This window comes from Marmota monax, unplaced genomic scaffold, assembly GCF_021218885.2.
Source record: "Marmota monax isolate L192 unplaced genomic scaffold, Marmota_monax_Labrador192_F-V1.1 WCK01_AAM20220418_F8-fsc00220, whole genome shotgun sequence".
In the NCBI taxonomy this organism is placed as follows: Eukaryota; Metazoa; Chordata; class Mammalia; order Rodentia; family Sciuridae; genus Marmota; species Marmota monax.
This window is the reverse complement of record NW_026693909.1, coordinates 1,352,071-1,482,665: the sequence shown is the minus strand read 5'-3', so window position 1 is coordinate 1,482,665 and position 130,595 is coordinate 1,352,071. Positions and strand designations below refer to the sequence as shown.

General features: G+C 60.3%; 2 protein-coding genes across 7 annotated transcripts; one reads left to right on the top strand and one right to left on the bottom strand.

Annotated features, from left to right (window-relative positions):
- Positions 1-19,418: 19,418 nt before the first annotated feature.
- Positions 19,419-67,770, bottom strand: LOC124105824 (uncharacterized). Its single transcript, XM_058585224.1, has 5 exons — positions 67,699-67,770; positions 67,295-67,526; positions 65,626-65,751; positions 64,252-64,504; positions 19,419-21,937 (listed from the first exon to the last, which is right to left on the bottom strand). Exons 1-5 carry the CDS (start codon positions 67,768-67,770, stop codon positions 21,247-21,249), a joined length of 1,374 nt encoding a protein of 457 aa, XP_058441207.1. The 3' UTR covers positions 19,419-21,246.
- A 2,326-nt stretch (positions 67,771-70,096) lies between these two features.
- On the top strand, positions 70,097-126,648 carry Bahcc1 (BAH domain and coiled-coil containing 1). 6 transcript variants are annotated; one of them, XM_058585262.1, is made up of 27 exons: positions 70,097-70,338; positions 93,572-93,751; positions 102,723-102,845; positions 105,447-107,174; positions 107,425-107,533; positions 107,857-108,047; positions 108,158-108,316; positions 108,550-108,776; positions 108,936-109,266; positions 110,077-110,883; positions 114,413-114,615; positions 114,729-114,865; positions 115,270-115,398; positions 117,664-117,781; positions 118,181-118,455; positions 119,138-119,316; positions 119,395-119,696; positions 119,819-119,926; positions 119,996-120,134; positions 120,199-120,313; positions 120,395-120,470; positions 120,628-120,736; positions 121,327-121,446; positions 121,574-121,750; positions 121,915-123,092; positions 123,725-123,961; positions 124,335-124,445. In XM_058585262.1, the coding sequence occupies exons 1-27, from the start codon at positions 70,161-70,163 to the stop codon at positions 124,362-124,364; spliced, it is 7,665 nt and encodes a 2,554-aa protein (XP_058441245.1). In that variant the 5' UTR covers positions 70,097-70,160; the 3' UTR covers positions 124,365-124,445. The 6 variants fall into 6 exon arrangements, with proteins under 6 accessions (XP_058441245.1, XP_058441243.1, XP_058441242.1 ...); XM_058585260.1 differs by having other exon boundaries at positions 70,100-70,338; positions 118,244-118,455; positions 124,399-126,648; XM_058585259.1 differs by having other exon boundaries at positions 70,101-70,338; positions 119,819-119,899; positions 124,399-126,648.
- The last annotated feature ends 3,947 nt before the right edge of the window (positions 126,649-130,595 follow it).

Below are 130,595 nucleotides of genomic sequence, written 5' to 3'. Positions count from 1 at the left end.
TGGCGGTGACCTTGGTGCCCAGACCTTGGTGTGGGGTGGCTGGAGCCTTCAAGGACACCCTCCCCACCTTGAGGAGCTCGCTGAGCCAGCCCGTGGGGCGGGAGCAGGCGGGAAGCAGAGTCCACTGGGCAGGCTGTGGCACCCTGGCCAAGAGCCACCTCCTCCAAGGTGACCCTGCCTCTCCCCAGTACTAGGAGGCCCTGGAAACCCCCGAGGGGCCCCTGAGGCCGCCCACTGTGGACAAGAGACAGGAGGCCTCCTGCAGTCCACTCCTCAGGACAGTGGAGGGGAAGTGGGGCCTGTGTCTTCCTGTCTCCCACCCCGAGCCCAACTGTTCTCTTGTCAGTCCATTTTACGGCCAAGGAAAGGAAGACTGGAGTTCCAGAGATGGCCCAGTGTCGTGATGGTGGACGGCCAAGCTGGTGGGAGCTCTCCTCTGTCTGCTCACCCCACCCAGGCCATGCCCAGAGGCCTAGGCTAGATCTTCCCCTAGGCCATGTTCTCTGGGGCCTTGGAAAGGCCCAGGGCTCCTGGTCTCCTGGCCTCTCCTGCCTCCCCCTGGCAACTCCCTCTCCTGGGATGGCCCAGCCTTTCCTGCGGGCCCAGCCACTTGGCTCCTGCTCTGCCCCCAGCACTCTCCCCCGAGGCTGTCCATACCCGTGCTGGCGGTCCTCCTCGTCCACCCCACCCGTCCCCTGCCCCAGGCTCCCAAACCTGCAGCTGTCTGGGCTCAGCAAGCTCAGGTGCTCGCGGGGCCAAGGGGCTGGGAGGCGAAGCTCACACGCAGCCCGAGAGGCCATTATCTGGGTGCCGGACAGAAGGGATTCCTCTTGGCCTTTCTTTTTTAATATTTATTTTTTAGTTGTGGTTGGACACAATACCTTTATTTTATTTTTTTAATGTGGAGCGGAGGATGGAACCCAGGGCCTCGCAGGTACTGGGCAAGCGTTCTACCGCTGAGCCACAGTCTCAGCTCTTTTTCTTGGCATTTCTTCTCTCCCACAGCCTCTGGCCAGTGGAGGGACCCTCTGAACGCTGAGGGGACCTCCCAGAACCCATCGGCAACCCCACCAGGTCAGCCTGTCTGAGTGGGTCCTTTTGCTGCCTCTGTGATGCCCATCCACATTTCCCGTCCTCTGTCTTGTGGTTTGATCCTGCAGTCTGCCAGTCCTGGTTCTCCACGCCTGAGCCCTTGGGGGGACCCTGGCTGGTGCCCGGGGTCACCTCCAACCCACTGCCTGCCCAAGTCTCCACCCTTCCATTTGTCCACCACTAGCAGACCTGCGTCCCCTGGCTGACCACCCAGTGCTCTTTGTCTGCCCATCCCCCTCTCCCCACTTCCTGCTCTGTGCCCACCTCTCCTCCTCTTCCTCCACTCCGCCTGGGCTCTGTGACATTAAGCACTGGCTCCCCTGTGACCCGGGCGCAGGCTTATGTAGGGCAGGCCTCTGGCTCCCAGGGAACAGCTGACCTGGAAAGCAGGTCTCAGCCGCCACCCGCAGGCCAGACACGCCACACAAGACAGTCGGGACAGTTCAGGACCTGCCCTGCACGTGGAGAGGGCTGAAGGGACGTCATGTCCAATGTGTACAGGATCCTCGGTTTCCAGGGTGGCCGGGCTGCAGGAAGAAAGGCATGGAGCATGTCCCCATTTGGTCCCCAATTTTGGTGTCTCTTATTTTAAATATGTTTACTTTCTCGTTTCTCAGAAAACTGAACTTTCTAACTCCAGTGAGACAAAGAAAGACCTCAGGACGCCAGCAAGATTAGGGACTCCAGTGTGGGCCGGCCAACCCCTGGGGGGACAGAAGAGCTGTCCATCTGGGGGTATAAATGTAAGCCGTGGGCATGGGGGGTTGGGGAGAGAAGGACTGGCCCACAGCAGCTTGCAGTCCCTAGCTTCCTGGGACCCTCAGGACTGGACGAGAGAGCCTGTTCCCGGGACCCCACCACGGGCCCTCCTGCCTGCACCTGCCTTGTTCCCTGGGGGGCTGGACAAGGATGCCTGGAGCGTTCTCTTCCCAAACATACCTCTCTCTCCCACAAAATAATTTAATGCAACTTAATGGCTTGAAGTTGATGTAAAAATTACAGGCGTGTGCGGGTGGGGTGGGGTGGGGGCCTCGTAAGAAATCCTTTTGAAAATATAATTGAGTTAATGGAGCCATAACTGCGTCTCGTTTTGGGGGTAATTGGTCCGCTTTTTGTCACCCTGTCCATTTACATACTCCTGTTTTCTTTTTGCGATTGATTTTTTCTTTATAAAGTGGGCCACTTTACTGCAATTTTTAAAGCCCCAGTGATGAATAAAACCTCGTCTCCCCGCTCATTAAGACACTGGAATTAGCTGGGCTGGGGCCCCACCAGTCAATTTGCTTAACAATCCCAGGCTGCCAGTGTTTGGGTAGAGACGCTGCCTGCAGCAAGAGGGGCCAGCGTCCTCCTGAAAGTGGGTCCTGGACCAGGTCCGCCTCCAGGGGAGGAAAGCCGGAGTGGAGGCCGCCAGAAATCCCCTACCTCCACCTGCCCCAGCATCGGGGTCCCCATGTCCTTGAGCGTGGGACCCCTTCCCCTCCCAGCCTTCCCTTGCTGGAGGCTGGGCTGTGGACTCCCCGCCCCCAGGCTGCCTGACTGGGGCTGCGGTCCAGAGGCCCCACCCACCTGCCTTTGACTGAAGATCAAGGTCACACCTCCTTCAGGAAATATTTTTGTAATTATAAAATCCACGGTCACCGGAGTCAACCAGTCCAAGAGCACAGAGGGACGGGGAGCAGAGGGCAGCTCTGCAGGCGCTGGCCACCCCCAGGCACTCCAAAGCCCCGGAAACCCGCTAACCCGGCTCTGCCTGCTCCTCCCAGCTTGGCTCTCTTCTGCTTCCTTGTACCTGGCATCACCTGCCCCTCTTCCACAGTGACACAGTGACACATGGAGCCCAGGACCTCCCTGGTTTGTGCTAGGCAGGTGCTCTGTCACTGAGAGCTTTTTTTTTTTCTTTTTTTGGTACCAGGGATTGAACTCAGGGGCTCTTGACCACTGAGCCACTCCCCAGCTCTATTTTGTATTTTATTAGAGACAGGGTCTCCCTGAGCTGCTTAGCGCCTCGCCATTGCTGAGGCTGGCTTTGAGCTCAGGATCCTCCTGTCTCAGCCTCCTGAGCTGCTGGGATTATAGATGTGTGCCACCGCGCCTGGCCCCAGTCCTTTTTATTTCTTATTTCGAGACAGGGTCTTGCTAAGTAGTCCAGGCTATCCTTAAACTTTCCATCCTCCTGCCTCAGCCTCCCGAGCCGCTGGGATCACAGGTGTGTGCCGCTGTGCCTGGCTGAGTGCTGGGAGCCATTAGCCAAGTAGGTATGACAATTTCCTTGCCAGCGTACCCCATGTTGCAGTGACATTGAATGTAGGTGACCTTGCTCAAGGACCAAGGCGGATTAGGGCGTTCCTGGTTTAGGTTCCAGGTTTAAGGTTTAAGATTATTCCTGCTGGGAATAGGGCGTATCCTGCTGCCTGAGTTCCCCTTGAGTTCTCACGGGATTCAGACAGTATATTTTGGAGATAGAAGCCCAGTGGAGGTGGATTTCCCCAGAACGTGATTGTAGACGGCTGGTGTGAGTTCGGGAATAGAGTTGCTGTTTGAATCTACAAGCTGTGTGGTGGCTCGTGATTGTGTGCCCAGCCAGACTGCGGCAGCTGAGCTTTTTGTTTTTATTTTGAGGCAGGATTTTTGCCTGTGTAGGCTGGCCTTGAACTTCCATCTTCCTGCCTCTGCCTCCAAAGGTGCTGGGCTCTGGGCATGTGCCACCCACACTGCGCCTGGCCCATGGTGGGCACGGAGGTTCCTGGGGCACCTTTCTTGACTTACGGGTGCTCCCTGGCACATCTATGCCATGCTGCGTTCCGTAGCCAGCAGCCTAGCATTGAGGACACGGGGCGTCCCAGAACCAGGGCTGCAGTCCCCAGCAACCTGGGACAAGGCCTGGGCTCTCGGTTGGGTCCAAACGTCCACCGTCCCTTGAAGACCATGCTGTGGAGCTACTGGGAGGTGGTGGATCTGTGGGAGGTGGGGTCTAGTGGGAGGGATTTAGGTCAGGGTCATGCCCCTCAAAGAGGGGTTAGGACCCCGGTTTTTTCCTGTCTCTCCCTTTCACTCCCCAGCAGCCATAAGGTGAGTAGCCTCCTCCACCATGCCCTCCTGCTATGATGGACTGCACTGCCACAGGCCCAGAGCAAAGCAGAGGCCATAAACTGAGCCAAAATAAGCCTTTCCTCTTTGTAAGTCCATTATCTCAGGGATTTTGTCACAGAGACAGGGGGCTGACCAACACGGATGGCTTATGCATACTTAGCCAGTGTCTTACTGTTGGACATCGAGTTGCTTCTGATTTTTTAAAAAATATTTCTTTATTTGTTGATAGACCTTATTTTTATTTTATTTATATGCAGTGCTGAGAATCGAACCCAGTGCCTCACACACGCCAGGCAAGTGTGCTACCACTGAGCCCCAACCCAGCCTTGTGCTTCTGATTTTTCAACGAAGCAAATACTGTTGCAAAGAATGTTTCCATATCATTTCTTCAATTGAGGTGCAGGGGGTGGAACCCAGGGTCTTGCACACACTAGTTCATCTCTGTGCTTTTACACACGTCTGGAAGATAAAATCCCTAGGAGAGGAAGCACCGGTTAAAAGGTATTCATGGTGCAGATGCTGATTGGTTCTGCCAGGCTGCGCAGCAGTATGCCAAAGCACACCTCCCTCCTGCCCAAGGATGAGGGTCTGCTCCCCGCCTCCTTGGCAAAGCTGGATATGACAGTCATTTTGACTTTGGTCATCTGATGGGTGACAAATAGGACCTTGTTGGTTTTTAATTCTGATCTGCTTAATTGAGATAGACTTCAGAAACGAGAAAGTGCACCCATTTTAACGACTCAGCGCAATGAGTTCCGACAAGTGTGTGCAGACCAGATGCGGGCGTGGCTCAGTGAGACATGGATCGCCCGGCACCCCCACAGGGCTCCTGTGGCTCCTCTCTGCTCAGTCGCTGCCCAGGCAGCCAGGGGTCTGCCTCCATCACCGTCTCCGTAGGTCACTGTCCCTCCTCTAGTGTTTCGCACAATCTGAACCACGTGGGACAGTCTGCCTTCTGTGGCTCTGGGTGACCATCCTAGGGCTCAGCCCTGTTGTCTGTGTGTCCACAGCTCTGTCTTCATTGATGCCACCAGATCCTGTGGCTCAGCTGTCCTGCCGTTATAGCACTCGCTGTGGTGGGACACTTGGGCTGTTCAGTTTGTGGCTACTGATGCGAAAGCTGTTGGGATGCTGAGTGTGGGCTTCCCGAGCGTGTGGAATGGCAGCGTCAAGCACTGGGTGGGCTTAGTTTCCTTTTCTCATCTCCTTCTGGTACTGAGGATGGAACCCAGGGCCTTATATATATATATTTTTTTTCTTGAGAACTGGGGGTTGAACTCAGGGGCACTCGACACTGAGCCACCTCCCCAGACCTATTTTGTATTTTATTTAGAGACAGGGTCTCACTGAGTTGCTAAGGGCCTCACTGTTGTTGAGGCTGGCTTTGAACTTGAGCTCCTCCTGCCTCAGCCTCTGAGCCACTAGGATTGCAGGCACGTGCCACTGCACCCAAAACCTTGCATTTTACCCCCCCATCAGGATGTTTGAGCCCCATTTACTCTTAGGAGTTTCCAAAGGGGTGCAGCCTTCCCAGCCTGCCAACTCCCTTCTCTGGCTGTCTCCAGGGCTTGTGGAGGTTGTGGAGAGATGGACATCACTGTCCACAGGGGGCAAATGCCATGCCCAGGGCCAGTCTTGCCGCTGCTGAGGCCTCCAACCCTCAGGGGCTCAGCCGCCCCTTGTGTGCACCTGCAGCAGGGTCTCCGTCCCTGCAGGGCTCCCCAGGTCCAGAGGCCTGGAAGGTCCAAACAAGCCAGAGGGCAACTGGGACCGGAAGTGGAGGCCAGATGAAGGGAGACCTAGCAAGGTCCCATCTGGCCAGGGGGCCTTGGCTGCCTGCCCCAGGGCTGGGGTCCCCAAGTCTGGCCCTTTCTCCCCCACACAACTATGCACCACCCCAGGGCCATAGTGCCATGCCCAGGAGTGTAAGCTCATGTGGCAGGAAGGGGACAGTGGAGCCAGCTGGGGGCTGCCCCTCCCCTGACTGTTCCCTGGGGGAGACAGCGGCAGAGTCCCTCCAGGCCTGGGCTGCTATTCAAGAGGCCAGCTCCCATGGTGCCCTCAGGCCAAGGGCCAGCCTGGCCTCTGCCTCTTCTGGAATCCAGCTTTGGGCCTCAGGTCCCCGGACAGTGCCTTACTGTGACCCTGGAGTGCCCCGGGCTTGCAAAGGTGTGGGCAGTGTGCTTCCACTCTGCAGCCAGGACCCCTGGGATACCTGTGTAGACAGGGTGGCACCAGAGCCACCCTTGTCCGTGCCCAGGAGCCCTGCTGAGACCTCCCCTGTTTTGCAGGTGCACCCAGCCAAGAGGTCCCATTCTGGCCTCCTCTGCCCTGTCCCTACTCACCTTCCCCTCCTCCACCCCAAATCCCTGTCTGTCCTCCCCCAACATGATGGGGAGGGCTGGCCTGGGGAGATGGCAGTTACTACAACTGAAAGGACATTCAGAGAGCACCTTCCTGTCAAGAAGAGGCCTTGGAGACAAGGGCAGCAGGAAGGACACAGGTTAGACTGTAAGAGTGAGCCAGGTCTTAGCAAAGGAGTTAGGGCACCTTCTTTCTCAGCCCCAGGCAGATCCATTTCCTCAAAGTCTCTGGGCATATCTGGGAGGAAGCTGTCAGGTCTGGTCTTTCCCCAAACCCCTGAGGCCCATCCTCAGGGGCCTGGGTCTCCCCTGACAGCACCACCCTTAGCGCCAGGCCAGCCAGGAGTGCTCGGTGCATGTCCTTCCCCAGGGCCTCTGGCCTGCACAGTTAGTGCCCACATCAGGTCTGTTTACAGATAGGGGACGAAGCAGGGCCGTTGGGGGCCACACTCCACCCACCAGTGCCAGCGCCTGTGTGCCCCAGCCCACCCCCAGGACCAGCTGCCCGGGGGCTCTCATGTCCACTGCTCTCTTCCCCAGCCCTGTCCTGTTTTACAGCAGTGGGGGGTGGCCCTGGTTCCTGACCCTATTCCCCTGCCTGCTCCTGGGAAGAGCCACTGTCCCCCACTTCAAGGACCCCCCCTTGTCACCCCACAGTGTTTCCTTCTTGAGAAGTGGCGGGCACAGCCCCATCCAGGCGTCCCCTCGGCAGCCACAGTGGCCTGGCCCACATCCTCTCTTCACCCATGCTGGGGGTCTTTCTGGGTACAACTCCCAGGACCCCAGGGACCCCCTTATGCAGAAATGGAAGCCATGCTTGGAAGAAGGGGGTTCTACTCTAGGTTGTCCCCCAGGGCCTCTGGGTCTTGTCCTGGCTGCCCCTGGACCCACAGAGGTAGCCAGTGCCCCTCTGCTGGCAGCTCGGCCGCAGGCGCAGACCCAGTCATGTGACTGAAGCCCAGCCTGCTCTGACTGGCCACCCTGCGCGGTGCTCCTCCCGCTGGAGGGAGGCCCTGTGATGGGCAGCCTGACCAGACAGGGGCTGAGGAAGGTCCTCCACTGGGCACGTGTGGGCTCCCAGGGATCCTTGTGCCTTCCGCCCCTTCACAGCGGTGTCCCAGCCTTCCACCCTCTCCCAGCCTCCCATTCCCCTCTGTGCCGAGGGGCTACAGCCTGCACCATTCAGTCACCTGCCCCTGGAAGCCCCTGGGGCATTGGTGGCCCTGGCCAGGTGTGGTGGAAAGACCTTTGTCCCAAGCAAGCCCTGGACAAAGGGGACCTGTTTCCCAGGAGGACCCTTGCAGCTGAGCCAGAAGGCCGCCTCTCCTGTTCCCCCGTTCTCCCAGGAGAGGGTGGGCCACCTGGGGCACCCAGGGTGTCTGCTCCTCTGGGGACAGTGTGACTAACACCCAGCTACTACGCACGTCCTAGAACGAGCTGCGCTGTGCCTGGGCCAGGTGCCTCAGGTGGGAGCAGGCACGGGGGCAGGCAGCTGTGTCAAGGCCTGGGGACACCTGGGCTGAGGCACTGCTCCTGGAGCCCGGGGCATGTCTGCGCTTCCCACTCTCCTCTGAGGATCTGCCCTGACCTCTTGGCTGGAGGCCGTCCACGTGCCTGGGCCGTGGGAAGCCACCACGTCCTGAGCCACCTGGACTCCCGCTGAGGGGTCACCGCAGCTCTTTTGTCCTGTTGCCAGGCAGGAGAGGCACAGGCTGCGTCTGCCTCGCCAGGTTTCACCCAGGAGCCCGAGGTGGGCAGTCCTAAGGGCCTCCCTGCTGGCCCTGTCTGCTGTGAGGCTGGTGGGGGCCGTGGGGAAGCTCTGGAGCTTCAGGGCCTCAGAGACCCCCTCCCTAAGGCCAGAGCAGGGAGGTCCTGGCTCAACCCGCCTCCTCGCCTCCTCACAGGACCTAGGCAGGGCCAGCGGAGCCCGGCTACCTCGTCGTGCCTTTCATCAGTATGTCTCCTGGGCGCCCGCGGAGTCCAGGTGGGGCTCGGGAAGGCAGCACTGCCTGCCCCCATGGGTCCCCCAAGGACAAGACAGCACCAGAACCAGCCAGGGCCCAGCAGCTGGGCACCGCTGCCCCACCCCAGTCCCCAGTGTTGTCATCGGGGTTTTGGCCCAGGTCCACCTGCCTGGGCATCATGTCCTTACCTGGATGAGGGCTTGGATCCTGGGCCACTGGGCAGGGCCTACAGTTGGCTGGACACAGGCCACGTCCACCAGCCAGGTGACTGTACCTTCCAGGAGGGGAGCGTGGTTCCTCAGGAAGGGAGGCTTGAGGTCCCCTCCCAGCCAGCCCATGGTCAGAGGGGTCTCCCTGCCACCTCTCTCTCCTGGATCAGGACAGAGCTCTCCAGCCTCCCTTGTCACTGAGAGGAGAGGCCCAGAGGGCAGAGTGGCCTCCATGGCCCAAGCCTGTCCCCAAAGCCAAGATGGAGCTGGAGGCTCCCAGGCAGGAGGCAGTGATGGGGGATGAGGGAGGGGGCTGGCTGGCCGTGCCCCAGCCCTGCCCAACGTCCCCCACCCCTGAGACTTCAGCCCCTGGACCCACCAGGCCACGAGGCAAGAGTCTGAACAAGAAGAGGCTGCCCAGCTGGCTTGGAAGGCAGGGCAGAGAGAGCTGCGGACCCAGGGTAGGGACAGCAGCTGAACCAGGGGACCCTGAAGCAGGGGACAGCAAGCAGGACTCCAGGAAGAGTCCAAGCACTGGAGGCATCCAGTGCCTAGGAAGCACCAGGGATGGGCAGCTCTAAGGAGCACCCAGAGTCAGGCTGGAGACCCAGGCGCTAGGGCCTTGCCACGGGGGTCCTCCAGGGGGTCCTCCAGGCACCACGTTCCCCAGGCCCGGCCCGGCCTCCCCTGTAGGCCTGAGGGGTCTGAGTGCCTGGGGAAGGGGTCTGGCTGATGAGGGGAGCCAGCCCTCAGGGACGCCCTTGAGGGGGACTAAGAAGTAGAGCCCAGAGCAGCCGGGACCCCAGTGGGCCTCCCGGCAGGAGCCTGGCCCTCACCCCACCAGGGCCTGTCCCAGAAAGGCCAGGCTGGGGCTGGTGGCCTTCAGTGACCTGAGCCTCTGGGAGGGAAGGGCAGGGTGTGAGTCCCCAGGGCCCAGGCCCCGGGGTCCCCTGCCCCTCATCCTGTGCCCTGCCCCATACTAGGCCATAGGCTCAGAGTGGGCTCATGGGACTCCTGTCCAGGCTGCTGCAGGGCCCTGAGGACAGGTCCCGGGTTCCACTCTGCCCTGTGCTCAGGTGCCCTGAGCTACCCGCTCCCAGCACATCCCTCCCTGAGCCAGGCCTGGCTCCAGGGCCTCCCCGCTCACGGGACAGAAGGACTCTGTGCCCACAACCTCTCCCACAGGGGTGGGGGAAGCAGGTCACTCTCCAGGCCTCTCTGCCCATGGCAGGTGCTGGGCTCGGGGAGTGGACAGGTACCTGGCCTTCCCTGCCCTCTCAGGTCCCGGGGTGCAGACTCCTAGCGAAGGCAGTGGCGTGGTGGGGCTGTTGCTGGGGAGGGGGTCAGGGACTCTTCTGGGAGTGGAGAGGAGACAAGCTAGAGAACGCTGGGGGCTGACCTCCGAGCCCGCGGGAGCCCCAGGCCCTCCCCACCGGCCCTGGGAACTCTCCCTGCAGCTGCCTTCTACAGCAACTGGAGGCTCGGGTCAGCAGGAGGCCAGGAAGGGGCTGGGGGTGTGAGGATGGGGCCCTGGGGTGGGGTGGCCGGGCCAGCCAGGAGCCACCGAGGGCAGGGGGAGTGCAGGGAGCGGCCAGCCGCCAGCAGGCCGCCAGCAATGTGGTTTCAATCTAATTGTCCCAAAATATTGTTACAACATAAACCACGTGGCATCCACTCACCTGCAACTAATCAGCACAAAGCTACCGAATAAATCGGTTCCACACCCCGGGCCAGGCAGCCCTGCGCGAACCGGGCGCCCCGGCCGGCCGAGGCCAGGCTGCCGCCGCTAGGGCCTGTTTCCTGTTGGGGCAAGAACTGCAGGATTAAGAGGAGGGACAGAGGAAGGGCCACTCTCTCTGGACCCCCTACCCCACTCTGGGGACAGAGCAGGAAGGGTCAGCCCTCATGTCACAGCAGGCCCAGGCCTGGGAGAGTTAGCCAGGGAGTGGGGCTGCACAGGCTGAGGTGCCCTCTGTCCTCTCCCCGCAGTACCACCCCATCCCAACATGGTGTGTTGGTCTGCAGCTCTCCCTGGGATATTGTCATGTCCGCCATGGCAACAGCAAGACGGGCCTCTTGGTAGAGCGATTCCTCTAATGCTCCAGTGAGCTAAGGACGTTCCCCACTCAGCCAAAGAGGAAACCAAGGCTCACAGAGGACCCCAGACGCTGCAGGCCCACTGCAAGTCTCAGCCTGGTACCTGCACATGGAAGGCCTGTTGTGCTGGACACGGGCCCGCACAGTGCTGGCCACAGGCACAGGGACAGCAGGACACAGCTGTGGATTGCTGGAGCAGCTGGTGGCCCTGACCCCCCCTCCCCTTGGAGTGAGGGAGGCCCTGCAGCGACCCGGGAACTGGGCCTGGAAGTCCAGTGGTGCGTCCAGGGGCAGGCAGGGGGCCAACAATCAGTACCACCTCTGTAGGCCTCGTGTGCGGTCGGCAGACCCTCACTGGGTTTTAGGGATGGCCTAGCATCGCGCAGTGACTGGGGCAGCTGAGGTGGCCAGGCTGTCCAAGAGCCCGGCACCTAGCCACCCAGGGCGGGCAGCACTCCCACCAGCTACGGAAGGAAGCCAGAGTCCCAGACCTCGGGGGTGCATGGCCTCCACCACAGCCCCCCCCAGTGGCACTGAGTCCCTGATCTGAGCTGTGGCTGGGGCTGGTGCCGACAGTGATGGCCGTGCAAGGGACCCGGGCCCATAGCAACTGACCACAGAGTTGGTGACTTCAAATGCAGACATTCATTCTCTCACAGTTGTGGGGACGGGAGACTAGCACCACGGTGTGGCAAGGCTGGTTCTCCTGGGCTCCTAGGAAGGTCAAGTCCTGCCTATCCCACTCCTGGGGGTTGCTGGCCATTCTTGGTGCTCACTGTTTCTGGCATTGTGACTCCAGTCCTTGCCCCGTCTCCCCGCAGGTGCCTCCTCCCTTTGTCTTCTATAGGGCCCCTTGTGGTTGGATTAGGGCCCTCGCTAATCCAGGACGATCTCAAGTCGAGACCCTTAAGTGAGTCTCAGAGATGTTAGCTGTCTGTCCCAGGGCAGCACGGGGGGGGGGGGGGGGGGGGTGGCTGGTCCCTCGAGGTCTGTGCTCTGCTGTAGAATAAAGCTGGTGGGGTAACGACCGACCCCGGGATTGCCAGTGCTGAATCCACAGGCACGTGGCGCCTGGCAGGGAGAAGAACAAGGTCTCCGGGCGGCCCCGCGAGTCCGTGGGCCTCACCTCCGCATCTGGAGATGGGTTCCTCCCACAGACTCTGGGGCAACTCACGCAGACTCACAGCCCAGGAAGGTTGCAGCACGACCCAGTGCCACACAGCAGGCAGTGACTGAGGAGAGGACGCCCCGCCAGGGCAGGGGGAGCCTTCAGGCTTGGTCACCCTGAGGGTCACTCCCACCAGCACCCTCCGGGGGCCAAGGGCTTCCTGGCAGCCGGGGTGGCCCTTGGAAGCAGGCAGAGGTGAGGCGGTCACCCCTGCCCTGGATGGGGCGTGGGGAGAACCGTGAACAGCTGTTTGCACTGAGGCTGTCCTTCGCCCGTCCAGTGTGAGCGAGAGGTCGAGTGGGCAGTTGGTCTGCCGAAGCAGCACCGTCCTTTGAGGCCGAGCAGGGGCCTGGGAGCTGGTTGTCCTCCACGCTGCTCCTCCTTTTTTATGGTAGTAAAATATATGCAACATCAAGCTAGCCGTTCGAAACTTTTATTTTTGGTGCCAGGCATTGAGCCCAGGGCGCCTCACCGTGGAGCCACATCCCCGGCCCTTTTAAAATTCTTATTAAATTTTGAGACAGGGTCTTGCAAAGTTGCTGAGGCTGGCCTTGAACCTGTGATCCACCTGCTTCAGTCTCCCGCTGCCGGGATCACAGGGGTGCACCACCGTGCCTGGCCCCTCGGAGCATTCTGGAATGCACAGGTCGAGCCCGGAGCGCCCATGCTGCACGTGCCATGCTGCTCGGCCAACACCTGTCCACCCAGGGCTTCCGTCTTCCCAGCCGAGGCCCTGTCCCCATTGAGCAGTGGCTCCCCTGGCCCAGTCCTGGTACCCACTGACCCACTTGCTGATGGGGGAATTTGCCTGCTCTGGACACTCGTGTAAGCAGAGTCTCACGACACCTGTCCTGCTCAGTCCAGATCCTCAGAGAGCACCCATGTTGTGACCTGTGTCAAATGTCTTCCTTTTTGAGGCTACACTCTGTCATCTGGACCTAGCCGCTTTGTCACGCAGTCACCTCGGGGGGTACTAGGTGCTGCCACCGTCGGGCTCTTATGGACAGTGCAGCACTGGACGCTGGTGTGCAGCCATCAAGGCCCCAGTTGGCAACCTTCTGAGCGCGCTCAGGAGTGGCATGCCTGGGCCACCATTTCGCAAAGAAAGAGACTGATCTGTCCCCTGCTCCACCAGAAGCTGTGGCAGGGCTGCTTGGAGAGTCTGGGCCAGGCTGCCCCCGCCCCCCGAGGCTCAGCTCCGCCCTCCCCGGCTGCAGGGCCTGGGCAGACAGGCCCCTCACTCTGAGCCCCCGTCCCTCATCTGTCCACTGGGGACAGAACAGCATCCACCTCTCAGGAGGGTGAGCAAGGGGGCAGGCGAGGTCCAGCACTGAGGAGCCTGCTCAAGGCAAGGGGCAGACCCAAGCCCACTCACCTGACCCGGCCGAGCCTCAGCACACTGCTCCAGGGGTCCTCTCCTTGTTAAGGACCCTGGTGTCTCGGGGCAGAGGCAGAGCCCAGGGAGAGAGCATGGCCCTGGGGGCGAAGGAAGCAGCCACCTGAAGGAGGGCTTGGGTGAGAGAGGACAGGAGGGCAGGGGGACAGCCTACTCCCTGTGCCCAGGCATGGCAGATGGACAGGCTGGCAGCTGGTCAGCAGTCTTGGCTGGGTCTGCATTTCCCTGCTGGGCTGCAGTAACCTTTCCTGATGGACACCGGGCTCATAGCCAAGACAAGGGACAGGGCTCTCCACCTGGGGTCCTGAAGAGGCCTGGGAGCCAGGAGAGGTCAGGAGGAGCTCCTCAGCTGGAAGGCACCCAAAGGGGCAGACCAAGGCACAGGCCAAAGGCTGTTCAAGGTCACCCCAGGCCACTGCCTGGGCTGGGAGGGGTCTCAGAGGAGGAGGGGTCTCAATGCAGGAGGGGCTTGGAGATGGGGAGATGTGTCTGATGACGGTTGGGGGCTGTGCCTGCCCTGCTCACTGCCACGGGGCAGTGGGACCCACGCTGCCTGGCAGGGCTCCTTCAGGACCCTGCCTGTCCAAGGGTGGGGGGCTCTGGACGCTACGCCAGGTCCTGGCCTCCTGCTCTGGGGCTGCCCCTTGGGGCAGTCGCATCCCCAGTTATCCTGCGGGACTCGAGGCCCTCTCTGAGGTCCGCAGTTCCTGAAAGAGGTTCTCCAGGCTGGGTGTGCCTGATGTGATCCTCACACGGCCCCAAGAAACCCCAGAACCCGTGATTCACGCTGCCAGGTACAGCAGGAGACCCAAACCCGGCACCAGCCCCCGGCTCCGGCAACCAGTCTGAACAAGAGCAGGTTAAAAAGCCCGTGAGGTCACAGGGGGCTGTCGGGTGGGTACTAGGTGGGTTTGCAGAAATCAGGCCTGGACAGGGAGGGCTTGGGGTGTCCCCACATTTCCCACCGTGCAGGTACCTGGCTGGAGCAGGGAGAGGGATGGGGGCGAGGGGTCTGGCCCGGCTCAGGGGACGGAGCCCTCTAGGCCCCGCGGAGATCCTCCTCTGTCCTTCCCACTGGTAATTCCTGTCTGCCAGGTGGCAGGCTGGGTGACTCACCTGGTTGGGCCCCAGGAGAAGTGAGACTCAGGATGGGAAGCCCCGCCCAGGCCTGGGGCGGGCAGGTGTCTGGGGGCAGCCCTCCTCCCACGCCCACACAGGCCTCCAGGCCCAGTGTCTGGGCCCTTTGGTGTGCTCCCTGGCTCTGAAGCAGCAGCCGCCTCTCCCGGGGGGAACCTGGAATTCAGGTGCTCCTTTTGGGCACCACCTCCCACTGGCGCACCTGAGCGGCTGAGCCTCAAGATTGCCACCTGCCTCTGCTGCCTGTTGGCTGCGTGGCTTCCGGCCCTTGCACCACCTCTCTGAGTCTCAGGTTCTTGCCTCTAGACGGTTCATTCACACCCCCCCAAGCCACTGTGGGCTCCCAAGACCTGGCTCCCTCCTCCTGCCTACCTGGATCACATGAGCAGGTGTCCTGGGCCCAGGAACCAGTTCTCTCTTGGCCCCCCTGGTGGAGGGGCCAGTGGGAGGTGGAGGTTCCCCCCGTCCTTGGGGACCCTCCTCTGGAGTCCAGTGTGGGGCAGTGCCTGGTGGCCACTGCCACCCCAACCGTCTGCCTTTTCAGGATGACCTTGGGGAGGTGTGGGCAGGGTCCTGGCAGCAGTGGGGAGGACCTGCCCAGGAGCACCCTGCACGAGGACAGCCAGCATCCTGGGGACCAGCAGGCCTGCAGGGAGAGGAGGACAGGAACATGTTCCTGCAGAGAAAAGAGCAAAGTCTCCCAGCCCAGGGAACCAGGCCACCGCAGCCAGCAGGTCAGGGGTGTCAGCCGGCTAGCGTCCAGGGCCAAGGGTGCCGGCCTGCTCCCTCCAGGAGCCCAGCTCCTGTTCTCTGGGCACCTGGTGACCAGGGGTCATTGTCCCTGATGGGAGGAAGGCGAGGTCCAGATGACAGGGAGCAGAGTCAGACATTTCCACACCCACGGGGCCCAGAAAGCCTGCCCAGGTCCCGCCAGCAGGTGCAGGTCAGAGCCCGCCTGGCCAGGGTTCAGAACGGCCAGCCTACGGCTCTTCTGGTCTGGCAGGGGCAGTGCTCCCGGCTCCAGCCCAGCCATCGTTTCAGAGGAACACAAGCCCTTGCCCTGGGCCCACTGACCACTGCTCAGGGACACACAGATGAAGGGGTGCTTGTGGTCTTGGGGACTGCCCAGGGCCCCATGCTGTGGGTGGATGTGCCCAGGAGTGGACCAGGAGAGACCCCGGAGGGGAGGCCAGCAGGGCCTCGGGAGGCAGAATCGGGCCTGGGGCAGCCCCAGCCTGGAGCCCTGAGGAGCAGATGCCCCCACCTGCTTTGGCTCTGGCAGAGAGGGACTCAGGTTGATCGGCTGGAACTCCGGGGAGGCCAAGGCCACACAGAAGACTGGAGGTCCAGGTCTGGAGCTGGACGTGGACCCTGCCCCCCATGAGGCCACGTCACTTTCTGGTGAAGGTCTCTGTCATGTAATCGAAAAGCAAACTGAACAGGCAAACCCCCGGGGGTGAGCAGGGCCTCCTGGGCCCCCTGGAGCTCTGGGGGAGCTGGGGTCTTCTCCAGGCTGATGAGGACCTCCAGGGGCAGGGGGCCCCGTCCAGGACTGGGCTGGGCAGCAACTCTAAGACCAGCAGCTAAGGCACATCTGTGTCCAGCCTACACTCTGAAAATCAGAGAGCCCTGGGGGCCTCTCCACAGAGGGCTGACTGGTCCTCCTCACAGGAAGTAGATGTCTGTCCCCAGCAGCACAGGGACAGTGCTGTCCCTGAGGCATGCTCCAGAGCCAGGGAGGGCCTGGGAGCCCGGGAGTGAGGCTGTGTGGTCCAGGGACACCTGCGTCAGCCTGGAGCCCATCTCTGCCGACCCCTGCTGCTGGCCTGGCTGCCCCCTCGTCGGAGGTTTGCATTTTGCCAACATGAAATGCCGGGATGCCAGCAGCTCGCTCAGGCCAGCCCGAGCCCAGGGCCAGCCCCAGGTCAGCAGAGCGTCCCCACGCCATCCTGAGAGTGCTGCGATGTGTGGGTGGGCACCAGGCTTGTGGGCTTTGACCCCTGGGGATGTCCTGGCATCTGGTCAGCAGGAGCCCTGGGTGGGGGTCAGGCCCACATCTCTCCTTTGGCTGGGGACACAGACCAGGACTGGCCCCCACTCCCTGGGTGGACCTGGGCACACGGCTTCTATCCATGAGGCCCCCACTCTCTCCTATGAAATAAGAAAGATGGTAACTGCACAGACCGATCCCAAGGAAAGATGGTTCCACTCAGTGATTCTCAACTCCACGGGCTGCAGGGGAAACTGTCCTTTGAATTTTGACCTCTTGGGTTACTGACATGTCCATGGTCCTCGAGATGCTGGGTGGCAGCCGCTAGCCACCACTCACTGCCAGTCAGCCACGCGGTCACAAAGGGACACGGCTGGCGTTCTGCAGCGTGCTGCAGGTGGAGCTGGAAGGTTCTGTAGGTGTGACTGCGCTGACAGCATCCTGCGTGTGACAGGCTCGTGTGGAGAAGCACCCGTAAGGCCCGGGTTCCATGGCCCAGGGACAGGGGTGTTTTGGGGGACCGGCCACGGGCCAAAACAGCCTTAGACAGAGCGAGGTCATCGGGGATGCTTTCCTGGAATTTGAATGTCTGGCCTGGGAGATCATCCAGGGTCCACTCTGGGGCTGTTACCATGGAGACAGGGCCAGCCCCCTCCCCACTGAAAGCCCAAATACCTGCTCATGGCGTGAGTGAGCCGGAGTCCATTTCTGGACAGTGGTCAAGGAGTATGTTAAAATTCTACACAAATAAAATGTCCTTCTGCCTGTTGAGTCTTACCCTGTCTGCCCTTTTCCTCTCCTCTCTCTCTTCCCTTATTCACAATTCCCGGGGCTGGGGTTGTGGCTCTGTGACACAGCACTGGTCTAGCAAGGGCGAGGCCCTGGTTGCCCTCGGTGGCACCACAAAACACACAGGTCCGCTGGCTGTGGGGCCTGGGGCTTGAATCCAGGGGTGCTCTGCCACGGAGCCACACCCCAAGCCCTTTTCTTTCTTTACAGACGAGATATTGCTAGGTTGCTTAGGGCTTCACTAAGCTGCTGAAGCCGACCTTGAACTTGCAATTCTCCTGCCTCAGCCTCCCAAGCCACTGGGATGACAGGCGTGGCCTTTGCACCTGGCCATTGTCAACGCTTGTGAGTGGCTGGCACCATGGGACTTCACACCCAGGTGCAGTGGCATCTCCTCTAAGCACAGGGCCTTCACGTCGGGCCCGGGAAACGTCTGGACAGTCCTGCGGAGGGCCACACCACCTGTGTACAAAACTCCGTTTTACTGGCCCTGTCCCACTGTGCAGCCGGGCTCCCACGCCAGAGGCGCATCCGACCCTCTTGTGAACTCGGCCCCTGCAGGGGGCACCTGAGCTAGCTGGGGGCAGGCAGGGAGAAGAGGGGACCCGTGCTGGCCTGGAGGTGGGGTGGGGGCAGGCAAGGACACGCCTGTGTCCTGCAGCTCTCCAGGGATCTGATCCCCAGCGTGACCCTCAGATCCAGGCCTGGGGGCTCGGGCCGGGGCTCCTGAGAGGACTGTCAGGAACCAGCCCCCAGGAAAATGGGATGGGTCCCTGCTGAGGCCCCTGGGCATGGGGTGGCCCTGAGGTCCGGGTGGGTACTGGAAGAAGGTGGGACCAGCCCTCTCCCTCCCTCTGAGCTGGAAGTGCTCAGAGGACAAAGGGACACGTCCCAGATTCCCCAGGTTGGAGTCCCAGGGTGGGCTGTGCGGTAGAGAGGCCCCTGGCCGTGCAGTCTGGGGCTTTGGGGGCCACTGTCACAGCTGTCCACGGACGTGCTGGCTCCACACGCCCAGTGGGGTGCTGCTGCAGGTGGGCACGGGGTTGGGACCGTGAGGGCCTGGCAAACCTGCCCACAGAGCAGACCCGGGACAGGCCTGGGGAGGCCTCGCCGAAGGACAGAGTGAAGTGCCCACAGGCTGGGAGCGCAGCGTGGGGAGGCCCCTGCTGGGCCATGGCGGGCAGAGAGAGGCAGAGCGCTCTGTGGAGAGGGGCCAGGCTGCACCCCCTGGCCTCCGCCTGCCCCAGAGCCACCTGGGACCTGCTGCCTTCAGGGCCAGAGCAGGTGGGAGCGCGTCCCAGCCCAGCCCGCCGTCAGCGAGCGAGCGCAGGCCCAAATTCCTCTTCAGGGAAAACGTCCCGATGGAGTCCACGGCCGACTCTGGAGAAGCCCGTCGCTGGGGCCGGCTCGGGCACCTGTTGGCATCGTGCCTTCCTGGCCCTGCTCACCCAGCTCTTGGGTCTCCCTGCAGGCCAGTGATGTGGCCTGGGAAAGCCGTCCCCAGGCCTGGGCGGGGCAGGACCGAACTCAGGCCCCGTTCAGGACGGCTGGGGCCTGTCTGGGCTCTCTGCAGTGTGGACCTGAAATGGATGAAAACAGGTGCAGAGCAGTGAGCCCGGAGGCGAGGACCAGGTGGCCTTGAGACATGTGGGCAGGACCGGAGCTGGGCTGGGATGAGGCCGGGGTCCTCAACCCAGGAGACAGGGTGTCCTCAGACCCCGGGTCTCACTGGGGTGACTGCCACCTGCAAAATGTCCATGTGGTCCAGAAGCATCCTCCAGAGCTCTCCTGAGGTTGGCACGGCACCCAGACCTTCGCAGAGGCCTGTCACCGCCCATGGCCCGGGGGAGAAGGGGACAGCCTGAAGTCCCCCAGGTCCCCAGCTTGTGCTACAGGGGAACCATCAGTAGGTAGGTCTAACCAGGCAGGAGGGGAAGGGGTCAGGACAAGCTTCTTCCTAGGGACATCTGAGCAGAGCCACCCCAGTACCCTTGCTCTGTCCAGACCCCACAGCTGTGGGGTGAGGTAGGAGCTCCTGGCCCCCAGAAGCTGCCTCTCCAGCCTGTCTAACCTAGCAAGCCAGGTCAGCTGCCCAGTCAAGAGCCACAGGCACTGTCCTGGGCAGGAGGAGGGCCCTGTCAGATGGGATGATGACTTATAATTAATCCACCAAACATTAACTTAGACAAGGGTGTGTCTCAGATAGACAGATCTGGTTCAAATCCTGCTGTGTAGCCTTGGGCAAATTACTGACCCTCTCTGGGCTTCATATTTTCATTTGTAACATTATTTCTCTTTTTCACATAAGGAAACATTTATTTGAGGTTTAGCATGAAATCATACAAATAAAATTTGTATAAACACAAATCCACACTGTGTCATGTCATTTCCATGGCATCATAGCCGCGGGGCCCCAGAGTGCTATTGCTATAAACATACCGAGTTCAGGTACTAGCCAGTGACAGTTTTCCCTTCCACCCTACCCTATGTCCCTGTGGCTGAGGGACAAAGCAGTTCCACAGCCGCCAGGCCCTGGGAGGGGTCAGCACCGCTCAGGTGGACAGGGCCTGGCCAAGAATCTGAGGTGGCACCTGCTGGCTGTGGTGCTGGCCTGGAGCCCACAGAGGCCATGCCCCCCCACCCCTGTGCCATCTTGGCCCTGCCTGAGCGTGCCCTAGCTCCTCCAGGGCCATCATCACATTGCCAGTGTGGAACTGGGTGGCTGCCTGAGCCGTCACCCAGGGCAGCAGGAATCCCTCTTGCCTCCTTGGCCCGTCGGTCCCCCTGCCAGTCCCCCTTTGGGTTTGCTCTCATCTCTGGCTCCCTGGGAAGCTTCCCGGGGAGTTAGCTTTGCTGAAGTGGGCAGTGAGCCTCATGAACAGGGAAAGATGACCGACTCAGCCACCTCCACCGGCTCACCCCGCCTGCAGAGCCCCCCCCAGGGCAGCCGGAAGCCCAGCCCCGGGGGTGGGATGGATGGGGCCCACCTGATGGGAACCACCTGGGGTTCTTGGCAGTCACACCCATCTCCCATGCTGGACTCCGGGAGGCCGCGGCTTCTGGGCTTTCCTCAGGGCCTCCGAGGACCCATCTCAAAGGCTCCGAAGGCCAGGAGCTGATAAGGCAGCCGAGCGTGGCACGGGCCTGTCAGGGACCCAGCTGTCACTCCCAGGGCCACAGAGGCCATACCCTTGGCCTCCACCCCCACCCATTTCCTGCCATGCACAGAGAAAGGCCTGTGACAAGGCCAGAGCTTCAGAAGGCGGGGACCTGGGGCGGCACCTCCTTGTAAGACAGAGTTGGAGTGAGGCCACCAACACCATGCACCTCTGAGCCAGAGCCGGGAGGACCAGCAGGACGAGGCCACTTGTCTCTGAAAGGAGGGGCTCCGAGAGGGAGCAGGCAGTGGCCCTCCTCCAGCCTCTCCTCCCAGGCTCCTCCCCCTCCCAGTGAGTGACAGGTTCTGGCTGGAAGCACCTCAGAGGACCTGGGGGGCCCACGCCATGTGGCCACCAGAACTGGTTGCCTGGCCTGGGGACGAGGGGTGTGAGGATGGCTCAAACCCTTCCCTGGTGAACCACCCTGATGTCCCTGTCTCCGGCACTGGGGCTGCAGAGCTGCTAAGTGGCGTGGGCGGGGGGGGGGGGCTGGCCCCTGGCAGATCTCGTTGGTGCTGATGGCTTTTCTGGGGTCCTTTGTGCACCCAGCCTCCTCCTCCCAGCTGGCCTGATTAGAAGGAGTGCAACACCAGGAAAATTATTAATTTCCATCCTCAAGTTTACTTCTGGGAAAGTTTGCCAATTAACTCAGCAGGAGGAGGCTCCCAGAATAAGAGGGGAGGGGCAAGGCCCAGGGTGGACGGGGGAGGGCGGCAGCAGAGAATCCCCCTCAGGAGCTCCAGGGTCAGACAGGCCAAGGCCACTGGCTGGCAGTGACCTGAAGAGGGGTTCAGAGGTGGCCCTGCAGAGTGGCATGAAGGGCAAGGCGCCTTGGTACCAGTTCTCCAGGGCTCCACTGCGTCTGCGGGCAGGGGGAGGTGGGGAGCTCTGGCTCTGATGGTGTGCGTGCAGGTGTGCGTGTGTACGTGTGTGTGCACACACACTGAAGACAAGCTCCAGCTGGGTCTGAAGCCAGGGTGACTGCAGATGCTGTGGTGGCCATGGCCGGGCCGTTTCCAGGGTCTTCAGGAAGTTCCACGCGGCAGTGCCTCACACGCTTTGCTCTCTGCTCTCCGGTGCCTGCTCGGGATGCAGCCCGGCACCGGATGGAGCCCAGGCTAGGCCAGCACCCTACCCTGAGCTCCACCCCATCCTCAAGGGCCCTGTTCTGAGGTGCAAAGCCAATCCCTCCTGTGTGCGGCTGGACTCTCCCCGGAGGCTTCTCCCCTCTGTATCCTGCAGTGTGCTTCTTTCTGCTCCGGCAGGCGGGGGTTGCTTCTTGCTGTACCCCGAGTCTGTGTGTAGCTGGGGAAGGGGCAGAGGGTGTGGCTCCCTCCCTGCCAAGGCATCCGGGAAGTGGCCTGGGCACGGTGCTCAGTGGGCAGACACCAGGTGCAGGAGGAGACCCAGGGGGCACACACAGCGGCTGTCTGGGCCCTTGGGCCTTGGTATCCCATATGGCATCCAGTACTCTCTGGAGGCTGAAAAGACCCAGAATCAATCCATGGAAGAGGGGAGTCACAAGGCCAGGCACGAGGGGCTGCCTCCTCTGGGGCCAGATCTAATGGAGAGCTCCTGAGGGTGGGGGGCATCCAGCTGCTTCCTGACCTAGGGAACCTGCCCAGAAGCCCACAGTGGGAGGCAACCCACTGTGCCCAAGGTCCCGGGTCCCTAGGGGACAGTCCTGCCCAGCTGGCTTCCGGATGTGTGGCTCAGGAATGCTTCCGTCAGCTCCCTCAGTAGCAGTCAGGCCTAGAGGACAAGGCCACTGAGTGGTCTTTCTCTGCTGCTTTTAAAGGCAGCCCATGACAGTCATCTCCTGCCAGCCGACGGCCAGGGCTGCTGGTTCCTGCTACTCAGGTTCATCTCATCTCTGGTCCCTCCAAAGGAAGGGGCTTTGGGCTCACCCCCCAGCCATGCCCTAACAACCCCCATCAAGCTCCAGAAGTACTTAAAAACGTAAATTTAACAAACTGCATTTCTAAAATCACAAGTGGGGGTCATTTTATATATTTTATGGTGTAACAGCCATTAATGAAGTTTGGTCCCTGCCGCCACAATGGCCCAGAGACTGAAGTTTGACTCCTGCCCTCCGTGCGGGCCTGGCATGACACAAGTGTCAATAAGTCCAGAGGCAGGGTGAGGCCCAGCCAGCGGAGCACTACAGGGCAGGGCAGGTCCTGAAGGCTCCCATGTGGAGCTGCTTCTGGTGCTAACGGGTCAGAGGATCCTGGGGACTCCTGGACACTAAGAGGCCCCTCCAGGCCTCTGGCTTGGGGGAGGAAAGGGAGTGGCCGAGACCTGCTGGCCTCCCCTTCCTGATCAAGCACCCATGCAGGTAGGATAGAAATGTGGGCCTGAGCTCCCCGAAACCCCCAACACCCACTCACACACACACGTGCCCTGTCTGATACCCAGGAGGCCCAGGCCAGCTACACTGCCAGAGTGGCTGGCCAGCCTGGCTTCCCAGAGCACTTTCAGGGCACGATCACTTTTTTTGGGCTCCTTGTCCCACTGGGCAAGTTCCCGTGAGGCTGCTGGGCTGTGCTGCAGAGCAGTCCCGTGGCTGGGGCTCACAGGCCCTGGAGGAGGAGGCTGCCCACCCTACCCGGCCGGAGAAGGCCAAGAGAGCAGTCCCTCCTTCCAAAAGATGGATGTGCTGGCGTCCTCAGGGGGGTGCATCAACCAGAAATGGGGGTTCCTTGAGTCTGTGGTTAGCACTAGGGCTGCTGACTTTCCTCCACTGAAGAGGGGCCAGTGGCTGTCCCCCGCTTGAACCCACTGCCCAGCCCTCCAGTGGGGTAGGCAGCAGCACTGGTGAACTGGGGAGCTGTGTGCAGAGGCCAGCAGTGGCCCAGGGAGGGGTCCAGCAGAGAGGGAACAAAAGCCGGCCAGAGTCCTCTCAGGCCCCCTCCTCCACTTGCCCCATGCCAAGATGCTTAATCTCCAACTGCCTCTGGGCTAGTGCTGACCCCCAAGCAAACAGGGGCAGGCTTCCCGGGGAGGGGACCTCCCTTCCAAACACTGAGCAGGGGTGGAGTGCTGGGGAAGTGCCTTAAAGAGGGCCCTGGTGAAGGGTCACCTGAAGTGGGCTTGGGGCAGGGCACTCTGACCCCAGCGCCTGGTGATGCTGGAAGACACCACCAACTTCCCTCCATCTCCAGGGTTGGTTCAGAGCTGTGACCCAGAGTGACCAGGGCCAGGCTCCACAGGCAAAGTGGGCCTCCGAATCCCAAGGTGGGTTCTGAGGGCCAAGGAGGAGGCTGGGTCCAGCAGGGGAGGAGGGCCCACTGCAGCCTGAGGGCAGAGTCCCTGGAGAAAGGAGGGGAGAGGGCTTCCTCCTGAAATTCGCTGGGCTATTGTTACACTTCTCTGAGGCCAGGGAATGTTTCCAGGAGACTGTGACAACCAAAAATAATAATAATAGCGCCCCTCCCCCAGCAGCAGGAATTCTGGAAAAAACAGCTGCTGCCGTTATCCGCCCGAGGAAAGAACAAGGTCAGGCGCTGCGAAGATTTAATTTAAGGCGCTCCCCCGCAGCCCGCGGGCCACGCACGGCATGCTCGTGTCCTCCCTGCGCGGGACTCCGGGCTGTCCCTGCGGCTGTGGAGGGCCAGGGACACCAGGCCTGGCTCCCAGCGTCCTAGCAGGGGTCTCAGGCCTGGTCTGAGTGGCCAGGGGCAGGGGCCAACTACGCTCATGCTGCTTTCCACCTTCCGCTTCTAGGGGGACAAAATCAGTCCTCAATAAAGCACGCCAAAATGGGAGGGGACGCGGCGGTCTGTGGAATAGGGCCGACCTTAATCAGAAGTGATGGCTGAGTGGGCCATGGGCGCTGCGGGCCAGACCCGGGCGGGGCCACTCAGACCCTTGTCCTTGTTAGGCCGAGGCTTGAGAGGGCGGGCTCCGGGCGCTCAGAAACGGGGTGGCTGGGCCTGGAAAGTTCCTTGCGCCAACGCCCACTCCCCACGGGCCGCGCAGGGCAGTCCTGACCGGCTCGGGCGCGGCACACGGTGGGTGCTGGGAGTCCGGTAGTCGCTGCAGGCGGAGTTCGCGGGCGGGGATGCAGCTATTTTGCACCATGCAGAGCCAGAGACGCCCGGTGAGAGCGCGCCTCCTTGTCCCTGTGCGCTGACGAGGGGAACCCCTGCGGTCGCCGGAGTGGACAGAGACCCGGGGCTAGCGCCAACGTTCCGGGCGATGCACAGCTGCGGGCTCGGAAGCCGTTCCGTGTGCTCAAGGCCAGCCAGGCCTCCCAGCCCCCGCCCGCCTGGGCTCCAGTGTCCCTGGGAGACGCGGACTAACACCAGTAGTTCTTGGCATTTCCCAAACTGGGGGATTGGGGGCTAGCAGGAAGGACGGAGACGGGGAGGAGACGGGGTCGAACCCGTTGCTTTTTACTTTAAAATTACATATTTTATGTCACAATCGCTTTTCGTTAAGACCACAAACATCCAATTTGGCTCGGAGTAATAAAATCAGCCGGGGCTCCCTTAAACCGAGCCATTGCGGAGAATTAAGTTGTGAAATCTAATCTATTATATCCATAAAGGAGAATGCTTTCATTGTAAATTCAGGTTATAAAGAAACTATACCTGGGCCGCCAGCCTCCCTTTCGGATTTGCTACTTGAAGGCTTATCAAATTACTTCAAAATGTTGGGCTACCCTCTCCATATCTCTTGGCAACAAAAATTAAATGTGGCAACATTTCTTTAAATAGTAAGAAAGGTCAGAAACAACTGCCACAACAAGATATAATTTTAAAAAAAAAGGCACCCCACCTCTAATCTACAGTGGGAAGAGCCCTACTGTTTTCCCAATTCATTCCAGTTTTAAAAATCTGAACGTCGCAAGACTTCAAGCTCTCCCGGCTGCGCGCCGGGAGGTATCTGGGTGCAGTCCCGCTTGGATCGCACGTGGGCTGAGCAGTCTCGGACACCTAGGCGGGGACCGCACCGAGCTGCCGCAGAGCCCGGGCGCGCCGCACACCTGCGGGGCCAGGCGCCTGGAAGTCCGCTCCCCGCTCCGGCGCGACGACGGCCTCCAGCCAGTGTCCAGGCCAGACAAAGGAGTCGCCAGCCAGGGGTTAATCCGCCCCTCACCCTTCTCCTAACTCCCCACCTCCTCATGTACTTTGAAACGGGAGAAACTGGCACCCTAATATTTATTTGGTTTTACAAACAGCGTGGAGACGTCTGCTGTCCTGCTTTGGATGGGGGTGGGCCCCTGGGCCACTTGCTGTCCAGGTCTCCCGCTCTCCTTCCCATACCTTCGTCCGTTTCTGAGAATTAACTAACTCGGGGCTTGGGCCTGGGGGCGTCCTGGGCTGGCCAAAAGTCGGGGTCACCACGGGCTCTCCGCCTTCGCTCCGGAAGAGGGGTGTCTGGGGGCCGGCAGGAGGAGATCGATAAGTTTCTGAGTTCCCAGGGAACTGGAAGACTCGGCTTTGTCAGGCCTGCGAAAAAGATTTACGAGGCGGCAGCCGAGTGTCGGCCGGCTTCGCCCAGACCGCCAGCGCACCCCGTCTAATCTTTGATTTCCATCTAACTATTTTTTTCCTGCCACCTCCAACTCAGTGTCCGGAGAGGCGAACAAAGGGAGGGTGGGGGATGGGGCCGCCAGGCAGCGTCGAGGGGTCGGTCTGCGGACCCCGCAACGCCCAGGCGCGCGCCCTGTGCCGCCCGGGGAGGGCGAGGGATGAGGGGTGACCGGACTGGGGCGGGAATCCTGGGGAAGCCCGCTCCGCCGCTGGGTGAGCGCCACGACCCTTAAGTGGGGCTCGGAGCCCAAGCGGCCCGCACCGCACGGGCAGGGCTTCCAGGGAGGGGTCCCGGAGGCGCCCTTGCGCGAGAGAAAGAAAAAAATCATTCCCCCCAACACTGCAATTGCGCAGGCTGCGAGGGGTGAGGGCGGCCAGGCCCCTGGCAGAGGGAGACCGGGTTTCTTTTCTTGCAGCACGGAAAAAGATCCGCCCAAGCGGGTAACAGAAGAAAACTTGCATTTTTCACGTTGGGGGAAAAAAATCCAAAATGTAAAATTATTTTATTGGTCACCATCAGTAAGTCAACTAAAAACAGGGATAATCAGAGTGTGGGGAAATCGGGAGCCATAAATCTGAGAGGACCTTTCCACTGGAGTAGGGACCCTTTAGAGCTCGTTGGGTTTTATTTTGAGAGAAATGAGGTCTAGGGCTTTGGTGGACGCGGGTCTGCGCCCGAGTGCCACGCAGGGCCGGGAAGAGACACAGCGGTTTTCGCCTGGAGCCCTTGTCCTCGGAGGGTGGCCATAGAAACCATGTGCTATGCCCCGAAGAGGGGACTTTGCGAAGCCCGGGCCCTTCTCTCCTCAGCCCAGAAACCACTACTTGGAACGAACGGGAGAAGGGTCCCTGCCGCTAGGGCCAAGCACAGGGCCCAACCCGGCTCTGGGAGGAGGCGTCACTTTCTTTTCCACCCACCTTGGAAAAGATATCAGGGTGTGCGCGGGGACTCCGGAGAAGAGGGACTTTAATACCGCGCTCCATTCGCTGGGGGGCTTTGCAACCCACAGCCCATCCGGCCCGCTCCGCCCGGCCTTTTGTTCTAATCTATTGGGGGAGGGGAGGACACAAACCACCCCCCTACACACAACCATCAAATCCCTTAATTTTCAATCTTCTGCAAAACAGCCAAAGACACATTTCACTGCATGGGGGTTTTTAATCCCACCAGTTGGAAGCCAATTTTCCAATTTCCCACATAGCTTCTGAAATAGCCTTCTAACAAAATCACTCCAAGAAAACATCGTCTAAAGTCCAATTAATCAGGTAAGGAAATTGGGGAAGGTTCTCGCTCAGTTGAGTCTAATTTTTTTTTGGGGGGGGGAGAAAGAGTAAGTGAATTCTTTTATTTTTAGTAGTGGGGATTGAACCCAGGGCCTCGTGCTCGACTGCTCCACCAGTGAGGTACATTCCCCGCCTTTCTCTTTTTATTTTAAGACAGGGTTTCGCTGCGTTGTCGAGGCCGACACCGAACTTTCCATCCTCCGTCCTCAGCCTCCCGAGTAGCTGGAATTTCAGACGTGCGCCACCAAGCCGGGCTGAATTCTCTTTCTTAAGGAACCCGAAATAAAAGCGGCCCCTTTCCTTCAACGCTCCCCAGTCTTCCCCTTTGTTGTAAAAACCCCGTTCCTAAGAACGTGGGCGGGGAGAAGTGCAGGTCCACATTCAGAAGAGTTCTACCCCTGAAACTACTCTCCAAGGGTTTCTTTTGTTTGAAGTGGGCATGGGGGAGGGGAAGGAGCCTGCTGCAGGCCGGCCACCCGCCGCCTGACCAAAAAAAAAAGAACCCAAAGCCCAAGGACCTCGCCTAACTCTGAGAGTCGTGCAGGCCAGGAGAGGCTCGTTCCAAGACAAGGGGAGCTGCCCGCCCTATAGAAGCCAAGGTGGAGTCTCACCCATCCCAAGCTTCCTCCGTTCCCCACCCCCCAAATTCGCTGAGCGTCCCAGCTCTAGAATCCGGATTTCCAGGGGGTGGGGTATGGGACGACTGCGGAAACAAAGCCTGGTACTCCCCGCTCAGAGGCCGAGGCAGGACACATGGTGTCCTTGGCCAATTAAAAGGGATCGGGAAAAAGAGGACACGCATTCCCAAAGGGGCCCAGCTCCGAACCTCAGGTGAGGGTGGAGGAGCGCGATGGAAGCTCCAGGAACTCGGAGCTGGAGTCTACCCCGCGTCCCGCCGCCTTCTCTGCACCCAGCAAAAAGACGCGTTTGCAGCGAAGGCTCTTACACATCAGCCGGGGTTTTATTCGTTCCCTCCCGGAGCGCGCTCTGGGCGCGCGGGAAACAAGGAAAGCGCACGTACCTGGAGGCACTCCGAGGGCGGCCTCGCGGGCCCTCCGCTAGTGAGGGGGCCCCCAGAAGCCACTCCCCGCCAGGCTGGCCGCCCCATGGCCTGTCCCTCCCTCCCCGGCGACGCACTCCCGCCGAGCCAACTCTCCAGGAACGCGGGGAGCCAGAGATCCGGCCAGCCGTGGCCGGCGCGGCACCCATTCCTAGCGCCCGGGAAGCCACCTCTTGTTCCGCTGTCGGTGTAGGGGGATCCCCGTGGCCCGGCGTGTCCGGATGGAGCTCCGAGGCTCGGGAGCGGTGCTTCCAGGCGCGGGGCTGCGGTTCCGGCTGCAGGTCCGAGCTCGGGCGCGGCCTTCTGCGTCCGGGCTCCAGCGTTCCGGACGGTTAGGCTGCGAAGACCGACGCGAAGCCCTCGGGGAAGATGAGGCGGCGGCAGCGGCCGTGGCCCGGGCAGAAGCCCCGGGGCGGGAGGGGTGCAGGGCGGAGGGGCGGGCGCGCGGGCAGGATTCCCGCGCCCCGCGGCCGCCGCCCTCCGGGGGCGTCGGGCCCCACCCACGTGGGGGCCCCGCCCCTGCCGCCCCGCCTCCGCGAGAGCAGCCCGCCCCCGCCCGAATCGCTCCGGCGCAGTTGCGCCGCGGTCTGCGCGGGCCCGCGCTCGGACCCCGCCCAATCGCCTCCCGCCTCTGTCGCTCCCTTTGTCTGGGCCGCGGGCGCGGGCCAATAGGATCGTGCGGGAGCGCAGTCGGTGAGCAGTTTGGCCAATGGGAGGGATCGAAGGCGTGGCGATAGGCGGTTCTGCGGCTGCCACCCTCGGTCCCGCGAGCGCTGCTGGACCCTGGTGCAGAGGCCCAGGTGGCTGTGCACCGCTGAGCGAGTGCGGGAATGTGGCCGCAGCGGGCTTCTGCGTTTCTGAATACCCCTTCAGTATCGGAAGGCGCTCCAGAATCAGGAGGGACGTGGGAGGGGATGACGTCGCAGCTGCGGGAGCGGGACGGCGTCTTGAACAGGGTCAGTCCAGAGGCTTAAGAGGGCTTGGTTTAGAACAGCCTAATGTGCCCGCGGCGCACCCTGCGGCGCCCATTGCTATGAGGATGTGCAAAGGGAAATGCAGGAGATGCCACCTCCGCCTCGGAGGGAAGGAGGGTCCCCGGCGTTCTGATTACAGAGCACCCGGGAGTCTGGGGGCCGAGGGTTTTAGAGGTTCTCAGGTCCTGAGCCTTACAAGGGGCCCTGGAATTGGTGACTGCTACCTCAGGTTCTCTTGAGCAGCGACCCCAACCCTCTGAGCTTGAAAGGAAATGTCAGGAATCAGAGCCATTACCCAGGGACTCAGACCCAAGTGGACCACAGCCAGGCTGCGCGGCCTGCTGCTCTGTCCTCCCTGCAGCAGCACAGACCCTGGACAAGGGGATGAAGGTAGGGCCTCACCAGTACCCTCGCCCATCCCTGGGAGGCAGCGTGGGTGGAGATAAACCCCCAAGATTGGGTTGTGACTTCTCTAACAGAAACCTGCATAAGCAGTCTCTCCTGTTTCCAGACAGAGGGCTTTGGTCATTGCCTGTCCTGTGCATCTTCTGGAAAGTAGCAGACAAAGTTTTAGTTCCATGAGAAGGAGAATCCACAACCTGTGGGTGTCCAGTGGTCCCAGGCCTCAGGAAAGGTGTTTTTTCAATCTTTTTCCTTGGTTCCTAGCACTGATTATTCCAGCATCCTGCAAACTTTGGCCCCAACAAAGTCATAAACCAAGATAGAAATGGAAGCAGGGCCATCTGGTTGGTTCAGTTTGACACTACTGGGTGCAGACATTGTGAGGGGCCTCCCCTGTGGGGCCTGATGCCTGTGTCCTGGGTGAGCTGAATCCTGGACATAAGTAAGCTGCATCATGGTACAAGAGACAGCACTAAGGGAGACAGGCTGGTGACAAACATCCCAAGACCTGCAGCGCTGGACCTGACAATTCTCAAGTCCCCTGCACTGTTAACATTAAAGTCACCAGTTCCCTGTCAAAGTCACTAGACAGTCCCTGGTGCCCCTCTAAGTCTCCACCTTAATGTTCCTCCATAAGGAGTTCCCAAGGTGAGCACCCAATCAGGCTCCAAAAGGCTGACAGCAGTCCAGAATGTATTGAGTACCTGGCAGCAGCCACACCTGTCCCAGCCTGGTTGCAATCCACAGACCCCCATCAATATGGTCTTGAAGATGCAGCTCCGAGGGATTAAGCATACAAGGCCTGAGCCTCGAATGCGTTTAGAGACTGCAGAGGAATTGAATCAAGACAGTGTCTAGACAATTCTTAACAGTCTCCCCTCCCACCTTCAATCCCTGTAAATGACAGAAAAAATTTAAAATCCATTATAACCAGACAACAGAAGGGTGCCTGGGGAAATGGGTGGGGGCCTTGCTGTGGCTGGAGAGAGGAAACCACAGCCTTAGGACACAGAGGGAAGATTTCCAACAGGGATGGTAGCTGTGAGGGCACCTGCTCAGAGACGGCAGCCACAGCAGAGGGGCCCTGGGATGGCTGCTGGGTGATGGGCAGGGGTGTCTGTTGGGGAGTCGGCCTCACCCCTGGCTGTGCTCAGGAAGAGGCAGTGGACGGAGAAGAAACCTCACTGGCAAATAACTCCTGAAGAGCAGGGGTTCCCCTGTCCTCAAATACCGCACTGGTCACTCCAGCAGCCTACAGGGGCCGACCACACACCTCAAGGCAACTGACCACTTGCTGATAGACACAGAGAACCTCATACAAAGAGGAGCACAAGCTAGAGTCGCCGCCGGGGAGAAGCACCCAAACCTGCAGGCCAGACTGAGCTCACAGCCGCCCACTGGCACCAGGTCCCTCCCTCCCCGGTGGGGCTAGACCACACTTGCCAGGTTACCTTGCAAGGACTGTGACCATGTGGCCAGTGCCCAACTGAGGAAACAGATCCGCCTCTGTACTTGGCCCACACCCCTCCCCAGCTGCTCCCTCCCAGGAGAGCCCAGGTGGCAACACCCAGGGCCACCCTGGAAGCCTCAGGAGGACAGCAAGACCACCATCAGCCAGGCCCCAGGTGACCACTACCCAGCTACAGTTCTCAAAAGAAGCCCATTTCCCTTCTGCTTAGGGTGTTATGCCAAGTTCTATTACGTCTGGGCAATTGAACTTAGGTCCGCAGGGCGCAGCGACGTCCTCTTCTCATCCCAATGACTCAGGAGGCTGAGTCAAGAGAATTACAAGTTCTAGACCAGCCTCAGCAACTTAGCAAGACCCGTCTCAAAAGGGCTGGGATGTTGCTGAGTGTTAGGGTGCTCCTGGGTTCAGTTCCCAGTACCAATAAGTGAATAAATAAAATATCTGTCTTAGGTTAGATCATTAGTCCCAGCTCTTTCTTTCTCTCTTTCACAGTCCTGGGCATTGAACCTAGGGGCACTGTAACACTGAGCTACACCCCAGAATTGTTCTCTTTTATTTTGAGACAGGGTCTCGCTAAGTTGCCCGGGCTGTCCTTGAACTTCAGATCCTCCTGCCTCAGCCTACCAAGTGGCTGGGATTACAGTTGTGCAACACTGTGCCTGACTCTTGTTCACAGTTCCTGAATTTTACATCCACCTCCTTCCTGTGGCCTTTGGGAAGGCAACGTTGGGCTTGGCAGCGTGGCTGGCTCTGGCCAGTGTGCTCTTACCCATTGTGAAGTGGGGGCAAAGGTTTGGAATTTGCTGTCCAATTTGGCCTTGTTCTCTTGAATGCCTGGAGTCCACCATGAGAAGGCTGCACCCATGGTGGAATGGAGAACAGACCAGATGCTAATTAATAGGAAGCTATTTGTTATCAGTAAAAGAGTAGAGTCCAGAGCAGATCTTAGCCTACCCTGTGTCCAGTAACCAGGGTCCACACTGGCTTGGCGAAGCTCGGCCAGCCCGTAGGCCTGTGTGTGTGAGAATCAGCTTTGTTGTTTTAAGCCACTTTGTGTAGTGCACTAAACAGCATTGTGGTGACAGCTGACTAAGATGCCAGCCCTGATACAGAAGTTGGCATGCAGGGCCCGGGGCCACCCTAGGCTATGTGCATTGACGTAGCAGTTGAGTTGAGGATGATGGGGACAGTTCCCTTCTTACATTGGGGCAAAAACTGGGGCAAGCCAGACGAGGGGTGGGAAAGAGCCAGAATGTGGGTGTGGTGGGCTGACCCTTGCAGCCTTGCCAGAGTGTCATGAGAAAGACAAGTTTGCAGTCACAGGTACCCCAGAGGTGTGCACCCAGGTGGGAAGAGCCACTGTTTATACCTCAAACAGAAAGAGACAATGACAGCCCAGCCAAATAACAGGGCTCAGCCTGTGGCAGAGCTCAGAGTAAGGATCCGCTTGCAGAGGAGGGGAGCAGATCATTGAACACATCGTGGGCTGTCCTTTGGACCAGGGGACAGGCATCTGGACCCCATGAGAGGCTTCACATATCCTAGCAGTGCCAGGCTTTGGGCTGGGTTTTCTCCCTCTGAGACCCTTTTCACATGGTGTAAGAAGCGTGGGTGCTTCTGAGTATCTGAAGGCCAGAGGGCAGACGGATAGACACCTAGCTTTCCGCCAAGAGCTGCTGCCCCTTCTCATGGGGCCCTGGCTGCATTACATTCCCAGGGTCCTTTACGGTAAGTGTGGCGTAAGTGCTGGTTTCAGACACACCTGAGCTCCTGGGAGCCTTTGTGGCTCCCCCACCCCACGATGCCAGCAGGGACAATCACTCACAGAAGCCACACTGAGGGTGGCGACGCAGTTGACAGCTCTGGGACCCTGGGTGGCTGTGGGGAGCATCCCTCCTCCCACCCGTGGGACCCCTGCCTTGGGCAGGTCAGAGATACCTACGCTGCTGCTGCCCCTGAACTCCCACATTTCCAAACACACCACTGATATCTTAGGAACAAAGAAGATTGTTCTGAAAAAATTAAGGACCTGGGACCAGAGGTGTAGCTCAGCGGTACAGTATGTGTTCAGCATGCATAAGGCCCTGGGTTCAGCCCCAAGGCCAAAAGAGAAAAAGTTGAAAATAAGAAGAAGACATAATAAAAGAATAAGGGGAAGTGAATGCCCACATGATTTTTTGCTTTCTTCCTTATGATTTTATGAGTCGTTCAAAAATTTTCGAGAACATAATAGACATTTAAAAACACAACAGAATCATGTTTGTGTGAGAAAATTAAAACAATAAGAAACTCTCCAGGGGCTGAGGTTGTGGCTCAGTGGCAGAGCACTTGCCTGTCACGTGTGAGGCCCTGGGTTCGATCCTCAGCACCACATGAAAATAAATAAACAAAATAAAGATATTGTGTCCATGTATAATTAAAAAAAAATAGAAAGAGACTTTCCAAAAGTCAGCTGGATCTCGCTTGCTCTTCTTTCTGTGTGTGTGTGTGTGTGTGTGTGTGTGGCTACAGATCATACGCAGAGCCTCATGCACACTAGGCCAGTGCTCTACCACTGAGCTGCAGCCCAGCCCCAAGTCAGCTAGATATGCTGGGAAATAAAAACTGGGTGTTAACTGGGCGCAGTGGTGCACAACAGTAATCCCAGTGCCTTGGAGGCTGAGGCAGAAGGATCTCAAATTCAAGGCCAGCCTCAGCAACTTAGCAAGGCCCCCCCCTTTTTTTTTTCTTTTTTTAAATATATTTTTTTAGTTGTAGTTAGACACAATACCTGTATTTTATTTATTTATTTTTATGTGGTGCTGAGGAGCAAACCCAGTGCCTCACACGTTGGGGGCAAGTGCTCTACTGCTGAGCCACAACCCCAGCCCCAGCAAGGGGCCAGGCACAGTGGCACATGCCTGTAATCCCAGTGGCTCAGGAGGCCAAGGCAGGAGGATCTCAAATTCAAAGCCAGCCTCAGCAATTTAGAGAGGCGCTAAGAAACTCAGTGAGACCCTGTTTCTAATAAAATACAATATAGGGCTAGGGATGCGGCTTAGTGGTGAGCACCCTGGGTTCAATCCCCAGTACCGGAAAGCAAAAATTATGGTTTTAAAGCAAAAACTGCCCAATTAGACCAAGGAGTGGACTGGCTCCACTGGAGCCATGGCCTCTATGATCCGACGTCTTCTACGTATGTAAAGACAGTAATCCTCTGGGGGGGCTAGGCTCAGCGGTAGGGTGCTGGCCTAGCACGGGTGGGCCCTGGGTCTGATCCCCAGCACCACAGAAACATGAATAAATAAAGACATTGTGTCCAACTACAACTGACTGATTAAATAAATAACAACCACCACCACCCAGCATCCCAGCGGGCTGGAAGTCAGGTGAGGGATTCTCCAGAGCACAGAGTGAAAGGTGAAGCCAGAGAGAAGGGCCCGAGGTCTAGAGCCGCCGATGGAACGCGGCGAGAGAGAAGAGGCAGGCTGTTAAGGGAGCAGAGGGACTCCACGGTGGCACCAGGGCCTGACACCGGCAGCACCCTCCCCAGGGAGCCACACCCCAGCCCTGCTCACCTTTTATTTATTCATTTACTTATTTTTTATTTTTTCCTGCTCACACTTTAAAAGGCCGGGGAGAAAGACAAAAGTTCCCCGTGGGGGAAACAGGTACCTTCAGAGAAAGAAAGAAAGGCGCCCAGCCTGAGGTGCTGCCACCTGGAATTCAAAAGCAGTGGAGGGGCCCCTTCACCGCTCTGAGGGACACTTCTCGAAGCCTGTAATTCTGTGCCAGGCTCATAGCCATTCAGAGATGAAGAAAAACAAACACTGTTTTTGGTTGTGCCAAGTATGCAGGGAGTTTATCTCCAACAAATACCACCTCAAGTAATTGCTTGATCATGTACTCTAGCAAAAAATAGATAAATAAGTAAACCCAAGAGGAAGACAAGGGCCACGTGGGCTGGTGAGACGTTTTCATCAGAAGATACACGCCTGAAAACACGCTCAGCAGTCTGAGAGGTGGACCCAGATGGCCCCAGCATGGGCAGCCGTGGGGAGCAGGGAAATAAAGCTTCGAGGGTCCGTGTCTCATCCACGGGATTGCACAGGTCTGAATTACCTCTAGACAGGGGTAAGAAGAGGTGAATTCAAGATGATGCTAAACAAATGTTTCTGAACTCAGAATTGAACTCAGAGACAACCAACCGCTGAGCTACATGCCCAGCCCTATTTTGTATTTTATTTAGAGACAGGGTCTTGCTGGGTTGCTTAGGACCTCACTAAGTTGCTGAGGTTGGCTTTGAACTCACTCACAATCCTCCTGCCTGAGCCTCCCTGCACCACCAGGCCTGGCAACACTAAAAATCTCAACTGTAAGGCTTGGGTGGGGCTCAGCAGTAGAGGACTTGCTTAGCATATGCATGAAGCCCCGGTTCCAGCCCCAGCCCCAGCCCCACAAAATTAATTAATTAATTAATTAACTCACCACTAGATAAATAGAGTATGATGTAACCTTCCAACCACAGGTAACAGGCAACCTGATGTATCTAATGAAAGCAGGGAATGGGGGCTCTTGCCGGGAACGGGGACAGCAAGAAAACATGGCACTAGACCCCAGAGCTGGACTGCAGGGGATGTCTAAGGCACTGGTGATCACAATACGTGCTAATGGGTTAGTCCTGCCTTCAGAGACACACACTGGGCCCAGGTGAGAAGTCAGCACTTTCTTTTTTTAAAAGAGAGAGAGAGAATCCTTTTTGTAAATGGACACAACACAATACCTTTATTTTTATGTGGTGCTGAGAATTGAACCCAGGTCCCGCACGGGCTAGGCGAGCGCTCTACCGCTGAGCCACAATCCCAGCCCCGAAAAGTCAACATCTTGCTGGGTACAGTTGCACACACCTGTAATCCCAGTGGCTCGAGAGGCTGAGGCAAGAGGATCACAAGTTCAAAGCCGGCCTCAGCAACTTATCGAGGCCCTGAGCAACACGGAAAGACCCTGTCTCTAAATAAAGTGTAAAAAGGGGTTGGGTGTGGCTCATGGTTAAGTGTCTCTGGGTTCAATCTCCGGTACTTAAAAAAAAAAAAAAAACAAAATCAAAATCTGGAGATCTGCTGTTGATGACCGACTCCATCAGTTAGTTAACCTAATTCCAACTCCAGTTAGGTTAGTCCTAAACCCAAGTGACTGCTCTACGACCGGCGCCCTTGACGTGGTCCCTGGAGAGACCCCAAAGGTGCAGTTCATGGGCAGAGCTGGGCCAGGGGTTTCTGTGGACACGGGAGGGCAGCATTGTTTTCACGGATCTCTCACTAAAAAACCGTCGTCTCCCTGTGGGATGAGCCTGGGATGGCTGACCAGGTGCTCATTTCCAAATCACCCTGCAATTGATGCAGGAACCTTGAGATACTCTGTCTGTCCATCAGCACTTCACATTTTTGGTAGTTATTTAGTGTGTGTCAATAAAGCACGTCACCTATCACTCGGCACTTTTGTGATAGACTTAAACAGGTACACAAAATACATACAAAAATCATACGAATTCTTTGGTTAGTGTGTTTCAGTATGATGAGTTCCCCTTGTAATCCTGTGTTTTATTCTATGTATTTTTTAGAAGCTTTATTTTGTTTATTTAGATTTTATATGTGGTGCTGGGGATGGAACCCAGGGCCTTACACATTCTAGGCAAGTGCTCTGCCACTGAGCCACAACCCAGCCCTTATTCTGTGTAATTAAAGACATTATTCTGAGAAGCCGTCCACAGACTCCACTAGGTGCCACCAGGGGTCCAGGCCATCAGGGGTTGCTCTACTCTGGCTGGCTGGCTGGCTGGACATGGATGCCAGGGACTGTGCTACCAGGCCCGGGGCAGGCTCCTCCTATCTGTGCCAGGATGGGGCACACTCATCTTGCCATGGATCCTTGGGTCTGAGAGGGAAGCCTGCAGGGACCACCGGGTCCTCACCTGGCCCAAGGGCAGAGCTGATGCCCTTCTGTTCCCCGAAGCAAGCCAAGAGGTGGAGGATCTGGGGCCTGGTGCCAACTCTGTCACAACCCAGCACGGCCCACCCACCACTGCCATATTGCTGATGCCAGGTTGAGCAGTCTCTGCCACCCACGTGCCCACCAGAAAGAAAGCACGCAGGAGCCCCAGCACTGACAAGAGGTGGAGAGTGACCCCACACAGGCCCTGTTCCGGGAACCAGGTGCCGGTTACTATGAGGAAGCAGGGGATGCTTTGACAATGGGCTCCCTGGGCTGGCTACGGCCCAGGGGAAGAGACCCTGCCCAGCCGGTGTGAGCCCTGGGTTCCCGTCCCAGCCCAGGGGGCAGGACAGGAGAGAAAGAAAGACTAAAAGGTAGAGTAGATACACTCTGATGTCCACAAACCACGCTTCAGTCAAGAGCTGAACCAGCTGGGCGAGAGGCACCACCGTGATCCCAGCTAAGGCAGGAGGATGGCAAGAGAGAGGCCGGCCTTGATGTTGGCAAGACCCTCTCCCCAAAATACAGTAAGGTGCGGAGCCCCTGGATTCTGGTTGAACCAGAAGGAAGGAAGGAAGGAAGGGGTGGAGGGAGGGAAGAGGGGTATAGTCCTAAGTTTCAAAATCTATGTCCTAGCCCAAAGGAAAAATTTGAAAATGTGGAATCTTAAGTAGGTTTATTGGAAAGCAATAAATCAAAAAGAATACATTAAGCTCTTTTTGTGGGGGGCGGTACTGGAGATTGAACGCAGGGGTTTCTACCACTGAGCTGCATCCCCGGTCATTTTCACTTTATGAGACAGGGTCTCTGAGTTGCTAAGGAGCTCGAGATCCTCCTGCCCAGACTCCTGACCCTGATCACAGGCGTGGCCCCTGACCTGGCTGTACGCGGAGCTGCCACCGGACAGAAACTGACGGGTTGCTAGGGCTTCCGAGTCTGTCTTCATAAAGGGCCTGGGACATAGATTTCTTGTCCACTTTTGGTTTGTGGAAGAGCCCCACCTCCTCTGTTCTTTCAAGCAGTTTGTGCAACATGGCACTACCCCTGAGAGTCTGCTAGACCTGCCTGACGAGGAGCTGGGCCCGGGGACATTTCCAGGGGTAGATCTTGACCACATTTCCCGCTTCTTCTAGCGTCCATCTTAGTATCTATTCTCTGGGAAATCATCTGTATTTCCTTTTATTTCGTTCATGATGTTTGGTCCGAGCTTCTTGTTATTTCTTTACTGTTTCCCCCCATAGAGGGGATTGAACGCGGGGCTCTACCTCCGAGCCACATCTCCAGACCTTTCTTCATCTTTTACCCTGAGACAGGGTCTCCCCAAGTTGCCCGGCGGGCCTGGAGCTTTCGATCCTCCCGCCCAGCCTCCTGGAACGTGGGGCTACAGGCCCGCGCCTCGGTGCCAGCTTCTCCTGACTTACAGATGACCATCCTGCCTGTGCGTGCGGCGGCTCCTCGGCCAGCCTGGCCTGCTGGTCACTGCCCCACCCCTCCTCCCCAGCTCAGGAGGGCACTTGGCCCATCGGTGAGCTCTCTCAACTTCCCCTTCCCATCTTGTAAACACGTGCAGGTCCTCTGCTCCCGGGTAACGTCCACCTCCACCCCCAACAAGCCGACCAAGGTGCTCCCTTCGCCGGGAAGCCCCTCCGGCTCCTCCACGGTGACACATCTGGAAAGGTTCGGTTTTGTTTTGCCCCTCGTCCATTGCAGGCTAAGGCTCTTGTAAAATATAATAGAACGAATCACTAGAAAAATGGAAGAAAACCCCCGAAGATATCCAAATGCAGGCCCTTGATTTTCATCATTAGATCAACAGGCGTTGCTATAGACTCCTCCAGTCAGACACTATAAAAATGGGAAGCGCCCACGCTCCATTCCTGCAGTCTTCTCGACACAGAGGAGGTACCAGAACTTCAGGGGGCTCTTGTGGGAGGCCACAGGACACAGCTGGAGCTGCTCTGAATCTGTGGCCACCTGACTCTGCCACCCTCTCTTCTTGCTCTGCACTTGGGGCCTCCATCCCCTGGGTGACTCCTTGACTATTTCTGCTTTTTTTCTCTTTTCTTTTCCTTTTAGGTACCAGAGATGGAACTCAGGGGCACTCAACCACTGAGCCACATCCCCAGCCCTATTTTGTATTTTATTTAGAGACAGGGTCTCACTGAGTTGCTTAGCGCCTTGCTTTTGCTGAGGCTGGCTGTGAACACGTGATCCTCCTGCCTCAGCCTCCGGAGCCGCTGGGATGACAGGTGTGCGCCAGTGCACCCAACTGCTTCTTTTCTTCACTGACTTGGCTCTCTCCTGTTCCCCTACCTTAGTCCCTCTTCTGTTGCTATAATAAAATACCCAAGGCTGAGTAATTTATAAAGAAAATGGTTTATTTTGCTCGAAGTTCTGGAGGCTGAGAAGTTCAAGAGCAGGCCGTATTTTACCACATATTCATCACAGATTTTATGTCAAATATTTTTGCAAAGAAGTGGGGTGTGGACCTTATGTGAAGCTTTTTGTTTGTTTTGCTTAACTGCGCTAGTAGTTATTTATTACTAAACTGTCTGTGGTCCAAGATTAGGATGCCGGGGATACTCATAGATCTATCTATGTCAAGATCAAATAGTCCAAAGCCACGCACATCATTTCTTTGTGACAGTTCAGCAAACATTTTTCCAGTCTGAAAAACAATAAGGTGAACACACTGGTTGCTGTCGATTGTGCATATAGTCAAAATACCACGCTTGACAAAATTTACTACGGCTGCGTTACAAAGCACAGATTTTCAAATGCTAATCCTCCGCCATGGGCTGCAGCCAAAGACTGCCCGGCTGTTTGGTTTCCTCATCTGAGGCGAGGACCTCAGCGCCCTGCTGAGGTGTGCCCAAGGGCACCTGGGCCTCTGAGCAGCCCCGCAGCCCTGGGACTTGCAGGCTGGCGGCTGGGCTCAGGCGCCTGCAGGAGTCCCTGGCAGGCCCCGCGGCCTCTTTGCCTTTCCGGGCCTGAGGACCAACGCTGCCCCTGGAGGATGATGTGAGGAGAGATTTTAAACCAAATTTTGGATTCAAAAAACTGGGTGCACGGGCTGGGGCTGGGGCTCAGCGGTAGCGCACTTGCCTGGCATGTGTGAGGCGCTGGGTCGAGTCTCAGCACCGCCTGTGAATAAATTTGAAAAATAAAGGTCTATCAACAACTGCAAAAATATTTAAAAAAAAATCCTGGGTGCAACGATCACGGGGAGAAGCACAGCCACACGGCCTCTGGAGGGCTTCCTGGCCGGTCGGAGGCTGCCTGTGGGGTAACTTCTCGTGGAGCCACTGAGGCCTGGCCTGACCTCCCTCTGGAGTGGCTTCCTGGAGGCCCACCTCCACGGCTGGGGACAGGGTCCCAGCACATGCACCTTCAGGGACACGTGCAGGCCCCCCTCCCTCTCTCTTTGATCTTGGTAGTGGGTCCCTCCCAGGGGCCTCCACAGGCCCTGCACCCCCTGCCCTCTCCACGTGTCTCTCTGGGTGACTGCCGTGGGGTCAGCCATATCACTGGGCTGAGAACTCGCAGACACAGCCCCGTTGGCCCCTTCCTGGTCCTTTGGTCACCCCCACTTGGACATGTAGTGGTCGACGGGACTGCCAGGACTCCTGGAGTTAGCATGGAAGCATCCGGGTTGGTTTGGGGGAGGGTCCAGCAGGAAGGAAGCAGGGTCACTCCTGGGATCGGGTGTCTGCAGGTGGCACCATGGGAGGCAGTCCTTGCCCCACCACTAGTGCTGAGTAACCAAGCTGGTGGCTCAGCCGTCACTTTATTGTGCTTACACGTTCTGTGGTCAGGAGCCTGGACCCGGCCCAGCAGGGACGGCTTGTCTTCGCCCCATCTGCAGGAAGCCTCGGCCACTGGCAAGGACTCGCGTGGCCTGGGGCTGGCGTCCTCTGGAAGCTCCTCCACCCACGTGTCTGACCCTTGTTATCAGCTTTTAGCTGGGACCCCAGCCACCAAAGCCAGCCCCGATGCGAGGGGAGGGGACACAGACCCACCCCGTGGGAAGAGGGCCAAAGAATCTGTGAACACGTTTTATTTTCAAACTGCTGCTAGAGGGAAATGTTTTCCAAATTCCTTTCCCTTGGCCAGAATCCCAGGGGCGAGGGATTTCTGTCCCTGTGCAGGATTACCTCCAGGAAAACCCGTTTTAAACTCTGATTCCTGGCCAGGCAAGTGGCCACTTCACTGGGGGCCCAGGAGGCTCAGAGGGTATTTCCTTGAGTGAGTCACATGGGGTTCCTGGGGGACTGACTTTGAGCAACATCAGTAGAACCTTCCTTTTTCCCACCCCTTAGAGGGCCCTGGGGTGAGGTGGCTGTGGGCCTCTGCTCACCCGCTTTGTTTCGAATACACAGAGCCTCATCCCGGGCCGGGTGGACCCTGGGCTGGCTGGGTGGGGCACAGGGCTCCCACTGGAGGAAAGACAGCCCTGGGGTCTGAGGGAGATGAGGAGGGTGGCCATGGGTCCTCATCCCCTGAGCCTGGGGCCCTGGCCCCGCTTCCTGGACCCATGAGCTTCATCTAGTCCCCTGCTGGCCTGTGGCAGCACAAGAGCCATGCCCAGCTTTGGCTTCTAGATTCCCCCATGGCAGGGTGCAGGGTCAGGGTCATTCCCCGGGACCAGGGAGAAACGGCACAGAGGCAGTGCCCAGCAGAGGCCAGGGCTGGAGGAGAGGCCTGCAGTTCTCCTGGGCCTCCATCTGCCCACCGACCTGGGGATTTGCTGAACGCAGTCCTGGCCCTGGACTTTCCAATTTAGAGACTCTTATCCTTTTACATTCACTTATAATTTTAAAGTGTGGGCCGATGCATGCCATAAAGACAATGTGAGTTAGCAATCACATAGAATCACACACACGGTGTATATGGGTAAAAGCTTGCCATGATTCCTTTTCTGTTCAGCTTTTTTATTTTAATTAATTAAGTATTATTATTATTTTGGTACCAGAGATTGAACTCAGGGACACTCAACCACTGAGCCACATTCCCCAGCCCTATTTTGTATTATTATTATTATTTTTTTTAGAGACAGGATCTCACTGAGTTGCTTAGTGCTTTGCCATTGCTGAGGCTGACTTTGAACTCAGGATCCTCCTGTCTCAGCCTCCCTAGCCACTGGGATCACAGGTGTGCACCACCGCACCGGGCTCTGTTAAGCTTTTTATTTTGAAATGATCATACATTCACATGCAGTCGTCAGAAGTGAGGTGGAGACTCCACATCCCCTTCACCCGGCTTCCCCCAAAGGCAATCCTGAAATCTCTCAAGGTCATCATCCCAGCAGTCGCCGATGTGGGCACAGCTGGGACAGGAGGTCCCCGCCACCACAAGGACCCCTCTGTTCCCCCTCTATTGTCACGTTCACTCCCCCACCCCTCCCCAGCCCCCGGTGACCCTTACTCTTTTCTCCGTATCTATGACTGTCATTTCAAGGATGTTATACAAACGACCTCGTACAGTATGTGACCTTTGGGGTCTGGCTTTTCGTCTTGGTGTCTTGAGATTCATCTAGAGTCTGTCAGTTTCCCCTTCCTCCTCCCCTTCCTTTTTTTTAACTAAAGATTGATCCCAGGGATCCCAGGGGTGCTTTATTGCTTCATTGTTACATCCCCAGTCATTTTTATTTATTTACTTCTATTGAGACAAGATCTCTCTAAGTTGCTGAGGCCCTCGCCTAGTGGCCGAGGCTGGCCTCTAACTTGTGATCCTCCTGCCTCAGCCTCCCGAGTTGCTGGGATGACAGGCCTGTGCCACCACACCCAGCTTCCTTCCCCTGGGCCACACTGGCTCCTTCCCCTGGCTGAGCAGCCTTGAGCCGGGGAGGTTCCTCCACCGTCCACCCACAGAAAGCCGTCTGGGTTGTTCCCCAGGTCCAGCTGTTGTGAAGCCACCATGGACATTCTTGTTTGGGATTTTGTGTGAACTTCACTTCTCTGGGATAAATTCCCAAGAATGTGATTGTGAGGTTGTTTGGTGGTTGTGCTGATTTTTTTTAGGAAGCTGCTAAACCCTTTTCTGGAGAGATGGGATCAGGTTACCTACCTACCAGAAGTGCATGAATGGTTCCGTTTCTCCACATCCTCCAAAGCAATGGGTTTTGCGACTATTTTTATTTTAGCCGTTCTGATGGGTGTGTGCTGACATGGTGCAGTGGTTTCCATTTCCACTTTTCTGACAACTGATGATGCTGAACATCCTTTCAAGTGCTTATTTGCCATCTGTATCACCTCTCTAATGAAATGTTTGCTCGTGTCTTTGCTCATTTTCTAACCGAATTGCTTGCTTTTTTACCATGGAGGGGGTTTTTTTGATAGTCGTAGATGGACACAATACCTGTATTTTATTCATCTATCTTTCTGTGGTGCTGAGGGTGGAACCCAGGGCTTCACACGTGTTAGGCAAGTGCTTCGCCGCTGAGCCATGGCCCAGCCTGTCCTGGAGCTTTAAGAGTTTCCCCTGGTCTGGAGTGTGGTTTCCGGGTACCTTCTCCTGGTCTGTGGCTCACCTTTTCATGTTCCGATGCAGGTTTTGTTTTTAGCTTTTGTATGGAAAGTTTGCTGCAGCGGTGAAAGGAGCCTCTGCACCCCACGTGCCACGCCGCAGCGCACCTTATCACCCTGTTTTCTGACCCACTTAAGAGCACGCTGCTGACAAGACGCCCATTGTGCCCCGAGACGGTGGGTCTCCTGCAGCACGGACCAGATCCCCCAGACTCGGCAGCAGGACCATCAGAGTCAGGCCTTGCTGTTGTAGGACACCACCCTGCGCCACAGACCCGAGTTCTCCTGTGGTGTTCGTCTGTTTCCATGCTTCTCTCCCGTCCTATGACCTAGAAGTCACATCTTCGTTTGTGACTTTGTCCCACACTGATTCGACAGTTGGGCTCAGTGGTTTGGAATTCAGGAGGAAGCCTGTTGAGCAGATGGGGAAACTGAGGTCAGCAGCGCCCAGCAAGCCCGGTTGGTAATGCTTTTGCCACTTGGCTCAAGGTGACACCTGCCAGGTTCCTCCACGGTGCAGTTACATTAATTAGTATTTTGAACTTACTAATTACTAAGTAATAATTAGTGAGTGCTCTGAGAGCAGACTCTTGGAGGCCAAGTAAATAGCCTGTTTCCTCCGACCTTTCACCAGCAGTCGGAGCATCCGCTGTTGATTCCTCCCTGAATCAATTATTAATATGCCGGTTGCCAAATGGAAGTTTTCTGATCCCATTATTCCTTCCACATTTACGAGTCAGCTTTCCCCCCATTCACGTATTCAATCATTTATCTTCATCATGAATCATTTATGTCGTAAATAAAGATGGCCGTCCATTACGGCACGGTGCTGCTCAGCCCGTCCGTCCCAGGTCTGGCCAGAGGGAAGCCCTCTGTCTTCCCCCTTCCCAAGGACCCTGTCGTCTCTGTTGTTCTCGGGCACTTCCTGACCTCCTTCTGGCACAACCAACCGGGCCAGGCTCGGAATGCATGCGCTGCCCCAGCCCCGGGCTCGGTCTTTCCGGAAGGGCCCAGGCTCCTGTGAGAGGAGCCGGGACTGGGCTCTGGGCCGGCTGTGAGTCTCTGGACAGGAGCTGGACTCAACGCCGCATCCACTCTGAGGCTGTCTGTACTGGAAACCGAGTTCACACCAACGCTGCAGCCTTAGCCCACGTAGTGGAGTTGTTCCAAACTTCTTTCCACCCTGGAGGCTCCCTTTCTAAAGGAGAAGCCTGCCCCCTTATCCTGAGGTCACTTCCTGAGCGCTCAGCTCCCACACTTCCTGCCAACTGCCACTACCCAAGAGCCCATGAGGCGGGTCCCTGGAGCAGGAAGGAGGTGGTATGACCTTCCTGGGGCCACTGTAACCAATGACCAGCTCTGGAGACCAGGGCATGTGCAGGGTGGGCTGCTGGGGTCCAGGCTCTCTCCAGCTTCTGGGTGCTGGTGGTCCTTGTGGCCCTCAGCTGCAGACACAGGGCTCCACCTCTGCCTCATCGTCCACAGCCCGTCTCTCCTCTGTGTGCAAACTGCTCTCCCCTGTCACTGTGTCACTGACAGGGCAGGGGTTCTAACACGACCTGCGTGGCCCAGGTCAGTGGCCAGCATCACCACGGGCAGCCAGGCTGTCCTGGCCCACTCACACTGCAAACATTCTGTTTCCAAGTAAGGCCAAGTCGCAGGTGTGGGGCTGGCACTTCAATACGTCTTGCAGGGGACATGTCTCACCCGTGCGGGGTGGAGTCTTTGTGTAACAGGCCCCAGGCTTGCAGCTGTGGCTTCCTGGACACCAGGCTGGAGACTGAGTGCATAGGGAGGGAGGGGTTGGGACCCGGAGGACAGAGCGGGCAGCCACAGGCAGAGGTGCTGGAAGGAGTGCTGGCCACAGTGGCCCCAGAGGGCTCGGGAGATGAGCTCACCCCAGATGAGGCACTCAGCAGCACTGCAGGAGCCCTGCTCAGGGACATGTCCGCTCACTCCACAGTAGCCAGGGCCCCTCCAGAGTGTGCTGGCTGAGGGGTCAGCTGGGTGTGCCAGTCCAGGGCCGTCCTCAGTGTGAGAGCTCCGTGGCCTGAGCAGCAGCCGGGACCTCTCAGGCTCCTACCCGTATGATGAAGAGCTGAACTTCAGCCCCAACCTCCACTGGTGCCCCACAGGCATCCCCACTTGGGGACTGCTACTCAGGCTTCGCCAGGCATCAGGCCATTAAAAAAACCTGTCCTGGAACTGGCACAGTGGCACACACCCTAGCTACTCAGTGGGCTGAGGAAGGAGGGCCCAAGTTCAAGCCAGCCTGGGCAACTGAGCGAGACCCTGTTTCAAAATAAAAATTGTAAAAGGCGCAGGGGGGTGTGAGACGTGGTTCGGTGGTGGAATTCTTGCCTAGCACACTCAAGGGTCGGGTCCAACCCCCAGTGCTGCAAAAACAAGCCAGCAAAACCCGCCTGTCCAGGGGGGGATCGTGGAGGGTGCTCCTGGTCCCACACGCCCAGGCCCTGTTTCAGACTCCCCAGGCTGCAGGTGGGCTTGCGAGGCACCGCCATTCCCGAAGAGCACGGGTCCCACGACTCGCTCCTGCCAGGGGAGGGCCGGCATCCTCATCCGGGTTTTGCAGCATCAGACTGAGCCCAGCATCTGGAATTCAAGAAGGTGATCAGATGGTGCTGAGCTGCTCATGCAGACCGCTTCCCCTGAGCGACGTGGGGAAACAGAAACCCACAGGGACGTGGAGCCACGCACCAGGGTCAACACTGGACGGGCCTCAGCTTCTGCCCAGGTGTGGCTGTTGGGCCCTGGGGCTCAGGGACAGGGCCAGTCCTCCCTGGCTCCCTCGTGGAGGCAGGAGCACAGGTCCCCGCCCGCAGGTGCAGAGGCTCCGTGAATCTGTCAACACTTGAAAGGCCCTGGTTCCCGTGCTAACTTCCTGTTCCAGTTCAGCTGCCAACATAACCACAGGCGGGTTAATTGCATGTCCATCAACATGCCCAGGGAGAGCACCGAGCCCACGCCCAACCCGGCCGAGCTCTCCGGCAGCTCCTCTAGGGCCAAGCTTGCCCCAGACTGCAGGAAGCCAGAAAGCAGAGGCCAAGCTGCGCTAGCCACACCCCTGGGGCCCGCCCTGTGCTCGGGGACCCCCATTCTCCTTCCTGTGAGCCGGCTTGCCTGCTGGGGAGCGTGGGAGCGGGATGACCTTCTGGGAGGCACCCGGCAATATTCCTCCCCAGTGAAGCGCTCCTAACCAGCACCCCAGCAGGTGCAGGGGTTTCTCACCAGGACACCCAGATGCAGAGGAAGGGCACTCACAGGGACCACCTGTCCACCACACCTGCACTGGAATCTGTCCCCGCACCTGGAGCAGAGGAGCTGGACCAGGGAGAGATCGCTGAGCTGACGCAGCACCGCGTACTCAGGAGGACTGAGGTGACGGTGCCCGAGTGGCATAAAGATCCTCAGGTCCTGAGTCAAAGGACAGGAGCCACGGGCAGGCAGGCTGCGTGTGCTGCGATGACCACGCCCAGAGCCCTCTCTGGCCTTCTGTGCTGATGTGTGTGTGCTTGGGGGGCAGCAGGGCGTGGGAGCCAGTGCCCATGGTTTTTCACTTTAGAATCTTTTATACCTCGAATTTATCGTTTATTTGTTTGTTTTTGAGGTACTGGGGTGGAACCCAGGGAGGCTTTATCACAGAATTACACCCCCAATCCTTTGTATTTTGTTTTGAGACAGGCTCTATCTGCTTAGTTACTTGGCTGGCCTTGAATTTGTGGTCCTCCTGCCTCAGCCTCCTGAGCCACTGGGATTACAGGCGTGGGCGATGATGCTGGCACCTTTTAACTTTTTTTTGTAGTTGTAGTTGGACACAATACTTTTATTTCTTTATATGTGGTGCTGAGGATTGAACCCAGGGCCCCGCACATGCTAGGTGAGCCACAACCCCAGCCCCCCTTTTTTAATATTTATTTTTTAGTTATAGGTGGACACAATACCTTTATTTTGTTTCTATGTGGTGCTGAGGATCGAACCCAGCACCTCACACGTGCTAGGCAATGCTGTTTACTGAGCCCCAGCCCAGCCCACACCTTTGACTTAAAAGAGTATTGTATTACTTTCCCAGACCCCCCATGACACATGTGCACAAATTGGGTGACTTAAAACTATAAAAGTTTATTCTCTTATCGTTCTGAAGCCCAGAAGTCCAGAATCGAGGTGCCACAGAGCCACCTTCCTCTGAGGCTCCTAGGGGCTCCTTCCTTGTCCTCGCAGCCTCCAGTGGCCCAAGCATTCCCCGGGGGTGGTACATCTCTGGTCTCTGCCTACATCTTTCTTTTTTTTAGTTGTCAATGGACTTTATTCATTTATATGCCGTGCTGAGAATCGAACCCAGTGCCTCACACATGCCAGGCCAGTGCTCTGCCACGGAGCCCCAGCCCAGCCCTCTGCCTCCTCTTCACGTAGTTTTCCTTTTGTGTGGGTGAGTCTCAAATAGCTTTTGTCTTTCTCTAAAGAGGATGTTTGTCATTGGAGTTAGTGTCCAACCTAAATCCAGGATGACCTCACCTAGAAATGAGCCATAAATCAGACCCTGAGAGAGTCTGGGGATCTGCTCTGCCACGGATCCCTGGACACCTGGGTGTCTGGACACATGGACACCTGCCCTGACTCTCCAGGGCCCCTTTCCTCAGGTCCAGGCCACTCTGGGGGACACACAGTGGGAGGGGGATGGAAATGACAAGAAGGAAGATTCCAGAAACCAGAATTGAAGCACGGAGGTGTATATGACGCCTGAGGACAGGTGCAGAGGGGGTGCAGCCTCTGCCAGGCTGAACCAGACTGGCACCCTGGGGGCTCCCACCCACTTGAGCCACACTTTGCCAGATACATAGCTGCAGAGCCAGGGGGCACAGTGCTGGAGGCAGGATGCCCAGGGCTCTGCCCACAGCCATGGAGACTTGGAAGAGTGACCGCCGCTCCTTAGTGGCACAGTGCAGAGCTGGCCCAGGGCTGGTGAGAGGGTACAGCAGGATGGGCAGGGGGCTGCTTTTCAACAGATGCAGTTGGACCAATTTCATTCTGCACCTCAGCCTGGGAAGAAGCAGTGGGCCACCCTCCCAGCCCTCCGTGTTCCCAGCCCTGAGCTTGGATGGCCAGGAGGACCAGCCATGAACACCTAGGCAACAGTCCGTGGCAGCGTGGAGACAGGTGGCTGGGGAGGGGGGCCACACTAGAGAAGGGGTCAGGCCCGCCGTCCATCAGGAGGCTGAGTGTGCTGGGCTGAGGCTGGGATGGGTGTGGGTGCAGGATGCTCAGGAGCCCAACAAGCTGCTGGTCCTTTCTGGGGCCATCTAGTGACACATTATGAATACATTCACTTATTTAGCAGCACTGGGGGTTGGAGCCAGGGCCTCCCATGCGCTGGGTGAGCACCCTCCCACTGAGTTGCAACCCTGGCCTGAGAAAATGCATTTCTGAAAGTTGCATGACAAGCCAGGGGTTCTCGTTGGTCTGCGGCAGTAAGAGAGCCCCCAACACACGCACACAGGGGGAAAGTCCTGACTCAGAGGCCGAGGCAGACAGTCTCTCATGGTTAGGTGAAGTGAAATGGACGGGAATTCAAACATGGCCTGTTATAATTTCTTGGTTCGATTTCCCCATCTGACCATATAAAATTTTCAGGAAGAATATGGAAAAAATAAAAGGGAAACACGGGAGAAGTGACACAGAGACCAAGGAACAGGAACAGGAGTGCTGGCAGGGGCAGGCCCGGGAGGCCTGGCTGGACCTACTGGGCACCTCCAGGGGGCCCACCCTTCCCACACCTCGCTGCCAGCTTCTGGTCTCTAGAACCATGAGAAAATAAATTCTGGTCATCTAAGCTGGCCAGTCTGTGGTCATTTGCTGTGACAGCCGGGACACTGGCTGCACTGGCTTGGCCGTGATTGCCAATGGAGTCTCACCATTGGGGAGAACGTGGGATGGTGGAAGATTTGTGCTCCTGGGACTGTATGGCCTGGCTGGGTCACAGGAATAAGACCTAGGACAAGGCCATCTCCTTCCAGTGCTAGAGGAGATCTCAGGGAGCTTGGATGGCCAGGAGGACCAGCTAGAAACACATAGGCAACGGCCCGTGGCTACGGGGCAGAGTCCGGCCAGCCTAGGTTAGGGCCTCCTGAGGGTCAGGAGGTTGGGCTAGCTGGCCTGGCAGGGAGTGGACCTTGGGGCTATAACCTGGTGCTCAGTGGCCACAGGCTGTGGTTGGAGAGGGGTCAGCCCTGTGCATTCAGAGTCACTCTGAAAGGGGGAGGGGTGGAGCAGACACAAGGGCCTGGGCAGGTCACCAGCATCCACCACAGCACCAGATCCTCTGACTGGCCCTGGATGACTCTTCCTGGCAGAACCCTTCTTCTCCAGGCTTCCTGACACTACCCTGGCCCCCGTCACAATTTCTTGGTTCGATTTCCCCATCTGGTATCCCCTCCTTGGCCCCTCCTGTCCTGTCCCCTGTAGACCCTGCAGTCTGACCCCTCCCACACCACTGATTGCCATTCCCTGCTATGCCTCATCTCCCAAGGCCATGTCCAGGCAGGGAGGGCCTGCCTCACTCACTCCAGAACCAGCCAGCTGCCTGACAATCACCTCCTGCCGGCCAAGTCCAAGTCCCCCAGAAGCCTGCCTGGCGCTCAACTTGGCGAAGAGCCCCGGCCCTTGTAGGGGTGCAGGTCCCAGAGTGCAGGCAGTGTGGCTATGCTCCCTGTACCCACACCCCCCAAACGCGCCCCTGCAGTCAGAACCCTGTACCCACACCCCCCAAACGCACCCCTGCAGTCAGAACCCTGTACCCACACCCCCACACGCACCCCTGCAGTCAGAACCCTGTACCCACACCCCCACACGTACCCCTGCAGTCAGAACCCTGTACCCCCGCCCTGCCCCACGCGCCCCTGCAGTCAGAACCCTGTACCCACACCCCCACACGCACCCCTGCAGTCAGAACCCTGTACCCCCGCCCTGCCCCACGCGCCCCTGCAGCCCTTGGAACCCCTACAATCCAGCTCCAGCCCCTGCCCCCACTCTGCCCCCTCCCTGGCTGCAGCTCCTCCTTTCCATCTGCCTGCTGCTGGGCAGGACCCTCTGAGCTCTTCCAGTGCTGAGGCTCCTTCCTCTGGAGGCCTCAGATGGACCTCCGCGCAGAGCCAGAGGTGCGGGGTCCCACCTCCTGAGCCGCGGGACCTGCCCTGTAGCTTAGGGCCTGAAGGACCTGAAGGACCTCTGGCCCCACTGCTGGCCCTGCACTCTGAGACCTTCCCCCTCCCACCCCTGCAGGAGGCCCTGGAAGCCTGGGGCCCTGGCCCTGCAGGTCCTCCTGAAAGGAGCTACCTGCACGCCTGCTCCTCGTTCCCCTCTGCTCTGCTCAGACGTCAGTGTCACCCCCGTTTCCAACAGCCCCACCCAGGTGGCCCTGGGCCATGCTGCCTAACTGACACCATCTGTCCCCGGCCCCACTAATGTGCAAGCTCAGTGTGGGGCTCCATGTGGTGTCCTTGCTCCATGCGAGCTCTCTGGGCCTGCAACGGCCCTGGGAGCCCATGTGGCAGCTGAGCCAGAGGGTCCTCTGTAAAGGGCTGCTGTGAGCTGGGGGCTGGCCAGATGTGTCCTTCCCGGAGAGCTGCCCCCGCCCTTATCCACAGCCCCTCAGGGTCTTTGAGGTGGGCCCCTGCAGCGCTGCAGTCAGGACAGGAAGCTGTACCCTGGGAGAGCAAGCAGTGGATACTACCCAGGAGGGCCCCCGAAGCCTCACCTCAAGGGCCCCTCTGCCTAAAGCCCTGGGTGGGCTTTGAGTGGCCAGCAAAGGCCCCAGTGAGTGGTACAGGAGCCGTCCAGTAGGCCAAGGATGGGAGGGTGGGTTCAGAAAGCCAGCTGCCCCTCCCCCAACCCACTGATGTCTAACAAAGGCCACAGCAGTGCAGCAGGAAGGGGGCAGGCCAGCTGGACCTGACAGGAAGGCTGACCCTTGGTGCTCTGTCACAGTGTGTACAAAAATCTATCAAAGTGCATCATACACCAAATGGTGAAAAATAAACCCCAAAGCTTCTAGAATAAAACAGGAGGACCTTCAAAGGCACTGTGGTCAGCAAAGATTTCTGATGTAGGGTGCCAAGGTCACTGACCAGAAAAGGGAAGACTGGACTTCATGAGAATCAAGAACTTGAAGCTGAGTGCACGGGTGCACACCTGTGATCCCACGACTCAGGAGGCTGAGGCAGGAGCTCACAAGTCCCAGGGCAGCCTGGGCATCTCACCAGGCCCTGTCTCAAAACCGAGCGACAGCGCTGGGGACAAGGCTCAGGGTGCAGCTCCTGCCTAGCATGTTTGAGGCCCTGGGTTCAGTCACCTGACTGCAAAACAATCCAACAGTGAAGATCAAGAACTTGGAGCCAGGCCTAATGCTGCACACCTGGTGATCCCAGTGACCGGAGGCCAAGGCAGGGCTGCAATTTCCAGTCCAGGGGGGGCGACTTAGGATGGGAGGCCTTGACTTAAGAATAAAAAGGGGGCGGGGCTGTGGCTCAGCGGCAGAGCGCTCGCCTAGCACTTGTGAGGCCCTGGGTTTGAACCTCAGCACCACATAAAAATAAATAAATAAAATAAAGGTATTGTGTCCAACTACAACTAAAGAAAAAAAAATTAAAAAAAAAAAGAAGAATAAAAAAGTCCACAGATGTAGCTCAGAGGCAGAACAATTCTGGGCTCAATTTCTAGGGAAAAAAGAAAGAAAGAAACGCCAGCCTCTGAGTGAAATCTAAGCCCAAACAACGCGCCTCTCGACAGCGGTGTAGAGAGGTGACTAGCCAAGATCTGTGTCCGGAACGTGTCAAGAGCCCCAAAATCAACAAGAAAGACACATCAACACTATTTTTAAAAGGGGCAACACATTGGAACAGGGACCTCCTGGATCCAAAGGGTGAAGAAATGACCCACAGTCAGATGAACACTGGTGGCCCCTAGCCATCGGGAACAAGCCTTAAGCCACAGGAGGCTTCCCACCCTCAGAAAGGCAGAGCTGAGGAAGACTGACAGTTCCAAGTGCCAGTGAGGAGCAGGGACCACGGGGCTCCGACACCGTCCCCGTGACCCAGCAATTCCCCTTCCAGTGGAATGCACCTACAAGGGTTAATTTTATGTGTCAACTTGACTGGGCCAGGGGATGCTGCGGTGTCTGCTCAAACCTAATTCTGGTGTTTTTGAGGGTGTTCTGGATGGGGTTAGGATCTGGCTGGTGAATGTGGACTGAGTGAAGCAGACACTCCTTCCCAAGTGGGTGGGCCTCATCCAATCCATTGGAGAAAAGACCCAAATGGGAGGCAAATGCCGATCTTCCTAAGAGTAGGAGGATTTCCTCCTCCTGACTGTTTGAACTGGAACACACACTGCCCTCAGACTCAAACTGCACCATCAGCTTCCCGCCCAGGGCACATCTTGGGACTTGACTGTGATCATGTGAACCAATTCCTTCTAAAGAATCTCTTGACATAGATGCAGACACAGGTGTGGGCCTATCCCTATTGGTTCTCTCTCTCTCTGCATAACCCTAAGACAATATCCAAGACAAAGAAGGGCTTAAACTACCAAAAGGCATGAAAAAGAATGAGAGTAACAGCTGTGTTTGTTATAGTCCCGCTTTGAGCTGAGGGACCACAGTGGGCACCATGCAGATGGATAGGCCTCACATCCTTGGGCCAGAGGACTTCCGGGTGGGAATGCAGGAAAAGCAGGAGTCGGGGGGGGGTCAAGCCCCAAGAGCCTGCAGGAACCCCATCTATACCTGATGGGTGGCTGCCCATGCTAGTGCCTAGCTCCTGGTGAGGACATCTTGGGTCCCTCACATGCCCAGCGGTTGGTGTGCTTGTCCCACGCAGCAGGGCACTGCCTCCTCTGCCCCACTGACCAGATGTTGGCACTGCCCAGGGCAATGTGAGTTAGTGGGACCCACAGGTGGGAGCAGTGAGCGAGATGGTGGCACTGGGGGACACAAGGGCTGAGCTCAGCCCAGGGCAGGCCCACAGCACTTGGCAGGCGTCAGACTCGGTGCTGGTCATCCTGAACCACCAACCACCGGGGGCCCTCTGAGGCATGCCCAAGCCCCATACTTCTTGGAGCTTATAGGCCTGGGGTTGGGTGTCCTGGTTCCTGTCCGTCAGCCCCTCTGCTTCATGCTGGGGAGTCCTTGCTGGGGATGGGGACTGCCATGGCTGATCCTGGCTCCCTCCTGTGTATGCTGGCCCCAGAGCTGTGCCTTCCCAAGTCATTTGCCAGGACAGCTGTGCCTGCCATGCCTGGCTGTTCCTCTTGTCCATGGAGGGGTGCCGGGTTCCTGGGAGGGTGCCAGTGACGTTGGCTCCTTCTTCAATCATGTTGGGGAAACTTTCCTGCCCTCCCTGGGCCCTGAGGCTCCTAAGCCTGTACTGTCCACACTCTTTACTCCAGGCCCCCCACACCCAGTTATAATGAGCTGGAGACCCCTGGAGCCCACCTCCTACCCACCTCTGCTAGAAGTCCTCCATGGCCCCAATCCTGGGGTAGTGACAGGGCAGATTTGGGGGCGGGTTTTCATCCCACTGCCCCTGGTGTGGGGGCGGGCAGGAGTGCAACCTTGCCCTGAAGCTAGCAGAGACTGGTAGGCCTTAACTTACCCCCCACCGCAGACCAGCCACACCTCAGGGGCAGGGCTCTGAGTCTCTGGGGCATCCCTGCGAGCCTCTCCCAGCCTCTAGAGCGATAGGGGAGCCCAGCCGCAGCCTGGGGGAACAGGCCCCATATGCCCTGCTCTTGCTGGTGCCCCACGCCTTTGGCTTATCATGACACATTCATGAGTTGCTGGGCTGCCCTCCCCAGGGCCCATGGGCCTCTCCTGGGCAGCAATGCCAGCCACCGGGGCACCTCCCTCTGAGTGTTCAGAAAACAGGAGGACTTCCAGGTGCCGCCTGTACTCCTGCATGCCCTGAGCTGGCAGCACCCATCTGGAGTCCAGCTGGTGATTCCCAGAGTGTGTGGGGAAAATTGAGGCACCCTTCTCTGCGATTGCTCGAGGGGCCTTCAGGGCAGGAGTGGCCCTGGGCTTGGGTGACTGAACCTACTGTGCAGCAAGCCGCTAAACTCTGGCCCTGCAGACCTGTTCAGGGTGCTGCTTACGGTTGTTTTGTTTTTTATTACAAAATGAATACCATTCAAAAGGGAAATTTGAGAAATATATTTTATATATAGAATCACAAAGAAGAAGAGAAAACCCACCACTGTGCCACTGCCCAGGTGTACTTCTTGGACCGTGGGCTGAGGGGAGTGGGCAGGCCCAGAGGCTGCAGTCTGAGGAGTGCCTTGGGCTCCCAGTGTCCTGGCCATCCCGCTGCCACCCCCAGCATCCACTTGGTACTGGGAAGACCCCACTGCCTCTGCAGACCCCACTGCTGCCAGCCAAGTCCTGGGGCCCACAAATGGTCCTTTCCTGTCCGTCCTTCCTGCTCCCAGGGTCTGTGACCCACCCACACCCAACTGCTCTGGAGTTCCTGCAAGATCCTCCACTTAGTCTCACCTCCACCCCGCCCAGAGTCCCGGGTGGGTTGACAGATGGGGCCTCCTCCTCTGGAAGACCCCTGGGGAGTTGTCTCTGGACTTCTGTTGCCAGCTAGGACTGGGGTGGGAGCAGAACCTGTGTGGGAGGCTACGTGCTGTCAGAATCACGCCTACCAGATCCTCTTACCCAGGCACCCTCTATTTCCTCCAATGACTGCAGCCATTTTAATAGGAAAAAAAAAAAAGAGTTGAATGTATTTCAAACCTTGGGCCTGAAGCCCCTCTGCATGCCCTCCGGCCCCAGGCTTCCAGGTGCCAGGCACATGGCTGGGGAGAGTGAATCCAACACCCATTTAAGGGTTAACTTTGGCCAAAAAGCCAAAAAACGCTTGCAGCTCTTGTTCTGAGGCCCGCTGATCCCCCAGTCCTGTCCCGTGGTCACCACGGGGTGTGGGTGCAGACAAAGCTGTGTTCATGGAAGCCCTGGGCCTGACAACAGTGGCACAAGGACCCCATTCTCTGCTGTCCCCAGCTGCGTCCCCTCCCCCAGTGGGCCTGACATCAGAGGCTCTGGGTCAGACATCCCGAGGGGGCCCACCCCCACCCCCACCCCAGCCAGGCTCAGCTGCTGGGTGCCTAGACATTCACAAGGAGCCTGCCACCGAGAGGGCAGGGCTGGGGGTGGGGGGACAGGTCCTGCCTGAATGGGGCAGCTGCCTCTGGTTCATCCTGCTTCATGGGAAGCTGCTGCAGTTTACAGCTGATTTTTGAACCTAGAAGTGGAGGTTTGCATCCAGCCTGACGGAGGTGATTTCTTGGTCCCAGGGCAACCTGACCTTCCTGGCTCTCCCCACGCATCAGCAGTTCCTCCTAGCTGCAGAGTCAGACTGGCCTCACCGCATCTCATGGCAGGACTGAGAAACAGGCCAGCTGGCTGGGGCCTGCGGACCTGCTGCCCAGGAAGGACAGGGCCCAAGCACCCCCTTCTGCAGGTGCTATAGGTGACGCACATTTCAAGGTGGAGGTCCCAACTCCAAAGGTTTGGGGGGCTGCTTGGACCCAAAGGCCAGTCAATCCTCATCTTGGTTTTTATAGAATAACTCAGGGCCCAAGTGTCTAGGCCCCAGGTGAGCAGACAAGCAAGCCATTCACCCCTCAGTGTGCTCATCTGTGAAATGGGCAACACCACTAACCCAGGTTGCCTAGAGTCTGAGTGTCCGGGCAGAATCTGGCACACAGGCACCCTCAATGTCATATAGGCCAGAAAGGTAGAGGCAGGAGGGGCAGAAGCCTCACTCCAGGAGCCTCATCAGGCCCCAAGCTGGACTTTGTTCATGCCTCTAGATGCTCCTGGGGCTCTGGGGATGATCTTTTCCCCAAGAGGTCCCCAGGGGCTCTCTCCATCCTCCCCTGAGAAACACACCCCCCTGACCCCCACTTATCCAAGGCCCAGCGTTTAAGCGGGCTGTGTGCTCCAGCACAGTGTGTGTGACAAGACGTAACCCTGGGGCATGGGGCAGGGGGCGCAGAGACGGTTGGGTCAGGTTTTCCTGGAGCCCCGCGCCTGTGGTCCGGGATGCGCTATGCATGGGAGATGCGCTTTGCGCCAGGCACTGCCGCTGCCCCTCACTCTCCGCCTCATGACCTTCCCAGAGGCGCGGACAAAGGCGGGCAGAGCAGGCGGCGCCTTTAAGGACGCAGCGCGGCGGGTTCGGTGCCTGGAGGCGCCGGGCGCGTCGCGGGGGAGCCGTGCAGCCGGCGGAGGGGACCGGGAGCTCGCAGCCACCCCAGGCGCGCCGAGTCACTTGCCGTCTTTTCCCACATGGGGGCTGGGCGGCCGGGGTCCTCCCCCCCCTCCCCGCGCGGTGGGGGCGCTCCCGGAACTGGGGAGGGGAACAGGGGCTGCCGCGTGCCTGGGCCTGGGGTCCTGAGTCTGTGCGTCGCGGCTACCAGGTCCCGAGAGTCCTCTCGAAATGCGTTCGCGGAGGGGTGGGGGCCCGCGACGAGGGTGGCGGCCACCACCCCACTGCGGCCGGCCGGGAGCGCGGATCTGGGGGAAGGCGCGGGTGCGGAACTCACGCGGACCACTCTTCCTCCCGGCCCTCGCCGCCTCCCCGAAAAGCGAGAAGAGGCGGCGCGGAGGGAGAGAGATTAGATTCCGCTCCCCTCTCATCAATTTTCTGTTTAATGTCACGGGGCCCCATTGTGGGAGAGGAAAGCACGTCACCCAGGCCATAAATTTGCCATTATGGCGCCTCCGGCCGCCTCCTGGTTCTCGGGGACAGGGCGGAACGGAGCAGGTGGGGATGCTGAGCCCGCGGCCGCCGAGACACGGCATCGGCGGGTGCGTGCGCTTCTCCGGACGCGGGTCCGGGTACTTCCAGGGCGCTTTTGTGTCTGGCTTGGATGTAGGGGCTTTGATTTTATACCACCTGCTCCAGGAGACTTTCTGCACTGAAAAATCAGCAAAAAAAAAAAAAAAAAAAAAAAAGCAAACAATTTCTTGGGGAAGCAAATCCGCCTCCCGCATTCTGTTGCCCTGCACTGCTCAGCGAAGCAGGCAGCGGCCGGTCTGGCTAGCGGTGGCATACTGAGATGGACCCTGGGGACGCGCGGGGGAAGACGCAGAGCTCGGCCCCGTAGCCCTTCGCACGCTCAGTGGGGGTGTGCTTGAAAAGGCCTGCGGAAGTGGGAAGTGTCCCGCGAGAGCTGGCCCCTGGGGGGGGGCCTCCACCCCCTGCTCGGACTGTTAGAAGAGGGAGTTTTCTGGGGAGTCTTCCTTTGGAACACTTCTGAAAACCCTCCTGGATGGGGAAGTGCCGCCTGCAAAGGTGTCCACACACCATGGATGGGGGTTGAATATGTATTTGTGCATATCAGAAAAAAAGGTCCTACTGAGTTATTTTTAACTTAAGATATCAACGGTCCTGTTAACAAAAGAGGCAGTGGCCATGCTCCAGGGCAGGTGGGAGGCATGGGTGACCATATCCCTACTGCCCCTCTGGTAACTGGAAGAGAGGTTCTCCAGGCTCTGCTACAGGCCCTGGCTGCTCTGTAGGAACTTTGATAGGAATCACTTATTTGTGGTCTATAAATGCAGAAGGTAACCAGGCCAAAGACTCAAATCCCCCCAGACATAAGGGGGAGGAAAAGGAGGCATCTGTCTTCCATCTTACCAGCCTGTTTTTTTTCCATGGAGGGGACCTATGGCCCATCAGACTCTGGGGATACAAGTGGTGGGGGGTGCCCCAGGGCAGAAAGATTGTGGGCTGTCTCAAGGGCAGGAAGCTGGGCTGGATGGGAATGAGGAGTTCTGGAAACAGCAGGACAGTAGTGTCCTGAGGTTTGGCCTGTGACCCTGTGGGACCAGTTCCCATGTGTAGCACCCTACACAATAGGGCCCTCTACTGGGACAGCCGTACTGGGCGGGGGAGTCTGGCCTGGCTGGGGTTTTCCCAGTATGGAGCACTGAAGGAATCCAGGGGAGGCAGGCCTCCTGCCACTGTGGGTGGGGTGAGGAGGGAAGAGTGCTGTTCCACTGGCTGCCTGGGCTGTCAAGGAAGCCAGAGGAACTGGGGTGAAGTAAGGGAAGCGGGGGGCTCTGTCTCCCTAGATCATGGGCTGTCTGGCCCTAGAGGTTCTGCTCCTGGCCCTGGTGAACAGCTGGGACCCTGCCTAAGCCAGCTGGGCTCCATCAGAGGAGGTCCTGCAAGACACAACCTGATAGTGACCCCAATAAGCGCACCCAAGACCCGGCACCCTGCAATCAGTTCCCTGCACTCCTTCCCCAGCCAGGCCTGGTGTGGCCAGCTGTGGGGCAGGGACTCTGGAAGGGAGGGCCTGAGGACCAGTTCTGCCTGGGGGCGTGCCTGGAAAGACCACAGACCACCTGTATCAGGCCCTGCCCAGGCACTTGTCGCAGCAGGGTCGCTGCAGCCACTCAGCTGTCCTCATCTGTTCCTGTATATTGGGTCATGGGGCTTTCCCTCCTGGGTCTGGCTCCTGTCCTCACGGGACTTTCCTCACCACCAAGACTGAAGGGTGTTTAGGTCAGACTCCTGCCAGGAGAATCCATCATTCCTTATTCAGGAAGTCTCCCAAGGCCATTCCCCCATTTTCGGAGAACCTGCCCTCTCCCCTCCAGGCCACCTTCAGATTCAACAGAACGAACTGCCTGTGGGCACACAAGTCTCCTTGCTCGGATGCAGGGGCCACTTAGCTCTTCAGCCCTGGGGTCCGGGGGCATCTCCCCATCTTCCTTGATCCCCTCTAGTAGTAATAACAACCATACTACTGCTAATAAAAAGGCAGAGAGAAGCCTGGCAATGGTGCTTCTGCCCTTTATGAAAATCACTTTAATTTAACCCAGATGGGTCTCCTCACTGATAACCTCGAATGACTAGCACCCTGAATTATACTTTCCGTGTGAACACACTGGGTTATATTTAGCCACAAATTACAACTCTGTTTAACAAGCACCTTCCCTGCAAGGGGAGGGGGCTAGGCAGCCTGCTGACCTGGTTGGTCAAAATCAGCAACAGAAGTGAAGCCTCCCTCAGAGGAGGAGGCAGAGGCAGTGGGCAGCAGAGGTGGCCCTGGCTGGGGAAGCTGTTCATCTGACTTCAGGTCTCAACCTCACTGCTCTCCTTGCTGTTTAAAACTTACAACGGGGTCCTGAGGTCTGTCTTAGAGGTACAACCTGTGCTTCCCTGATGGTCCCTGGGTCTCAATGGGCACTGACTGAGGCCAGGCCCCTTGCTTAATCTGGAGCTGGGACTGATCCTCAGGAGAGATGGGCTGTGTGACAGAGGACTTGCCCAGCCAGGCCTGGCCCTGGGACAATTCCCTCTTTGTGGCCTTGATTCAGCATCCTGCCGACAGCCCCTTCCCCTGACACCTTGCCTCTGGGCTCAGCTAAATAGCGGTGCTGGGACTGAAAGCTTTGTTCTTTTGGGAGGCAGCCCCCTGCTCTTGGGGATCTAGGGCACCCTCACTCTCCTGTCCCACCCAAATTAGTCTGCCTACCAACTCAAGTTCCAAAGCAGACCTGGCAGGGGAAGGCTGCCCCACCCCCACCCCCCAAGCCTCCAAGCAGCACCTCCAAGATCCCACCTGGGAGGGCTTCAGGGAGTCTGCAGCATAGGAGAGGGAGCTTTCCCCACACTGTGTAGCCAAAGGTCCTGATGAGGAGGCCTCCCCCATGGTGGAGGGCCTCCTCCTTCAGGAGACAGGAAGGGGCCCAAGACATACTCCTCTAGCCAGGGCAGTTCCTGGCAACTGTAGTTGACTTTTTTTTTTTTTTAAACCCCTCTTATTTGAAGAGAAAGGAGCAAATTCTTCATCCTGAGCTGTCCTTGGAACACTGACTCTGAGTAGGGTGGGGTACAGCTTTCCTCCCATGAGGGAGGGTCCAGGGTGCTGTGGGCCACCTCAGCTTCCACCCAGGCCTTAGCCCACCCTTCCTGCCCCAGCCTGGGTCCAACCTGCAGGTGTTCACAGGCTGAAAATGTTCAGACCTAGGTCCCAGGGCCCCCAGTCTGCCCCTACCTGCCCCTCCATGTGCCAGCCTGCAGCACCCTGGCCCCAGTCTCAGGTCTGGTCTTTGGGCCAGTCCCCCGCACATCTGCTGGGAAGAACTAAGAGTCAATTTTTGTCTTCAAGAAATTGTTTCTATATGGGGCGTGGTGGCACACATCTGTAATCCCAGTAGCTCTGGAGGCTGAGACAGGAGTTTCATGAGTTCAAAGCCAGCCTCAGCAAAAGTGAGGTGCTAAGCAACTTAGGGAGACCCTGTCTCTAAATAAAATACAAAAAATATGGCTGATGTGGCTTAGTGGTCAAGTGGCCCTGAATTCAATCTCCAGTACCACCCCCCTAAAAAGAAAGAAAGAAAGAAAGAAAGAAAGATATTGTTTCTAATATGCCCTTTGACTAATGGCCCAGGGAACAATGGAGAGACACCCAACATACAGTTACCCGGCAGCACGGCCCTGCTGCTCTCTGGCCCCAGTAAGGCATTTATTTGGAGCAGTGGTTAATTCATAATTTTATATTTTGCCTGACATCCCCAGCCCCTTATATTAAAAAATGATTACTTTGGGGCTGGGGATGTGGCTCAAGCGGTAGCGCGATTGCCTGGCATGTGTGCGGCCCGGGTTCGATCCTCAGCACCACATACAAACAAAGATGTTGTGTCTGCCAAAAACTAAAAAATAAATATTAAAAAATTATAAAAAAAAAAATGATTACTTATTTGATGTTTTCAGATCAGTTGGGACCTCGGTCATTTGGGAGCTGGGAAATCTAGATTTGCTGCTAGTGTCAGGGAGAGTCGGGGCAGGAGTGCTGCAGGGCCTCCAGGACAGGCTTGGGGGTGACAGGCTGCAAGCTGTGGCTGTAACAGCAGGGCTCAGGACTGCTTCTGCTCGTTCGGTGTGCCCCTGTGTTGGGATGTGATGTAGAAGTGTCTCTGCCTGCTCGTTTGTTTTGTTTCCTGACGCTGGGGATGGAACCAGGGCCTCAGGCGTGTTAGGCAAGCACTCCACCACTGAGCTACATCCCAGGCCTGCCTTGCCTTTGTGTTTTATACCCATGTGCATGTGGGAGTGTCACACACTATGTGAGACTCACATGTGCCAGAGTGGGTTTGTGTACACACGGGAATGGGGTGATGTGTGAGCACTCATGAATGTGTGCATATCAAGGGAGCACACTCGCCAGGTGTGATGGGGCACACCTGTAATCCCAGAGGCTTGGGAGCTGAGGCAGGAGGATTGTGAGTTCAAGGCCAGCCTCAGAAACTTAGCAAGGCCCTAAGCAACTCAGTGAGAACCTGTCTCTATAAATAAAATACAAAAAGGGCTGGGATGTGGCTCAGTGGTGCCCCTGAGTTCAGTCCCTGGTACCAAAAAACAAAAGGAGCATGCTCTCAAAACTGCATGAATGTTCGTGTGTGCACACGTGAGAACAGCATTCAGGGAGTGGCCATGCCCAGGTATCAGGGCACAGCTGGCTATGCATGGCGTCCATTCATCTTCTCCCCAGGCCAGAGAAAACCCTGAATGGTGTCCACCAGGCTTTCAGAAATGGCTGGGGCTTCTGTTGGGAGGAATGGATCTGAGGGCTAAGGATGCTTCTAGGATTTCAGGCTGCTGAGCAGGTGGGCCAGGGGCTGGGTGTCTTAGGGCCCAGGTCCACTAAGAACTCACTGGTTTAGACACTCCAGCATCAAGACTGGTATCAGGATTGGGGTTGTAGTTCAGGGGTAGAGCACTTGCCTAGGATGTGTGAGGCATTAGGTTCAATCCTCAGCATCACATAATAATAAATTATTGTGTCCATCTACAACAACAAAAAACAACTGACTTCAGGCTTAATATCTTCTCTCTTTGCCTGGCCCTCTTCTTGTAAAAGGCGGATCTGCAGATCCCAGTATGTTCCTCTAAAATTAAAAACATTTGTTAGCTATGGACAGCAGGAGAGTCAGAGGGCCACCAAGGAGGCATCCTCTATGCAGATAGCGAGCCCAGCCAAACATGCCTGGGCAGCCCGACTCCAAGCCTTGGGAGGGGAACACGGGAGCTTATTTTGTCCTGCAGAGCTGCCCAGGGCTGGGTGCCTGCGCTGGGCAGCTGCCAGCCCTGGCCACATCCAGCAGAGGCCCGTCTGCAGCTATTTGCTGTAACAACTGTTTTGAAACAGTATTGAGAGAGGAAGGGGAAAAAAAAAGCCCACTAAATTTGTTTTAAGTGAATGCTGCAGAATAGGGCTGCAGAGGTGGGGGGAAATACCAGGGGGCTGCAAGGTCCGAAAGGCATCCAGGACCTCCCCACGTGGGCAACCTCCTTCTGGGAGGAGACACAGGAGAGACAAGAGACAGCACTGGGGGATTCTGAAGCCAGCCCCCACCCACTATTTAGGAATGGGGAAGCTGCCATGCACAAGGAACTAAACCCAAAACTTAGGGCAGAGAGGACCCACATCCGTGCTCTCCTGCGCTCATCCACCTCCTGGGCAGTAGGTATTTACTGCGGCTGGGGCCCAGAGCCTGCCTATCAGCCAGGTTCCAGGACCCCTAAATCATATCCTGCCTGTGGGGGGTACGGTTTGGGGGTCCCAGAGGCCTTTACAGCTGGCTCCTCAACGCACTCTGGAGGGGAGTAGGGCCTCAGAGAGCTGGGGGTCCACCCCTCCCTCACAGGGTGGTTGGAGGCAAAGCCCCTTTTCAGAGCCTGCGGGGCCGTGGCGGCGTGCTCGGAGCAATTTTCAGGAACACCCCTGGTCGCCAAGGTGTCCTCTCTGTTGGATTCAATATTTTTCTCCTACATATGTTTTTTTTTTTCTTAAAGTAGGGTTTTGCGAATTAATTTTTAAGAAGAAAAGATTCCTGGATTGGAAAACCAACTCCGTGGAGAAACTGGTGAAAAGCTCGGCTTTCAAAGGAGCGCAGGAAGGCGCAGTCTGAGACGGGCACCCTGCGAGGACCCAGGATTCTGGGCGCCGCGCGCTTCCATCCCGCGCCCGTCCCTCCCGAGGGCTGGAAACGCGGGTCTCCGACCGCTCCCCCCCCGGGAACAGTTTCTCCGGAGCCGGGCCGCCTCTCCTCGGTGTGCGTGGGAGGCGGGCAGCCTCCGCAGAGGCCTCCGGGCGGGACCCTGTTCGACCGCGTCTCCCCCGGATACTCCCGTGCCGCTGCTGGCCGTCTGGTGCTCCCGATGCCACCAGGAGCGCGGTGGTCCGCGCTCTCCCACCCGCGCCTGAGCCAGACGCCGCCGCCCCCAGCCAAGACCTGCGCCCGGGGACCTAATTCAATCGCCCCCGGCCTAATGAATAGACGCGCGCTAATCGGATCTCGGGCGCTCTACGGGATTTATGCCTTGCGCCTCTCCGCCCGCCCGCGCGCCACGGTGGAGTGGCTGCGGCGCCGAGCTTCCGAGGGCGCCAGCCTGTGCTGGTCAGGGTCCCAGGCCGGCTGCGCAAGCTCGCGAGCCTCGTTCTGCGCCCCCAGCCTGGCCCGCGGAGCCTGGGCTTACCTGGAGTTCCTCCAGGCCAAGTGCCCGAAGTGGGAGCCCGCAGAGGTCTGGTGCCCGGCGGGCGGGAAATCCCGGAGTCCCCGCCCGCGGCCCCCACCCCGGGCCAGCGCGGCCCGCGGGGGGCAAGGCCGGCTCGTCCGTCTGCCCGCTTTCCCCTTTCTCTGCGGATTCCTTTGATCCACGGGCTCTCCGCCGCACCTCCGCTCCCGGGCTGCCGGGGTCGGCCCGCGGGGATCCTGGAAACAGTCCCCAGCTTATCTCCTTTCATCAAGCGGCCTGGGGCCGCCTTGAAACCGCGGAGCCAGTAATTGCTTTTTTCAGGAGGCCCTGTGCGGACTGGACAACAGCCAATCAGCGCCTTGTTTACACTCGGTGATTGACAGCCTGATGGCCAAGTGCCAACCAATCCCAGCAGTCCCGGGGGAGCGAGCGGGGGGGAGGGCGGGGAAAGAAACGAGACAACCAGCCTCAAGTTTAACTCCTTCACCTCCCAGCCGGAATGAAACCATGGAGAAATTCTCATGCGTGTGAATGAGTCGGCTAGCATCTCGTTTATATATCCTTTTTCATACGGAGAAAGAGGAGTAAAAATAATGTATTCATCGCCACTAAGGCATCACCTCGACTCCTCGAGAATAAATACCATTTGGATAGGAAATCAAATTCTAAATGAAATATTTGCTTGCAAAATATTCTAAAAAGTGGTTTGAATATGAATTCAATAAAGAGAATAGTTCGGTGGCTGTTTTCCATTGTGAGAATTTAACAGATGTGCAGGAGAGTGGCACAGAGAAATGCTATGCACGGTTTTCACACCGAGACCCCCACCCCAAATTATCAGGTGAAAGGACCTTGAAACACAGAATCAGAAGAAAGAATAATCCGTGTCTTAGCAACAAATCCTCGATTTTCATTTTGATTGTTGCTCCGTTGCCAGGTGTGGCACAGGGAGATAAAAATTGAGCGCTTGCAAATAGGTGGTGGGAGAGGAAGAACTCATCTCTCCGAGTCTGAGGCCGGGAGAGGACAGGGTAGTGCCCGTGCAGCCCGAGCCGCGGGTGTGCACGCATTCCTGGGCTTTAGCTAGAGCAGCGGCAGTCTCAGAGTGGTGGAAGGTCTGGGAAACCCGAGAAGGCCTCTGGGCTTGGAAGTGGGGCCTACCTGCACCTAGGTCCTGCCACCTGCCAGACAGATCCCAAGTATGAAAAAGGGCATCTGCTTTAAGGGGCGTTGCTGTTTCTTCTCCTGGCATTTTGTACACAGAAACCAAGCATTAGACCTGCGGATTTGAAAAAAAAAAAAAAAAAGCCTCCCCCTGGGCCTGGACACGCGCTCTCACTCGTCCCTGCTCCCTCTCCCGCCCAGCGCCGCCACATTCCCATTCAGCAGCGATGATCTGCGCAAAGGAGCTGCGCAGTCGCCGGGCTTGAATTAGGCGCCATCGGGCTTGGTAGTAGCCCTGCTGCTCCCTGATTGGCAGCTCCCTGGCCCGGCGCCAGCCTATTGGGAGGCCTGTTTACGCCGAATGAGTGGCACAAGCTCCCGGCCGTGGAGGGCCGCGCGTCCAATCAGCGCGCGGGCTGCTCCAGGCTGAGTGGCACGAGCTTATTAGTATGCAGGGCCCGTGGCTCGCCGCGCGGGGCTGCAGGTTTGAGAGCCGCTCTGGATGGGCTCGCTAGAGTCGTTGTTGTGGAAGCGGTGCATTTACAGTGCAACAGTCAGCACATTGAAAATACCAATAGGAATACAAAACAAAGTCACATTTACTGATTTAATTGTATTGCATTCAATTGTATCCAGGAAACAGCCTCCAGTAAGTAACTGAAATTGCTTTCATTTTTTTTGTTTTTGTATTTTTATTATTTTATTTTGGCTTTGGGGATTTACATTTTTGGCAAGATAAATTCAGGATTGTGATGTTAAGAAATATTATTATATTTTCCCTTTTTTAAAAAATCCGTTATAATATTGAGAAGGCTTTTTTCCTAAAAGATGGACTTATATATGAGTGCTATTTTCTTCCTCTGAAAAATCTTATCGATCGGTTTAAAATTCCCCCCGTGATGCGTCCTTGCTTTGCTCTGAGCGCTTGTTGTCTCGATCGACATCCAGCATTAAAAATAAATAATCGAGACAGGACAGGAACCGCCAGGTTGTGTCTGCCGAGCGCCCCGCGGGTGGCTGCGGGTAGACACTCAGCAAGCGCCTAGCTCTGGAGGAACCACGAGCAACCCCAATTATTTGCTCTTGCATCTTACTACACTTGCCCGAGTAGTCCTATATGGGCTCCGCCCGGTTGCTCCGCGGCACAAGGAACTGGCCGGCTCGTGGCGGCCACCGCTGCTGTTCAGAGGGGCTTTCCCGGCTGCAGCAAGGGGCTGAGGAGGGGAGATTTTCGGGTTTCACTTTCAAAAGCCTAATTCATTTCAGGAAAAAAAAAAAATTCCCGGGAGGAGTGGGGGTAGAGGATGGGCACTAGAACAGCCGGACGTTTTTACTGCATGCGTTCCGGGCAGCGCGCGGGCTTGGACTACGAGTCGCGTGGCTGGGTCCACCGGCCGGTGCGTCCCCGGGCGCGGGGATCCGACGCGACCCCAACTCTCACTCGTCTCCCGAGGGGGTGGGCGCGGCCGTTTCGCAGGGAGCGGGTTTTGTAGCACCGCCCGAACACGGTGCGCTCCTGGTGCCGGCCTGGCCTGCAGGCCCCAGGGCGCTCGCTGGCGCGAGGGAGATGGGTTCTGAGCTAGGCAGACCGGCCCAAGCCCTGATCCCCAGTAGGCGGCCAAAGCAAGAGCGGGTTTTTAGATGCACAGTTGAAAACAAAGCAAACCTGAAGAAACCCGGGATCCTGAAGCGCGGGAGACAAGCGTCAGGCCGCGGGAAGAGGGGAACCAAGGCTCCGGAGGTCACGCCCTGCCACCCTGGGGAGGTGTACCGAGGTTCAGTTCTTTCCGAAATGCCCTCGTCAGCGATTCTCTGGGAGGAGCGGGGGCCCTCTGCATACTACCGCTTTCGCTGGGTTTTCTGCTTGATCCAACCCTACCTGGGGCTGCGGCGCAGTCTTCGCGGTCCTCTGCGGTGGCCTGTCCTGAGGTTGGGCGGGGGGTGGGTTTGGAGCTCCGGGACTCCTCGGGTGGCGGCGCCACAGTTACGGGGCCGCAGGACTCTGAGCCCTGGCCGCGATGGCTGCCAGTCCGCGTCTGGTTCCTGGCTGGCTCTGGTTCCCCAGGCTCCGCGAGCCAGTCGCTCGCAGACAAGGAGACGCGGTGCAGTCCCTCCCCGGGAAGAGGTTACACAAAGAAAAGTCTCCCCGAGTCCAGTAAGAATCGCAGCGGCACGTACCGGCGACCTAATCTGCCCCCTGTTTGCGTAAAATATCGAGCGGGTAGGTGAGAGGGAACAATCGAGTCCGCGATCCGCCCGCAGGGGGTGGAAGAATAAAATTACTGCTTCGTAGAGGAGCCCGCGTCCCGAGAATCGCGAGTAGCTTGCGTTTTCTCCACAACTTTGAAATTTCATACTTGGGGGGCACCCACAAAACAAAAGCTCAACACACACGACTCCCCAGAGGCCGCTGGAAAGCCTAGCACCTCCGCTAGCACAGCCCCCCGACCCCTCTCCGGCCCTTGTGCCTTTGAAGCCGCGGGTTCCTGACCTCCCTCCCCTTCCTTCTTTCCCTTTGTCCCTCCTGGCGCCCTCCGGGGCTCGAGAGGCGCCGACCAGGGCCAGAGCGCACAAGCCTCTTGCAGGGCCAGGACATACCCTTCTCTGACCCCGGAGCTAGCAGCCCCTCGGCCCTGCGCTCTCCGGGTCCTGGAGGCCTGGTGCTCGCTTGCGGGCCTGGGCGACAGAGAGCCGAGTTATTTGTTGGACCCGGGGAGAGTGACGATCCCTAGAGGGAAAGGAGCCCCAAACCCCTTTGTATGCAGTTTCGAGACAAAGAGAACTCTTTGTGTAGTCCCGTTTATTTACAATGCAAAAGCTCTCCGAATAAATATTAAAAAAGCTTATCAGCTGAGCAAATATGTATTCACTTAATACATTATGTTTTCGGTTATAGATTAAATCAGACACAAAATAGTCTGCAAATAAGACGTTGTAGAACTCGAAGCATAAAATACAGCAATTTAAAATGGTATTTACGAAATGGAAAACATCTTAATCGCTTTGTTGTCACGGTGGGACGGCTTATTAAAAAAAAAAAAAAAAAAAAAAAAACACCACGAGGTTTTCTGCAAAGTTCACAACTAAAGAGTATTGAGCTTGTCCATATCCCTTCTGTTGGAGGTGATAGCAAACATTAAAACAATGTGTGTTTAGGAAATAAAAAGAAATATGAGGAATGGAGAAGGGGAGAACCTTTGGTAGCATGCCCTCGGTAGTGCACACTTAACATAGCTTGCTCCGTTGCTTTACTGCCTTGTCTGAAATTGTCCCCAATTTCGCCTGGAAGTAGATGCTTCTTGGTGGGTGGGAGTGGAAGAGAAGACAGGCGAGGGTCATTTATAGTCGGCCTTGCCGAGGGTGGGGGTGGATGGACCATGGAGGTCCGGGGTCTGCGGGGACTTGAGCGTGGGTGAAGGCCGCTCTGGGCCGGGCCCATCCTCCCCAGCTGCTGGGCCGAACCCGGTGCCGTACATCCGCATCCCTGGGCCGCCGGGCCACGCGGAGACCGACCTTAGCTGGGCGATCCTGGACAGGCAGACACTGAATGGAGAAATGTTGTGGCCGATTTGGGAGGCTGAAAGAAAACAATTTCCGACTCTCAAAGCATCCCCCCAAAGCCCCCAATCCGCAGAGGAAGATCCTGGGCGAATTTGATTGGGGGGCGGGGTGATTGTTCCAGCCTCGCCAGGAAGCTCCCGGCTCGGGGACAGCAGGCCGGGCACTGCGGCGCGGCGGCCCAGGTGATGCGGGAGCCCGCGGCTCCGGGGAGCTGGCTTGGGATCCTGGCACGGTGTCGGGGGGCGGGGGCCGTCCCGTTGGGTTAGGGGGGCGACAGATTCAAAAGAACGGACTGAAAGACGCATGGGGGGATGGGAGAGGGGAGAAAAGGAAGATTATTAAAAAAAAAAAAACTCTTGAGTTACAATCAATAAAATTACTCGCTTAATTAGCATGGTTATTCGGTTAAGCGGAATGCAGTAAAAGCTGGACCTCGGAATGATGGGAGAGAGGAAAAATGAGAGCTTGGACCCCAGGCCTTTTCCTCCGAGACACCTTTGGGCAGCGGGGGAGGGGAGAGGGTGTGCGAGTGTGTGTGTGTGTGTGTGTGTGTGTGCGCGCGTGTGTGTGTGAGTGCGCGCGCGAGTGTGCGTGATGGCTTCGCAGATTTGGGTTTTTATCACCCAGTGGAGCCAGCAGCCTCTTCAACACGGCGCCCTAGCCGCAGGGAAGCGCGGGGACGCGAAGGGGAAGTGGCGCGCAGCGCGGCCGGGTTGCCCCTGGCTCCTCCAGGCCAAACGTGGTCGGGATGGTGCGTGTATGCGCGGGGACCCTGGCGCTGGGCGGCCCGGGTGGCCCGGCGCGCGCGCGTGTGCGGCAGAAGAGACGCGCGGAGCGCTCGGGTCCCCCGCCGCCGGGCCTGGCCACCGCTCCGGCCAGGGCGGGGGGAGGGAGACGGGTGGGGCGGGGACCCCCGCGCGAGCCGAGCCCCCGATTCACCAAGTCTCTCTGTTTGCCTTCACAGACCATGGACCTGCACGGCGGCCGCCAGCTCGATGTGCGGCCGCCAGCCGAGAAGCCCAGTCCGCCCGCGTGCTGACGGGCCCCGCTGCCCCTGCCGCCGGTGACCCCAGACGCCTCCTCCGCGCCGCCCGCGCGCCACCCGCGCGCCGAGCCGCCCCCGGGCCCCGGCCGCGCTGCTCCCGGGAGGCAGCAGCGGGTCGGGGCCGGGGCCCGGGCCCGGCATGGATGGCCGCGACTTCGCGCCGCCGCCTCATCTGCTTTCAGAGCGCGGGAGTCTGGGCCACCGCAGCGCCGCCGCCGCCGCGCGTCTCGCCCCGGCCGGGCCCGCCACTCAGCCCCCCGCGCATTTCCAGCCCGGGAAGTACTTCCCATCGCCGCTGCCCATGGCTTCACACACAGGTCAGTGTCCCGTCTGGGCGGGTGCGGGACGGAAGGCTCAGCGGGAGTGGGATCGTTCGAGTTCGAGAGTCGAATGGGTGTCCGCCCCTCCGCTCCTCCGAGCAGCTCGCGAAGCTTTGGTTTCATTTCCCTGCCCTCCGCCGAGAGGGCCACGAGTCCGGCTAGTCCAGGAGCCGGGTCCTCAGTTTACAGCGTCCTTTCCCGGGGTCTCCCCCGGGGTCTCCGAGAGAGGGCAGCCCGCTAGCCCGATAAAAATAAAGCCTTCCGCTTCTGGGCACCCTCCCCCACCCCTTCCTGCACAACTAAATTCCGCGGAAACCTCTTTTCTGCATTCTGCATTCACCTCCTTGGGACGCTCTGGGGCTGGGACAGCGAGGAGCTTTCTGCGGAACAAAACGGCTGTGTAGCTGGGGGAGGGGGCCTGGGCGCGCCTGGCCCGCGGATTAGGGCGGTGTGCGCGGGGCGAGCGCTAATGGGGACTGCTGGTGTAAGACGATCAAATCCTGTTTCTATATAAAGCCTTGAAGTGTCAGGGCGAGAATGGGTTTGCAGGGGATGCATTTGCTTTAACAAGTGCCTCTGGTATCCCGCTAAAGCCGGACAAAGCGTGGCCAGAGCAGCCCGCGCCCGTGGAGGGCAGCGCCGCGCCGCGCTACGCTGGGGATTTCGGTGCAGGCGAGTGCGCGCGGCGAGTTTGCGCCAAGAGGAGAGAACCTAGGGCGGCACTGGTGGAGCCGGGCCGGGCGTCCGCGCTTCTGTCCCTTGCCAGAGCCCACAGGCCTTTGGAGTCCCAGGGTCGCCGATATTAACGACCAGGGGAAGGGCGTTGGAGCTCCGCGCCCCACTCCACGGAGGTCACTGGCCCTCTCCTGCGGAGTTTGTGGAAGTGCTAGGGGCTGCTTGGGGGACACTCAGGGTCACCACACAGGGAGGCTTGCTTTTGTTTACAGTTTGTTCTAAACATCAGAAATGTTGTTTGCTGATTTAAAAAAAAAAAATTGGCAGTAACAGTTATTATTGTAGCTTGATGAACTGTGAATACTAATAAAATTATATCTGCTTTAATGGGATTACAATTAGTGTGTGGATTAAAACGGATGGCAGAGATGGGGCTAGAAGGGAAACGTCGGAAGGGAGGGCAGTCAAAAAGCAAAACGTACATTTCCTTAAAAAAAAAAAATCTCGAAATTGCTTAATTACTAACGGGCTTCCAGCATTAACAGCCAGAGGGTATTCAAAGCTGCGGGCTCAGGGCTCCCTGCGGGGTCAGCCTGGCACTGGCCACTTGCTGTCCTGTTAGAGCCTTCCTCCAGGCTGCCCTGTTCTCTCCGTTCTCTTCTTTCTTTCTCTCCCTTTTCCTTCCTATAGATTTATAACTGGAAAGAGAAAAAGGACTGGCCTGAGCAATTGGTGATTTAAAAATACCTTCCTGCTGTCCCTGTGGTTATTAAGTATCTCTTCCCGCCCCTGTGCTGAGATACTGTCCACCCAGCTCAGGCCCCACTGGGGCAGCTAGAGAGGGGATTGTGGTGAAGGCAAGGACAGTTCCCCAGCTTTCCTACCAGCCCCTGCTTCTGGCTGCAGGCTGTGGCCCCAGCTGGGGGGTGGGGAGGCTGAACCTTGTGGATGGGGGATGGGAAGGGAGCATTTGCCCTCCCCCCTCCGATATGCAGTGCCCTCTAGCCTGGCAGGTCACAGTACCAGAGAGGACAGGCCCCTGACACCAAGGCTTTCATAGCAGTGCCCAGGTCAGTCCGGGCCATGAAGCCTGGGGAGACCAGGCTACTCCCTGTTTCCCATCACTTCAGGTCACTGCTGCTTCCTGACCCCATCTACCAACCCACAGCCTGGCCAGCTCCTGGTCAGCCGCCATTTCCCCTTCCTGCCCTTATTTCCAGACCTAGGCAACACCCAGTCAGGTGGGAGTGTGGTGGGGTGGCCTGGACCTTTGTCTTGCTCATTCTAAGTTTAACCACGTGGTTCTTGGAGTGCAGGCTGCAGAGGGTTGTGAGAGATTGCACTGGGCCTGCTGGCCTGTGTCCTGCGTTGCCTGTTGCCATTGCTTGACCCCAAACCCTTCCTGCGTCCCCCTTGCACAGGGGGGTGGGGGGGGGCCCTAGAGGGCGCTGGAGGTCTCTCAGGGCTTCCTTTTTAGGGGCTAGAGGGCCACATGTCCGCTGTTCCTGGAGGCCCAGTTTCCACTCCTTTGGGGACTGGAGGGACCAATTGTGCTTGGAGATGTCCGACCTGTTTGTGGTGGGAAGCCTGGCTGTGCAGCGTGCAGCCGAACTCGCAATCGCCGAGAGCCCGGATATGGTGCTGGTTTAAACATTTCGATACTTGTATTTTTAGAAAAGGAGTTACACTCGGGATCCCTTTGCTTTACTCTTCATCTACATAGGATCTAGGAGGGGAAAAAAATGTGTAATGAAGTTACACAATTTGTTTTTACATCTCATGTGTGGATTTCCAAATGGCCAGTTTGGTGGACTTTCTTCCTCTTCCTTGGGTGGCCCCGTTCTGCAGGCCAGGGATGCAGCAGCCCAGCCCGCTCTCCCTGCACCAGCCGAACAGGAAGATGAAACATGCTGGGGAAGTGTGCCCAGCTCCCCCTGGCAGAGAGTTCAGCCATCAGGGACGCAGGCCCTGCCTCCGCTGGTCTGCCTTCCCCCCTGCCTGACCTGGCAGGGCCACGCAGGCTGGACTGAGGGTCTCCCGGCTGGCTACCTTCCTCCCTTCCCACTCAGCACTTTCACATTGTCAGCCTGCGGGACTCCAGGGGGACACTGGGCTGTTGGGCTCCTTCCCTTGTTTTTCCAAACATGAAAGTGCTGGTGGCTTTACCCTCAGGCTGTAGGGTTTTATGGTAAAATGCTGTTCCAGTCACCTTGTCACCAAGAGTGCAATTAAAATGTTTGGAACCATTATTTTTAGTGCAGTGTTAGATTTTGTCTCTAATACAGATGGTCCGGAGGCAAAGCTGTGAAGTGGGGGGAGGGGGGCAAAACAAGGGTAGGGGAGTCAACAAAATCCAACCCAAGATTTCTCAACGGTTACTGCCTGCAGCAATTGGGGACCTCGCCTTTGCGCAGAGGGCAGCCCAGGCCCAGGGAGAAACCCAGAGAGCCCGATTTTGCCCTGCCCCTCCCCCTTAAAGCACGGTAGGCTCCTGTCCTGTCCTCCCAACATCCCCCTTGCCGGGGACTCTGGCATTGGGCTATTTCACATCTTAGTATGAATAATCTTGGATTCCCCTCCTGCCCCTCTCTTGTCTTTGGGGTGTGAATTGCCCAGGCCTGGACAGCCAGGTGCCCTGGGCTGGGGTTGCTCCCCTGGAGCTGCAACCCTCTTCCTGCTAAAAGTGCTTCAGGTGACCCGCCTGGAAATTAAATAAATAAAATCAAAACCACCAAAAACCCTGCCTCGCCCGTAGAGAAAAAAGATAATTTCCTAGTGTGAAAAGACCCCATCAAAGGTTCCCCCTTCCTCATCACGTGGGGTGTTTTTTTTTTTTTTTTTTGGTAAAGAAAAAAATACATTTTCGTAAATACCTCATTAACTCTATGACACGATGGAGTGTCTCTGCGGCAGTTACCAACATTAAGTAGGTGTGAAAAGAGCTACTTTCTGAAGGCTCTACCCACCCTGCTCCATCAGTGACAGAGCTAGACAGCAAAGCTGCCACCCTGCCCAGCGGAGCCGCGGGGCTCCGGGAATCTGGCAGCTGAGGACAGGGCTGGCTGCGGTGGCCGCGCCCACCCCGCTGCAGCCGTTTTTGGAATGTGGGTTTTTTCTCCGTGGGGCTGTGCTGCCACCATGTCTGATTATTCCTATAAGGACACCAGGGTGTTCTATAGGAATATCCAGGTCATGTGAGCAATAGAGTGAGTTAGGGAGGGGGGCAGGGAGTAGCACTGACACACAGCACCTCTCCCCGAACACATGCACCCCCAAACACTCCCCGGTTATTCTTAGAAATCCCCCTCTTCTCCCTGCGAGACAGGGTTCAGCAGCCCGCACAGACAGGACAAAACGCATCGGAGGTTGTTAGAATAACATGGATGAGGCTAAAAATACCCTTCAGAAACACACATAAAAAAGCCAAATCCAACAACAGAATGAGCTAAAAATATTCCAGGCTTTGGCAAAGAGCACAGAGTTAAATAAATTATACAAGAGCCATTCATGGGAGCAAGTTGACTTTCTCTCTTACGGGAACTTGGTTCAAGCTAATAAAAATAATAATTTACTAGCCACTGAGCTTTGCATGAGTTTAAATTTAATTGGTGGGGCTTCTGGCGTTTGTCACTTCTTGGCGATTAGTGGGCTTGCCCTGGCCCAGGGCAGGGTGGGGAGGGGGTGCCGAGGACAGGGTCCCCGGCTGCGGGGGCATCCTCCCTTGAGGAACAGAGCCCAGTGCTAGGGCAGGATGCCCCGGAGGCCAGAAGAAGAGGAAGACTGCTAGGGGTTCATTGGGAAGACAGAGAAGGAACAAGCAAGGTGCGGCTATTTTAATTTGATAAATGATGGTACACCTTTAAGAGTGTGTTTTAACAATCAAGATACACTCCAGCAAGTTGATAGGATGTTCGCTGTCAACTTACATATGTCATCAGAGCAGGCTGTGAGCGTAAATAATGGGCAAGCACTCAGGATGCGCCGCAGCCTCTCCTGGAGGCCCAGGCTAGCAGGTAGCACCCAGTCTATGGGCACCCTCTCCTGTCATGCCCCCCACTCTCTCTCTCTCTGTGTCCGCAGCCAGAGGAGAACAGGAATGAGGGACTCTGGATGCTTCTTTCACCTTGGGCAATTTGGTCAGGGTCCCTCCTCCCTGGGGAGTTCCCAGGTCTCACTATCAAAATAAGAGCTTCAGGAATTCTTGTTCAGAAAAACCACTGTGGGTATTATCTGAGGCTAGAATCAGGCAGCAGATGTTTAAATGCAGCTTTTCCCAGGAATTTTAAACTTCCACTCTTTAAGTTGGGGTCAGGGTAGTCCCCTTTGCTCTCTCCAGTTCCTGGGCTGTTCCCTAACTAAATATTCTGGCACGTCTCTGCTGGCCCTCCTAACTCCCTAAGGACTACATTTCCCAGCATGCTTTGGTCTAACTCCAGGGTTCGAGGCTGGGACCTTCCATGCCCTGGCTATGGGAATTCCCAAGCACAGATAGAATTCGGCCAGTGCCACTGGGAATAAGTGCTTTCCGGGCAGGCAGGTGAAAGGGACCTTGGTTGTTATCCCTAGAGCCCCCTTGCCCTTTCCCCTCTGAGGCCTCTGGGCCCCACCTGGCTTCCTTCCTACCGTAAACATGGGAATATAGTCCCCCTGGACTGAGAGCTGCCCCTGACCCCATGTCCTGGACGCTGTGGCAGCTGCTGCTTGCTTGTCTCTCACCCCTGAGCTCAGTCTGTGACGGGCTCACCCTGGGAACAGGGTGAGGGAACTGTCAGGGAAGGGGTGCAGGGGCTCTACTTGGTGGCAGAGGACCGTCCCTGGTGAGGCATTCCCCCGCCTTGCACGCGCCTCACACACCTAATATCTTCAAACAAAGTAACTACCTGTTTTACTACCAGCATCCCCCAAATGAGGCGGAGATTTCCAAAGAAGCCGTCCCCAGGACAGGCAGCCTCAGGCCCCTCTGGAGGCTGGCCAGCTGCTCCTCACCTGTCAGAGGAGGTTCTGAAACCCTCAGCTCCTGGGCAGCCTCCTGCCCAGTGCACTCCTTGGAGGCCCAGAAGGTCTCTCTCCTTGCTTTGCAGACACACTGCGAAGGGCTTCTGTGTGCCCTGTCTGAGGCAAGAGGATGGCTTGCTCTGCTGGGTGTCCCACCCGCCGGCAGGGAGCAGCCCCCCTGGGTTCACTCTTCCCCATTAACCTCTGGGACCTCATTTCCCCCCACCACAGACACAGTGCAACAAGCAAAATGACAAAAATCACAACCAGTGTGCAATGTCTGGGAAGTGGACCAGCAGCCGGGCTGCGCTGGGAAGGGCCCGGCTGGGGCCCAGGGCGTGGGGCGGTGCTCGGCTTTGGCTCCGTTGCTCTGCCTGCTGACGTTTTTATGGGATAATATACCGTTTAGACCACGCAGGCCTATTTGTCAGTGGGCTGCCCCTGTTTGTCGTAATATATAATATCACTGCCGCCCGTGGTCCTGCGAGCAGCTGCCACAGCAGGCTCTGGGGACAGGTGGGTGCCGGGTGGGATCAGGAGAGGTGGTGGTCCGCGTGGAGCAGGGGGCGCCAGGCCCTGGTTACCAGGTCCGCACCGGGTCTGGGGTGGGCCTCAGCCTGGCAGGAAGGCGTGCAGCCCCCAACCTGGGAGCCAGCGGGCAGCATGGCAGGCTGTGGCTGCAGCTGTCCCTGTGATTAGGTTCCAGATCGGACCAGCCACCAGCCCTTGTCTTCATTCCGACCTAGGGGAGCAGACAGGTGGGCTGGGCCCTCCCCCAACAAAGCCTCCACTGTCTTTGAAAGAAGAGGCCGTGAGGCCCGCGGGGGCATTGCGGCTTCCCCTGGGCCGGCTGCAGGCTGGAGCAGCCCACCCTCACTCAGTGCAGGGACTTGGTTTCCTAAGGGAAAATTCCAGAAATGAGGGAGGGCAGCAGACAGTAGCCGGGCCTCCCATGGAGGCCCCGGGCAGCTGCTAGGTCTGAGGCAGAGGGTGACCTGGGGAGCAGTGCTTTCGTGGGGTCCCCTGCCCTGCCAATCAAGAATCCTTAGCATGTTCAATAGGAAGCACACTGCCTGCCATCGTCCCCTGGAAAAGCCTGGTCCTGCTTGGACCTCCTTCCCACCTGTCCTTCCTTGGTGTCCAGGGCTGGCTTTCCCTGTCCTTCTGCCAGCGGGTCCAGGGAAGGAGCAGCATGGCCCCTCCACCCAGAGCCAGGCAAGACTGAGCCCTTTGGTCTGCATGCTGGGAGCAGAGCTGGACGAGGTGGGGGTGAGTGGGTTCAGGACCAAAGAGGGCAGGCCAAGGAGGACAGCTGGGGACAAGAAAAGCAAGGAACAAGCTCTGGGTGGGGAACCATGGCAGGGGTGGGGAAGGGGCCATGCTGCAGATGGCCACACTGCATCCCCTTGATGGAGCAAAGGCACACCTGCAGACCTTGACCCCGACGTCCCAGCATCCCTGGCCGTCACCACCCCTGTCACAGCCAGCAGTGAGCTGCGGGAGCTCACATGTGCTCACAGTGGCAGAGGTGGCCGTCCATGGCTGCCCGGTCACGTGCAGGCTCACCCTTGTGCTGGCTCCCATGGCCCAGGGGGACCCACGTCCCCCCAGCCCTGGCAGAGCCAGGCTGCCCAGAGCCAGGGAGGGGCCTGTTCCTCCAGGTCTTCCTCATCACCGCTCTGCCCTTGGCTCCCGGTGCCTGCTGGAGGGAGTGGAGCTGCGGGCCCTCAGTGACCATCTAGGGCAAGGCCCAGGACCTCCGCCGGGCCGACAGGCTGCCCACCCCCACAGTGTGCCTTGGACTCCCCCATCCCTAGTGACCTCTGAGATGTCCTGTGTCACGTCCAGACCAAACACTTTGGGTGAGCCGTCCCCCACCAGGTGCCTGGCCAGCTTCCCACCCTAGCTAGCCTGCACCCTCCCCAGGCCCTGCCACTGACGCAGAGTCCCCCCACCCCACCCAGCACTGGGCTCTGCTTCCCTCCCCCTGCTCCTCAACCCTGGTCCCCTGCCCCAAACCCCAGCTCTCATGTCATGGCCCTTGCTACTGGCCACTGTCTGCCACCCTGTCCTTTTCTTTCTGTTGTCCTTGAGAGATGCACACTCTTAGCCACCCTAGTCCTTCTATCACATGCCCAGCCACCTATGTTCCCACCTCATCTGTCCCCAGACACTGTCTCTGTCCCCTGGCCCTGCCCAGAATTCTGATCCACAGTGGGTCCAGGGGTCTGGGGGCACATTGTTTTGAGCCCTCAGGTGATGCTGACGCAGGTGGAACACAACAGCTGGGCTGCGCTGGGAAGGGTCAGGCTGGGGCCCTGGGCATGGGGCCCAGGCCTCAGGCCTCCTGACCCTGAACACATCCCCCCATCCCCCCCCCCCCACCGTCCACATGGCCACCTCTCTACCCTCATGTCTGATGTCCACTGGAGCTTTCCTGGGAAGCACAACCTCCTGGGCCTGCCCCCCTCCTGCCTCCCTGCTGACCCCTGACCCCTACTGCCTATACAGGACTGTCTCGTGAGGTCTTGCAGGGGCCACTGACCAGTCAGCCTGACCAGGGTGCTTAGCCCCGTGCCCTTCCCCCACATCGGGCCCACTTTCCTGTGGAGTGGCTGGGTCCTGAGTCTGCACTGTCTGAGTCCTGTCCTGTCATAGCTCCCAGGGCTGGGCCACACCATTGGCTGGGCTCCCTCTGCCCCAAGCCACCAAGGGCCACAGGCAGGGAACCTACAGGTGAGGCCTGTTTGGTTTTTCCTCTACTGAAAAAGAGGAAGATGAACGATCGGCCAGGGAACCTGAGTTAGAGGAGAAGGGGAGCCCCACCCGGCGGCATCCTCTGCTGGTCTTCCCCAGGCAGGGGGCTGAGCCAGCACCCCCTCGTCCTCAGAACCCTTCAGTTGTCTGCACAGGTCACATGCTACTTTAAGAGGTGTGGGAGCAGGTTGTGGGGTGCTGGAGACGGGGTGCAGCCAGCCCAGAGGCCCAAGCTGGAAAGCCAGAAGGGACTGTTCCTGGAGAGACACTGCCCCACCCCACTGCTGGACTGCCCCTGGTGGGGTGGCCAGGACCGTGTCTGTCCATCTCATGCTGGGGCTCCAGTGGGAGCGGGCACCTAGGATCAGGGACAAAAGCCAGTGACTTCATCTGGGCCACAGGGTGCCGGCAGGTGAGGAGGGGCCCTGGGAGAGAGCAGTCCCTCCTGGAGTGGTCGGGGGTGTCTGCAGAGGTCTGGCCGACAAGGGGCCAAGTGTGCATCTGCTGTGCTTGACCAACAGGGGACCGTGAGAACGCAGGACGAAGGGTCCAGGTCTGGGCACTCGCCCTCCCTGCCCCCTGACATCGCCACGTGCTGGCCACCACCTCAAGCGCTCGCCAGCCTGAAGAGGGCTGTGCCAGCCGTGAGCCGCGGTGACATCAGATCCATGTCACCAGGCTGCAGTGCCACCACCTCAGGCCCCTGCACACTGCATGGCCGTGCTTTGTAGACCTGTGTCTGTCTCCTGCAGGCCGGGGCTCACTGCACAGCGCCTGGTGGTCAGTGTGGTGGCCTCTCCCCAGGACTTGGTCTTCCTCCTGCCAGAGGCCTTTGTGGGACCTCAGACACAGATCTAGCGGTGCTTGCCCCTTGTGGGCACTGCTGGCCTTCCCTGCCACAGGATCTGATCCAAGAGCCCACGTGAGCTGGCTGGACCCACACAGGTAGCCTGGGCACCCCCTTGACCCTGTGTCACTCCGAGGAGCTAGAGGGGACCCTCTTTTTGGTGTCTGTCTCCAGGCGCTGAGGCTTTGGAACCTGCTGTGACCACAGAACTGGGAAACTTGAGTGCAGAGATCGAGCCTCCTCACCCCCGTCTGTCCTCGCTCCTCCTGAGTGATGCAATGGCAGAGGGGCCCTGGCCCTGCTCTGGGGTGGGGTCAGCCTACACTCCTAGAGCCCCTGGCAGTGCAGTTGAAGGGGGCTGTCAGGGACACCAGCAGATGGCCTGGGGTAGGTCCCCAGGGCAGGAGGGCGGGGCTGCCTGTGTCCCCTGGGGAAGGGGACTGTGAGTCAGACCTGGCTCCTCTGCGTCCTGGGGCAGATGCGGCCCTGCCCTCACTGCTGCAGCTGAGGGTCTGCTCATGGTGGGGGTGCCCCGAAGGGCCTGAGGGAGCAGCACCCAGACCCTGCCCCTCCAGGCAGCAGGGCTCAGAGCTGTGGTCAGCCCTGGCCACTGAGAGTGAGGCATGGGGAGGACGAGTGGGCTCGAGGACCCTAGGAAGGACCTGGACTCTGGATGGGAGGGCCATGTCTGGGGCTGGCTCCTTCCTCAGCAGCGGAGGCAGAGGATCCTGACCAAAGCAGGGAGGCAGGGTCTCTGAGGTCTGAGGGTGGGTCGGCTACCCACCTTCCTTCCCCCTTCCTTCCTCTCCTCTGCCTGCACCGTGGAGCCATGGTGCTGGTGGCCTGGGTGGTGGCTGGTGGGGGATATGTCCCCCCTGCGAGGCCCCCCCACCTCAGCCCTCCGGCAGTGGCCTTCCAGTCCGCCCTGTTGGCTCTAAGCAGGTCCTGCCCGTCATCCCCAGAGCTTGGGCTGGTCTCCACCCCCAGCTCATCTCCGTGAGGTCCTACCCACGAGCTCCTCACGGCCCTGCCCCTCCAGGAATGGGTCACTCTTCCCTTTTAGCTTTCCCTGTTCCTGTCCCTGTGCCCACGGCGGGTCCTGATCAAGAAGGCATTTGCACTTAGCCTGACATGGCCCAGGTCACTTTGTCCCCCAGTCCAGCAGGTCTGGGCAGGTAGGAGGTGGAGCTGGGCCCCAAGTGTGGGCACGGTGAGACTTAGGAGCAGTGAGAGCAGACCCCTCTGTCCCTGGCCGGTGAGCCAGCCCTGGGCGCATGGCCGCCTTGCCCTGTGCGGGAAGGAGAAGCCAGACTCCACGGCCCCTCCATCTGCGGCTCTGCTCTGCTCTGCACCACGGCCACCTCAGGCCAGCAGGGCACCCCATGGGCAGTTTGCCTGGAAGCCAGTCCCCTTTTTGAGACTTGTTGCGTCCCTTTGGGTATCCTAAAAATAAGCTTTTAATTGGCTTTAAATTAATATTAAAATTAAATCTAAATTGAATTGTAATGCATCTTCAGGCCAACCCTGAGAAATCCCCCCCGTCCACGTGCACACAGCTGAAACCACAGAAAACCGGAAACCACACACCGGCTCCACGGCCTCCGCCCAGGTGCAGAATCATGGGGAATGCTCAGCACAAGTCCAGGCTGCCAACTGGGCCCTTAGGTGGGCAATGGACCAGGGAGCGCTCCTCTGAGCGTTAGCTCCTTTGAGGTTAACTGTGGGGTACCCCCAGATGCCTAGACAGGGAGGTGCCTGTGCCCTGGCAGGCGGGGGCCGCTTTTCCACACAGCCCTCAGGACTCAGGGACACTTGGGACAGCGGAGCAGGACATGGGAGGCTTCCTGCCACAATCTGCATTTCTCACTTGTGCAGAGGCAGACCATGTCCCCTGAGCCACTGTCCCCCCTCCCGCAGGACCTCCCCTTGCCTTCCCGAAGCTCCCTCTGCTTGGAGCTTGTGGTGATGCTGTAAGCCACGTGTCCGGTCTCGTCTCCTCGTGTTAGTTAGCTGGGGCCGTTTGTCAGATCTCCCCAGATTCAGCAGTGGAAACAGCAGATGCTAACTTCACAGCTTCTGTGGGTCAAGAATCTGGGACCTGTGTTGGCCGGGGCTGTGGGCATCTTGGGCATCTTCAGGTTAACTGGGGGGTCCCCGGCCGTCGTGGGCCTCAGGTCTGTGCTGGCCTTGGCGGAGACAGTGCCTGCCCACAGGGCCACTCCACAGTATGGCACGCCGGCCCAGCCTGTCTGACTCCCCTGCGGGTGGCCCCTCACTTTGCCAGTCTGTTCATGGAAGCGGGGCTGTGAAGGAGTGCATCCGGGGTGAACTGGGGGCCACCTTGCTTCTCCGTGGCTGTAACTGCCCACCCTGCCTTCTGGCTACTGGCTGGGCAGACACCCTTGGGAATCCTGTGGCCAGGCCAAGCCTGGAACTCACTGGAAACCCCCTCACTCTCCACCTCTGTCCCTTCCAGCTCAGGCCCTGGATGTGGCCAGGCTGCACTGCATATCCTGCCCCCCCATGTCCTCCCCTCTTCTCTTCCAAACCCTGCATCACTGCTGCCCCAGGCCTCCGTTCTGGGTGTCCCCTCCATGTGGGGCCCCCTGACACGTGCAGGGCATCCCCTGGCCCCAGGGCACTGGTGTCCACCCTCAGCCCAGCAGCATCTTACCCTCTGTGGGAGCGGGTTCCCAACTGTACCACTCGAGGGGGGAGCAAGTTGGCCCCCAAAGAGCTTGAGGATCCTTGTGACCCACTGTGAGTGGAGGGCCAGGGCTACAGGTCAGAGCACGTGGGCCACCCATGGCTTCTTCCCATCCCGGCTGGCCTAGGGCGAGGGGGTGACCCTGGCACAGTGTGGGCATTCAGAGGCTCTCTAATGAAGGAGCTGGGACTGAATTTCACTCTCTGGACAATGCTCAGGGCTTGCTCTGTGGCTTGGATGACCAGGGGGTGTGCCCTCTGGTCTGGGCAGCACTTTCTCCAGCTGTTCCGTGCCGGCTGCCTGCTCAAGTGGGGTCAGGTCCCCCAGGGTGCTCCCCCAGCCCACCTTGGGCCAGCCCAGGCTCTGGAGCAGACCCAAGGTAGCTCCGCCCCTCCCTGGGCCCGGCTTCCTGGGAATAGGAACTGCCCTGACCTGGCCGTCTGGACCAGGGTGGTCTGAGAGCCCCTGTGGGTCTGCCAACTCTCTGAAGATCGCAGGGGGAACACTTCCAGGGACCTCACTCTGCCCGGGCAGCCCCAGCCCTGAGCCTCAGGCCCCCATGTCACCCCGCCACCTGGGTGCCGCAGGCCCTCTACCCATGTCACCCAGCCACCTAGGTGCCACAGGCCCTCTTCCCATGTCACCCCGCCACCTGGGTGCCGCAGGCCCTCTTCCTGGGAGCCCCTCATCATGGGATGTGGCTTCCCCACCCCAGAAGTCCCCCTTACCCTGCTTAAAGGAGTTCTGAGAAACACTCACCTGCCAGGAAGCCCAGGCTCTCCTCGTTCTCAGACAGGGGAGCGCGGGGCTGCGGGAGGCTTGGCTCCGCTCTTTCTTTCTTTTTTGGTGCTGCAGTTTGAACCAGGGCCTCAATGCCAGGCCTGTGCTCCACCACTGAGATCCCCTCTGAAAGTGCCACCTAAGCCAGAGAGCAAGGCCCCTGGGATGTCCTTCTCCTGGGGAGACGAAGAAGGGAGTCCTGCTGTGGCCTCCCTGTGTGGCCGCGGCCACCTCTGCCTGTGTCCCTACTTGGAAGCCACTGAAGGACACTGTAGTGCCTCTGGGAGAAGGCATGCAGTCCTGGTGGCCCCAGGGGCCAAGTGGCCCCCAGCTCCCTGACTTGGCAATGCATTCTCCTGAGAAATAAACACCGTTTGTGACAGTTGGTGACATCTTCTCCACGCGGCACTCCGGCCTTCAGTGCTCATCCTCATGCTCCGTGTGCCTGCTCGGCCGCGCCTCTCGCCGGCCCCTCCAGGACTCCAGGTGTGGGAGCACCAGAGGCTGGGCAGCTGTCCCCAGCCAGGAGTGCTGGACTCAGGCAGCCACTGCCTCAGTTTCCCCTCTGGCCACCTTGCCCAGGGTGCCCCACTCCCCGGGGCACAAGGCTAACCCTAACCCTAACTTGCACCTTTGTGTTTCCTTCCCAGCCCTTCCCCCTCTCCCCTGCTCATCCCGGGGTAAGGTTCTTGCTCCCTGGGCCAGCCTGGACCCCCCTCAGGTTCCTGTTCTGCCCCTTGCGTGCACAGCTGGGTGCTGAGCGCAGGGTCCCAGGTGGTGGGGAGTTCCGGGGGGAGCTTCACTGGGAAGGGGGCCAGGCAGCACTTTTCAGGGGCAGCCAGGCTGGGTGTGAGCGTGGCATTGAGAAAGAAAGTCTGGAAGGGTGACGAGTCCCCTTGAGAGGGCAGCCCTGGAGTGTGAGTTGCTGGGTGACTGAGCCAACTGTTCGTGAAGCAGTTGTCTGGGAAACGAGGCCAGGACGCTGTCACTGGCAGCATGACCTGGAGTGCCCCTTCACCCCACTGGTGCTGCTCCCACTCCCCAAGGCCTGCCTATTCTGGGAGTCAGTCGTTGGTGCTGGTCCTGCTCCTGAGCTGGTGTGCACTGAGCCACCGCTGCCACCACAGCCACCGTCCCCAGCTCCCTGGTGCTCCTGAGCTCCAGTGGCCAGGGAGCTCTCCCAGCCCAGGGTGGCAGCTGACCCCCTGCTGGGAACGATGCCTACCATGAGCCAGAGTCTGCCCGCGGGTCTGTGTGGGCCAGGCTGGGTGACCACCAGGGAGGCCTGGGTCAGGGGGCTGCTCTGGGGTCACGGCCCAGGTGGGTACCCCAGGTGGGGTCGGTGGGGGAGGAGCTGTTGTGTACCCGGGGTCTGGGGCAGTGACTACCCTCAGAGCCATCACAAAGCCCAGCGCTGGCTGTGGTTGCAGTCCAGGTGCTAGGCCTGTGACGAAGGGCTGCAGGCCCCACACCTTCAGGCAGGCCAGGCCGCATGGACCTGCAAGGAGGGCACGGAGGAGGGCAGGGAGCCCGCCCCCAGGTGGCCCCTGGCCTGCACCTGTCTCCACTTTCTTAACTCCTCAGGCTGCCCAGGCTCTGGGCCCTCCACTGAGTATGGCCAACATCACCACAGTGGGCTGGGGGCGGGGGTCCGTGTGCTGTGGGTGGTCCGTCTGACAGATGGTAAGTCCTGCCCGTGCAGGAGAGCGGTGTGGGTGCCCAGAGCTGCACCAGAGCCTCCAGCCGGTCTCTGAGGGGACCTGCACTGGGCATGTGTGAGCCCACACTTGTGTATTTGTGAGTCTGCGAGCCTGGGTGTGCCTTGTGGGGTGCACGGTGTGTGCGTGTGCGTGTGCACAGGTGTTCCTGATGCATGTGGGACCTGGCATCTGGTTGGCATGGCCCACACCCAGCTGCTGGCCCTCCTCTGGGCAGTGGGAAGGACATTGTGTGCGCTGGCCTGTAGGGTGCTTGCCCAGGCTGTGGGGGCAGGTCGTGGGAAGGGGCTGACCCGCCCCCGCCACCTTCCCATGCCCTGCCCGTGGGGGGGGCCCACCTGCCTGCTCAGGGGAGGGAGCAAGGGACACAAGGAAGGGATGACCAAGGAAGAGAAGACAGGCGGCCCCTGTGCCCCACCTACCCACCCTGGGGACACTCTGAGTCACTCTGGAAGGTGGAGGGAGTCCAGGGCCACCCCAGTGGGTAGCCTTGGCCCCCCTGCTCCCCTGCCCTCGCCAAAAGCTAAATTTACTCTTTTAATAAGAACCAGGCGTAGATGTGATTTTCCTTTTCTTTTATTAGTTCTGGGCAGAGGTGGTTGGCCTGTCCCCTGTCATCGTTGCCTCCAGTCATTTCCACGCTGGCTGGGCTGAGTGGCCCAGCAACCACAGGGCTTTCCTATTATGGCAGAGAGGGGCTTCCTCTGGGCCAGGGGGAGTTTGGAGGGTGCTCCTGGGATGGCGGAGGGGCTTCCCAGTGACTGCTGTGTCCTCCGCCCACCCGTGTCCCACGCCCACTGCTCCACATTCTTGGCCTCCCCACCCCCACCCCGGGTTCCCGGCCTTCCTGCCTCCCGCCTCCCTCCCTCTCCTGTTCCTCCCTCCTTGGGCTCTGCTTAGCCTCCCTCCTCCAGCCACCTGTAGGGAGCTGGGGACGGTGGCTGTGGTGGCAGCAGTGGCTCAGTGCAGCCAGATGTGGGTTGAGCACTGCTGCATGGACTGACACCTGTGGCTGTGGTGCAGACTCAGGGTGGGACTGCCCAGAGATAGAGGGTTCACAGGTCCCACCAAGCCTGCCCCTATGGGGGCCTGAGAGGGCTTTCATTCTGGGGAAGGTCCATCCTGCTTTCCACGTGGGAGGGGAGATGGGCCAGGGGCCACACGGCCAGCTCTCCAGAATACACAAGACACCAGAGGCCACTTCCTGTCCAGAGAGGTGGCTGAGAGGCAGAGCTGGGGGCTGGCCCTCAGGCAGGCAGGGCTGGGGTCTTGGCTGCAAGCTGGGGTAGACTCAGGAGGCTGGAGTCCCTCTACCACCTGTGGGCCTGGACGTGCCCCCATTGCAGGTGGATCAGGTGGGCAGACGGGCCAGGAGCCTTGCCAGTGCTTGCCCAGCCAGTAAGGGGATTATTCTGGTGGAGGCCTGACCCTTGGGCAGTAGCTTCTTCGAGAACCTGCCCAGCCCACGTACCCTCATGCCCAAGAGTGGAGTCAGCTCAGGCTGGCACCCATGGCCTCAGGCCCTAGCTGTGTGTCCAGCCAGAGCCTGTTGCACACCCAGACGGTGCACACTTAGAGCCATGCACACACACCTAGTCACAGACACACCCAGAGACAAGCGTGCACTCTTGAGACACACTCCATGAGAGTCCACACACAGTTCCTGCCCAGGGATGGGATTTTAAAAAAATATTTATTTTTCAGTTTTCGGCGGACCCAACATCTTTATTTTTTATTTTAGTGGTGCTGAGGACCCAACCCAGCGCCCCACGCATGCCAGGCGAGCACGTTACTGCTTGAGCCACATCCCCAGCCCCAAGGATGGGATTTTTTATTTGCTTTGTTTTATTTGGTGCCGGGGATTGAACCAGGGGCGCTCTACCACTGAACTACACCCTGCCCTTTTTATTTATTTATTTTTGTGACAGGGTTTCACTAAGTTACCCAGGCTGGCTTCGAGCTTGCAGTCCTCCTGCCTCAGCCTCCTGATTGGCTCAGACCAGCCCGTGCCACCCTGGCCCTGCCTACTCCTACAGCACACACTCCCCATGTGGTCTTGTGCTAGGGGGGTGTCCCTGGGCTGTATCTGGGAGTCAAGGCCCGCGCACATGCTCTCCTGGCCTGATATGTGTCACCTGGTCCGAGGTGAGGGTTAGAGTGGCCCTTCCACCAGGGCCTGGCCTCATCTGTGGCCTCTCCTCCTCCTCCTGGGCAGCCAGATGGTCAGATGCCGCCCCCTGCCTCCAAGCGGGCTGGACCTAGCCTTTCCCCCTACATTCAGTGTCCAGGAGGAGGCCCCACGTGGAAGTCCTCCCTCCATCCCTTGGAATGAGAGGAATGTGGGGCAGGGCGGAGGGGTGTCTGTCCTTCCTCCTCTCCTCCTCTGCTCCCCAAGGGGCTTGGCTCTGCCCGGGAAAGGCACTTTCAGTGCCACTCATCCAGGCTGCCCACACCTGCAGTCTCTCGTGGCTCCTGGTGTCCCCTGGGAGAACAAGGGACAGCTCTCCTGGGTCTGACAGAGCTGGGTGTCCCCAGGGCCTGAACAACCTTTCAGAGAGATGGGGAGGCTGGGGGGAGAGGGGAGCCTGCGCGGGTGTGAGAGGGAGGGAGGGTGGGAGCTGGCGCTGGTGGCGGGTGCAGCCACCAGACACAGAGCCAGGAAGGCCCTTGCCAGCAGTCAGCTGGGCTTCCGGAAGCAACAGGAGCTCAGCGAGCCTGGGAAGGGCCTTGCTTCTCAGGAGCTGCCGCCATCTCAGTGAGCGGCGCTTTGTTTTTTTTTTGTTTTTTTTTTTTACAACCCATTTCACAGTTTCCAGAAAGGAGGGTGCTGTGTCAGTGGCTCACGTAGCTCAGAGCAAATGCTGGTCCTGGAGCTCTGCCCCACCCATCTGCCTGCCCTGGCTGGCGTCATCCTGCGGAGCCGGCAGCCTGGCAGAAGAGCCCCGTGGACAGGCAAAGCCCCTGCCCAGCTTGGTGGCTGGGTCCTCACAGGCGCCTGGGCAGGGCTCTGGACAACCAGTCTGGCCGAGGAGGCGGCCCTGGGGGCTCTGGGCTGGCACCTGACTCCCAGGCGGGAGCCCCACCTGCACCCTCCAGCCATCCAGCATCTGTTGGCCACCTCGGCTGGGCCGGTGGGCGGGAGGAAGGCCTGGCCCCCACCAGTCCTGCGGGGCCACGTGGGGCGCCTCTGGCTCAGCTGCTGCTGCTGTGGCCACCTCCTGTGGGCAGCTGCTCCACACAGTGGGCCTCTGGTCTAGGGCCTGGCGGAAGGGTCATCGAGATTCCCGGGCTGCCCAGGGACCCCAGCCCAGCTCTGCCCTGCGGTTCTCCCAGCCCTCCTGTTGCTGGCAGTAGCCAGGGTCCAGGTGGGACTTGTGTCCCGTGCAGGTTGGCTGGCCTTGGGTCTGGGACAGCAGGGCCTCCAGGGATGGGGCTGGGCCTGAGGCGGCAGTGGCCCAAGCCCGTCAGCCGGCCCTCCTGCTTGCTGGCTTCCGGAGCCGTTCTCTCAGCCAGCCTGGCGCCCGGGCCAGGCCACCGATGTGTCCTGGGCAGAGCCGAGGTGGCTGGAGCGGGCAGCAGAGCCTGCCTCGTAACCAGGGCTGCAAGCTGGGCAGTGGGGTCACTTGGTGGGGCTGATGTGTAGCACAGATGGCTACCTCAGTGGCCTCCCCTTCTGGGGAGAGCCCCCTGTGTGACCTCTGTGATGAGTGAGGGAGAACCCAAGGCAGTGGCCCTAGGCAGACTCAGTGGGCCAGGACACCTCCTGGAATAAACAGGTCCACTTAACCTGGCCCAAACCTGTGTCCTGCTCCCTTATCAGTCCTGTGGTGACGTGGGATCTGGGACCCTGGTGGCCCTGAGTCGGCAGGTCTGTGAAGCCCCCGGCAGAGGAGGTGTCGACACCGTGGGTGCCAGGTCCTGGGTCCTGGCCAAAGGGGGCTCATCCCCTCAGCCCTTTCCACTGCACAGGGCTCTGGTTGTCCCCTCCTGGACTGCGCTCGGTAGGCAAGGATTTTGCCGACAGGAAGGAGCCTTCAGCCCAGTTCCCGGCCAGGGTTGGCCCACAGCTCTGGCCCTGGCCAGGCCCCAGCGCACCAGGCTCCCAGGCAGCCCCTGCACCCGCTCTGTATGGGGTGGGCCACTGATCAGGAGGAGGGGGCTGGGGAGGTGGCAACCCATGGCTCTGCTGGTTGGGCATGCTGCCACCACCCAAGTTCTTAAAGCTAGAAGTGACAATACGGGTGCAGATGCCCTGTCCCAGGCTGCCCAGGGGCTGGGCAGTCTTATGGAGCCAGCAGTCCTTGTCCCCACCCTAAGGGGGCTTGCTGCCCACCAGGAGAATGCCCATCTGGCAGGGCTGCAGAATCTGCTCACAGGCCCAGGGCAGTGGGACATCACCCTGTCAGAGAGGGCCAGTGTTGGTGGAGGGGACTGGCAGGGCAGGGAGCTCCTATCCAGGTGACCTGAGGTGTGGGCCTGCTGGCTGGGCAATGAGAGCCCTTGGCAGTGGCCGCCCTCATGGGCCAGGTCTCCACGGGGACAGGCTCTGTGTGGAGACTTCTGAGGCTCTCACAGCAGACTCAGTGCCAAGGTTGCCTGTGCCTGGAATTGGGGCGCAGGGACACCTGCTGTGACTCTGGAGAGTGGGTCCCAGAAACACTCAAGCGGAGGGCAGTGGGTCTCGGGTAGCTCCTTTCTTGTGCTTCATTCTTGAACCTACTCTAGTGAAATGGAGCCCCCTGTATGGTGGGGACAGGGGACCAGCCCTTCCTCAGCAGGAAGAGGAGAAAGGAGTGCTGGTCCCCCACAGATGGCCCCGCCTGGCACTACCCCCCAGCTACCAGGTTCTGGGGCAGGGCTCCCTGCCTTAATGGGTTCACAGAAGCCAGTTGTAAAGAGACTCCCCTAGAGGGTCCCCCAAGTTGGGAGACAGGCTGGTGTGGAGCACCGGGGCACCTAGTCTAAGGGGCTCCATGTGCGTCTCCTGCCATAGCAGGAAGTGACATGCAGCCACCTGCAGCCTGTCCCTGGCATGTTCCCTGCCCTCGTGGAGCCAGGGTGGAGGGCTGGTGGGCCTGCAGTGCTGTCCCCCAAGGTCCCCAAGCCATGGGGCCCCCTCCTGGATGGCACAGGAACAGAGGGTTAGTAAGAACCCCTCCCAGGACCAAGATCCATCTCCTGGGTGGAGGCATGATGAGACCCCACTCCTGGACTCTGGCTTGGGGGCCCAGCCCTCCTGAGCAGGCCCACCCGGATGGCCCCTGGGGGCTGTGGCAGTTGGTTTGTTTCCTGTGCCCCTCGGAGCCTTGGGAGAGCGCTGTGTGCCTCAGTTTCCCTAGGTCCGAAGCCCTGGGGATTCTGTCCTGCCCCCTGCCTGCTGCAGTGTGGGAGAGCTCAAGGTGCAGGGTTCCCAGGCCCAGGGCCTGGAGAGATTTTTTCTCCAGACCTGACTTTTGGACTCGGTTGCTTCCCACCATCCTGGGGAGGAAGGGGTGGGTGGGGCTTCCCTGGGAGGGCCGGGGGGTGGGAAGGCCTGGGGGACTTGGGGCGGGCCTGGGCGGGGCAGAGCGCTTGCAGCTGGGCGGCCACACTCATCCAACAGGCATGCCCCCCCAGGGTCCCTGGAGCAGGGCAGGGAGGCCACACTTCCCTTCCCAGCCCTGAGTCCCCCCCCTGGCTGGACACGCCTGTGGTCTGGCTGGGGCCCCTGGCAATCCCAGGCCTGTGGTCCGGGAAGTCCCTGGCTCCCAGGCACCTAGGGCCTGCTCTTCCTCTCCCCACTCAGAGGCCCCCTCCCCACCCACGTTCACAGACCCTTCCTCGGAGGCTGTGACTGGGAGAGGCCCCTCAGCTGCTGGGCCTGGCCTGGGCCGGGAGCTGGGGAAGCACAGAGCCAGGGTCCCGTGGGGCACGCCCTCTCCTGGCCCCCGCTGCCTCCCTGCTGAGTCACCCTGTGTCTGGGAAGCTCCCAAGACCAAGCCAGGCGGGATGAGGCATCACCAATTCACCAACTCCCCTGCCTCCTGGGCGGGAAGCAGCTGCCCTGACTCACCTTGGGCCGGCCTGCCACCTCCCAGTGCCCAGAGTCCCTGCAACTCTGCCAGGGCCTGCCCTCCACCTCATGCCCCTCTCAATCCTGGGACAGCTCAAGCCAGGCTCACTGCCCAGGGACAGAGGTGGCAAGGTGCCAGGGCACCCTGCCGGGGTGGGGGCTGCCGCCTAGACCACCCACCGAGTGCTCCTGCTTGCAGAGCGCTCTGTGCATGTGTGTTGTGTGTGTGCAAGAGCAGCAGCCGTGACGACCAGGGAGACTCAGCCTCATCCTGGCCGCTGGACTTGGGCAGAGGGAGTAGGGTCACTGGTGACCAGGGGCAGGGATGCTGCAGGCTGGCAGGTGCACTCTGGAAGCTGGCCCAGGGCCAGCAGTGGTTCTCCATCTGCAGAGCTCCCAGCTTCCCAGGGCCATGCCGAGCGCTGGCTGGGCCCAGGAAGCCTCTGGCCACTGCCTAAGCCCAGACAAATGCTGTCTGATGCTCAGTGCCAGCCTGACCAGGGCTTGACCCTGAGCAGCCCTAAGGGGACATTAAGAGCTGACCCATAGAGTTCTTTCTCTCTCTTCCCTCCCCACCTCCATCTTCCAGGTGTCACAGTTACTCCCCTTGCTCCCCTGGGACTGGGACACCCCTGTCTAACTAGTCAGTTAACTGGACTGAGGAGAAGGATAAAGATCCCCACTTTGGAGAAAGGCCCTGCTGCCCATGAGAGGGTGGAGACCTCTGTGCCCCCAGGGCTGGCCTGAGGACTTTGCCTGGGCCCCTACTGGGCTTGTCCCAGTGCATTACCTGAGCCCTTCCACAGAGGAATGGACAAAAGCCTTCTGCCAGGTGCACCCGCAGTGGAGATCCTTGGGATGCCCACCACTGTGGCCTGGGAACATCTAGGAAGGCCTGCAGGGCAGTTTATTCCCCATAGGCCCTGAGTGCTCAGTGCACTCTACCCAGCACCTGGTCAGTGATGGTGGTGGTAGAGTGGTGGAGGGGGTGATTGACGGTGGTGGTATGTGGTTATGTAAGTGGTGGTGGTGGAGGTGATGTGGTTGGTGATGATGATGTTAGAGATGATGGTGGAGGAGGTGTGGTCGTTGTGGGTGGTGGTGGAGGTGGTGTGGTTGTTGTTGGTGGACGTGGTGTGGTTGTTATTGGTGGTGGTGGAGGTGGTGTGGTGTTGGTGTTGGAAAAGGTGTGGTTATTGGTGGTGGTGGTGGTGACAGTGGTGGAAAAAGTGTGGTTGTTGTTGGTGATAGTGGTGGAGGTGGTGTGCTTGTGTTGGTGGTGGGAAAGGTGTGGTTGTTATTGGTGGTGGTGACAGTGGTGGAGGTAGCATGGTTGGTGGTGATGGTGGAGGTGGTGTGGTTGTTGGTGGTGACAGTGGTGGAGGTAGTGTGGTTGATGGTGGTGGTGACAGTGGTGGAGGTAGCATGGTTGGTGGTGATGGTGGAGGTGGTGTGGTTGTTGGTGGTGACAGTGGTGGAGGTGGCGTGGTTGGTGGTGGTGGTGGAGGTGGTGTGGTTGGTGGTAATGGTGGAGGTGGCGTGGTTGGTGGTGGTGGTGGAGGTGGTGTGGTTGGTGGTAATGGTGGAGGTGGTGTGGTTAGTGGTGGTGGTGACAGTGGTGGAGGTAGTGTGGTTGGTGGTGGTGGTGGGAAAAGTGTGATTGTTATTGGTGGTGGTGACAGTGGTGGAGGTAGCATGGTTGGTGGTGATGGTGGAGGTGGTGTGGTTGTTGTTGGTGACAGTGGTGGAGGTAGTGTGGTTGGTGGTGTGGTGGAGGTGGTATGTGGTTGGTGGAGGTGGTGTGGTTGTTGGTGGTGACAGTGGTGGAGGTAGTGTGGTTGTTGGTGGTGGTGGAGGTGGTGTGGTTGGTGGTGGTGGAGGTGGTTGGTGGTGACAGTGGTGGAGATAGTGTGATTGGTGGTGACAGTGGTGGAGGTAGTGTGGTTGGTGGTGTGGTGGAGGTGGTGTGGTTGGTGGTGTGGTGGAGGTGGTGTGGTTGGTGGTGGTGGTGACAGTGGTGGAGGTAGTGTGGTTGGTGGTGACAGTGGTGGAGGTAGTGTGGTTGGTGGTGACAGTGGTGGAGGTAGTGTGGTTGGTGGTGTGGTGGAGGTGGTGTGGTTGGTGGTGGTGGTGACAGTGGTGGAGGTAGTGTGGTTGGTGGTGTGATGGAGGTGGTGTGGTTAGTGGTGGTGGTGACAGTGGTGGAGATAATGTGGTTGGTGGTAGTGGTGGTGGTGACAGTGGTGGAGGTAGTGTGGTTGGTGATGGTGGTGACAGTGGTGGAGGTGGTGTGGTTGGTGGTGGAGGTGGTGTGGTTGGTGGTGACAGTGGTGGAGGTAGTGTGGTTATTGTTGGTGGCATGGGTGGTGGTGTGGAGGTAGAAGTGGGGTGGTGGTTGGTGGTGCAGGTGTTCTTGTTGGTGACACTGGTGGTGCTGGTATCAACAGCAAAGGCTTTACAGTCCCAGGAGGGTGTCAGTCCTAGGGCCCCTGAGGTACAGGGAGGCTGAGGAACCCAGGAGACATCAGGGCCCCTGAGGGAGCGTTCCTCCTCTGACTTTGGATACATAAGACAAGCCCAGGGGGATCTTGGGGCCTGAGGAGTGCCTGTGGAGGAGGGGTCCTGGGTGGTGCTGCCCTGCCCTGCCCAAAGCGCACCTGGAACCACTGCCCAGACTCACTCTGCCTCTGTGTCCACAGCCAGCAGCCGTCTGATGGGGAATTCTCCGGCCTCCTCTTTCATGGGCAGCTTCCTCACCAGCAGCCTGGGCTCTGCAGCTGCCACGCACCCTGGCGGCGCCCCCTCCGCCCCCTCGGAGCAGGCCTACCGAGGCTCCCACCCCGCCCCAGCCCAGGTCTGGTTCTCTCACTCCCATGAGGGTAAGTCCTGGGCCCCCAGCAGCACCCGGGAGCCCAGCTGGTGGAGGCTGCCTCCCGCCAAGGAAGCCCCTTGGGGAGGTGGTAATTGGTTGGAAAGGGGGGTGGCCCTGCTAGGCACCGGTCCTGGCCAGATGTGTGTTCCAGATGGGCAGAGAGGGAGAGGTGGGGGCTGGCCAGGGAGGCTCCAGAGCTGAGGAAATGTGCAAGGCAGCTGGGCGGCTGGACAGGGCTGTGCCCTCCACCGTGGCTACACCCCACTCCTCAGACTTGCGGAGGTGTGGGCTCCAGATGTGCCAGCTGGGAGGGAGGGGCAGGGAGGAGAGAGTTGTCAGCAGGCACAGGCTGCCACCCGGGGCCCTGCTGAGGACAAAGAGCCCCTTCCAGGCCAGCAGCCTCCCGGCTCTGGGCCTGCAGTCGGTGCCTGGTGAGTACCTGTGGCTCTCAGACACTCTGCTGGCGGGAGGGCCCCTGGAGGCCTGCGAGGACCCCGGGGCTCCCTAGGCCTTTCCCAGGGTGGGGTGTGCCTGACCTAGTTCCCCAGGGTCTGCCTCACACCTTGTTGTGCAGTGGCCTGGGCCCCACTGTCCCCCACCCAGGAGTACTTGGTGTCCACTCAGCCGTGCCTTCCGCCGCAGCATGGGAAGGGTTAAGCCCCCTGGCTGGCACGCGGGAGGTAATTGCAGTTGGCAGCGGGCACGCAGGGCTCTTGCTCCTGGCACGGGCACTGCCGTAACTCAATGACTGCTGCGCTCGGGCCTCGTGTTTACAGAGCGCTGCGGACCCACACATCGCGCCGCCGCCCGCCTGTGTTCCAGGCAGGGAGATTAGCGCCCGGCACTGCTGGAAGCCAGAGAAACCTCTCTTTGTGCGACAAGAAAGGGGCTGTTTTCCAAACAGGACAGGTGACGAGTGAGGGACAGTTGTTAAAATAATCTGGGCTTTAGGCGCCGCTCGGAGTGCACATGTTGGGCAGGCGATAAGGAGCAGCTCCCTTCTCGGGTGGAGGAGAGGCCAGAGGGGTCCTGAGGACCAAGTGGGCACAATCATGTCCTTGGCCAAACCTCACCGGCACTCCTGCTTCCAGCCCTGGCTATCCCAGCAGCCTCCTCAGGGGACGCCAGACTCCCTGGCCAGGCGGAGGCCCAGGCTCTGCAGGCATCATTCATCCCAGCCCCCCACCCCACCCACCCCTCTCCTTCCAGCTTTTTTGTCTGCTGGGCATCTCCTGGCCACAGCCTCCGGCTCCCAGGATGACTGTGGGAGGGAAAAGGGTGAGAGAGGGAGCAGGCAGGGACCCCTCCACAGAACCAGGGCCACTGAGGCACGTGGGCACTCCCTGTCCAGTGTTTCCCCTCCCCACACCAACAGCATCCCCTGGCCCAGGAGTGGGGCAGCCCACCCAGGCCCTGCACTGGGGGCAGGTGTTCCGCCTCCTCTCCATCCCACCCCTGGGAACCCTACCAGCAGGGAGGCCGTTGGTGGGTAGCACCACCTGTCCTGAGCCCCCTTCTGTCCCTGGGGGTGCTCAGAGCGGGGTGGGTGGCAGCCTTCAGATGGCGCCCACAACAGCCGCGCTCACTTCCCCTGTGCCAACGGCTGAGGCTGGGGCTGCTGGGCAAACCCCCACACTCAGCCCCGCCGTGGGCCCATCCTCAGCAGCACCCACTGTCCCGCCCCAGTCCAGGGCATCCACCTGGGGGTGGCCAGTACTCGAGTAGTACCCTGAGGAGCCCAGGCCCTTGGCTTCTGGGCTTTGGCCTGCACCAGGCCCTCCACCTGCCCCCTCGAGGTCTGAGTCCTGAGCGGCAGCTCCTCCGTGTCACAGGACCCGGCCCCGCTACACCAAGAAGGCTCTGTCTCAGACCAGCAGCCCCCCCTCTGCCAGCGGAGGGGTCCCCCACGCTGCCTCTAAGGTTCCGTCTCCACCATCAGCATGGTCAGGGCGAGCTCAGGTGGGTTCACACCAGGAGAAGCAGGATGTGCCCCGAGCTGCCCCCCGCGCTCCAGGGCACCAGGCAGTGCTGCAGACTGGCATGGGGTAGGCAGTCGTCCTGCCGGGTTCTACTTGGGAACAGGACAGGAGAGAGTCCTGGTCATCCGGGGATCTTACGTAGACCTTTCAGGCCGTGCCTTGGTCTGCCCTCTCCATGTCCCCCTCCTGCCTTCAGCGAAGCTCCCAGCCCCGGGATCCCCTCCCTGTGGGGGTTCCCCTGCCCTCTGCTCCCCAAGAGCCACGTGGTGCAGGCGGCTGTGAGCTGCTCTGGGAGGCAGAGGCCGGCGGGCGGGGCCAGCGAGTGGCAGTCTGGCTGGCTGCCCTGGCGGCACGCCTGGCTGCTAGTTTGACTGGGTGCCAGCTGGCTCCCGCGTGCCGGGGCCTGTTTCTCAGCCGTGTGTGTTCAGGAGGGCGGGGGGCAAGGCGGGCAGGGGGCACGCGACTCTGCCGAAGAGCAGGGCCTGGCCAGCGCAGTGGGCTGCCTGGGCGGTCTGCTCTGAGGCCTGGCCTGGCCCCCACTTCCTTCCATGGCCCCCAGGACAGGCAGGGAGCAGGTGCCAGCAGACAGTTCTCCATGCCCTCTCTGGCCCTGGGGTCTCTGTCAAGGGCAGGAAGGCCAGGGAGGGCCAGGCAAGTGGGACCCTGGGGGGTAGCCTCAGGTGCCCCCTCCTCTAGGCCGGGGGCCCTCAGCCAGCCGGAAGACCCCCCCCCACGCCATCTGCAGGGCAGCTGCTAGAGCGGGGGCCGGGGCTTCCTGTGTCCCTGGAACAGCTGGGGGTGCAGGGAGACACCCCGTGGTTGAAGGAGCCGCCCCAGAACATCTGGCCTGGGGCAGAGCCCAGTGGTTCAGCCCCCAGGCCTCCTGGCCCCACAGATCACCCAAGACCAGGGTTTTCACAGAGGTGGACGGCTCTGGGCATGGGGTGGGGTGGGTAGCGGAACTGGCCGGAGGCAGGGGCGAGTCCTGTCCACAGCCTGTGCTGGGCGGGTCAGAGCGGGTGTGGGTGCAGCACAGCTGGCCCTATTGTCAGTGAGTCCCTCCCGCCCTGCCCACCGCCTGCCTGGGACCACCCACGGGCGATGAAAGGAGATTCTGTTCCTGGGGGTGTTGGGGGCAGGAACCAAGGAGCTCCACACCAGGCCACTCACGGTCTCTCGTGCCACCTGGAGGGGGCCATGGGCACACACACCAGTGCTGGCTGTCTCCTCTTGGTCAGAGCCACCCCTGCCCCAGTGGCCCCTTCTCCACAGGCGTCTGGCCAGGTTCCAGCGGGGGCAGGGGCCACAGGCAGAAGCCAACGAGAGCGTGCCCCGTTGTTCCGGATCCCACAGCCTCCTGCATCCTGCCAGCTGTCCCTCTGTCCCCTCTGTCCCCTCTGAGGCCTCAGGACTTGCCAGGACTTTGGGAGTGAGTGGGTTCCAGAGCATATCTTTGAGAGAGACAGAGGTCCACCACGTCCCCCCACCTTGGTGGGCCAGAGTTTCCTGTGGCCTCTCGCACCACCCCGGAAGGGCACACTGATGGCTGCCCCTGCTCGGGCCTCTCTTCTCCGAGGCAGCCTTCCTCTCTTGCTTGCTTCCTCCATGTGAAAATGTCCCCTCGCCCCAGCCCCTCCTTGTCCCTCCAACCCCAGCCCATGCCCACAGGGAGGGCCTGGCCAGTTGGGGAAGGTGGCCACTGGGAGCTCTGGGGAGACGAGGGTAGAGGGGCACGGGGAGCTCCCCAAACACCCTCTGGGGTCTCTCTTGGCCTTCTGTGGCAGGCCTCCAGACCCCCGCCTGTGCCTGCAGCCCCTCCTGGTGTCTGGTCCCAGAGCCCGAGTCCTGGCCCGGTCTCTGGTGTGGAGGTTGCTCTGGGTCCAGGAAGCCCACACATGGCCCCTGCCCACACCTGGGCGGTCACACGGTCTCAGGGCCCCTTGCAGAGCAGATGTTTAAGAGAGGGGTCTTCACAGCCCGGGGGGACACATTGGACTAAAGTCTCAGTTTCCCTCTGTGGACCCAGGGGTCAGAACAGCCATTCAGACAGCTTGACACGGAGCCAGGGCCAGTGGGCAGTGCAGTCCTTCCCTTTTGTGGTGGCTGTCGTTTGTGGGGTGTCAGCCCTGGTCACCAAGTCTCCCTGGGTTGGTATCCTTGGGTCTGAGGGAGGGTCTCCCCGGAAGTGCACCTGTACAGTGCGCGCCGGCCAGCGGGTCCCAGGTGTGAGGCCTGTGCTCATCAAGGACGGAGTGGAAGGCGGGTGGTGGGGCTGCCATCCGGGATGCTGCTCAGAGTTTGGGGGCCCTCACCCGGGTTGCTCTTGGCTCCAATCTTTGAGGATTCTCAGTTGCCCTCCCCAGCCTGAAGTGGTGGTCCCGGACCCCCAGCCCGGCCAACCCAGCTGGCCTGTGCTGCTCTCGGGCCCGAGGCTGGGGACTCGGGATCCTGGGCAGCCTGCCGCTGTTGTGCCAGAGGTGCCCACCCATGCCAGCCTGGCTCCTTCCCCTGGCGCTTACCATTCCTCTCACCCAGCAGCCCAGGAGCAGGGTGCTGCAACCCCAAGGGGTCTCAGGTGGCCCCCCAACACCAGAGGCTGGACTTTGACATCTCCTGGGGGTCTGACCACCTGGGCGGGGAGGACCTGGGGAGGAGCTGCCCCAGGGCCATCCACAGGCGCTAACAAGTGGATGGCCAGCAGCCTGCAGGCTCGCTGCCCTAGCCTGCCTGCTGGCCAGCTGTGCTGCCTGTGAGGACAGCCTCAGCCTCCTCCTGACCCCATGCTGTCGTGGAACAGACTGCAGGGACGCGCACCGTGACCTGGAGTAGGTGGGAGGTCGCTGGGAGAGGGCCAGCACTGAGGTAGCGTGGGACACTGAAACATGTGGCAGAATCCTGAGTGACAGAAAGACCCTGCCAAGTCGCAAGAAACAGGGGCCATTGCCCAGGCCCCAGGTTGCCTGGGTCTCCACAGGGACCGGGGCAGCTCCCCCAGGCCCACCTGCCCCTTCTGGGTGGTCAGCAGGGGCCCCGACCCCAAGCCACCCCACCTGCCTTCCCCAGCTGCCCTCCTGCCCTTCTGTCCTTCAGCCTCTTCTCCCCTGGGCCTCTGTGTCCCGGGCCTGGGCTCTGGCCTCGCAGCAGTGCAGGAGCAGACGGGTCAGGATAGGTGTCCTCGGGGACACCTCCACTGCCCCTCCAGGCTCCCTCCCCAAGATAGCCGGGGACGCCAGGTGGCGGGGGCGGCAAGCTTGCCACCATTCCTCTGGGGAGATTGCAGTGGCTCCAGCCTCAGGGAGGGTAGCTCGGGGAGGGAAGCCCTGGGCCTTGACCAGCAGCTCCGTCCCGGGCGCGAGCGCAGGCCTGAGTGTGTGGCCCTCTGCTCCTGTGCCACCCCACCTGGGGCACGGTCTCCCGAGTTGTCCCCCTGCCCGGCCACCCCAGCCTTCCGCCTGGTCTCTGGTCTCCGAGCAGCTGCTCTGATTCACAAAAATCGTTTTTGTTTTCTTCCTCAGTTCAGAGAATATACAGTGTATGGGGGAAAAGAAAGGGGCTTTTCTCACGGGGCAGGACAGACCTCTTCTCCCTGTCCCTCTCGTCCCCCGCCCCGGGGCTCCCTGCCCAGCCCCAGCTTTTCTCCTTCCTTCCCTGCCACCCCTTCCTCCTCCCCTTCACCCCAGTTCCCATCTGGGTCCTCAGAGGTTGGGGCCTGAGGCAGGCTAGAGGTGGCCAGGCCCCCGCTCCCTGGCCTGGACACCTCCAGCTGAGGCCCAGAAGCAGAGGGAGGCACGGGGCCAGCCACCCTCACACTGCCCCCCAGGCCTGGGCAGGAAGGAGCCTGCTCCTGGCCATCCGAGAGCTACTCCCCAAGAGCAGAGAGCAGGGGGCGGCCAGACCCCCCAGGGGGCACAGGGAGGTCCACGCCTGGGAAACTGCGTCTGGGAAGGAGGCATTTACAGACTTCTGTTTACCAGAACGAGGCCCGTAAAACATTTAACAGCAGCCGATTACGGGGGGACAGCTGTGCAGGCTCAACCAGCCCCCCAGGCCCTGCCCTGCCGCTCGCCCACTCCCAGCCGTCCTGAGCTCTGTCAAGCCTTCCAGGGGCTGAGCTTCATCTGGGACACATCTGCTGCAGATGTGTCCCCCACAGCAGGATGGCAGGCCAGCCTCCAGCCTTAGCTTGTCCTCAGCAGTCCTGGCGGCCGGAGGGCCAGGCCAGGGGTGGGGTGCGGTCCCCAGGTCCTGTGCTCCCAGACCTCCCTCAGCAGCCTCCAAGACAGGGTTCACCTGGACCCACGGAGTCAGAGAATGCCCAGGGCATCACCAGGGCTGGGTCCCACCTGCTCCTGCCGAGTGCCTGACGGGCACGGTGCCCGTGGGGGTGGGGGACCACAGACAGGGCAGCCTTGCTCCTGTGGGTCCTGGAGTGCCCCGTCCCACCAGAACATGCCACCAGCTCTGCCTCCAAGGCCCTGACCCTCCCTGTCCCGCCCAGAGCCCACCCACCTGGCTTGGCCACTCCTTGGCCTCAGCCTGCACAGGGCTGCCTCTTGGCCTCTTCCTGGTGCTCAGGTGGGCTTCCTGGCTGCCAGCCATTCAGAGATTCCCCAGCACTGAGATGGAACGTCCAGGCCGTGCTGGCCTCCATCAGCCCCAGTAGCCAGGTAGCTCAGCCTCTGGCAGGGCAGATTCCCCAGCCTTCTGAGGATGTGGGGACAGACATGGGACTGGAGAGCTGACCTGCAGTTCTGACTTCCGACACAGTGTTTCTGAGTGTTCTGTGGAGCCTCAGGCCACGAGTTGTTAAAGGAGCCTGCTAAACAGCAGCGGGTGCTATGATAGAAGAAGATCAGGAGCCAGGGGCAGTGGGTCACACCTGCACCCACCTACCCGGGAGGCAGGAGGATCCCAAGTTCAAGGCCAACCTCAGCAACTTAGTGAGGCCCTGTCTCAAAAAGCTCAGTGGTAGAGCCCCCCTGGGTTCAATGCCAGTACCAAAACAAAAATTTAAATAATTCTTTTTAAAAAATGATATGGGGGGCGGTGCTGGGGATGTGGCTCAAGTGGTAGCACGCTCACCTAGCATGCATGAGGCACTGGGTTCGATTCTCGGAACAAAATAAAGATATTGTGTCCACCTAAAACTGAAAAATAGATATTTATAAAAAATGTTCTGGGGATGTAGTTCAGTGCTAGAGTGCCCTTGGGTTCCCAGTACCAGGAAAAAAACAGACAGAAATAAAGTCAGGAAACAAAATAAAGGAAGGTCAAGTGAAGCCACTGCTGCAGGAATTGTCAGTAACTTCACACCCAGAGGGGGTCCTGGTGCCTGGGTCCCTGGGGCATGTGGCTCAGGGCACCCTTTTAACTAGTGGGTGGCAGAATCCCGAGTGACAGAAAGACCGTGTATACCTATAACAGGTGTCCAAATACTCACCTGGGAGGGGCCTGTAGGGCCAGCACAGCCTCCTGTCTTCTCCCTGCCCCTCCAGGGAAATCCCAGCCGCTCCTGCTCCTGCCACCTTCCAGAGCAGCCCGAGAAGCCAGGCAGTGCTAGGAAGCTCTTGAGAACAGTGGGGGCCCAAGAGACACTCCCTTGGGTCCTGCCCTCCGTGGGGAGATGTTCAGTGTTGAGAGTGAGGCAGAGCCCGCCCTCCCGGGGCAGCTCTTCTGCAGCGTGGGAGGAGCCGCTGGCAGGTGCTGGGGCTGGCGCTCCAAGCATCCTGCTCACACTCTGCCCAGGTCTCCCCTGGCCTCAGCCTGCAGGGCCACCTCCAAGAAGCCGAGGCTCACAGCAGGCTCCAGGGCCTCTGCCTGAGTCCCCTGGGAATGGCCTCATGGCCAGCCCTCTGACTCCACACTGAGGACATCCAGTCCAGCGTGGGAGACAGACCCAGCCTGGTCTGCTTCAGGAATCCCCACACGCTGTGTAACAAACAGCATCAGCGTCTGGTCAGGGAAATCTGGACACCTGGCCCTAGGGCATGAGCCTGGCTGGAGGAGACCTAGGCCCCAGTCCTAGAGGCTGCCAAGGTGACGGCAGTGGGCAGGGAGAGCTGGGCAAGGGCCTGGTGGGTATGAGTCTGATGAATGCCACACAGCCCAGGTCCCCTGTGTCCCCTGCGGACCTGGAAGGACCAGCCATAAGCAGACATTCCTGATGACTGCTGGTGGCTCTGGGCATCCAGCTCTGGGTCTTTCCAAAGGGGCTTGGGGAGGACACCCCAGGCCGGTGCTCAGTACTGTCTCTCCTGCAGGCTGGGACCTCATCTGTGTGGGAGGGTAGAGTATGTGTCCCAGGTGAACAGAGCCGCCCAAGGCCAGCAGGGTGGGACGGCTGCAGCTGTGGCTAGCTTCCTGTGCTTGGGCAGGGGCAATCCCTCAGAACGTCGGTTGTCTTAGTGGGCTGGACCCCTCAGGCCAGGGGTGACTCAAAGTCCCCAGGTAGGGCTGGGGTTCTTCTGGGGTCAGTGCTGTTGCTACTGGGACCAGCTCCCCTTGTAGATGGCAGGACATGAAGAGGTGGGCCAGGTGGACATTTCCCTCCTGTGGAGACACCTGTGCACCACCCAGCGGTGTGGGTTGCCAGAGGGCTCTGCACAGCAGAGCTGGTCCCCAGACTACCTGCCGGGACTGGCCCTGGCTCTCCCTTGGCCAGGAGCTCTGCGGGCATCTGGCGCTCTCCTGAGTGTGTTGCCCTGCCCGGAAGCTTCTGCAGCACCCAGTGCTCCTGGAAGAGAAGCAGAGGCGCCCTTCTCCAGCCTCCCCCTCCCCAGCCCATCAGCAATTCAGTTTGTGTGCGCGGGAGGGCGGGCGTGCGTGGAGTCAGAGCTAACAAGATGTATGGATGGGTGGGTTCCCACGGGCAGCTGTGTGCAGGGCTCTGCAGGGGGTTGCTCCTGGGTCGCCCACGGGCATCTCGCCTCTCTGAGGTCAGGGCGGTGTGGGCCAGGGGTCCAGGTGCTGCCTCTCCAGCCAGGGCCTTTGCCTCTCTAGCTCCAGCATACCCCAGGTTTTCGGGGAGTCTGGCATCCACCTTCCTACCCGTGAGCCACTTGGATCACCATGGAAACAGCAATGTTCTCTACGGGCAGCATCGTTTCTATGGAACCCAAAAAGGCAAGTGGCACGGGGGGCCTAGCATGGGGCGCAGGGCATCCCAAGGGGTGGGCGGTGGCAAGCTTCCAGGCACACACCAGGGCAGCCAGCCCAGGGGTGCCCTCAGGAGGCATCCAGCCTAGCCGGGCCCCTGGAGGGTGTAAACCCTGGGTCTAGGACCACCACCAGGGGCAGGTGGGGTTCCCAGGCTGGGGCGCACGGGGAGAGTCAGCAGGCTCAGCTCAGCTCCCGGGAAGTGACTGTGGGGCTTGGCTGCCACCTCCTACATACCTGGCTGTGCCCTGCACTCTCTGCCAGCTGTGGGGACCCAAGGTAGCTCGTCCTCATTGAGGGACAGGGGAGCCCATAGAAGCCTGCATTGCCCCACTCACTTGCAGGACCTAGGCTAGACCAGGGCTGCTGACAGTGGCCACTGGGTAAGATCAGAGCAGAGCCGTGGCCTGTGGACAGAAGATGGGCTGTCTACCCTGTGGCAGCAGATGTCATCAAAGAGGGCTGCTGAGTTTGGGTCTTTGCTGGCAAGACAGAGCCAGTGGGCCCTGGATATTACAAAGGGCAGGCACAGCTCAGGCAGGGACCACAAATCGGGAGCCTGCAGGAGAGGGGGCAGGGCAGGTCCAGAGGCTTCACCCCCTGTCTCCAGGTTGAGTTTCCTGGAGAACCATTTCCTTTACATTTAGGACCCCCCCCCCAGGCGCCATGGGCACACCAGAGTGGTCCCTGGAGCCTAGGCAGGTGTTGGGTTAGTGGCCACCTTTAAAATGACCTACATGTGATAGGACTTGAGTGCAAATGTGGAGTCCCACAGGGCTGGAGTCGGTGACATCAGGAATGGGTTGGGTCAGGGAAGGGCAGAGGGTCTCAGAAGACCCCAGTTCCTGGCCCAGGCTGTGGGGGGTGACTTCAGCTTAGATATAGAGAGCCTGGGTGCTGGGTCACTGGACACTCATGGCCCTTCAGTGGTGACGCAGCCCGTCCACAGAGGACAGGCACAGTTTACCACGTCCCTGGGGAGCCCCAGTGAGGCAGAGAAGCCACCAAGGGTGCAGAGAGAGCCTCCTGCTGCCCCTCAGTACCTTCTTGCCACAGACCGCAGACTCAGGGAGAGTCCTGCTTGTCTGGACTCCGTCCAAACAACTGTGGGCACCTGCAGACTGACTAGGGCCCAGAGGATCTGGCCACGCCTGAGGGGGCTGTTCTGTGGGCAGCAGAGCCGGCCAGCTCCCCCGTGCTCCTATCAGCTCCTGGGGGACTGCAGCTGTTTTGACAAGAGTCTGTTAGGGGCAGGCAGGTGTCTGGTCTCAGCCCCAGAAGCCCCACCCCTGAGCCAGGGCCCAGGGACTCCAGGGGCAGTGGGCCGGCTGATGCGGAGGCAGCCACTGGCCCTCCGGGCTTTCAAAATGTCGTGGTGGAGCCTCATCTAAAGGACGGTGTTTGGCTTTGGAACCTGAGCTGATTAGGTCTCTCCTGGGCTACCCTCTTCCCCTTGTTTCCAATTAGCAGGAAATTGGCAGGACTTGAGTGACTGAGGCCTTGAGTGAGGCCTTGAGTGACTGAGGACGGGTTGGCGAGTTCCGACCCTTTCTTTTGTTTCCCCTTCTGTCTGTGCCTCAGCTCAGGGCTTCACCCTGCCTCCCACCCGCCCAGCTGGGCCGGGGAAGGGGCAGCCCCCAGGGTCCCCCAGAGGCAGAGGTCTGGCCCAGGTTGCTGGGCATGGCCCCAGGGTTGGTCAAGAGAGGAGGGTTTGCCCCAGGCCCAGAGGCCCCAGCTGGGCAGCGAGTCCATGGACCACAGAGGAGCCTGGCACTACGGCCAGACTGGCTGGGCCCCAAGCTGGGGGTGGGTGGATGCGGGGGTCACTTTCCTTCCTCCCAGTTACAACCTGCTTCAGCCCTCCTCACCCGTGGCCACCTGCCCCAGGGATGCAGCGAGGTGTCCAGGGGCCAGGCGGCTCCCCCACCCAGCCCATCCTGCCTCCTTACACCCTCAGCCTTGCCCCTCCCAGGACACACGGCACCTGGGGACACTTGGGGGCCGCAGGCATGCTGGCACACGGGGCCACCCACAGTACTAGACCCTGGGCTGCAAGGGCACCCTCTCACCCGAGGCCTGGCCAGCCGGCTCTGTGGTGGCTCACCTCACAGGTACACCTCGCCTGCCCGAGGCTCACTGCCTTGTGCTCCCCCAGGGCCACTCACTGTCCTGGAGACTCACCCTCCTGCCACCCACCCCACTCTGAAAGTCTCCAGGGCACAGGGTTGGGCAGACAGGAGACGGGGGCGCCCTGCCGGGGCAGCTCGAGGGTGCTGGGCAGAGCCAGGAGTCGCGCCTAGTGGGGAGAGGGCTTCGGTTTGAGGAGAGACTGTGGAGGTGGCTGGTGGAGACGGCTGGGCAGCTCTGAATGTGCTTAGGCCACTGGACTGTACACTTAGAAGGCGAATCTCATTATTTATTTTCACCACGAGTTTTTAAAAAGTGGAGGCAGAAACCTTCCTGCCGGGTGACCTTGATGGGTGCCAGGGGGACCAAGAGACTCCTGCAGCCGGCGTCTTGGGGAGTCTGGGTCCCTACACCGCTGACCTCGGCTCCTTCTGCTCGCAGATAACTTCTACCTGCGCAACTTGCCCCCCCAGCCCACGCTCCTGCCCTCCAACCACAGCTTCCCCGTGGCCCGCGCTGCTCCTGCCCTCCCCTGTAGCCGAGAGCGGGGCGAGGCCGGCCCCCAGTCGAAGGGCCCCAGGGAGTTTGACCGCTTCCTCACGTCGAAAGAGCTGGGCAAAGAGAAGGCCAGCAAGGCAGTGGAGGGCAGGGAGCGGCCAGTGGAGGAGGATGGCGGCAAAGAGCGGCACAAGCTGGTGCCACCCATGCCGGTGGACGGGCCCTGCAAGGAGGGCGGCCCTGTGCCCCGGGGTTCCTGTGAGGGCCGCCCCAAGCACCTCACCTCCTGCCTCCTCAACACCAAGGTGCTCAATGGTGACATGGGCAAGGCCGCACTAGCCAGCTGTGCTGGGGGCATGCTAGGCCGGCCTAGTGCAGGGGTGACAGCTTCCGGACGTGCCAAGGAGGTGGTGGGCCCCCCGGAGCCCGGGCCGGCCTTCAGCGAGTGCCTGGAGCGGCGACAGATGCTGCACCACGCGGTGTCCTACACGGTGCCCTCCGGCCTACCTACCGGGCCCCCCCCACCCCTCAGCACAGCTGCTGGGTCCTTCCCCTGCCTGCAGCTGCACACGGGCCCCGATGGGCTCTGCCCGCTGCAGGACAAAGTCTCCCGGGACCTAAAGGCCAGCGGGCCCACCTTCGTGCCTTCTGTGGGACACCTGGCCGACAAGAGCCGCCCCTTCCAGGCGGCCGAGGCCTGTGCTGTGGCAGGTGAGGGCAAGGACCGGCACCTGGATGGGGCCATGGTCCCCGACCACACTGCGCCCTACGGAGTTTCCTACACTCACCTGAAGGCCGAGGGCAAGGGCGAGCGGCGGCCTGGGGGCTTCGAGGCGGCCCTCAATCCCCGGCTAAAGGGCCTGGAGTACCTCAGCACCCGCCCCGAGGCCTCCTTCCCTGGACTCCCCAAGGGCGGTCTGGACAAAAGCGGCTACTTTGAGTTGCCCGCCCCTTCGCAGGACTGTGCCCGGCCCAGTAATCAGGACCTGTTGGGTGGGAAGGCCGCCCAGGCCTGCTGCACTTTAGACAAAGCTGCCAGCAAGGAGGCCCCCGCAGCACCCCCGGGGGCCCAGAAGGTGGCCCGGATCCGGCATCAGCAGCACTTGGCCACCCCTGAGGTGGAGCAGGGAGGCAGCGGGGCTGAGGTCAAGCGCAAGTCCCTGGAACTGGCATCTCTGGGCTACAGCGGTCCCCACCTGCCCCCGTGGAGTGTCCAGGCTGGTCAGGGCACCACCATGCCCATCAGTGAAGAGCGCAAGGGCGGTGCCTACCTGGACCCCTTCGGCAGTGGCCTGCAGCAGGCGGCTCTCCTGTCCCAGGAGCTGCCTGCCCCGCCCGACGAGGTCTCAGCCATGAAGAACCTGCTCAAGTACAGCAGCCACGCGCTGGCTGTGGGCCAGAAGGCACCCTTCGTGGGTCTGGGTGGCCTCAAAGCCAGCTGTGTCCAGCAGGAGACAAAGTTCCCCGCCTCCAAGGGCCCAGGCACAGTGGAAAGGCCCGACTGTGCCCGGAGCCGGGAACACGAGGCCGCACAGGCAGACGGGGAGGTGCGGCAGCCGCCTGTGGGCATTGCGGTGGCCTTGGCCCGACAGAAGGACACAGTGAGTCGGCCGGAGACCACCTACAACACCAACAGCGGGCGGCAGGGCCGGGCCGCCCCCACCTTCAAAGGTATGGCCCTTCACAGGCCGGGAGACAACTGGGCAAGCACCCAGGGTGTCCAAGACCAGCTGGCCCTGCCTCTGCCTGTGCGTCCGGTTGGCCCCCCACGCCCTCCCCTAGAAGGTCCTCCAAAGTCCCTGGAGCCAGGGAGCCTTCCCTTGGCGCCTCCGCTCCCAGCTCAACACAAGGCCGCGCCTGCCTCTGCCAGCAGTGCTCTGGCTGCCCCATCTCACCCTTCTGCCCTCCTGACCCTGTGCAGCTGGTGGGGTCCCCCGTGCCACACACGCCCTGGACCTGGAGGGTGAGGAGGAGAGGACGCGACTGTGTGATGACCGCCTGGGGCTGGCTGGCCGCGAGCTGCTGCTACAGTAAGAGTCAGGCTGTGGTCCTGGCAGGGGTGGGGTGCCTCCCAGATGGGCTTGCCCGCTCAGAGCCCTCGAGGGAGAAGGGGCATGGTGGCCAGGACGTCAACAGCAGCCTGTCCTGGGCAGGGTCCCACACCCACCGGAGCCTTTCCTGGAGGGCTCTGCTCACTCCCGCTGCCAACAGGGCCACTGCTGGGAAGGGAGGCCCAGAACCGGGGGCCACCTGTCACCTCCAGCCTCCAGCTCCCTTCCAGGTTGATGGCCACAAGGTCGGGGAGCAGGGCAGGGTCGGCCAGGTGACAGGGCTGATTCTGGTGATCTTACAGGGACAACAAAGACCTCGTGGAATTTGCCCGGATTCACCCCTCAAGCGGCTGCCCTGGAGAACTGGCCCCCCACCTTGTGATGCAGGGTGGCCAGCTGGGTGGGGACCCAGCCCCCCATCCCCACCCCGCCCACCCCCCCTGGCTGCCCCGCACCCGCAGCCCCTCTTTATGGATGGGGGGACATTCCTATGGTCAGTGCTCTGAGGGCAAGTGGGGGCTGGCCTGGGGCTGGACCTCCAAAAGTGGGATGTCTGAGAGTGATAGGGGCCCCCCCGCTTATCCCATGACCTCTGCCCCCCAGGCCTCGGGCACCCTGCCCTGCACCAGAACCTGCCCCCTGGCTTCCCCACCTCTGTGCCCGGCTCGGTGCCCTCCGTGTTCCCCCTCCCCCAGGATGCCCCCACACAGCTCCTCATCCTGCCCTCGGAGCCCACGCCCCACGCCACCCCTCACGCGCTTGGTAAGGGCCTCCGGGGCCTGGCTGTTTGCTCATGGGGCTGTTGGCAGAGGGCCTAGTCGGGGACCGTCTCTGGGGAGCGGGAGAGGGTGAGGCAGGTGCCTGGCCAGACCCAGGTGGGACTTTGAGGTGGATCATCTGGGGACTGGGTGGGCTGGGAGGACTGAGGGAGGGAAGCAGCGGGGTAGGCCCCCGGTGCCCGGCCGGGGCTGACCGCCCTCTGGCCCTGCCTACAGCTGAAGTCATGGACCAGGCCTCACTGTGGCCCCCCATGTACGGGAGCCGGGGCCCCACCTCCCACATGCAGCACCCGGGCCAGCTCCCCGTGTATTCCCGCTCTCAGCTGCTGCGGCAGCAGGAGATTTACGCCCTGCAGCAGCAGCAGCAGCAGCAGCAGCAGCAGCAGCATCAGCAGCAGCGGGCTGCCCAGGCCCTGGAGCTGCAGCGGGCTGCCCATTTCCAGGTACCACCTTGACGGCCACAGCCAGTGGGGACCCAGGGCAATTTTCCCCCTCCCTATACCAGCTTGGCTGGCCCCAGGAGCCCCTCCACACCTCCTGGCAACAGAGGATGCACAGGTGCAGAGGGGCCACCTGGCTGACCCTCTTCCCCAACTCAACAGCGGAAGCCTGAGGACCACCACCTGGAGCTAGGAGAGCCCACCCAGGAGAAGGCCCTGAAGTCCACCCACAAGCCAGTTGCCTTAACCCCCATGGCCAAGAGCGGCCCCTCACCTGCCGCCGCAGGCCCGGTCAAGCTGCCGCCCTGCTGCCACTCACCCACCCTGAAGCCCCCTACCAGTTGTCCCACACCACCACCTTGCCACAGCGCCCCCTGCACTTTATCCGTCTGCCCTGCCCGCAGCCCAGGGCCCAGCTCCAAGGTGCCCAGCGCCGAAGACAAGAGTGGGGAGGGCCGGCGGGCCGGAGCCAGCCTCACCACATTGGAACCAGGTGAGCTGGGGCAGCACCATCCTGGCCCAACCCTCCACCTGAGGCCACCCCCTCCTGGACGGGCAGAGCTGATTACAGGGTCTGCCTGTCGCCAACCTAAGCCCCCGTAGGGTGCAGGGGGATGCCACCTGCCCCTCCTTCCTCCTTCCTCTTCACCTTGCTCTGGACGGTCCACAGAGAAGAAGCACATGGGTCCCCGCTGCCTCCCTCCCTGCCCTTGGCAGTGGGGGCTGGAGGAAGGTCAGGCCTGGCGGCCAGCACTGGGAGCTGATCAGGTGGCAGGGCCCTTGGGGATGCCAGACCAGGACCTGTCCCCAGCCCTGAGCCTGGGCCTCAGCGAAGCTAGGCATCTCAGCCAACTGCCACCAGCGGCCCTGCTTGGGTCTGCGCAAGGAGGACCTGTGCCCACCATTCCCCAGCCGCCACGTGGTTCTCTGGATCAGGCTGAGAACCGAGCTCTGGAAACCGTGTGGGACATAAAACCCATCCCAGTTCCACAGTGAGGAGACTGAGCCCAGGAGGTTTTGTGTAGTTCTTATGGAGTTAGTGGGCGCAATGCCTCAGCGCCTGCCGGCTCTTTGTCCGGGGAGAGCCCTGATTCAGGCATCATGCTTAAACCCCTTCCTGGTGGGCCACACTGTACCCTCCAGAGGTGCCCTGGGGCTCTCCTCCTGCCACCCCCCAGACCGCTGTGCCCAGGCCCTGCCTCAGGCCCAGAGGGCTGGTGGGGACCCCCACAATGGTCGCCCCGTCCTATGGCAGAGCCTCACCTCCTGCCCTGCCTCTCCTGACCTGTTCCCTCTTTCACAGACCTGCCTCCAGGATACCTGCGCCCCACGCCTGGCATGGGCTTCTCTGCCTCCCTGCCCGCAGGAGGGCACTCATCTGACCTCCCGGACCCCGAAACTATGCAAACTGCCGCCCCAGGGGCTGAGCCTGAGCCTGTGAGGACGTTCCTGCCCAGGGAGCCACCCCCCTGCAGCCCCAGGAGCCTGGAGGAGTCTGGGCTGCTCTCAGGGGCCAGGGAGGCCACCCAGGACCTTGCCGCCACACCCCACCCCGCTGAGCGGGGACCCCCAGGGAAGGCAGAGGACCCCAGCCCACTTGAAGGGCTGCAAGAACTGCAATTTGGGGCCCTCCTCGAGGGAGGGGCCCCTGAGGCCACCGGCCAGGCTAATTCTACTCAGGGAAGGGCGCAAGAAGAGAGGACCAGAGAGGAGGGGGTGCAGGGACCCCCACTAGGGGCCTCCCCTCAAGCCCTGCAGCAGCAAGCAGGGAGCCCTGGTGCCCTGGAGGAGGACGAGGAGGGCCTGGGGCTTGCCCCGGAAGAGGCCCAGCTGCAGGAGGGAGGTGTGGAGGACTCCGAGGAGGACTGGGGGGCTCCCAGCAGCAGCCACCCACCCAGAGCACTGCTGGGGCTAGATGCCTTGGTGGCCGCCACTGTGGACCTGGGGGACCTGCCCAGCCTGAGCCTGCTGGACCCTCTCCCCCCCGCGACCTCTGGGCCCCCCAGCACAGCCACCCTGCCCCGTAGCTCAGGGATTCACGGAATCGCCCTGCTCAGCGAGCTGGCAGACCTGGAGACCCAGCGACAGAGGAGCCAGCGGGCCGCGCAAGGTGAGCTCTGCCTGCAGCCTTCCCCCAGGGCCTGGAGCCGGGCCCTGGGGACCAGGCCACCCTCCATGTGGTTTTGGAGGAGGAGGGCAGCACTCACGTGTGCTGTCTGCATTTCCTATGGGACATGGTAAGACCCAGGACCCGAGGGCAGATGGAGGCCTTGTGACAGGAAAGGGGCAGGCGGCTCCAAACTCCCCCTCCACGGGACCCCCACCACTCAGCTCCATGGCTCCTGGCCCCGGGCCTGGTGTGGCCAGTGTGGGAAACGTCTGCCTCTCCTCCCAGGCCCAGGGGACAGAGCACCAAGGCGGGGGTCGGCTGGACCACCAGGTCGGAGCCTCCGGGCTGAGTCAGCAGGCATTCCTGCTGCAGGCAACCGCAGGACAAGGAGCCCCTGGGCTCACCAGCCACCCAGGACCCGAGAGTGGGCAGGGCAGGGCCGTGGGCCAGCAGGGTGAGCTGGAGACTGCGGCCCGCTGCCAGGCTGGGGCCTGACCACCTCAGAGGCCCAAGGGCCAGCCTCTGCTGGGCAGGTCCCAGCTCTGCCCCCACCTCGTCAGGACCCCACATGGTCCCCTCCTGCCCCCAGTAGTCCACTTCCTCTTCCTGCCAGAGCAGTGCCATGTTCCCCTTTGACCCCAGAGGAAGTCCCTCCTGGGGGGAGCACCCCAGCCGGGCACGGTGCTGCAGGACGTCTGTAGAAAGGGCCTCGCACAGCCCTTCTTTTCCTGAAGCACACAGCTCCCCACGCCCCTGTGCCCCTGTGTGCTGTGTGGGGATGGAGTGAGTGTCCCTGTAAAGCCGACTTCCCCCAAGGCCTCTGTCCCTCTCGGCGTGTGGCTGCAGGGAAGCCTGGCCTGGCCACCACTCTGGCTGTGACCTGGGCAGGGGAGCCGCTGTGGAGCAGCGCCAGGACACGCCTGCCCTGGAGGTGCACCCAGCAGCCCTTCCAGGGCCCTCTGCTCCTGCTGGAGTGGACTCCCAGCTGGACCCCCAGGGAGACCTCGCTGGGCCTCCTGGCCACATACAGCAGGGTCACCCAGGGTAAGCCCAGTGCCAGGGACTCCCATGCGAGCATCCCGTAGCAGTCGAGGGGATGGCTTAAGGGGCACCAAGTGACTGTGGCGCACGTGTGCACTTGTGTGTGTGTGTGTGTGTGTGTGCGCACGCTGTGGCTGCCAGCTGGACCAGGGCCCATTCATTGAGTAAATACATGCAGAGCACGTGTTCTGCCTAGGAGGCCAAGTTTCGCAGGCCAGCGCAGGCGCTGACTGTCAGGCCAGGTCTCCTGCAGCCCGGGTGGTGGAGTTCAGGCTGCCCGAGACACCCTGCAGCAGCCACACCCCCTCTGCCCATCCCTTCGATGGGCTCTTCCTGAGCCATGTCCAGCAGTAACTGTTCCTGACAAGTACAGTGACCACTTTGGCTGAAATGAACCTGATAAGTTTCATTCTGCACCACAGAGCAGGATTCAGAGGGACCCGTGGGGCCTGGACCCCGGGGAGACCCCAGGGTACTTCAGGCCCCCTGCCTTCTGAGGCCTGCAGGTCCAGCTGTGTGAGGCCAGTAAGGGCTGCACACCTGTGGCCTTGAGGGCACCTGGAGAAAGCCCAGGGGAGGAGCAGAGAGGCTCTGGTGGCTCACAGTGACCCCAAGGGACAGGCCACCAGAGCTTGTGGCTGAAAGGGGCTTGTCCATGGACCTCTGCTCCTGCCCACTGAGGGAAGTCCCCAACCCTCCTCCCTGCCAGTCTCAGGACCCTGGACTGTCTGAGGCTGAGGGCTCCCTGTGGTGGAGACTGGCAGTGGCCTTGACTGTGTCTGGAGGTCTGGGTGTCTGGCAGCTGCCCCTCTGGGCAGCCCCTGCCATCTGGGCCCCAGGTCTGGAGTAGACTCACCCTGTCTTCTGGGCTCTCTGCCTCCTTGCCCCACACGGGGTGTCCCTGACCCTGAAGACGAGAATCCGCCCGTCCCTTTGTGGTTGGGTTCAGGGGCCCTCGGCAGGGCACAGCTGTGCCCTCCTGGGAGGTCTCCCTCGGCTGTGTTTGCCCTGACCCGCCGGGTGGGCCCCCCACCTGCCCCTTGCCGTTCAGAGCTCTAGGTGGAGAGGCCCTGAGGACCCTGTGACAGCTCCTCCGCACGCACTCCTGTCTGCTCTGCTGACAGCAGCGTGGCTGGCAGGTTCTGTCTTTGCAGCCAACTACAATCCATTATGGTCTCTCTTTATTCTGATGACCAGATTGCCCAGGTTTGGCCGGAGGAGCCCTTTGGCTAGTTCCTGTGTGCTGTCAATGTGTCCCTGTCCTTGATACTCATTGATTTATTTGTTTTTGGTACCAAGATTGAACACAGGGTTGCTGTACCACTGAGGCACATTCCCAGCCTTTTTATTTTCTATTTTGAGACAGGATCTTGCTAAGTTACTTAGCGTCTCTCTAAGTTGCTGAGGCTGGCCTTGAACTTGCAATCCTCCTGCCTTAGCCTCCATGGCCACTGGGATGACAGGCGTGTGCCACCACACCTGGCTCCTGTCGTTGCTTTCTGAAGTACCAAACATCCACCAGCTCAATCTCTGACTGCACACTGGACTGTCCCTCCCTGGCCCCGACTCCAGGGTTTCCCTTGTCCCGCTGTCACTAGTGAGGTAACCTGTGACACCCGGCTCGGCCCCCACTCTGGTCCCCAGGTGAACCTCTATGCCTTCTCCCTTCCTGTGGTCAGCCATGCCCACTGCTGCCTACCCCGGGGCCAGAGCTTGCAGTCTCCTCTGCCCAGGTGGGCTGGGAGGAAGGGCCGGGCACAGCCCAGCCTGCCTCGGGGCCTGGAGAGGTGCAGAGAGCGCTGGGGGCAGGACTGGAGGAACTGTGGGGGCCTCCAGGAAGAGAGACAGAGCAGGAAGCTGCACCCTGCCCGGGCCAGGGCCTGCTCTGTCCCCCGGAAGCCCCCACCAGGCCTGGCCGCCCTGTTCACCAAGAATGGGGGAATTGCCATCCCCACTCCCATGACCGCCGCCACCCTGCAGCTGCTCCTGGGGCCTCCGTCAAGCTGGCAGGAGGGTGGACAGGCGTATGGACGCAGGGGTGAGCAGTGGGTAGCTCCTGGAGGTGGTGAGCTCGTCCCTGGAGCCACCGTGACGAGCCCAGCTCAGCCGTGTGGGTCTGCGATGGGGAAGGGTCTGCCCCGGAGTGAACTTGGCTGTGGCAGTGCCGGTGCTGGCTCTGTGTCCTGAGAGACGCCGTTGTGGGCCGCGCCACAGTCGGCTCTGAGCAGCAGCTGCTCTCCCCAATGTGAGTCCTTCCCCCAGGGCAGGAGCCTCGGGCCCCAGCCCATCTGCCCCTGCAGCCAGGGCCTTCTCCCCCACCTGGAGCTGCTGGGGCTCAAGGCACCTTCCCTGTGGCCTGGCCCTGGTCCTTAGTCCTCACATCAGGACTGGGCACTCCAGGGGCTGGGGCTGTGCTGCCCTGGGGGCTGACATCAGGAGTCTCTTTAAGGGCAGTGTGTGACCCTTACTGACCCTCCTGTCCCCCCAGCAGAAGAGGATGAGGACGTGCTAGCCTTCAACCTGCAGCACCTGGCCACACTGGCTACCGCCTGGTCCCTGGTAGAAGCCGCCAGCCCAGACAGCTCCTTCTCCTCAGCCCAGCCCCCTGCTGCGGGCCCTGGTGGCCCCAGGCTCACCCCCCGCATGCAGATCCTACAGCGCAAGGACAGCTGGACCCCCAAGACCAAGCCTGTGAGTGGCAGTTCCAGGGCACACAGCCAGTGCCATGACAGGGCAGGCACTGCCCACCAGCCCTGCCCTAAGGCTCTGGCCCGGCTCTCAGGCCCCTGTGCCCCTGCACACAGGTCTGCCCCTTGAAGGCTGCCATCGACCAGCTGGACACACAGGAGGTGGAGATGCGCATGCAGCTGGCAGAGCTGCAACGGCGCTACAAGGAGAAGCAGCGAGAGCTGGCGCGCCTGCAGCGACGGCATGACCATGAGTACGTGGGGGCGGCACCTGGGACAGTGCTGGGGCAGATGCAGATTCCAGCCAGGCCATGCTGGCTGCCTTTGGGCAGGGGCCTCGCCAGGTCTCCAGGAAACTGGGGTCCCAGAGGCTCCTCAGTGGTGGTGATAGCCCTGAGACCTGGGGGTGAGACTTCAGACAGAGCAGGCTGTCTCCCAGAGACCAGTCCACAGGGTGTCGAGGAGAGGGGACCAGTGCCAAGGCCGTCTGGCTGGGAGTGGGGGCTCCAGGAGCAGAGGTTAGCCCGCAGGGCCATGGGGGCGGGAGCTCCTGGCCCGTGTGTGCTGGACAGCTGGAGCCCAGAGGCCGGGAGGGGCAGGGTCTGCAGCCAGAGCTGCAGGGTGGGGGAGCCTCTGACAGCCCTCCTCTGGCCCCCAGGAGAGAGGAGAGCTCTCGGAGCCCTGCGCGGCGGGGGCCTGGCCGCCCCAGAAAGCGCAGACACTCCAGCTCGCTGTCTGCCCTGCGTCCTGGGGGCCAGCTGGCCAGGAGCGAGGGCAAGAAGGCCAAGTGAGTGTGGGTGTTGGGAACAGGGTGGGCAGGGCTGGGCTGGCGCTCACGGCCTGGACAGCAGGGCTTTCTGTCCCTGCTGCCTGGGCTGCGGCTGCCCTTCACACCTTGTCTGAAGGCCCAGCACGGCCCTTCCAGGACTCGAGGACAGGGTCCTGGGGACAGAGCCCCACTGGGGCAGGCACTGCCAGTGCAGACACCAGCTGCCGTCACCATGTCCGCGCCACCCTCGGGAAGCCCGGGCCCCCATGTTGGGCCACACCGGCCCCAGGACCTGGCCCCGTGTGTGGGGCGGCGTGGCGTAAAAGGCTCTTTATCTGCACTGTATAAAGTCGCGGTCACGCTGCGCTGCTGCGCACGCTGCCGCGGAGGTTATTATCCATTACCCGCCCGGCGCTGTCGACGGCGCACTCCCGGGCCGGGCATAATTGTCCTTCTCGGCTACAAATTGCCTCTCCCGGCAGGCCCATTTACATAAATCCTCCGAGCTCCTCAGAACGCGATTGGCGCGCGCGCTTGTGCACCGCATCAATCCCGATGATTTGGTAATAATAGTTAAATCGGCACTAAATGGTTCCTTCAATTAAGACAGAGGCAAAAAATTAATCTCAGGGCTTTATGTCACAAAACATTAGCAAATGCAGAGAAGGTTACGGGGCAGGGAGTGTGCGTGGGCTGCAGGAGGGGGTCCACCATATGGCTGGGCATTGCCCGGGGGTCCCTCCCTGCCCAGGTGTCTCCCAGTGGGGGTCTCCCTTTGAGAACCAGCAGGCACCCTGGGGCTGCTGGGCAGGAAGGGCCACTGGAGGCCAGCCCCTGGCCAGGGTCTCTGTCGTGGAGCCCGTACAGAGGCATGGCAGGCCCAGCAGCTTCTCCCTGCCCTCCTTCGCTGCAACCCCAGCCTGAAGCCTTGACCTCGGGACAGCATTGCTGACCCACAGAAGCCGCAGCCTCGGGGCCGGGAAGGAAACCCGGCCCAGAGAGCAGGTCCCTGCCTCTCCCCCACCTCCGGCTTCTGTCCCCACTCTCCATCCACATGCTACAAGACTCGAGGCTGCAGCCAGCAGTTGGGCCCAGGGGATGGGCCCTCTGCCCTGCCGGAAGTGGGAGGGTCAAGCAGGGTGGGCAGGAAGCTGGGGGCTAGGAGGATCTCACTGCAGGGCTTCCTGCCCGGCCTTCTCAGCCCACAGAGGCCCGGCCTCCTTGCTGGACAGGAAGGTGACGAGGGACGTCTGGCCCCACAAGGCCAGACTGGGTCAGCCTCTCAGTCCCCGTCTGCGACCCAGTGTCACGAGCAGCCACACTCCCTTCTGCACCCCGTGGGCAGGGCAGGGTTGACGGGCTGCCGAGCCCCCAGCCCCTGTCCAGCTGCGGGCAGGCAAACACACGCCAGTTTCCCCAGGCACATGGGGTGGTGAGGAGCGTCGAGCCTGTCTCCTGCGCCGCACTGATCCCGGGTCAGCCCAGCCCAGCTCCCCACCTGGAGGAGGCCGCACAGCTGCAGGCCCTGGGGAAGTGGAGACACAGCCCCTCTGGGAGGTGGACGGGGGGTTCAGCTGCCTCCACAAGACCCCCTTGGAGGGCTGAGCCTGTGGGGGCCCCAGGGGACTTGGAGGGAGAGTGTGTGTTTATGTGGCTGTTGCCCCACCCCACCCCTTCTGAAGTGGACCCTGACCTCAGGAAGCTGTCCCAGTGCCTTCTGTCCCAGCTCTGGTAGGGCCTGGCCTTGGACACTTGCCAAAGGCCAGGCCTGGACTCGTGTGATCCCCACCCCAACCTTGCAGTAACCGTGTTACTGCCCGATTTCCAGGTGGAAAGACTGAGTCCACTGTCCCAGTCACCAGGGGCCAGGTAGCTGCACAGCCCTGGCTCCTGGGGGCTGGGCTTCCTCTTGGGGGCTGGGGCCTCACCAGTGGTTAAGACTGGACACCACTGAGAGCTTACTCCCCAGCAGGGTAGAAGGATGGGGTGGGATCAAGAAGCGCCCCACTTCCATCACAGCCCTGCAGGGAGCAGGTGCAGACACAGAGGTGCCCCGATCGCCAAGGGCCTGTGGTCAGGAGGCAGAGCATCTTGGTGGGGAGTCAAGTGTCCAGAAGAGCTCAGTACTGGCCCAGACTCTGACCCCCAGCAGAGACCCATCCTGGAAGGCGCAGGGGGCTGTCCTAGGCACACAGGGACTGTGGGAACAAGGCTTAGGCTTCTGGGCAGAGCTGCTGTGCCCATGCCTGTGCCCACCTTGCCCACCACTGCCTGTGCCCCCAGGGCAGTGAGGGCCAGCCTAAGCCTACTGTGTGCAGAGCTTCGAGGCCGCGAGGAGCCCAGGAAGAAGCGGATCAAGCTGGAGGACAGCGTCTATGTGGGCCTGCAGCCGCCCTCCGGGGTGAGTCTACAGCTTGTCCCCCAAGATCGACCTGAGCCATGTGACATGGGGACAGGGACACTGGAACGCCCACTGCTCCTGATGCCCTCCGTCCTCCAGCAGGGGTGGCCCCTGCGGACAGGAAGGCAGCTCCCTTAGGCCGAGCACCCTCTGGGGAGGCTCTGGATGCAGTGTCCAGCAGGTGCAGACCTGGTGCTGGCCCTTCTGCTGAGCCTAATATCCTTCACCCAGCACCAGGGCCCCTGAATAGGATGCTGAGGTAGGGGCCACTCAGTGGGGCAGTAGGGCAGTGCCATTGGGGAGCTGCCTTCGAGCCCAGCGTTGGCAGAGGCCAGCCCAAAGCCCGAGAGGCTGTGGCCACGGTGGGCCAGGATGTAGCCACGGCCTCCTCGTCCTCAGGAGAAGGTACGGTGCAAGAAGAGCAACACTCAGGGTGAGCTGGGGTCCTCTGTGGCCCACCAGGTGGCCCAGCTGAAGCCGAAGGCCAAGAGCAAGGGTCTGCCCAGTGGCCTCAGCCCCTTCCAGAGAAAGGAGGCTGCCCCAGGTGGGCGCATCCGGAAGAAGCTGTCCCGAGCCAAGAGTGCCAAGGTGTCCAGGGCAGGCCGGCACTCACAGCCTGACGGTGACGGCGGCAGGGAGATGCCAGTGGGGGCCACGGCACACGAAGCAGGCACGTTGCTGGTGGGCAGGGTCACAGCCAGGACTCCAGGCCTGGAGGGGGGGACAGGGGCGTGGGCACTGCCAGAGCCAGGTCAGGCTCATGGAGCTGGGCAGACCTGGGAGGACCTCTCACTGGGACAGGCTGGGAAGGGCCCTCACGGCCAGGGCAGAGCTCAGCGGCTCTCCCTGTGGAGGAAAGAGGCCCTTGGATACATCCTGGAAATGGGGGTTAAAAATAGCCTCTGCCCTCCGGGGCCTCCATTCCTGCAGTGTCCGGCCAGGGGTTATCTCCCCAGCAGCCATGTGTCCAGGAACAGGAGCCTGGAAAAACAGACACTTCCTCCCTCCCCAGCCCCTCCCCCAGGGTCAGGGGCTGCAGAGAACAAAGGGAAGCCCTGCTGGGGGTGGGGTGCAGGAAGCCGGCCATCTGGGCCCCGGGATGGATGCAGAGAGGGGACAGAGGGGCCGGGCTGCCTGGGGAGGGGCCCAGCCGTGCAAATTGGGGCTGTAGAAAGAAAACCCCTTCCCCTCCCCCACCGAACACCCTCAGCTTGAGGGCTGGGTCCCCAAGTTCCACCAAGAGCAGCCCTAGAGCAGCCCAGTGGGAGTTCATGACAGGCTGGACCTCCAGTCCCCACAGGCCCCCCTCCCACCCCCAGATGGCAAGGCTCAGCCCCCTTTGCTGTCCCCAGGCAGCGGCTATGACAGTGAGGACTGCCAGGCCCTCCTGGAGACGGCGGCGGCCCCCCCGGAGCCCGGGCTGCTGCTGCACTCGGGGTCTGGGGCAGCGGTGCTGGGGCCCTCGCCCTCCTCTGTGGTCAAGATGGAAGCCAACCAGAAGGCCAAGAAGAAGAAGGAGCGGCAGGGCTTGCCAGGTAACAGGAGGCCAGGCCAGCGGGCAGCAGGGCTGCACCCACAGCCAGAACCCATGACGGCCTCCCTCCCTCCCACAGGAGCCTGCCGCCTGTCCAGCCCCGAGGGCGAAGTCAAGATCAAGCGGCGGACGGTGAAGGCCAAGGTGGGCGCCAAAATGGAGCGGGCCCCAGGCCGGCGACCCCCAGGTGCACCGGGCAAGAGGAAGTCCAAGGGTAAGGCCGACAACGGACTTCGGGCAGAGCCAGGTGCCACTGCCACCAGGGACACCCTCTTCAGTCCCGCCCGGGCCTTTACCTGCCGCGAGGAAGGCAGCAAGCTGGCCAGCGAGCGTCTGCAGAGAGCCACGCGCAAGAGCACACTGTTGCAGCCCGTGCTGCGGGTGAGGCCAGCCGGGAGGGGAACTTCTGCGGCTCGCTGCTCCCTGAGCCCAGGTGTCCGAGCCAGCCAGTTGGGCATTGCCACCCTTACCACTGCCCCTCTCTTCCGCCCTCCTCCCCACAGAGGAAGAACGGGGCCCTGTCCATCGCCCTGTCTGCCCGCAACGCCAAGGCCATCCTAGGAAAGGGCAGGAAGCTGGGCAAGGTGAAGAGCAAGGCTGTCAGCACCCAGGTAGCAGCCCGCCCAGCCCGGGAGCCGGGCCCGGCCTCTCCTGCCCTGCCTGACTCCTCTGGCCCCCAGGCTCAGGGCCGAGCGGTGAGCCGGCTGCTGGACACCTTCGCTGCGGAACACGACTTCGAGTTCGCCCGAGACAGCAGCTTCTCGGAGGAGGAGGAGGAGGCCAGCAGCCCCCTGAGTGTGGAGCAGAGCAGTGCCCTGGGTGAGTGGGCGGGACGGGCACCAGGCTGGGCGGGGTGGGCTGGCGCTGACGCTCTCCCCCACAGCTCGATCCTGCACCATCCACAAGGAGGACCTGCAAGACGGGCTGCCCGTGCTCATCCCCAAGGAGGACAGCCTGCTGTACGCGGGCAGCGTCAGGACCCTGCAGCCCCCCGACATGTGAGGCCCGGTGTGGACGGGAGGGACAGGGCTACAGCTGCAAGTCCCCCACAGGCCCCTCACGCTCTCCCATACCCTCAGCTACGGCATCGTCATCGAGGGCGAGAGAGGGAATCGGCAGCGGATCTACTCGCTGGAACAACTACTGCAGGAGGCGGTGAGGGAGGCGCCTGCCTGGGGGACAGCCTTGGGGGTTTGCCCTGGGCCCGGAGACAGCCTTGGCCTGGACCTTTGGAGAGCCCCTGGAGAGCCCCTGTGGCCAGGCCCCGCCTGCTCACAGGCCACTCTCCTCTGCCCACCACCACTCGCTGCAGGTTCTGGACGTCAGGCCACAATCCAGCCGGTACCTCCCGCCTGGCACACGGGTATGTGCCTACTGGAGCCAGAAGTCTCGCTGCCTGTACCCAGGCAACGTGGTCCGAGGTAAGCCTGTCCAAGAAGCACCCGGGCCAGGCTCCCTCTGAGACCCTGTGTACCTGGAGACCCCACCCACACAGCACTTCATGCCGGGGAGGACGGAGAGGCACACCTGGGCCCCTGCTCAGAGCAACACCACAGGAGCATCTCCCAGGGGCCATGAGAAGCAAGGAGGGCCTGGGCAGAGAGGTGCCCATGTCCAGCCAGGCAGAGGGGCTGGGAGGACGGACTCAGAGCCCAGTGCTGGGTCCCCAGATCCATGGTGCACAGACCAGCTCTCCCGAGGCAGACCTCTGGTGCCAGGGCAGGATGGCTGGTGGGTCCTCAGAGGAGTGGGCGGAGGCCTGCTGGACTCTCCTGGAAGGGGCCTCCTCCCAGGTGACTTGGCTAGAGGTGTGTGTGCACCTGCACAGGTGCATGCCCTGGGGTTGAGTGGCCTAACACCTGCCAGCCACGCCCCAGGAGGGCCGAGAAGGCCGTTGGCGCCCAGGCTGCAGTGGCAACTCCAGGGCCAGCGGGGACTGGAGAGTAGCAACATCCCGCTCAGCCCCCCACTGTCCCTCCTGCCACGTGCTCAGGCTGTGTCCCCTCGGCAGGTGCCTCCAGCGACGAGGAGGAAGACCTGGACTCCGTGGTTGTGGAGTTTGACGATGGGGACACAGGCCACATTGCTGTCTCTAACATCAGGTTGCTGCCTCCGGACTTCAAGATCCAGTGTGAGCACCCTGCATGCTCCCCTCCCCGGCCCTCCTGCCCAGGCCAGCTCTACCTCAGCTCCCAGAGAGGAGGAAGGGAGGAGGGGTGCCCCCCGGGCCCCACTGAGCCCTTCTGCCCGTTCTGCAGGCACAGAGCCCTCTCCAGCCTTGCTGGTGTCCAGCAGCTGCCGGAGGACCAAGAAGGCAGCCAACGAGGCCCCCCCATCCAGTGAGGCCCCCACCCCCAGCCTCTCCCCTAAAGCACAGGATGGCCCTGAAGCCACAAAGACCCCTGGGAAGAAATCCATCGTCAAAGACAAAGCTGGTATTTGCAGGACTGCAAGAGCCCAGGGCAGGGAGGCCCTGGTGGGGGTGGGCAGCCCGGGAGGGGGAGCACCCACGGGGAAGCCTGGTAGGGCTGGGGAGGGGCAGGTGGAGGCCACCCGGGGACCCAGCTGGTGCCGCTGACCCTACCTGGCTTCCCTCCAGGCAAAGCAGACCTCCTAACCTCAGGTGCCAAGTCCCCCACGGGGGCCTCGGACCACTTCCTAGGCCACAGGGGCAGCCCCCTGCTGAGCTGGTCAGCGGTGGCGCAGACCAAGCGCAAGGCGGCAGCGGCGGCGGGCAGCAAAGGGCCAGGGGTGCTGCAGAACCTCTTCCAGCTCCACAGCGCCAAGAAGCTGCGGGCCCGCGAGGCCCTGTTCCCCGCACACACCGCGGCCACCCCAGTGTTCGGCAACGGCTTCCGCGCCGACTCCTTCAGCAGCCTGGCCAGCTCCTACGCACCCTTTGTCAGCGGGTCTGGGTCAGGCCTGCCCGGGGGAGCCCACAAGTTGCTACGGGCCAAGAAGTCTGAGCGGGCGGAGGCTGAGAAGGGCGGGCGGCGGCGGGCAGGCAGCGAGTTCCTGGTCAAGCTGGACCACGAAGGCGTGACCTCCCCCAAGAACAAGAACTGCAAGGCGCTGCTCGTGGGTGACAAGGACTTCGGCCCCAAGCTGGGGCGGCCCCTGCCCAGCCCCAGCTACACACACCCGGCCCTCATGGGCAAGGACAAGAAGGGGCGGGCACCTGCCCACCCGCTGCCCATGGGGCTGGCTCTGCGCAAGTACGCAGGGCAAGCCGAGTACCCACTGGCCTGCGACAGCGACTGCCCCAGCTCCTACTCGGACGAGGACGAGGATGGGCCGGGGCTGGCCGCCGGCATGCCCTCCCGCTTCCTCACCCGCCTGTCCATGTCCTCCTCCTCGTCCGGCTCGTCCACATCCTCCTCCTCAGGCTCCATGTCCACCTCCAGCCTCTGCTCCTCAGACAACGAGGACTCCTCCTACAGCTCTGACGGGGAGGACCCGGCCCTGCTGCTGCAGACCTGTCTCACCCACCCCGTGCCCGCCCTCCTGGCCCAGCCCGAGGCCCTGCGCTCCAAGGGGGGCAGCCCCCACGCCCACGCACAGCGCTGCTTCCTGTCCAGGGCCACGGTGGCCAGTGCAGGTGCGGGCACCGGCCCCAGTGGTGGCAAATCCAAGCTTAAGCGCAAGGAGGCCTTGAGCTTCTCCAAAGCCAAAGAGCTTTCCCGGGGGCAGCGGCTGCCCTCCGTGGAGAACCGGCCAAAGATCTCAGCCTTCCTGCCTGCCCGGCAGCTCTGGAAGTGGTCGGGGAACCCCACACAGGTAGGCGGGCTCCTCTCCCCAGGGCCCAGGGCCAGCAGAGGAGCTCCTGTCCCCAAAGAAACTGGGTTCCTGTCTCTTTTCCTGCCCACACCCGAGTGCGGCTCTGGGGTAGCCGGGCCTCCTTTGGACGGGGCAGCTGCCCTTGTCGTTGCCTATGCTGTCCTACCAACGACTCCGCACCTCGGCCCAGCAGGTGCCTGCGCTCTGCTTCCCCTGGGCCATGCCCCTGGCTAGTTCTGGGGGCTTTTTCTGAGTTGGTGGGGAGGCGGCCAGCTTTGGGGGGCTGCGGGAGGTGGCACCACGTGGACGTTCCTGGTACCTGAACTTGCTCGTGGGTGCCTGGGGCTGTCCGTGGGGCCCTTTGCACTTGTGGACAGTGCTGTGCTGAACCCAGGCGCTCCACTCTGCCCCGATTCTGCCATCGGGATCACTGCAGTCTTCCTGTCCGACCCTGTGTGCAGGGCAAACCCGGGCGTGGCCCACTCCCAGGACCAGGGTCTGTGCCTGGCAGCACAGTGTGGGCATTTCTGCCCTCCCAGGAGCCCTTGGGCATCACCCAGAGGCTACACTGTTCCTCCTGCTCTCACTAGGCCTGTCCTCCTCACCTGCTGCCTCTGGCTGTCCCCCTGCAGAGACGTGGCATGAAGGGAAAGGCCCGGAAGCTGTTCTACAAGGCCATCGTCCGGGGCAAGGAGGTGCTGCGCATTGGGGACTGTGCCGTCTTCCTGTCGGCCGGGAGGCCCAACCTGCCCTACATCGGCCGCATCGAGAGCATGTGGGAATCTTGGGGCAGCAACATGGTGGTGAAGGTCAAGTGGTTCTACCACCCCGAGGAGACCAAGCTGGGGAAGCGGCAGAGTGATGGGAAGGTGAGGGTCTGGGGGTGGTGAAGCAGGCCCAGTGGGGCAGCATCTCAGCAGCTAGGGCCAGCGGAGCGGCCTCTGGAGTGCCTGCCTGCTGGGAGCCCCGGGAGCCCTGGGGGAGCACCTGCCTTGTCCCCTGGAGCACCCGGGTCCTGCCTCCCTAGGGCTCTGTGACCCCGCACCAAGCAGCTCACTCTCAGGACTCCCGGCAGCACCCCCCCGCCCTCCGTCCCCCCTCCCATGCCCCTGACCCACACCCGGAGAAGAGTGGAGCTTCCAGGCGTGTGGAGGAGCCCCCTTGGGGGTCTCACAGCATGGGGTCCCCAGCGCAGGCTCCCGGCCTCTGTGAAAGCTCTTCTGTGACCCTTCCCGAGCACAGGGTCCCTCCGGGTGGTGGGGCGCGGGCTGAGGCCGGCCCCGACGCCATGCGCCCCGCCCGGCAGAACGCGCTGTACCAGTCGAGCCACGAGGACGAGAACGACGTGCAGACCATCTCCCACAAGTGCCAGGTGGTGGCCCGGGAGCAGTACGAGCAGATGGCCCGGAGCCGCAAGTGCCAGGACCGGCAGGACCTCTACTACCTGGCGGGCACCTACGACCCCACCACTGGGCGCCTGGTGACGGCGGAGGGCGTGCCCATCCTGTGCTGAGCTGAGCTGCCCGCCCGGCCAAGCGAGGAGCCCCGAGGTCGGGCTGAGCCAATATGCAAACCCACCCAAGGCTTTTCCGTGATTTTCCCTGGAAAGAGCGCTCTTAGGCGTGGACCCCAGTCCCGTCCATCTGCTGTGGAGGGTCAGGCTGGCCCCAGGCCCCCGGCCACTCTGCTTTCCCGCATCGGCAGTTCTCGAGATTCGTATCCAAGCCATATTTCCTATACCTCCGACTGTCCCACCAGGGAAAGCAGAAATCAGGTGTGTCGTCTATTTATTTCTCTATGTAAATATTGTATTTCTGCGGGGAAGTTTTATGGAAAAAAGTGGAAAAGGATTTTCCCCCCACTGGCGTGACGAGGGTGTGTCTGTGTGTGCGTGTGTCTGTGTCTGTGTGTGTGTCCACGCGAGCGTGTGCAGGGATTTTGATCTGGAGTTTTCTATGGAAATGCGCTGTTCTCCTCAGCCTAGCTGAGTCCCTGAGGGGGCGCTCGTGTCAACAGAGGTAGCTCGTGTCAACTGGGGGCAGAGACCCCGGGACACGTCGGGCGGGACCTGTTGCACCCTGTGATCTCTTAAGGGCCGACTGTAGACAGAAGTCACATTGGAGTTCATTTCCTTTGGATACATCTCTTAGGTAAAGGAAGAATCGGGGTTGGGGGTGGCAATGAGGGTCCCCCTGGAAAGAAAGGATTCCGGGCAAGGAGACGAAAGCAGGCTCCGTAGCCCCCCACCCAGGAGGGCAGCGGCCAGGCGTACCTTACCTCTGCTTAAAACAAAACAAAATCGAACAAGTGTTTTAAGATACGAAAAGAAAAGGCGATGTCTTTATTTTATGCCCTAAATATTCCCCGTCGTTTCTGATTTCCGTTCACATGGCCAGTTTGTCACAGGGAGCAGGGCTTGGTCAGCCCTGACCCCCTTCTCACCACCGGGGGGGGGGTGTGAAAGACACCCCTTCCCCTCCAGGCGCCTCCCCTGGTGCCCACAACCACTGGCCAACCTCACTGGCCTGCTCAGGCACAGATGGTGGAGAGTCCTGTGGAGGCACTGGGGTGGGGAGAAGGACCCTCCCCCTTCTCCTCTCTTCCCGGCTTCTGGCCCTCAGCCCCCTGCCCATCCCGCCCCGTGGGGTTTCTGGGTCTTTCTGTGGCCACTTGGCAGGACAGATTTCCTGGCCTGGCAGGATCATGCCTGGGGCACAGAACAAGCATCTCCTGTGCCCACCCCCTGGCCACCCCCCCTGCCAGAGGCCCTTGTCCTCAGAACTGTGTTGGGGGACACATGCTCCCCAGGTCCTGTCACCAATTCCTCATCCCACTGGGAGCTGCAGGAAGGCTCCCAGAAGGAAGGGTGTGGGTGGACACCCGCATCCCAGTCAGGCCCTCTCCGCCCCTTCCTTCGCTCGGGCCCAACACCGAGTCTCGTTTCCTCAGCTGCTGCCTGTCCCCCACCCCATGCTCTTGGTGGCTCCACAGGGCGCTCAAGAACGGGGAGGGGGCTGTTGTACAGGGCCCCGGCACCCAGCTTTCCCGCCCCCCCCCACCCCGGTCTCCCCAGCGTCTCCGCGCGGGTGCAGTCTCTCACTCCTGGTGGTGGTTGGGGAAGTGCCCAACAAGGTCCCACAGGAGGCCTGGCAGTCAGACATGTCCAGAGAAGGAAGGCGCACCCGCGGCTGGCTCTAGGGTCCAGGCTGCTCAGCCCCATGGCGAGGAGCGGCGGCGTCGGGAGGGCCTCCTTCCTGCTCGTGAAGCTCCCTTCCTGCCCTGCGGGGCTCTCCTGTGTCCGCATCTTGCGTTTCGTTTCTCTCTTTCCTTTCTTTCCGTGTGTGTGCGACTGGCGCGACCCCTCCCCTCGTGGCTAAAGCACGATCCTTGTAAATGTGTAACTAAGAGGATGGTTGGATTTTTTTTTCAATGTACACACTAAAAATAAAACAAACAAAAAAGGTTTTATGAACAGCAAACTATGTAAAGGCATTTTAGTATTAAATTTTTTATTGATAACTTGCTTAAGAATAAATATATGAACTATTGTACAGGTTTTCTGTGGTCCGGATCATGACTGTGCTAGCCCCTGTGTGTGTGTGTGTGTGTGTGTGTGCGCGCGCGCGCGTGACACAGTGGCTTCCCAGAGACCCTGGCACTCCTGGAGGCTCAGCGGACACATCCAGGCCTGGGATGGGGGACCTGGGCAGGGCGTCCCCGCCTGCCTCTGTGTTAGCCTGAGTGGAGCCCCGCAGGGCGCTGAGCCCAGCCAGGAAGGGCGCGTGTGACCAGCATGGACTTGAACCCGCCGACATGGCCAGAGTGGGCACCCCTGGGAGGGGAACAAGATGGGTGAGAAAGGTTCCCCAAAGCCCACTCAGCGCCATGGACAACGGGGATGAGTACTGCAGACAGGACGGGGCACCGCCTCGGGGGGCAAGAACCACGCACTCAGCGTTCCAAGGCGGCAGTCCTAACTGTTAAACAGGACTGTGCAGCCCCAGAGGCAGGCCCAAGATCGGGGTGCACTGGGAATGGGGTACAGCACACATCCCAGCTGGGGACAACCCCACCCATGGGGCTATAGACCCAAGGAAGCCTAGCACTCGCCAGGGCCAGGCCACTGGGTGGGGGTCCCGGGGGGCAGGTGCGCGGAGGCAAGGTCGCTGGGCAGTGGAGCTGTGCCGTATGCACACAAGCTGGCCCTGGCTGAGGCCGCCCTTCCTCCACTCCTGCCCTGCTGGGACCCAGAGAAAGACCCTAAGTAGGCAGATGGGGCACAGGCTGGGCCAGAGGCCTGGTAGGCTGAGGGCTGGAAACTGGGGGGAGGAGGAGGCCTGGCTGAAGGCCACCAAGGGGCCTTGGAATGTGAGCGGGGTCGGGGTGGGGGTGAGCCCCGGGCAGGTGACCACTGGGCAGTCCAACTAAGCAGGACCCATCTCAAGGGTTCGCCTTCTCTGAGGAGGTCTGCAGGAGTCTGGTGAACCCAGGAGGAGGACACACAGCCCAGCCCCATGGCCATCCCCACCCTGGCCTCCGCCCCCTCGTCCTCAACATCTGTGCCCTCCCCTCCCACCCTCTGCTCCATCCCTGCCCTTTCCTCCTCCCACCTCATCTCAGGCAGGGTGGTCCTGGCCTTCCAGAACCTACTGCCCCAGAATGGGGCCCGGGGCCAAGGGCAGGGCATCAGGGGAAGGACACAGGGCTGCGGACCCCTGAGGGTTAAACATGCAAGACTACACTTTGATCAAGACAAATGAGGCATTATGCGAAATGCTGAAACAAGATAAATGATGGCCCTGGGTGAGTGGGATCAATAGACTGATGTTTCATCAGGTAGAAATGACAGCCCCGCGGATCGCAATTCGTTTTTAATACCACAGACCAATCGGGGACGAGGGGGCTTTAATTGCTGGTGCAGGCGAGGTTGCAGGGCTGGCGAGGCAGCGAAGCTCAGACCAGGCCAGATGTGGGGGAAGCTCGCTCTAGCACCCAGCCAGCCAGAGAGGGCCACTCCCGGGCCTCTGGGTGCCGGCTGCAAAAGTAAGAGGAAGTGGTGCTCCGGGAGAACCCTCGCAGGCTCCCTGTCCCAACCTGCCAAGCCCCTCCATTCCATGAGGGTCAGAGACCTGGCCTCGGGCTTTCTGTGCCCTTCCCTGGCACCTGCACCCTCTGTACCCCACCGAAGGCCACCTGCTCCTACCTGCCTGGGACAGTGACAAGAGTCCAGCCTGAGTGGACAAGCTCCAGGTAGACGGTCAGGCTGTGGGTCATTCAAGGTCAAGTCCCCTACTCAGTGACACCCCCTCATGACTGCGCCAGGGAAACCAAGAGGCCCCAGTAAGGCCATCCTTAGCCTGCCCGGACTCCAGGAAAGAGGTGGGCAGGGCACGCAGCTGACTTGGCATCTATTTGGCTTCCAGACTGGGTCCCCGGTGCCACCTAACCCTTCCCAGATGACCCTGGCCCCAGTGTCCTCACTTGTGAACTGGAGACCTCGACTCTCCATTGCTCACCGACCCTAAGACCAGGCAGCCTAAGGGACTTCTAAGGGACTTCTGAACCAACATGGGCAGGACCCACCCAGTCCACTTCAGGCCAGGGCAGGGAGAGATGGGGCCCTCCCCGGTGCCTCCTCCTCCATTCTCCTAGGCCTGCAGGCCACGGGGATGCAGCAAGGCCTGGGCCTAGTGGGGAGAGCCAGCCCCTACCCTGCTGTTAGGTCAGGGTCCTGGCTTGCTGCACAGCTCCTCAGGGACCAGGGAACTGTGGACTCCCCAGGCTGTGGCTCGGGGACGGAGGGCTTCACTGAGTGCCTGCTCCTGGGGTACATGGGTCCTGCATGCAGCCAGCCCTGTTGAGAGACCCCTGGGTGTCAGGAACGCGACCCGCCACGCTCACGAGAAGGAGCTGGAGACGGGCTCCAGCCTGCTGCAAACACCCTAGCATGGGCCAGCCAGCCCCAAGAGACCCGCGACACCCCTGTCCCCTCACAGCAGGGCACGTGTGTGCTCAAGCCCCAGCAATGTGATCCCTCCCAACATGGACACTGCTTGTTTCTTTCTCAACCATCCATCCCTCTGTCCTTCCCAGGCTGATCCAGAGGCCTCCCTGACCCACCCTGCCCCAAGGTTCGAGCAACCCTCCCCTGAGCCCTCGGATGGTCTGAAGGCCCCCTCACAGTACTTCGCTGAGAGGGGAAGTTCAAGCCACCCTCGTTACGGGGAGCCTCTAACAGGTTTATGATCATGCCCCTTGTCAGGAATCTGTTTTGGCTTATAAGAAACAGGCTTGGGATGCAGCTCCGGGGGCGTGCTGCCCTACCCTGAGAGGCCCTAGACTCAATCCCAATTTGTTTTTGCAAACAAAACAACAGAGACAAGCTCTGGCCAGCAGGGCGGTGAGACGGCTCCTCCACAGCCCCACAATGGCTCCCTTTTTCTGGAGCCTGCAGGGATGGTCTGGACAAGCCAAGAGGGAAAGGCAATGTAGAGGGTGGGAGGAGGGTGAGAAGGGGGCACATGCCCACAGACAAGGGCAGGCCAGCCGCACAGTGCCCAGGCAGCCTGGGCCCCACTGGAGGGCGAGTGGCAAATGTGGAGGACCAGCAGGAAAACCACTCCTCCTCCAGCCGAGCAGGGCTCCAAAGTGTCAAAGCCCTCAAGAGGCACCCAAGGCCACTGCTCCTGAGTCCCTCAGTCCCTCATGCTGCGGGGAAAGGCTTCTCTATGCTGGACCGACCAGCTGGGGGGCCACTCTGCACCCACGTGGCTCCGGCTTGTGAACCGCCAGGCGGCTCTGGTCACACGAGCCAATCAGGCCCATCCCGGTATCTCCGCCCCTGCACCACAGTGATTGGCTTCGGGTGATCACATGACCCAGGCTGAGCCAATGAGAGTCTGTCCCTGGGATCCCACGGGCTAACCCCGCTTTTTGGAGGGAGCTTGGTGAGGACGTTGCAAACCTGGGTGTTTAGTAGCTGTTTCCCACGGTGATTGATCTAGTCTCCGCTTGGTACTGGGCTCGGGCAGTGACCGAGGCGGAACTCCCAGGTGGCGTGGCTGAATGAGTTACGGGACTACCAGATTCCGTTTAATTTCACACAAAGAAATTTGTGGCACGTGTGTTCCATGGAATATTTAGAACATACTCATACTAAAAAATGATTCGTTCTTTATCTGAAATTTAAACATAACCTGACATCTTGTATTTTATTTGCTAAATCTGGCAACCTTGAAGCCCAGCTGTCCACAGCCCACCTAGCAGTAAGCAGGTACACTAGCTGCCTATCACCCAGCAGAAAGGGTGCACTCAAAAGAGGCCAGACAGATGCTGAAGACACTGGAGGCCTCTGGAGCCCACTTCTGTCATGTTGACCCTCCCTCACCACAAATTCATGGCCACTCAGAAGTCCTTTAGCCTACTGACCAAGGAGGCAGCAGCCACATTTACAGATAGCTCTTTGCAGAATGTCAGCAATATCCCGAGTGCAAGGCTGAGCCA

Bases quoted from the DNA above. Each gene is read 5' to 3' on its own strand.
- LOC124105824 (XM_058585224.1), bottom strand. From the start codon at position 67,770: ATGAAATTTCAAAGTTGTGGAGAAAACGCAAGCTACTCGCGATTCTCG. The intron at 65,752-67,294 runs GTAGGGTTGGAT...GCCTCCCAATAG, and splicing joins AGACTGCGCCGCAGCCCCAG to GCTGGCGCCGGGCCAGGGAG. The intron at 21,938-64,251 runs GTAAGCCCAGGC...GGGTCTTTTCAG, and splicing joins TTGGCCTGGAGGAACTCCAG to CCTCCAGAGAGTACTGGATG.
- Bahcc1 (XM_058585257.1), top strand. From the start codon at position 70,161: ATGGATGGCCGCGACTTCGCGCCGCCGCCTCATCTGCTTTCAGAGCGC. The intron at 102,846-105,446 runs GCAAGTGGCACG...TTCTGCTCGCAG, and splicing joins TTTCTATGGAACCCAAAAAG to ATAACTTCTACCTGCGCAAC. The intron at 117,782-118,180 runs GTGAGTCTACAG...CCTCGTCCTCAG, and splicing joins GCCTGCAGCCGCCCTCCGGG to GAGAAGGTACGGTGCAAGAA.